The sequence below is a fragment of the Sturnus vulgaris genome, chromosome 3 (assembly GCF_052056855.1).
Source record: "Sturnus vulgaris isolate bStuVul1 chromosome 3, bStuVul1.hap1, whole genome shotgun sequence".
NCBI lineage: Eukaryota > Metazoa > Chordata > Aves > Passeriformes > Sturnidae > Sturnus > Sturnus vulgaris.
In genome coordinates, this window is record NC_142245.1 from 60,985,006 (window position 1) to 61,105,464 (window position 120,459).

A 120,459-nucleotide genomic window follows, 5' to 3' on the forward strand; every position below is an offset into this window, starting at 1 on the left:
GGGCCTATTGCTGCTTCTGAAACTCAGAAAAGACATTTTCAAGTATCCTTGTACATAAGAGAAGTATTTTTTCAACCTAAGACATTTGCACTTCTACTTTAGTATAGTACATCTCTTTGGTGATTTCTCATGTCAACAAGAGAATGCCTGGCCTGCCTTAAAACAACAAAAAACCCCCCACACTTCTTCTCCTATTAGGTTTCTGGTATTAAAGTATTCTGTTTGAAACAAGTTTAATATCCAGAAATCTCATCTCTTTCTTTATTGCTTTTTTTTCCCTTTTTTTTCCCTGCCGTGGAATACATCAAATGATTGGAGTTTCTTTAGAAGTAGAGAAGCTGAACATTTTTTATTTTATTTCTCTCTTCTGGCACCAAGAATGCCTCCCCCACCCATAAATTCTAACCTCAGAATTGTTATCATAGGCTTTAAAATGCAAAGCAAAATCAGTTAGAGCTATACTCAAAATCTTCCTCTGATCCTCAGCATCCCAGAGTTTCCAAGCAGAGGTGGCTGCAGTGTGAGAGGACACAGGTGAGCAGTGACAGTGGGGCCCTTGCATACAGGGGGAATGAGAAGCCAAAAGGCAGCAATGACAGCTCAGCTTCCAGGAACACTGATGGGAAGCTGTGACAGCCAGGAAGCTCCTGGCTCACGCATCCAAGCACTGTAGAAATGCTTTATAGTTACAGTATGGAACTATTCATACTGTTCCAGCTGTAGCTTTGAATGCTGTGCTTCCTCCTTCCTGCTTCCCTATGCCATGTAGAAGGCCCTCAGATTTATTTCACATCTTCTTCATTGAAAAATCTGTGGGGCAGCAGCAGCTTCTCAAACTCCCAAAAACCAAGGCAAAGAAAAGCAGAGGGCAAGGAGAGGAATAAGTGGAGCATTATCATCACAGTAAAAATATCTAAAAGAAAGCAACAGCAAAAATTTCTTTAAAAAATATTTGGTCAGATTTTTTTTTTTAATTAATGGGAATTGAGGACCTGCTCTTATTTCTGCCTCACTCTAGGCCCCTCCAAGCATTAGAAAAACCACCATGGTGCTTGTGCAAGTGCTTCACACATCTGTTTATAGAGCAAGACAGGACAGGGAAAGATAACACTGTGTTGATGCTCTGACACCTCCCTGCACTCTCACTTTATGTCACTTTATACAACTTTAGAAAATCCTTCACTGAAAATTAATTTCTGTAGAAGTGAAATCCATTCTGTCTGTTTCACAGCTAGGCACAACCTGCCACAAAAACACAGGCATTTAGAAATATCTGAGACCAGCTCTAAGTCACTTCCTTGTATGGAATGGGTTGAAATTAAAAGGAAATACTTCACTCATTCTTTTCCACTGGTCTTTTTACTGATATGAGAAGACTGAATTAAAATATCAAGCTTATTTTAGATTTGTGTTTATGCTAAAAAATCTTGCCAGTCAATTAACAATGAAGAGTTTGCTGTTTTCAGTCAAAATACTAATATAAAAAACCAAAATAAGAACACACAGAGGGAAAAACTCACTCCACGGAAAACTGGAGGCTTTCAATCAGGAACATTTCAGAGAGTCATATTACTCTTAGGCATATTGATAAGGTTTGTAGGCAGACTAGATCTTTTTACTGAATGAAGTAACTTAGCTGCAATTGAAATGAGGTTTTTAACATGTAGACCTCTTCTCTGAAAAACCTGGAGATGAAGATTTTTTAATTTATTGATATCTATTGTTTTAGGAGACTTCTGTTGGACAAGCCTTCAAACTGCCTCCTCTACTTAAGATGCCTCAGCCTGAACATTCAGAAACTCAGTTGAAAAGCTGAATTGTGGAAGATGTAAAATAGGCACAGTCAAATGGATTAGTCATCTAAATAGTTAAGCTAAATTGTATCTTCTTTGATTTCACGGTCCTTATTAACTTCTGATGGAGCTGGGCAAATATATCCGAGGGCAGGGTTTGGGTTTTGAAGTGCAAATTGGCCCCTCCTATCCTAGTTTAAACCTCTAGTGTATCAATTTGCAAAACCTAAGAGTAATTTTTTCACACTGGTATTGTAATGTATTCCACAAATTGAATGCACAGTGGCTGTGTTACTACCACTACTAGTAGCCAGTTAAACACTCAGCCTCTCCAACACTAGCCTGGAGAATTCATCCCCGATGTCGTCCCACTGGAGGTGGCTCTGATTCCTTTGAAGTTCAGCAAAAAAACTTCAGAAATTCAACCTGAATTTCAGTGGAATCCGTGAAAGGTGAGATCAAAAACATCTAGAAAGATCCCTTGTGCCAAAGGGACTAATACTGAGTGTTGCTTTTGTAATTGCCACTTAATTAGACATGTAATGATTTTATGCCTGGAGAATTTGAAGGAACAATGTAGCAAATACACATGCAAGCACACACCTTCTTTGCTCTCTTCTGCTAGAACTGCTTGTTCTGACAAGTATTTCTGAACAACTGAAGGATTGATAATCATTAATCTAGATTATTGAAAGGCACATATCTTTCAATATGATAATAATATAGGCACACAGCCAGCAAAGCACATATCCAGCAGCCAGCTCCACATCTCCTTGGAGCAGCAGGACTTGCAATGCCGGGGGACAAAGGGCATTTGGGGGACTGAAGGGAATACAGAGTATCGTATGGAGCACAGGAACACTTTGATGTCCTTCAATAAAAGCATAAAATACTTTCTGACGCATACAGGATGGGTCAAGGTGGGGTTAGTCCTGTTTCTCAAAAATATATCTTGTTACATTTTGTTCTTGTAAAAACAACTTTTAAAATTCACAGGTTTTTCAGAATGCAAACTGTCGCTCATGCTTTCCTTGCTTGTGTTTTCCAGACTGAAACATTGTCTTGTCTTACTTTTTCCTTCCTGAATGAAATCCAGAATAACCTACTATGAATACGTTCATAATAACGAAGAAAAAAAAATCACAAAAACATGCTCAGTGACCTCCTGATCAACTTTCTGTGAATGCTAGCAGGAAAAGGGTGACAGACACAGGGACATGGATGCCTTCTGTGCTCCAGGAGCTACAAAGCAAGGTTGGGTTATAAAATGCTGAAAGCCTCACAGGCAGCATCTCTGCTGAGGCTGGTGTCAGCACACAGCAAGTCCCTGAGGCTGGAGCAAAGTAAGGGAGAAGCCAGTCTGGCTGGCTGCTTTTGTCTCCTTGCAACCTAATTGCATGGAAATTGTTTTGGGAACACACAGCTGCCGTTACACATGGCACTGGCCCATATTTGAAAGCAGACACAAATGCCTGTTTAACCAACCCCAGGATTTCTGCGTGGCTGCAGGAAGATGTTCTTTTTCTAACACAAGCCCCTGGCAGTTTATTAATCCACAGCAGCCATCTGTTTCAATAAGGACCATTTGCACCCAAGGACAGGTGGGACCCTAAATCTGTGTGGCAAAGATAATATTTTCTCTCTGTCTCCTAAGACAAACAGCTGCCAAGTGACACCTCTGCTGTCAGCAGCTTTTTAATGAGGAGCTGTGATTGCTGGAGGCTTTTGGGATCCCAGCTAATATGTGGCCTCTTCTGTCTCCAAACCAGCAGTTTTGCTCGCCAGCAACACTTTGCTCTTTGGTACTACCTGCTGCCTTCTCCATTTGTCTGTGCTGACCCCACCCCAGAAACACTGTCACTCCATCAGTGTGCTACCTGAAGTGCCAGGCACCCACCCAAGGCATCCTCCAGCCCCTCCATGGGCATGCTGTGCCCATCCACCCCTGTGCCCTCATCTGGGTCCCTTGCTCTGGTTCATCCTTTCAGGGAGAGCTTACTGAGTTCACATCATTTTCTTTGGGTCTATTTGTACTTTGCTTGTTTTGAATTTTCCTCGTCATCTTCCCACCAAGGCACTTTGGCAACAGTGCCTTTTTCCCATCTGGGTAAAAGTGGGGAAGAAAACCAACTGGGATTGTGCTGGTGAAAATGTGGCCCTGATTTTCTCCAGCCTGCTAAGCCCACTGTGACTCAGGAGAGACAGAGCAGTAGCTGGCTGCATGCAAATTTAATTGTGAGGCTTTTAAATGGATTTAAATGGGTTTAGCTATTCCAAAGCAGCTTTCATATGTGTCTCTCAGCTGCAGAGTGTTTAGACCTCCATGGAGAATTTGACTTCTCACAAACTAGCTTTGTGGGTTTGTTTATGCAAGGATCTAGGCATTTTGGGTGTTAAAGAAGATTTAAAACATTATTGGCTGCAAAGCAAAAGGACTTGGTTGTCAGCCCAGGGCAGAGGCAATTGCTGATCAATCTGATAAGAATGGTTTATTCAAAATTAGATCTGTCACACTTAAGGCTTACCATAAAAAGTGCTTTCCCTGATCACATCATAAATTCAAAGTTATCCAATGCTCTGGGAAAAAGACTGTGCATAGAAATTTAGTACCTTTTACATGGAGGCAGAGAACAATTAGATCACATCCTGTCTCGAGATATTAAACCAATTCAGTGCCTGGAAATTTTCAGTAATGCCAAGTCCCGCAGGGAAAATGCCCTTCTTGAATTGCAGCCACTGCTTAAGATGTGCTGTTCAGCCCCTATAAATTGAAGTTTCACACTGGCTGCTCCATTTTCTCCCCAGGATAGCATCTCACTGGATTTACCTGAGAGGATCAAGTTATCTGTGTATAACTGCAATAGCTTGTTTCATACCAAGCTTGCTACTTACAGCCACATGGAGCCTGGTGGCTGGGCTGACCTTTGGTACATTCGTTATTGTTCACGACTGAGGCAGACCTATAATTGTGCCCGATGCCTTACAAACATAAACACATCGTTACTCTTACAAGGAAGGACCATATCAGTTTAAAAAGTGCTGTGCCAGGATAATAGTTGGAACAAGGCTAATGAGCTATTCAGCTGTGATCAGGGAGAAGTGTAAGGATGTGGGGGAGTTTATTGATCTCAGCCTGGCAGAGCTCAAACTAATGCCTCTCTCACCTGGTATCGTGAGCAATAAGAGCTCATTCAGCACTTGAAACAGCAATCATGAAGTTGAAATAACAGAGCATTAAACACCAGGCATTTTCCGCCTCTGTTGTTCTTCCTACAATAAAACCTGGTTTTGCATGAAGGAGGCTGCATGAGAAGTGAAAGCAGTGTGGACAGAAACAGTGATGCCAAGAGATGCACTTTGCACTGCTTTTACAGCTGAGCAAATTGGTCGGAGAAGGGCAAGTGGAAGAGGCTCAGTAGAAAACCTCTCCAATGGGAGGTGCTGAATCCAGGTGACTTAGCCTCCCACATCCCACAGTGGTTGAAGAGCTGAATCTATTTTGAACTTTTTTGTCTTTGGAAAATGTCTTTGTCTTTTTGTTCTTCGCAATAGCTTTTTCTGGAGCAGAACAATGCGTCCTGTTATGAGACCTTTTCATCTTCTATCCAGAGTTCTAAGTATTTATGGAGTTTACCTCAGGTTTCAGAAACATGCAGTTTTTCTCTGAATGTTGAACAAACTGTAGTGCACAATTGCCTACAAATTGCCATCAGATGGATGTTGATTACAGTAAATAAGAACTGAAAAGATTATACAGAAGGAACTTGAAAGCAACTAAAATGAAAGCTCATTTATGTTTTCTCAGCCTGCCTTCAGTTGCTTTGTTGAGTATACACTACATTTTATACCCTGATTGAAATTCAAATTGCTTTCTGTGTGGGAAGGTCTATTGAGAACTAAAGATACCCTTGATCGGCAGACTTGGGGACCTTGTATTTAAAATGTGGTATTTAGCCAAAAGTCAGGTTGTCCAGCCAAGCAGCCTGACCTGAGCCAACAAAGGGAAAGCCCTGAAGGGAAACCTTCAGCACAGGGCTTGGGCGGAGTGAGACCCTTGCCCCCACCCCATCTGTCCCTTCACAGAAATCTCTGTTAGTGCTGCTGGAACGGACTAGGCAGGCACTGCAGCAGGAGAGTCTGAGGGAAAAGCACAAGAAATTAGCCCCATGTTCAGCACTTGTAACTCAGCAGGCCTCCCACCTGCAATTAGTCCTTTTATAGCACTGCCACCCCAGAACAGCAGGGCCTGCCTATGAAACAAGAGCCATTCATACTTTTTTATTTTTTCAGTAGCTTACTGTGAAATTGCAGTGACATAGCATGAGGGAAAGAAAGGGCTGGTGTCAATGGTGAGAGCAATGAGAAGCATCTTCAAATGACAATGAAATTTTATGTTTCCAAAGGACAGCAAACAAGACATAAAAAAATCAATGGCTCCCACCACCTGATCCTTCAGTGGTGAGGGGTGTCTGGAGTAAATGGATGCTCTTTAATATTTTCAGTACCATACGTGAAAGAAGAGAAGGCCCAGGAGCACTTTGCTCCATGTCACACTCCCAGTTAGCAGCAGGGAAAAAGTTCTTCCTGGCTTCTGAAGAAGGGTCTGGAGCACATGTCTGTTGAAGAGCTTCTGAGGGAGTTTGGGTTGTTTGGACTAGAGAAAAGGAGGCTGAGGGGAGACAATATCACCCTCTACAACTACCTGAAAGGAGGGTGTATCCAGGTTGGGTCTGCCTCTTTTCCCAAACAACAGGCGATAGGATGAGAAGAAATGGCCTCAAACTGTGCCAGGGAGGGGGTGATATAGATTGAGTTTTCAAAACTAACACTTCTGAAAGGGTTGTGAAGCACTGGGACAGGCTACCCAGGGAAGGACTGAGTCACCAGTCTTGGAGGTATTTAAAAGAAGTGTAGTTGTGGCACCTGAGGATATGGTTTAGTGTTGGACTTGGCAGTCCTGGGTAAACAGCTGGACTTGGTAATCTTCAAGGTATTTTTCAACCTAAAGAATTCTACAATTCCATATTTTTGTTTCCATAGCATGTTGGCAGTGTTCTCTTTCTGATACAGACCAAATAAAAAAACCCAACCAACACCAACATTTTTCACAGGTACTTGTCTAATTGTCTTCCTGTCTCCAGAAAACACTTCCAGCTAAACCTACACAGCAGATGCAGAAGCAACACCATGATTAGAGAGTGATGGTGAGAGACTCAATCTGCTTAATTCAATACTTTTCACTTGCTGAAAAAATATATTTTTTTTCCCCTTTGACTCTTTGATTTTAAATGGTTGATGCAATAAATTAGCAGTAATTAGACTCTGTAGGTTTGCATTTTTCAGCAGTCCCTAATTAGCCATGTAGCACACTGCAGCACCCTGAGTGCTGTGGGAGATCTCTCTTCTGGGGCACGCTGCATCCTTACCCCGTGGGCTGCCGTGCCTTCCATTCGGGAGGAGAGCACACCACAGACACTGCCCCTCCAGAGCTCCAGCAGGGCTTTCTTCTTGTCAGCATTTACATTTGTGCCCCTTATCCCTGCTGAGGAGATGGAGCTTTCCAGCAATGGCAGCTCCCCCTGGGACCCTGCTCTCTTTCTACCTCATTCACAGCTGTCTCCAGCCACCTTGGTGGTGAGCAAAAATACCGAAAATGTGAGAAAATGTAAAACTGTAGCAGACATCCTTGAGCAAAAAGGCCTCTGAAAGCTTTGGATGTGACTTGACAATTGTTAATTCTCTGTACTGAAAACTCCAATTTAAAGTGAAGGGTTTTAAAACAGCTTTTGGCTACAATTTTCAGGTTGGTCTGAGCCATATCTTTTTCATTTTGGGTCATGATAAAGGCAAGAGTAATCTGGTGAATATGAATAATCCTGATTGAGACTCCAGTCTCAGAAATGAACCAATTAATGAAGTTGGAGATGTCCAAGGTGTCTGATTATAGATGTTCCTGCCCTTTTTCTGAAAGTGAATAGAAGATCTTCATATATATCAATTACAGAATTTTTTTGTTTGTTTGTTTTGGTGGGGTTTTTTTGTCTTTTTGGGGGGGTTTTGTGGTTTTTTTGTTTGTTTGGTTGGTTGGTTGTTTTTTGTTGTTGTTGTTTTGTTTGAGTTTTTTTAATTTTTATTTTTTGGTGGTGTTTTTGGGTTTGGTTTTTTGTATTTTTTTTTTCCTGCAGTGGCCTGGAAACCTGCAGCTTGTGAAAAAATGACCTTTGTCCCATAGGTAAGAACACACCTTTTCTGCTGCATTTGTGACTCCTTCTCTGCTACCCCTGCTGTCAGTGTCCTCTTCCAGCATACCTGGGTGTTCCAAACTCCTGCTCACTACATGCCCTTCTCTCTTGGGCACTTCTACTGTTAAAGGGCAGCAAAGGTTGTATTACCCAGCATTAATGGCACTGCAAGTGCTGGGAAGCTGCTGCTGGTCCCCACCACACCCAATGCTAGAGAAAAAGCAATGCTGTATCCCGGGCTTCCCCCGTGCCATGAGAGAGGATGAGGTGATGCAGTGACACAAGGGAATCGTGCAGCTGACAGCCCCAGGCCTGCAGTGTGCAGAGAAACAGGGAAATGTCCTGGGATATGCAGCCCCAGGTTCATGTTCAAGCAATGCCTTGGCATAGCACACTGAAGAAAGGCGGCAGAAATATCTGGTATAAAAGCAGGCTGGTTCTGAGCACAGAGAGAACGAGCAAACACAGAGGAAGCTTTGGAAAGAAGGGCAATATGATAGATAGGAGCACTCCTTGAGTCGTAAATGTGTCCACCCATGTAGCAAGATGCACAAGTAGAAACGATTTCAAGCCAGATGGACAGAGCTGTGCAGCAATGCTTTCTTGTGCTGCACCAGTGAACTGGCAAGGCATCATCTGGAGTCAGTCTCTGATAGCAAGGCCAGACCACCCCTGGCTGCAGCAGCCACCCTCTCATAAAAGGGCTCTTTCCACAATTTTTGCTTAGGGGATCAGCCTGTAATGCTAATAATTATGTCATCTGAGTACTGCTTTGTGAATTTAACAGTTTTCAGGCATCAGGAAGAAAGATCTACCTATTCTGCAGGGTCTGCGAGAAAACTAGTGTGCTTTGGAAGAGGTATGTATTTTATGCAAATAAATGGCATATTCAAAACTTGAGTCCCACAAAATATTCCTGATGTGGGGTGACTGATGGGAAAGCTTTAAGATCTCATGATCCCCAGGTCAGAGCACAGATCTGCATTTTAAATACAAGTCTTCAGAAAGTAGTTTTTGGAAATGTCCTCCAGTTTTAAAAAATCTTAACAAGTGACAGGACAAGAAGAAATGGCCTCCAGTTGTGCATGGAAGGTTTAGATTGGACATTAGGAAAAATTTCTTCACTGAAAGGGAGGTCAGGCATTGGAAAGACTGCCCAGGGAAGTGGTTGAGTCACCATCCCCAGAGATACTTAAAAGACATTTAGATGTGTCACTTGGGGACATGATTTAGTGGTGGACTTGGCAGTACTGCGTTAATGCTTGAATTCAATAATTTTAGAGGTCCTTTCCAAACTTAGCAATTCTATGATTCTGTGATCAGTGAGCTGTTAGCTCACCCACAATTATTCAGATACGGATTTCTTCATATATAACACTTTTATGCTAGTACTGCTATCCCACATCATTGTTCTTGTTACTGCTTTGAGGAAATACAGATGAGACTCTTTCAGTCTGAAGGTTTAATTTTTCTCCTGCAAAGTATTAGGTGTGAAGACCAAATGGTCTTCATGTTTGTGTCTCCAAAGCCCAGTGCACACTGTAGTTATGGTATGACTGCATGGTCTTTGCATTCCTGGAGTGTCCAGGGAAAAGAGCTATTTACCAGCTGGGTGGGTGACATGGCATTGAGACTGATCTAACTGGGGGGTAACAAGCCCATGGTGGTGGGCAATGACCCCAAAATTCTCAAAAGCAAGCACAGCTGAGTTTTCTTACTTGGATAGATAAAAGCTTTGCCACCCTTACCTGGGGTTTTGGCCCCATATCACTGCTTCCTCTACATCACAGCCAGTCATGTGTACTCTTCCCAGGAAAAAGAGAGATATTCCTTGGCTCCCAAGCAGAGGCATTCCAACACACTCAGTTGCCACAGCCTCCTCAGGGCTGCCACCAAGATGGTTTACTTCACAATAGAAGCCACTGAATTGGTAACAGCAGGAGTCCTGTCAGAGCAAACTCTTTTAATTGATATGTTTACTGCACGGTAATGATGGCAGTAAGGCAGAAATAATCTGACCTATCCTTGACTAATTCAATCATCTGTAGCCTTTAGAAAACTGACCCAACTGATCTAATCATGCTGTGGGAGTAGACTAATGACCCATCAGAGGTTTCTGCATCTCTTTTCCCCACACTCCCAGTTTCTAACACAGATGCTGGATGTGGCTCTTTGTTCCTGTTCATAGCATCTCTGCTCTATCTGTTGGGTACATGAGACTCTGGCATGTCTCTTCTCCAGCCTTTGAACTTTATACACCTTCCAGAGTAATAACAACTATTTACCAGGAAGAGTGGACAGCATGGTTGGAGATCTCCAATAGCAGGATTTCTCTGAGGAAGTTCCAAGCATTTTCTCTGCCTTTGGTGTTATCTGCTCACAAAAAGAGTTGGGAGCACTCCTGGTAAAATGCATTTTCCTTTCATATTCAGGATATTCAATGTTAGCGGATTCTTACAAAATATGACTGCTGTGTCTTTTGATTGCATTATACTCATAACAACTGAAAAAGCTTCCCTTCCTGAATACACACTCTTTATGATAGCTGCACATGCTACCCAGCTGTACAATTGTGTGATCATTGGGCAAGCCTCGCACAGATTTTCTAATACGTAAAATAGACCAGGGGAAAAAATCCAAAGGAATACATTTACACAGTGTCCTAGTAACTTAATCGTGCTTGCAATATTTTCCTTCCAATGCCTGAAGCAATGGTTTGGTGTAGCAGAGATGCGTGTGTTCAAAGATCTCCTTTGAAGTTGTTAAATATATCCTCAAAATGTATCAACTGAATTGTGAAAAGCCTGATTGACTTTTACTGCCAATAGGATCTCTTCATTTTATTAGTCCTCACATTGGGTCCAGTTTCTTATTATTATCAAATAAATAGGCTGAATTAATGAATGATGAAATAACACGTTCTGGTGTACATCTCTGCATTAAAGCAAAAAAACCCTCAACATCAGTCCAGAGCAGAGACTGAAACAAAAACTGAGACAGTATACTGAGGGTTTGTGTTAATGGACAAATATATATCTTATTTTATGTTCCTATTCTAGGCTGGTAGGACACAAACTATCTCTGTGACTGAACAAAGGAGCCATAAGATGAAATTTTTTTACATGCTGTGCTGGACTTGCCTCATGTTCAGTTAAGTTGAAGTGCTCAGAGCAGTCTGTGTCTGTAAGCCACACACCTCCCTGTGTGCTCTAGTGGGTGCAATCCATTAGTTATAAATAATCTTACTATTTTTAAAGTATCTTTTGCTTTAAAAGAAAATGGATGATAAATAGCACTAGCATCACTTCTGCTTGGTCTCCCATGCCCTGGCTGTGCTGCTCAAAGTGGCACAAACCCCACTGATGGCACACAGTAAGATGCGTGATCTTAAAAGTTCTGGCTGTTGTTGATGTTTCCACCTACTACCAAAAACTAAAAGGACTTACTAACAAAAGTGGCTGCACATACCTATGAATCCCACTGACAACTAACCAACCATTTCATTTCTGGTTGTTAAATTAAATCATGCATGTTTATTCCATGTTTCGTTCTGTGTTTGGAAATATTTCAAGCTGTCTGTATTCTATCATCCTGTTCTATTAGGATGTCACTAGTAACTCATAAGGAAGTTAAGAAAATTCAGGGAAAAAATTCAAGTCAGTAGATATAATCCACATCCCAAAAGAGTTTGTTGAGAAGGCTTTTCTGTATTAGGAGAACAGAAGTTTCAGATGCTGTGGGAGGGTGATAATATAGTGCTAATAGTTTTAAAAATACTATCATTGTGAATAATGCAATGCAATATATATATAGCAGCCTGCCACAAGTCCCCAGAAAAGTAATAATTAAAAATAAAAATGGAGAATCACTTCTGATAAGATTTGTTCAGTTCATTTCAGTTATCAGGTGATAACTGTGGTAGTAATAGTGGCATGATTGCAGCATGAATGTATCTTTCCAAATGGAAAATAAAAGATATAAAGAGCTTCCTTAATCTATCAGAAAAAAAAAATCTAAACAGTAAAAGCCCCTTCCTGGAATGCAAATCCAGAGAAATCCAATCAGCAATTAGGATCATATTCTTACCACCAAGAGCACTTAGGGGGACAAGCTGCTTACAGAAATGAAGAAATCTCTTGTTGTTTTCCAGAGAAAGCTGGATGCATTTGTAGGAAAACAGGGCAGGAACCCACAGTGTATGTTGGCCATGCAAAATGAGTGTGACTGCATGGGGCAGGGAGACAAGCCAGTGACAGCAGCCCTGTCACACCACACTGCTGGGCGTGGGCCAGACCCCTCCACTCTGGAGAGAGGAAGATCACTGTTCCCTAAAATCCAATCTGCTGCCTTTCAGCATAGATATTTTTTCCAGGTGGTGGCTGAAATAGAAATACTTTGAGATGTCTGACAGGTGCTATTTTGGTGGTCTGCAGCCAACTTCAGATAAACAATTTCCTTTTTTCGGGAGCTGTGCACCCAAAAGGCAGGACAGGGACATCCTGGTACTCCTGTCACCTATGACTGCCCACGTGCCAGATTTGTATACCCCAGCTGACCGTGCAAAACTGAACTGGTTTTGTCTGGGTGACCCTTCCAGCATGTCAGTGGGACGGGATTAAATGCACTGGATGTTCTGGGTTTGTTTTCACCTGGTTAAGGTCCATTTTCTGTGATTGTCCAGGGGTTTCATTAAATGCAGTGCATCTGAAACCTGGGCAATGCTGACGATTCTCTGCTCTTCTCTCCAGCACATAATACTTGCTGGCTTTGACCTCTTGCAGCAGGTTTTAAATCTGCTACAGTATGTTGGGAATGGCTCCTGTAAGTGTTCCTTTTTATCCATCCATTACCTGTGTGCAAGCTGGTCCATCTCAGTTCAGCACTCCTACAAAGCCAGTGCTTGCATGCAGTAACTACAGCATTGTATTGCCACTGTTGCTTTAGCCTGTGTGGAAACACTTCATTTCCAAGCTGCCTTTTAGCTCTGGCTCTTCAAAATGTGATGATTTGGGTTCTTCGCTTGTTTAGTTCTGGTTTTGTCATCCCTCTTCCAACAGGCAGCCATGTGCACCGGACAGAAGTGGGAAAGCACAATTTGCACCATCTGTAGCCCCTGAGTGCCCAATGGCACCTTACCCCAGAGTCCAGGGGTTCCTCCCATGCCAAATAAGCTGTGGTGATTTCTTCTGCTCAGTTTGCTCCTTCCCAAACCAACCATGAGACACTAAACCCTTGCCATACTCAGCTCCAAGTATATGGCAAGCCAGGAGCCGTGTTGCCTGAGCTAACCCTCATCCACAGGGGATTTGAGCACTCATTTTGTAGAGTGAAGTGAGGACAAAAGAAAGCAGAGGAGCCCTAAGCAGCCCAGCTCTTGGCAGGGGAGCTGAAGGAAAGAGTTTGTGCTGCAGAAACCTGAACTCTCAAAGCAGTAAGGATCCTGCTGTTTTTTCTCAGGATGTAATTTAAACTCCCTCATTTGTGCAAGCTAGAGTAGAGAGAATTATATTTGTTTTTATTAAAGATTGGAAATGCAGAGGACCGTGTGGCTGTACCCTGTCCATTTTGCTGCCATCATCTGGATGCCTTTAAGGACGCCTAGAAGCAATCCCCTGGGCCCCAGAGACCACCAAGTCTTGGGTTCTTGGGCACAACTGGAATGCCATTTTAAATGATAGATGGCACAAAGGGGCTCTGCAGGGAGGTTCAGCAAGGGAGGTGGTGAGTCTGCAACATGGGGCAGGGCTGGAGGGCTCTCAGCCAGCTCAGGAATTGGTGTGGCTCACAAGACATTCAACTTCTCTGAAGGAAGATGAAGAACTTGTCCCAAGACCAGCTCAGTGATTTTATTCCCTTAAATAAAAGCTTTGCACCATATTAAGCCATTTCTGGCTAAATTTGGATCAAAATAGCACGTCCCAGCCAGGGGAAAGGGTCTTCCACCCCCAGGAAGCCAACTGGGAAGCCTACTGCTCCCCAACATGGTGGTCAAAACCACAGTGTGCTGGCAGGGAATGTGAAGTTCTGGGAAGTGTTGGCAACAAAAAAAAGATTGACAATATCCATATTGATATTTATTCCATATTGATATTTACCCTCAGGGATATAATACATGACACTTGGGATTTCCATGCTGGATCATGGGACTTTGGCAAGAGGATTTCCCTTCTGGAGACCGAGTTAGAAATTCAGCTAACATTTTCCAGTAGAATCAAGAAAGGCCTTTGCCAGGGAGAACTTCACTATCAGAGCTTTTTCATGTCTGTCCTATCACTTTTCAGATTAAAAGAAAGTTTGTAACAATCTAACTTCCAATATCTGATCTTTCATACCATAAATCAATGTCCATGCTTATTCCTATTTTTACTTACACATCACATGGCTGGATTTGAGTCAATCTGGCAGAAGGATTCAGCACTGACCAGGTGGCATGTTGCCACTTCCAATGACTTTAGTCCTGTTCTGTGCAGGCTGGGGAACATGAAAACACACAGACCTGGAAATTTAGTGTAGTTTTTCCTAACTAGCAAACTCAGCACTCCTCTGTCCCTAAGGTTTAGTGCACCTCTCTAATTGTATGCTCATAGCTGATCACTTCCCCAGTAACTCACCTAAGGACTCTTGAATGCAAGCATGAACAATTTAAAAATAACAGTTTAAAAGACATGGTATGAATTTGTTGAGATTTACTGTAAAAAAAAGTGAAGGAAGTTTTTTTCCTCCGTGCTAGTGAGCATTAAAACAGCACTTTCTCCTAGACCTATAGATGTCCCAGCTCTTTCAAAAGTTCAAAATCCCATTAAAACAAAACAAAACAAACCAAAACCAATTTCATAAAAAAAAATTGAGATTTTTAATTTGAAAACTGTAAACAAAGAGTCCTACTCTCTGATGACCACAGAATGGGAGCAAAACACAAAACAGCAGGTAGAGGTGTCTCACCATGGCAATCCTGTAAGAACACTGCCTCCAAAGGGTGTTAATCCCTTTTCCCAAGGGTCAGCAAATGTCCTAGGACAGAAGGCACTGGCTGGAGAAATGGGATGGGGGTGCTGTGGCTTTACAGCAAGAAAGAAAGCTTGTTTTAAATTAATATATCCCAGTGATCTTGGGTAGCACCCCTGACTGGAACAAGGCAGGCCAGGGTTTTCCCAAGGCTGCTCTCTCACCTGACTCCAGAGAGGTCACCTGGCAACTGCAGACTCTTCTCTGAGACCTCAGAAGTCCCAGTGTCCCAGCAAATGACACCCACAGTGTGTGAGGGTCCCATGCTTCCCCGGTTATGCTGGACAGCAGCCTTAGAGGGCATGCCACAGTTTTGTCAGGAATGCCTTCAGCTAGATGAGGAAAACCTCCCACTTCTTAGCCCAGTATTCAATTTGATAGCTGCTGGGAGGGAGGGAGGGAAAGAGGAGAAGTAACTGACTAAGGGTTCAGAGTAGAACTTCCAGAGTCAGATAAAGTTGCTTCAAAGTTTAGTTTAAATAAAATATTAAAGTGCTGCTTTAAGAACAGCCAGGTCAGATTAGTATCAAATACCATCAAAATGTCAAAAAACTGTGAGAGGGTTCTGCTAAACAGCAAATAACAACAGGAAATGTACCTTTCTGTGCACAGCAGGGAGGAAGAGGAACTGATCAATAGGGGACTAATGAAAGTACCAAACAATTGAATTGCCTCTGGCATTGAAAACAACATGTAGATGAGTATATATATAAACTCAATTTACAAGGTCAGAAGAGGACTCATGCAGCCTGTAAAGAAGTGGCATCAGATCATGGTTAGGAGATTAACAATATTTTAGCTGAACAAAGCCTCCCAACTGGAGAAATTTACAGAGATTGTATGTTTGTTTCTTGGTATTTTCAGCCTTTTTCTGAAGGAAGAGAGACCTTTCCAAGAAAAGGTCTCAAAGGAAAGTTTCTGCTTCAGGTTTTAATTTCAAAGTAGTAACTAATGCCAAACAAATATTATGGGATTTTTAGGACTTGTTAATTTTTGCTTTTTTATGTCTTGGTCTCTGTTTCACAGATGCTGCTATGACTGAAACTGCTGCATAGTTGAGTTAAACTCTTCTCAAAGTAGTTTCAGCCCAAACAGAAGCAGAAAATCCAAGCAATTATAAGGAAAACTTTGTTCTAACCCAGGCACAAGGTTAAGGTGCTTTTTCAGTTGTGTATCTAAACACCTAGTGTTATCTCTAAGTGGATTTGCCAGGCTTACTTACCACTGGCAGTTGAGATAACTGGAGCCATGAGACTGGCTTTTGCTTTGATTTTACTTTAAATATTAAGATGACGGATTCTGTGAACTGAAGTTCAAGAATTTGTACTCTTGCAAATGAGTTTTGTGCTGTGGACTGTGTCTGAATATACAGGAAATTTTTTGTCTGGATACATCTGTTTGTCATTGTGGAAAACATAATCCTAAATGTAAATTTTCAGGTAGGTTTGTCTCAATGCAGAATAAACTCAAGTCAATAAAACTACATTGGTATACGCCAAAGATCTTCTTTAGTGCTGAATTTTACGTTTGAAAATGAAGACTTAAATCGGATTCTTGGATGTGTTACTCTTGCCACATCCATCAGAAGGCTGATGGGACCTTGAGTCTTTCAAGTCTGCTTTCCATAGTGCTAAAATCACAGGCAGCGTTGCCAGTACACTTAGCAGGTTTGGGCTCAAGCCATGGGTTGAACAGGGCTCTGTTTCCATCACCAGCAGAAAAGAAAGTCCTGGAACAGACTCCTTGCAGGGACAAAATAACTTGCACATTAAAGAAACGGTATCTCTGAAGAGAAAATCAATCTGGTATTTGACGCTTAATATTTAGTCTATTTTATAAAATCTCATTACTGCAACTGAGTTTTAGAGATCACTGCAACTGAGATACGAAGGTTACACAAGAATGAAAACATTTCTTGCTTGAAAACTGCAACATAAGTCCAGATGGTGCAAAATGGCTTTAGCATTACAGAAAATTGAAAGCATCCTTCTTTTTGAAAGCCAGAAACTAAGTTTCTTGTATAAAATATTATTACTTTCAGCATGCAGGGTTTTTCTTTTTGTTAAATGATTTCTCTCTCAGAACCTTATTTCCTACCCCTCAAATGGATCAAATCTAAATACAGTAAAGAGAAAAGAACTGTTGCAAATACTTGGAAGATCTCCCATCACCTCCTTCCTACAATGAACGGCTGTCTGGGTTTGTGCTGTAATTTCACCTGCACGAGCCTTGGCAGAGTATGAAAGGAGACAGCCATGCAATTTTACCTCCACTAGGATCTCTGTTTTCTCCCCTGAGGTGAGCCCATTCTTGGGAGCATTCATTAGCCAAATTGTCCATCTGAAAGAGAAGAAGGACCCTTTTTCTTTTCGGTTGCGAGTTTTTTGTATGGTCCAAGTTTCTCCTGGTATCTTGAATTGAGAAGAAGGCAGTTGCACACGAACTCAACTCTTTGAGCTCCTCATATAGGAAAATTAACTTATCCATGCTGGTTTTGTTACACTTGTGTTGATAAGGGATGGTTTTCACAGTATATTTTGGCACAGGGACCACTAAAATCTCTCAGCTGAAAGAGCACTCTACAGTCTACTAAGGTCACTGGCAGCACGTGCTTGGTCTTAATAATTCCTGTCACGACATTCTGAGTAGCAGGGCAAATCCAAAAGTCCTGGGGTTGAAAGGAACAGATACAAATGAAAGGTGCTGCTCATCTGCAGGTGGATGGGGTGCTAAGTCTGCACTGCTTTTCCTCCGGAATGAAGTGATGCAGCAAAACACATGGTGAAGTCTGGCTACCAGAACATGAGTAATCTCTGCATGACTCAGTTCTAGGATGGTTTTAAATGACCACACTGTACCCCATTGCTTAAAATTAGTTCAGATCACAAGGATTTGAAAGTGGTAAATGTGGCATCAATATTTAATGAAACCCCTGAGGAAATTTTGAGAATTACAAGGAGATAAATGTGCCTTATACACTGAGCAGATTAATGGGAAAACCTCAGAAAATAGATAAATATGTCATATATGGAATGAATCAACATGGCTTTTAGAGTAAAAGCTGTTTGAGCTATTTGAAGATACCAACAAACATACAATTAAGGATGAGCTAATAATTTTAAAAATGTCTCTTCTCAAAGTGCATTAAAGAAACTAAGCAATTATGATTATAAAATTAGTAGAGTAATAGGAAATGTAGAATTCCATAAATGTTTGTAAGTGATAATGAAAATAATGTGAAGACTTAGGAGACACTTTTTGCTAATAATATTGAATTAATCACAGTAGTCAAAGCTAAGTCTACCAAGACCTGTAAAAATATTTTGTGAGAATATCAATAAATAATGCAATGGCTGAGTAATTTCAATACTGATAAATACAAATCAATGCAAAACCTATCTTAATTACACATTCACCATAATGGTCTGTAAATGAGCTATTGCTACCCAGGAAAAAGATCTTGCAATCATTGTGAGTATTTCTCTGAAAATTTCACCTAAGTTCAGGGCAGTGATCAAAAAGCTAAACGGAATGTTATGAATTATTAGGAAAGAAATAGGAAATATAAAAGAAAACATCATCATGCCAGACTATATATGACTCTGGAAGGATAACAATTCTTCATTTCTAGTCACATCAGTCCAGAAGGTCTGTCTTAGGGCACAAGAGGTGCAACAATGGCTAGCAAGGATAGAAAATAGAAATATAAAACGGTTCCCATATGAGAAAAAACCACAATCTCAAATAGAAGAGAAATAGCAAGAGGGCTTTTCTTGTTAGTAAGGAGTTCTAAATTCAGCTAAGGTGTAAGTGATGAGGATAATTACCTGTGCCAGTGGTGGGAAGGATACTGCTGAAGCATGAATATCCCCTTGGGCTTAAAAAGAGCAATCTACACATATTATCACCTTCAGTAGGCTCTTGTGAATTTACCAAGTCTATAATTATATTTTTATTGGTAATTTGATCTCAGCTTGATAACAATGCTTTTCCTGTATATCAAATGAATAGTACAGGAATTTTCCAAAGCTCAAGGAGTAAGGGTAACAAAGGTCACATGTTTTGCAAACTGGCCAAATGAAACATTTATTAAATTTCATATTTTAAAAGACAGAAAGAGCATTACACTTGGGGCTTTCCTAAAATGGCTGTGGTTTTGGTATCAACCCACAGTGGATTTCCTGTCATTCATTCATCCCCCAAGCCATGTAAAGATTTTCCAATAACAAGATCCTTCTGCAGTAGGTTCCACAGGTCGATTATCAACTGTATGCTAAACCCTTCTTCTGTTTGTGTCCTGCCAGCTTCCTCTGATGTCTTTTATTGCAACACAATATTATGAAAGGATCCAGGCTGTCAAAGCACCGAGTAATAACACAGACCCAGCCTGCTGGCATGTCTTCAAGAAGGACCATAATTTAGTAGAAGATAAATAGGAAAGGAACATAACAGAAAAGCAATATGAATGATACATTCTCTCCAATTAGCAGCTTTGGTGCACTAAGAAGAACCAGACTTTCTCCTAGCTCTGGCAATGCTACTCACCACCAAACCCCAAAGTGGAAAAACAAAAGTGTAATTTCAATTGTAATTGAATAGTAATAACTAAAAAGGTTTTCTTTCAAAACAAGTACTTATTTTCTGCAATCACAATCTATCATGCATTATCTATTTGGTCCAATGTATTGCATTTGACTGTCTGGTCTAGTTGAAATACATTTGCCCTGGGAGGATGTAAGTTACCCAGATTGCCTGCCTGTGAGAAGGTGATCTTGCCAGGCACAACCACGTGGCTGTTCTTCAGTTGGAGGCCATGGTGCCTCAGTTGGAGGCAAACTGTCCCAGGGGGTGAGGATTTGCAGTGTCCTGTCTGAAAAACAGAGCTGCCCACCAACCTGTTTCTGGGAACATCTTCCTGACCTTGGCAGCCAAGCACTTCTGATTTGGCTCAGCAATAAAAGGACAGCTGTCAGTTTGAGTATCAAAGAGCTTTGAGGAAGGCTTACTACAGGATGCTAAGAACCATGGTGTAGTATGAGCCTGGCCATTTCCTATGCACACTGGGGGTACAGATTCGTGGCATAGCAGGGCATAAGAGCAACCCAAACCACTGCATTCTGCAGCCCAATTCTGCTTCTGTGAGAGCTGGGACTATACCAAATAGCACTCAAAGTATTATTGTGACATAGGACTGAGTTTGCCTTCTGCTCATTAATTCACGTGCAACTTCAACTGTCTTTTATTATCATCTTATGTTTCTTCTCTGCTCTTTGGAAATAATTTTTATTTTTGCTAATCAGGCTAACAATCACAGCCTCCAGTTCCAGATGCAAGTTCCCACTCACAAAGTCCCTTAAGGGCTGATTGCTGGAAACTGGGAGGATGTGCCAGGGAAAGAAACACTCAGCTGAAGCAGCCACTGCTCCTAAAAGCAGGAACATGGCTCTTTGTGCTAGCCCAGTTCTTACAGTCACATGAGTAAAGCAGAGGGGGGAAATTTTTCTTTTAAAGTAGTATGTTAATGCATGTAAACTACAGCTTGATATGTGTAATACCTGGTAAGATAGGAGACAGGTTTCCTATTCTCACTTGGCTCTGAAACCACAGAATACTCTGAGTTGGAGGGGGCCCATAAGGGAAACAGTCAAAAGCAGACAAGAAATGTTGAGTTTCTCTAATGTTTTGTTTGTCATAAAAACTTGGCTGAATATCCTCCCGTAATTTTTTGCATGATTTTTGATCCCATAAAAAGCAACATTGTGACTTGTGGAATGAATTTTTAAGTATGCTTGCAGGTTTATTTTGCCATTATTTAACTGTGTTTATCCCAGAGGCTCAGCACAAGTGTTCTAAAGCTATTCAGTATTGGCTTTAGTATACTTTCATTTCTGTTAATGTAAATGTGAAACCCTGGTTGTATTTTTCCCATAGAGTGCTGGGGAATTTACCTCACTTGGGTAGCGAGGGCATTTTCAGTTTTTAAACACACTCTAAAGTAGTCTGATTAAAAACTGGACTATTTTAGATATCATGCCAGCAACCCACTCTATAAAAAACTGGCTAATAAACATTTATTGGTTCAGTTTTGGGTTTCTACTTCTCTCTCTGTCCTTTCAATTGAGAAATCTGGGTGATGAAAGACCCTCATGATGATAACTTTGGTTTGAAAACCGATTCTCTAGATCTGGTGTCTCCTAGCCCCAGTTTGCTCAGCTCCTGGATGTGCTGCCACTCTGAGCCTCTTTTTCTCTCCAGTAAAGCACCTTATGGTGTTCACATGAATGAGCAAAACTCTTCTTGCCATGTAACTTACATGACATGGACTTCTGCAGCAGCAGAACAAAGTGCATGCAAGGGCTTTGTGCATAACCTGATGTGTCTGCTTGTACAATTAATAAAACTTTGAGAGAGCAGCTAAATCCACTCTGATTTCTTTTGAAAGTTTCTTAATATATTTGTGTGATTTCCAGGCTACGGATTGGTAGGATTATGAAGTTTCTTTAATATGAGGAGAATTTAACACAGATGCTGCAACATGTTCATGCCAGACTGTGTTAGGTCTATGTTGGGCTTGTGTTTATTTTTAAACTGGTCTTACACAAACCTCCAAATATAAATAACATGGTTAGTGAAGGATGAATTTCACAAAACAGCCAAACTGAGCATCCCCATGTGCCACAGCCCCAACCAAAGGAGCACTGTAGGATGACCTCCAAGTAAACCAGAGGAAGGAGAAGGCTACGTGCAATATGAAGATTTTATCTGTGTATTCAGTGGCCATTGCCATAGAGTTCCATTTGATTTTGTCCATAGGCTTTCTGTGCCTCTGTGACTAATCCTCTGGGGCCAGCTGTGGCTGAAGCAAACTTCTCTTTGGATTTCTCTGGAGTGAGGAAAGGAGACAGGGTGAGGAAAATGTCCAATATTTTGGCAGAGCCAAGTGCTCTGAGATTACTTTCAAGAATAATGATTAACAAATGTTAGCTAACACTTCTCTGAAACTTCCTTAATCTAATTCGAGCAAGGACCAGTTTGAGTCTGGAATACAAATAGTAACATTAATCCATCCATGCATAAGGTAATGTAGTGTTTGGATGGAAATATCTGCTGGTGTGGAGAACAGTCCACATGACAGATACGGATGTGGTGAGGCTGCTGGCCATGTTGTGGCTCCCCCAGCCTGGGAACAAGGTCTCATGTTGACAGGTGCCCCGTGCAGCTGTGATGGAGGCTGGATGAAGGATGTGAGATGGGGTGGCAGGAGGTCAGCAATGCAGGAGTCCCTGGCTCACACAGCTGGTGCACCAGCACTGCTGGAGGGGGTGGCAGGTGGCAGCTCAGCACCACAGAGACTTTGGTCCAGGGGACTGTGGAGACTCATCCCTCTCCTCCTAATTCATGGCTGCCGGACCAGCAGAGAGACTTTGGGATGGGGAGCATGTTAAAGCTTAGCTCAGTAGTTTGTAAAACCCCATTTTTGAATGTGCTATGTAATAAACAGCCACTTTATGCTTTTGAGTTGTGCATGTCCGGTTTGTGGAGTCTCCTTATGCCTGGTTAAAGATGCTCAAACAAACTGAGCTGAAAGAGAGGCCATAACACATTTTGAGCTAGGACCTGTTCATGCTCACTTTCCCAGCCCAGGTTTTCATGTGCTGGTGGTATAGATTGCTCCCTTGGTTTGGTAGAGCACATTGCTCTACCCAGAGATCAGTCTCCCCACACACAGTGTTTTGGCCTCTCTTCATGACCCTGGTGACTTCACTGACTACAGAGAAGATCCTTTGTCCCTTTGATCCCATGGCCTCCAGCCTCTTACTCCATCATGGTCCCTAGTGTAAATTATGAATGTATATAAATTATTAATTCATGCAGATGATCCAGAAATGCTACAGCAGTAAAAACCCAGAGACTTAATATGTAATTATGAAGGAGCATCTCTGCAGTCATGACAGATGAAAAATGGTCTTCTAAGAGTATGAAGTTACAGGATGGCAACAAGACAAAACAAGACAAATTGATCTGTGGCTTGTCTGTACTCATCTTTTCTGTAACTAAATCCATCACTAAATCCAGTGATGTTCCATAATGTGTTTTGTCCATGTTATTTTCAAAGTAGTATGCCCTTATATACTGAAAGTCCAAAAACTGTCTAATATATAACTAATAAGATTAATTTCCAGTCTCTCAAAAAATGCATTACTTCATTTTCTTTTTTATAATCTTAAGGTACAAATTAAGTGGGTGTTCTCTGTATTTCAATGCCTTTCCTGTATCTCTAGAAAAAGCAATATTATGTCTACATGGAAAATTATGGAGTAAATATGTAACAGGCAGGTCACTGGCAATGTTAGCTCGATGAGCAATGAATCTATTTTTCTATGTTTTCTACATCTACCACTAAAAGCAGTTTCAGTTATGCTTCCTTGATTAACATAATTTTTTGTTTGAGTGCAATGGAACTATACACGTTACACTTGTTCCTGAACATTCCTGCACTTGAAGTTTTACTGGGATGGATGGATGGATTGATGGATGGATGGATGGGTGGATGAAGGGACTTACTGGACTTACTAAAAAATTAATCTGTTTTTTCCTTTTTGCACCTTCACTTTTGAAACACCTTCCCTACCTTTGCAGAATTATTAATTTAGGATGTTGTTTTAGCAATTCTCTGCATATTCCCTTTGTTAGCAATCATTCTACAAACAATAAGATCCATCCCAGTCCAGTGACACATCTAATTTTAGAGCACACTGGTAAAGAAGGTTTTAATTTAACAAGTTATCGTATTTACTTGACGATTCTGCCTGGTTTTGCTGTGACCCTTTTTGGTAATTAACCTAAATAAGTCTGCTGAAGTTTGTATTCCAATTTCCTGTACTTAGCAAGGTTTGATGCTGCAGCTATCACCTCAAACCACTTGTGAACATTTAGTCATCCATTTATTTCTGGAGGGGGGAGGTTTGTTGCCCACTCTGCTCTGCTGGCTGGCAGCAGGAATACCTCAGAATTTAAGATCATTTGCAATGAATTTCCTGTAGCTCTCTGCACATTCAAGGATTTGACTATTTCTTCCACTTTGACAGAAGTTGGATATAGTAAGTGGTGTTTTAGCTTCAGGAAAATTGTTCCAACTCATGGTCATGTAATAATTTAATTTGTGAAAAGCTTTTGAAATTTTAATTCTTCTGTAAGTTTTCACCTAGTGACAAGAGGCAACCTCTGAAAGTGATAAAGATTCAGAGGACCTACACAGTCATAAATGGAATTTCAAATGCACACTTTGTTCCTTTGTTTCTTCCTGCTCCTCTAGAGATCATGTCCCTGAGCTCTGCCTTGACTTTACCTTTACTTAGCCTCTATCCTGCAATATTTCTTGTAACCCTTCACTTCGGTGCTCTGCTAGAGTGGCTTTTCACAGCCACATGCTCATTCAGCCTTCTTCCTTGGATGTATCTGGTTGGAGAATGTGACTGGGAAATGGGACATTTGTCTGTACAGTACCGCAGAGTGACAAACACAAGTATTCATTATTTGACTGACCAGATGCAGAGAACACTATTCTTTTGCTTCACTGCACCCTCTATTCTTCTAAACATTAGGACTTACTAAATTTTTTTCACACTGGCATCTACCTTTGAATTTTATCATTAGTTGCTGGTATTTCTTCTTTGCTTTGTTTTTCTCTTATGTTTTGTTTTTCTGAGTTATGACTGAAGTTAAATCGTATCAGCATGTTTTTTTCTTATCTTCTGAGTGTTTCAGTGCCTGAAGTTCTCTGTATGGCTAAGAGAAGAAAAGAAAAAAGGAATTAAAGTAAAAAGTATTCTGGAAATGTAATGCTTTCTCTTTGAGTTTTGATTCAAATTGTAGTTTTGCTAAAAAAAATCCCACCAGAATCTCTAGAGTCAATCTTGACCTCAAATCATCTCTGCCTTTCTTATCTGAAAGAAAAGCAAGTTTTATTTCAAATAAGCTTCTACTGAAATCCCCATGTGTAATTTTTTAATTATCTCCTCTTAACTACCCTAATTCTGCATTTTGGATTGGTTTAATCTTTAATCACCATGAGCAGAAAGGGGCTTTATTTTCCAGCAGTGAGGAAAGTTCCTTCAAGAAACAGTTCCACGTCCCAGTCTCTGCTAATGCATTTTTCATCCAAGAGTCACTAAACAAAGAACATAAACAGCAGTGGGAGCAGAGACCACAAACCAGCAGTCAAACTCCAGTCTCTTGTTGCAGAATTATTTGCTTATCAATGCCAGAGTGCCCTTTTTGCTATGCCAGGAATGGCAGGCATATCACTTTTTGTTTTCCCTTGTACTGTTCTAATTATTGCTCCACTATGAGTGTGTTTTATTTCTCAGCCCAACCGTCCCTTGGGACTGATTTTCATTCAGTACAAATGTTCTCATTATAAAGGCTTAACATGAGGAGAATATAAATGAGAAGATGAGTGCATGCTAAGAAGTTGCTTATACAGAAACTATTGATCAAAGGGACAGCAGAGTACAACACATGTCAGCATTAACGTGCTCCTACTTCCATGATTCAAACAGTTTCCTTTCCCATAAGAATAGTGTGAATCTTTGCCTCTGAAACCAGGCCAGGAAATACTTGGTTTAATTGAAATAAAAAGTGCAAAGCATTTCTAAAGAAGATTATGGTATGACACTAAAGAGCTCTTTGAAAGCAAATGCACCTTCATCAGTTTCAGAGATTATCCCCTGTCACTATGTGAAAAGTTCCAGAAGAATTGAAATTACAAAAGGTTTTCAAAATTAAATTATTACATGACCATAACTTGACACAATTTCCATGAAGCTAAAACACCACTTATTTTATCCAACTGCTGAGTAATCACGCAGTTGAGCCACTCGCCATGTCATTTCTGGGAGGGTGCATCCCTTGGGAACTGCTTTTGTCCGGTGATTTTGGGCTGGATCAGGCAGTGATCACTGCCAGATGAAGACTCCCAAAAACAGTCATCTAGGCCCTCCTTCAACCTCTAGCCCAGGTGTCTCTAGCCGAGAGACTTGACCTCCAGCCCAGAGACCCCCAGGTGTCTCTGCAAAGACATCCATCTCTTTGGGATTTCAGCAACAACTTCTCCCCTTCTCCAAAGGGATGGAAACAGCTGAAAGCCACAGCAGTAACAGTTCAGCCTCTCATTTTTTCAGGCCAGGACAATACACCTCTAACAGCTGAACAGAGGCAGGGGACATTCACTGATAAAACATCATTTTGAAAAAGATTGTGCAAAACCAAGTCTGATGGTAAAAGTAGAGCAAAGCAACCCTCAGGTGTCTGGATACCAGGTTCCACCTGAGGCAACCACATTTCCTCCTGCCTTCCATTGGGCTGCAGCCAGCTCTGCAGTTAGTATTTCATCTGTGGTGCAAAAGTTGCAATCTACACTTAATTTCACAAGCATATTCTTGGATATAACTGGAAAAAAATTAAATGTGTGTTTTTGTTAAATTTTGACTTTCAAGTTCCACTGAGGGCAGAGGCCCTGCTCTTCTATTTTTCCTGGTTGCTGACTACACAAATGTGTAGGATATCTCTCAAGACTTTTATAAAAAGTCAGAATTCTAACAAGAATATGTGAGTCATGTCTAGACTGACATAAAAATGAAACAGTATCATTCTTGTCACCAGAATGAAGCACGGCTCACACTCTGATCCATGACATGCTCACATGGTCTTTAGGCTAAAATAGCACACACAGAAGTGTGCACAGTTATAATCAGAAACTTCTATAAATATATAACATGAAGCCTTTTGAATCCTAACTTACAGACTGTATAACCTTGCCAAGAAGTAGTATTTTACCAAACAATTCAGTAGGACCATCAATAGACACAGAACATTATCCAGCATAGGTCCCAATACCTGTATATCTGGATACAACATTCGAATCTGACCTTAAGCTCCAATCCATTTTAGCTTTAGGTCACCTTCAGTCAACACAGAAACACCATTTAGCTTCGTTCTCACAAAGGCCTTGATGCACATTCAGCTGGTGCATTACCCCTTAGCTACCAGACTAAGCATCCTTATGCCACGTGCACCTGCGCTTGGAGACACGGGTTTCCACAAGAGTCTCCCTTCCTTCATCACAGAACTGGTGCCTGTTAGTCAGGACTCACATGGATTCACTGTCTCTGGTGACTCTGTCAGCCCTTTAACAACTCTGATGCACAACCCAACCTTGTAGGGAATTTATGGCATGGGTTGCTCAGATATCCAATGCATGCCTTCCACAATCTTTTTGGGCTATGCCTGGACCAAGCCTAGATGTCAGGAAGTTTCTCAGTAGGTCATGGGCAGTTCCAGCTAGATTAGTCCTGGAAGCTGAGCTACTGCTTTTAAATCTGTCACAGACAGCTCTACAATCAGCAGTGTAGAAATACTCTTTGAGTATTAGCAAATTGGAAGGTAGAACTGAAAACAAAACACGGACAAACTTGCACCATCTGTTTTGAAATGCCAACACTTTCCTAGAATAACCTGTGCATCACTACCTTAAGACATTCCCCAGAAGAAGAGCTTATTTAAGAAAGAAAATTGCTGTCTGAAAATGATTTGTAAGTGTGAGGAAGGCAACATATTTATTCTGGTGGGTGCATCTCTGAGCTTCACACTTGCCTATATTAGGTTCAGTCTTTATGTATCTGCATTCTTCAGTGCTCACGTCACAGCTCCATACATGAGATTTATCCTTCAATTTGGCAGCCAGGCTTCATTGCCAGTGGGAAAAAAACTTTGAGAAAGAAGGGTTGTCATAAGAAAATCAATCTAGATGCAAGGGTTTTTCCTATGTATTGTTTTGAATTTTGAGTAAATTAACAGTTGCTCTAGTCAAAACCAGAAGTAAAGGCTATTTTAAGAGAATGTGAATGGCTCAGAAACAAAAGCTCTGTTGATTTTCTTGTCTCAAAACATCTGAAAATTAAAGATGGGTTTGGGTTGCTTAAACACAGGCAACCAGAGCCTTTTTAGAGGGTCTGGGGTGTCCCCTACGCCACAGTTCCTGATCCAGTAGAAAGTCTTCTTTACGGTTTGTGCCATATCTGGCAGCCCACTCCAGTACATCTCAGATAATGCCTATGCTCAGGCCCTTAACTCTCCTAAACATTTTTCAGAGCTGCTATTCTTGATGCCATCCATAGGAACTGAATGAGCAGGCTCTCTAATAATGAGGTCACCTATCAAAGTGATAGGTGACATAAATTCAGTGATTAATTCCCACAGTTTTACTTGAAGCATGAGAACAATGACTGTTACAAGCTGGATAATATAAAAAGGCCCTTAATCTTGGAACTGACTTGTATAGAGGAATGGGAGATGACAATCCATGATTCAAATATAATACAATAAATTGTTTCCTGTTTTCACAGCTGAGTGTCTGGTTTTGTGTTTTTATGTGCAAGTTGGATTTAAACTGCTTGATAGGCTATAAAAAGCTACCTCCCAATGATCTCCAGGGATGATTTCAGACTCAGATTTTTTTTTAAATTTACCATTCTAGAGTATTTTGAGACTATTCCTTTAACTCACACTTCAAGAGTGGACCTCTTGGAAGTTGTACCCAGTATTTATTTCTAAACCTGCCCTGCCCAGAACATAAATTAATCCCAAGAGTTTCAAAGTCTTTTCCTAGAAAACAATAATGACTTGGGCCTAGTTTATCTGCATGATTTCAGCAGCCAAGCTCCAGAGCAATATGTTGCCACAACACCCTGTCATCAGCTTAATGGTGTGATTCACTGGAGCACTATTTCTCTCCTGTAACCCTGTTACTGGCAAGTACTTAATTTTATTCAAGTCCATTTGGAAACAGGTGAAAACATACACAGAGTGCAAAGGAAAAACATTTTATTGTGAACATGGCACGTATAAGATGCGTTCCAGAATATACTGTTATATATCAAATGAGGAAAAAAAAAAAGCTCTGCTGTGAGATAAATGAACAGTGCTTAAAACTAATGAAGAATATGCACACAGCTGTTCTAACAGCACAATTCTGATACCAATCACAACATATTATATAGCTTTTATGACAATGTTTATAAAAATTGCAAATATTGGACCTACACCTGCATCAACCACCTGATTGTTGTCCATCATCCAAATCTTCAGTGCATCTTGCAGGTGTGTGGAGGGAACAATGAGAGCAAACTGACACCCCACCTCAGGCAGCAGAAGGTAGAGATGGAGGAACATCAAAAACAAAAGACAAAAACACTGTTCTACAAAAGTAAAAAGGCAAATATTATCCCAAGGAGTATTATTATTTGCACAAGAGATCTTAATTGCAGCATCCTGACTCCATTAAAACCAACAAAAATATGCCATTGAGATCAGTGGAGCCTGAATTTCATACTGAAATTTAAAACATTCTTGCTTTAGTGTAAACATCAGCGGAAACTAAATGTCAGCATCTATACAAGTATTCAAGTGCTGTTTAAAAAAACAATAAAAAACATACAATGCTAACCCAAAATGCCAGTACATATACAAAAGGCAGATAATTAAAAGAGGATTTTTTTTCCCAAATATACATTTTGAAGTATTTAAAACCACCAATTTTTCAGTACTTGTACATCATTGTTAGGGAAGGAATATATGAGAAAAAAAGTGAGTTATTTACAATGATAAAGGAAGGGCACAGTGTTTGCTCAGATCTATTTGAAACCAGTATTTTTCCACTTCGGAGTCATGACATATACCTGCACACTCAAACATGTTTCAGTGCATGTTGAGAAGTGGCTATACTTCATTATTATGAAATATAATCCTTCTGTGCAAGTATCTCATGAGCCATTTATACCCATTCACATTTTCAGTTAAAAAACCCAGACCAACCAACCTGAAAAATTTCTTGCTGCAGTATTTTGTCTTTAAACAACCTGATGAGATTTTCCATCATGGCAATTTACAGTCATGTATTTGGAGGCTCAGAGTCAATGCAACTTTTCCATTTACTGTTAGAGTTGTGTCTGTCTTCAAACAGTTCTTTGCTAATTTTTGTGCGGATCTCAGGACTCGTTAACAGCTCCTTTATCTGATTCAGTCTGGGTAACAGGGCCTGTGCTTCTCTGCGTAAAGCTTCCTTTACTAAGTCTGCTTCATGGCTCTTTCCTAGAGGAAAACAACAATATAATACATTTTATAGCAACTAATGGGATTTAGAATCATTGCTGTACAGAGATCAAGAGATCATAACTGGTTTGGACAGTAGTAAGTGCTCAGTGTTTCGCCCATACTGATTTTTTATAAAAAGGTATTTCATCAAAAAATATAATTTACATCAACAAATGCTACCAAAATGTAAAGAACAGTACAGCATCACATTTAAAGGAAACTCCTGCCTTATTACATACTGTGTAATAGTATCTGCGATGAGCATCTGTAGTGGTAATTTTTAGCCTGGTATTGACTGCTGTTGACTAGGAAACAGCACGTGCTCTCACACGGAGCAAGCGGCCCGGCCGCGCTGCCAAACCCGCGGGCGCAGGGCATCGCTTCCACTTTTGGCAAGGCCTCACCCACAGCCATCCACAACAGTCCAAACGACAAATGCAAAATGTTCAGTTTCTCTTCAAAAGCAAGGAAGGGAGCCTTGATATCAAGAGCAAGTGAAGACTGGAGCCGCCTGCTTCACCACTCTTGTCTTTTTTCCACCGTCCATCCCTCCCAGCATTCGACAGATTTTCAGCAGTGCACGCACTTATTAAACCAGTAGATAGTGTCCTTCAATTCAGAACAAACTCTTGATAAGAGACTCACAAAGCAGAGTGCCTGACACCAGCACCACTTTGCAAATTTCAGCAGGGAGCGGAACATGGTTTGTAGTTATTCTTGGTGGGATATTTGCTCCCAGGCTTTTTGCACAGTGCTCACTTGCTGTTATCATTGTCGCTCTCATTCTTGCTGGCGCTCGCGGCCTCCTCAGTTTTTGCAGGGCTCCCATCAGTCTGCCTGCTTTTGTTTTGTGTTTCTTCTAAATATTGCTGCACGGCCTTCAGCACTGCGTTCTCCACCAGCCTTTTGCTGAGGCTCACCAGCTCTGCATCGTCTGGCTCTGCTGCTTGTTTTTCACCTATGCGTCACAACAGACAAGAGAAGGAATTCATTGCCGTGCAAAGACAGTAGCTGTGATTGTATCAACAGCCTCTGACTTGAGCTGGATTCTAACTTACTAGCTGCCTCTTCCTGATTGTAAAAAGTCATTTTTCCCCTCCTCAAACTCCAAACCAAAAGTGTTCCATAAAGATGTGTACAGCGTATTAGATCAAAAATATTTCAATGCTCATGTTTTGTATAATACTCCAGCAAAAGCCACTGGCTAACATTATAAACCCTCACTCAGTTTAGAAGTGTGCAAATTTAATTTTTTCTGCAAACACTCACCTGTGACATCTGAGCAAAGATCACAGAATCACAGAATATTCTGAGTTGGAAGGGGCCCATAAGGACCATCAAATCCAACTCTTAAGTAAATGGCCCTTGAAGGAATCAATCTCGCAACCTTGGCATTATCAGTCCCATGCTCCGAGCCAATCTCAGGGTCAAATACAGCATAAGGCATATTTACACTTCAGCAGCATTCCTGAATTTAAGTGCCTCTATTTTGTGATTTTGCTTAATAAACCTAAAATCTATCTATTTATTCACTGCCTCTAATTCAGGAGTTTCTCACAGGAAAAATTACTAAAACCCTCAAAGTACAGGTTACAAATATTTTTCTAAACAAAGCATAAAGTTAGAAAAACCATATGATCCCTCTCTGCCTCTCTTCTGTCTTCTATCTTAAAGCTCTAACATCAAAGGATTGCAAGTTCCAGCAGTCCATTCTTAAATATCTGCTGATAAAAACAAGAACCTGACATCTCCCCGTTTTGCTACAACTTTGTATGAATAACATACACAGCAAACCAACTGTATACACAGGGAGGATTCTCATACATCATTACATGTAATTTGAAATGGTACTTTTCCATGAAACATTTTCCTAATAAACTATAAATCCTACTGCAGAATCCTCCTTTTATGAAGCATTTGTTCCAGGAAAAGCAAATTTTATTATCCAATTCTCATTGGTCATGCCATTTGCTATTTCAGAGTCCCCAGCACTAGGTAAATAACTGTTTCCCTCCATCTATATTTAAAGGTCATACATTTCATGTCCTCTTCTGGCATTTGCATTCTGCAGCCAGTAATAAGAGGCTGCTTAGTCACATGCATCTGGCGAAAGAGATATTATTGTACGCTCTCAGCACAGAGCTTTGTACTTGTTCAATTACCTAAATTTTTCATTTTTCATAGATGGAAATTTATTAAAGTTTGCCAGCACATTTAGATAAAAGTTATGAAATACTTTTATTAATCTTCCTAGTGTACTGCATAACCTGGGAGTGAATTCACTGATAAAGCATAATTCATATGGCGATTCAAGGAGGAGAGAGAAACAAACAAAACTCTTCATATTGCAAGGCAGTGCCTCTATTAGCTGTTAATCTGATCATTCTGCTCTGGAACAGAAGCTCTTCACAGCACTGTTAGTACGGGCATGGAAGAACTGTGCTCTCCCCCTGAAGAATCATCAGACTACATTTTGGTAAAGCATCATTTTGGAGAAAGTGCAGATAAATATTCTAAAGATATTAAAAAGAATGTCTAGGGGGATAGTTTTGGTTAAAATCAAATATAAGAATACATTATAAGAATGTATTATAAGAATGTAAATATAAGAATAGATTAAAAACAGAATTATCATTTCCAAGGAGAAATATTTCAGGCTACCATGCAACCGAGGCAGAGGCACTATTCCCAAAACCAAACAGCTACATACTCCACATTCTCTGACTCACTGCTTACCATAACTCTTTGCTATCTCTAAATCCTGGGTCTAAGTCTATCCTTTAATTTACAGTAAAGACAGACTTAATTCAGACTCGTCTCTCAGGGTATCCAAGGTATTTATGAGCAACATCTCCTCACAGCTTTTCTGAATTGATCCCACACACTCCTTTGAATGAAGCCCTTTGATTATTGATTTCCTTCGCTTTTAGTAAAGATGCTCAAAAACATGTTGGCTGCCCCAGTGTATTTAGCCACTAGAAAAAATAATTAAAATACTTAATGATTATTTAAAATAAAACTGGTTTCCAGTTGCAGAGTTTCTTGTTTTTCAGAATTGCTCATGGGTCATGGAAATCAGTACTCAGTGCTAATGATCTATCCACGCAACTCAGCACAAAATCAATGGGAAATCTGGCGCTCAGCCACTCTCACACTTGACCCTGTAGTGCTTAATATGCAGAATATGAATAATCAGTCACAGAGGCCTCCAGATTCCACCCAACAGTAGTGATTATATTTACTCACAGTGTAATTTTTGTTGTAGTACATCATGTAATATGGTCTAAAAAAGGCCAGAGCTCTTCTCCCATGAATATTTTCTGCAGAACAGTTCTCATTTACAGATATATGTATAAAATCCATATAGCTACAATTGTGTTTATTACTTCAAAAGAAGCAGATAGCTCACTTATAAGTACTTTCTCAGGCATGAAAAATGTCACATTGCTTAAATGAGCCTTTTAAAATACAGTTTATATAGCTACAGAAGAATGGGTTTGTTGGGTTTTTTGTTTATTTTCAGTATTTTGAGACATTCATGGCTCATCAGAAGTCTGGGGTGAAGACTGTAGCACCTCCTAAGAGAGCTCAGCACTCCCACTGGAAACACATCCGACTGACATGTGAATGCAAATGCATGCACATCCTTACATGAAGATTGTGCTTGGATTTATCTGTGCAGCCACCTTGGTAGGCAGGCACATGGGCCTCTATGAGTCCCTGATGCTCTGTTTCTATTCTCATACTCCCAAAATAGCAGTTGTGGGAGTGTCTGCAATGCCACGTTGGCTGGCAAGGTAGCTGGGTACCATTGTATCATTCCTATTCAAGAATAAATGAAAATTTGTTGATAAAATTAAACAGGTCATGTAATAAAAATGACTATTGATCACCTACATCTGCTTGACAATTTAACACATATCTGTCCTATTTACATCTCTCCTTCCATGCTGCAGCTGCTGCTTGCCTGTTTCTTTGATGAATACAATTCCTTTGCAGCAGGCAAATGCTTCTTTGAGCGGACTGTCTAACATTATTAGAATTATTGGAATATCTGTAGAAGTCATTGCAGATATGAATGTTTTAGATTCAAAAAGGAGGTTTAAAAATTCACACTTGCTCTGTTTGTAATCTCTGTTCTGAAAAAGGAACAGATATACCACAGCACTGTATTTGCATCAATATTGTGACACTGCTTTATTTCTGTGCCTGTGAATAAAAAAATTCCACTGTCTTCTCCTCAATATTGCTCAGAATAAAAATGAAAAAAACTTTCATTTTGTTTATCCCAGAATTCTCTTCTATAGTTTTCAAAATATGAAAACCAATTCTCACTCTGTGAATGTACCTCAATGCATTCATGCTGAGCAGTGTTTTTTTATTACTAGAACTGAAGCATAGCAGTTATCCTGAAATGACCATCTTTTTTTACAAAAGGAACTACCAGCTCCACAGAATTATTCAAAAGAGGCTTTATGATCCTACATCCTACTGCTAGCAGTTATGGACACGAACCAGATGCCTGCAACCACAGCCAAGTTTGAATTCAAATTCACTGCTGTATCTTTCTGCTGGACTAGGCTTACTCTCCAAGTCTACACCTCCCTACACATTAGAAGATTGTGAGCTGAATTTTGAAATACTGTATTGGAACAAATCAGATATTATGGTCCTCGTACAGCATTTTCATGGCCCTGACACAGCCTGTTTAGAGTCTATGCAGATATCTCAGATTTGAAGAGAGGCAGGACAGTTTGAATCCTTCCATTGTTCATATGATTAGCCCATGGACTGTGATTTTTCGGTAACAGATTTAATTGAAGGAAGCAACAGGGGATCCCTTTTATAGGAAAAGCCAGTTTTGCAACCTTTTACCAATAGACAATATTCTGCAATCCTTCCCTCGTGGCCTCAACACACTGGGCTTTGTTTTCCTTCCAACAACCTTTCTTGGCAACAAAACACTGAGAACGTGGGCAACATTACAGAAGAGACCCTTAGTATTTTGAATAGGTGACCAAGACCAGCTGAGAAATTTGGTGGCAGAGGTTCTGCTCTGCAACCTGGGGAGGGCTGTGGTAACAGACATGCCTCTGTCTACCTTTTAGGTTATTCTAGTAATTATTTCTAATACAGTTTTTACAAACTATAAACGCAAATATGAGCACATGCCCATATCTAATCAACACAGTAAGTTCAGACAGGAAAGTCACAACTCTGAACATTTCCTTGTTAATTTAGAAGGACTTGCATGAAAATTCTCTTAAGTGGTCACTTAAGAAATTGACACAACTAAGGCATCGAGAGGAAGAGTGAAATTATAATCTCATTATGACATGAGGGTGATGACATTTCTGTTGCTGGATGTTCTCACTGGATGTGGGACATCTAACAAACTTCTTTAGGTTAACATATATTGCTCTGTAAATACAGGACTGTCTTACAAGGCAATACCAATCTGTCCTTTATGCTGAATATATAGTTTCTAGTTTGCTGGAAAGGTTTCTTTATTTAATTTGTCACACCATGGAATAAACCTGATAAGGTTAGGAATTTCTAGTACAGAGGAAATTAAGGGTGTTGCAGCTATTCAGGGAAAAGTGGTGCTCTTGCCAGATTCAGTAATGACAGCAGGAGTAACCACAGGACACTTTGAGCTGCAGATTTGGCAAACATGGAAAAGTTTGTTTTGCTTCACACAAACCCCTGTGAAACGCTGATAAAAATTTTCTGACCACCTCTAAATGAAGATAGAGGACGTGATCTGCTAAACCTTCTCATCCCTATGCAAGCACTGAGGGATGTGATGCCACAGACAAGAGCCTCCATAAATAACAAAATTTTAAAAGCTATGTAAGCCTAGTTCTGATATACAGGGAGTTCTGCTAAATATCTTAGATTTATTTTTCTACTAAAAGAGACTTGGTGACAGAGAAATTCCCCGACTCCTTTCATGTAGTTTAATGTTTACATTGAACTAATTTATAGGAAGTCTAGTGCAACAGGCAGGAACGATAGCAAAGTGGCCAAAGGAAACAAGATGGCTTAAAGAGCTGTGAGTTTTACTCAATTTTTCGCACCAAGACTCTGGTAGAGAAAACAGGCCAAGTCACAGAAGTAGTTTTACGTAGGCACAGTAACACCCACTGTGCAAGATGGCAATGGGAGAACCAAAGGATTGAGGCAGGCTGTGACAGGAAACATCCAGACAACATTATTGACTCCCCTTCCCCTGGTGCCAGCAGCTCCCGGGAACAGGGAATAGGGTGGCTTGGGTCAGCAGGCTGACCAAGGAGAGCAGAAGAGTCGCTCTGCCCTCTAGGATGGTGCCAAGGGGGCAACCTCCTGCTCTTTTCAGAGCCTAAGAGAGAGAGACACAGCTACCCAGTTTTCCCAGGGAAAACCTGAATTCTGGAACAGGACAGACACGTCAGTCCCTTGCCTTCAGTGGTCCTCCAGAAAAAAAACTGAGAATGTAACACACTATGGGTGGCAGCATAGGCTGCTTGCCCATCAGCTTCAGTCACCAGTGACCACAGAGCTGGATGGTCCTGAAGGCAGCAAATCACCCTGCTAGGTCACCAAGCTAAGGGAGGTGTAGCTGCCAAAAGGCAGCTAACCAAAAGGGTATATACAAAGATTTTAATTGCCATAGTCCAAATATTTCACCAAAACCTTAAAGTTCCTGCTTACGGACCCGTCCACCATGAAAATCAAACGTATACTCCTAAGCATGACAAGGCAAGCCATTTAATAAACATTCACCTCTTGTTACTATTTCCTTATCCTTCCCATAGTCGATGGGAACTTCAGTTTCATGTCTTTAGGATACATGTGTTACTATACAGCTTCCAGAGGGATGCTATTTTGGCTGTGACTTTTCCACGCTACTGTCAAGCATACTAAAAAAAGCAATCTTTTTTGGACTAAGACAGATTGTTAAATGAGTGTTAATAAGTGAATCCTAACAAGCTGAACTTGCCTTGTTGTTCTGCCTGAGCTCAGAAAAAGGCTTCATACCAACTCATGTTGCCACAGTCTCTCACACAGTACATCTCTTTTCCTGGGGAAAGCAATTAGGAATATATTTGTAAGTTATGGACAGAAAAGTCAAATTTTAATTAATATGCATTTTTATTTAATTATTTCAGTTCTAGTAACATGAGTTGTGAAATACAGCTGCATACTATTTGAACTGCAAAAGGAAGATATCTTGCAAAGAAAAATATATATAATTGCACTACAACACTGTCCACAAAACACTATAATAATTTAAATTTGAATTAATGATTTTAAATACTGTACAATTTTAATGAAAAAACCACATCATTTGCAAGGTGCTTTTAACATCTCTGTAACCACACTTAATTAGATTCTGAATCTAATGGAAGAAAGTTAGAGTCCCCTCTCTGGGTATGAGCATCTTACATAGGTTTGAACTGGTAGCATAAATGCATCCAAAGGCAGTCCAAATAGATAGGTCTAATCTTTTTCACCCAGAATCTTCCTCTTGAAGGAACTGAACTCACAGCAGAAGCTTCTTAGGCAAATCATTAAGTTATGTATTTTTGAACATATGACTAGTATTGTTGCTGTCTTTCCTTTCACAGATCAAGTCTACAGAATCTGACCAAATTTGCTAACAGCTTTGGGAAAACTGTAACAAGACACCCTTAAATCAATTTGAATTGCATTTAAAACATCCCCTAACATTAAGTACTTATCATGGCCTTTCCTATCTGAATCCCCTTTATCAATCATAGATTTTTCCTTAAATAATGTATTTAATTTTGTTCCTTCTTCCCTCCCTTTTGTTTGCCACCTAACTTCCACTTTAAATGCTGGTTTCTTAAGAGCCGGAGTTTGTTATCAGTGTTTAATCTGATATTGTGAGATGGAGCTGTATAAATGCTCACTGCTCTACCACACAAAGAACACTGTAAACATGAAGCTTATTTTTGATACTGGACAGTACATAGAAGTTTAGACCTCTCTTTAAATGTTCTGGCCTTGAACATGTAAAACCACTGTTTGGGATCTTCTTCAGGATAAGCTTTTCTTTAACTTTTATAGCTCTCTAAAAGTGCAAATAATACCCACTTGCAAGAACACTGAATTACAGAATGATTTGGTTTGGAAAGGACCTTACAACTCATCTAGTCCTTCCCCTGATGCGATGGGCAGGGACACCTTTCACTAGACCAGGTTGCTCAGAGCCCCATCCAACGTGGCACTGAACACTTCCAGGGATTGGGCATCCACAACTTCTCTGGACTCACCACCCTCTTTCAGTTTAAAGCCATTGTCCTATCACCACATAACCTTGCAAAAAGCCCCTCTTGATTTCCAAAGAAAAATATTCTGAAGACAAGCAACAAATTCAGGCATATGCTTGGTCATAATAAAGTGCTCTGTGCCGTGGGAGTTTTGGTGACCTCAGACATGAAATCAGAATAGCTACAGATAAAGAGTTAAGAATGCTGAAGGTATGACTACAGCTCACTTAATCTAATTCACAGAAATTTAAAAATCATTGCTAGAGCATGGCAGAACAAAATCTGTGGGTGAAAAAAATACTGAAACATTACCATGCCATAAAACTAAATTTAATGCAATCAATCTTTCACATGAAAAAACCAGATTTTATAATCTAGGATAAGAAAAAATTGAAATAATATGAGAGGAGAGTACTAATTTTTTCCCATCCTATGTTCTTTATGAATAGAGCAAATAAACTCATTTGCTGAACAAGCACCTAATAATCAAAATTAACATTATTCTTGAGTCTGCTTCACCATTAAAAATTAAGAACAATTGAGTCCTAATTACTGGTTTTAAACCACTGGGCCTTACTTCCATATCCTTCCTATGCTAAATATCGAACAGTTATAAAAGCATTTTCTTTGTGAAACAACATAAAACTCCTTTAAAAACCCACTTCCCTACCTAATATCAACACTTCTTTAATGAGAGTAAATCCCTACAGCTCTAACACCGCATTCTAGCAAAATAACTCCCCCTCCCTTTCTTCCCCCATATTTCTATTTCCTCAAACTCAGTGAGTCAGAGACTGTTCTAGCAATATTTCAGTGAAATCAGTCAATCAGAAAAATATGTCTGCTATGCCAAAAACTGAACTAATCATCACAATTTTTACCAATTTACTCTGTACCATAATGGATTGCTCATTACCATGCCTTAAAATTGATGGTTCTCATCTCTTTACACTCCTTTTTCCATTCGCAAATTTTCTCTCTATCTACACAGTATATAGAGTTCCACACCTTCCTTTTTAACATACCAATAATTCTAAATCTGTCCCATAACATCAGTAGAAAAGTGCTTATTTTTGCCAGCTGGTCTTTTGGGCCTTTATTTCTATCAGGCTAAGCAGTTGTAATTTGGAGTTTCATCTATTTTCTTCATCTTCTTATTTTAAAGCAGTAATTGAGTATTCCTCAATTCCAGAGTAAAAGAATAAAGGGTGGATATTCACGCCATAACCAGTTTTTGCATTTCTTTTCACGTTATTCAGAACCAACTGTGTGGTCAAAAGCCAGTACTTCAGTTTGCTTTGCCTTTATGCTTTCCATACAGAAAAGTTCTCCCATTTCTATATCGGGCTAGAAGGGCCAAGTAAAGTTTGTTAAGGATGAGGAAAGAAATGGGCAATGGCTCTTCTCAAGAGCAGATTATGTCACAGCTGTTCAGCACAATGCAGTGAGGTTTGAACTCCAAGAATGCAGGTGTAGCTATACACTGAGGGTTACTGTGTGGGCATCAGAAGCAGCAACCTAGAGCTTTTGAGAACTGGCCTGTCCTCACAGCCTGGGTGCAGCACCACAGGTATCCACACATTCTGCTGCTGATGGAGAAAGTTGAATTTGGACAGACCTTACCACATATCATGTTTGTATTTAAAGTCTAATCCTGTACTATTTTCTTATTTTATTACTTCTTTAAAGATTATGGTTAAAAAAAAGCAAAGGGAATGAAACAGATCTTTTAAAGTAAAATGATGCACTTCTTTTGAAACAGAATTATTATTATTCACTTGTGCTGAAGCAAGCATTATAGGCAGTGACTCCATGATCTGGGCTGTATTACACATGTCCCCTCTTCCAAATGTTTCAGATTAATTGTAGCAGAGAACACACAGGCAATGTATGAATAGGGCACACAGGTGAGGGTCAACATAAATTAACATTTATGTCATTAACTCAGAGGATCAACTGTGCTTCAAAACACAAAAACACTACAGCAAATTTCATTTTAACAGAGAAAGGTAAACCCCGACTTTAGAAGGGGGTTCAATCCCTAGAACTCACTTCATCACAGGTTACAGTTCATAGAACTGCAAGAGTAACCTCAACATTTTGTGCTGGAAAAACCTCTCACATTGTATTAATGAGGTGTATGTGAAATGCAAAAGAGTATATGAGAGAAAGAAAGTAAAACCTTTTTGACTGCATTAGGCTATACTATATAGTGATGGATTTTTAAGATAGAAAAAAAGTACATTTGCTGATTGCACTCAGCCACAGTAATACAGAAAATATGGCTGAGTCTTAATGTGGTTGTGTTCAATTCTTGTGCTTTGTAGTAAAATGAAAGACTGAATAAAATTTCATTTAAAAATTATTGCTAGGATTTGAAACTGAAGAACACAATAGTAGACCATGGGGTAAGACAATTCGCCTCTTAGCAAAAGAAAACAATCTCTCAAGTGAGTGAAATGAATTATCCGTGCCTGAAGATTTTAACTCACAGGAAACTTAGCAAGTGCCCAGATCAAATTCACCTGAGATTGGCAGACATTCAAAGGGATTAAGCCATCAGCAGAAAAGATAAAGTTAATGGTGGATTTTGAGATTTGGGGATTGGGATCCAAAGGAAATACCTAATAAGAAGTGAATTTTCCCTACACCAATTTAAGGACAACAATTCAGTCAGGGTCATGAGCCTGACAAAAGTCTGGCTGTATGCCAAATCAGAATTACAAGTCTAAAAGTACTGACTATTGTACAAGTTTGGCAGTGCCAAATTGGTCATTGGTACAGTGGATTTCTAGCTACTTAAGGCTCAAGGACAGCCTGCACCCAGTCCATTTGCCTATTAAGACAATTTCCAACCTCATGCTCCACAGAATTATAAAATGGTTAGGGTTGGAAGAGATCTTAAAGATCATCTAGTTCCAACCCTTCAGCCATGGGCAGGGACACCATGCTAACTTATACAGCATATACAACCATACACCCCAAATTCCTCTAAATTCCCACTCTAAGCTTATGGAAACAGGACCACTCAAATTTTAGGAATGGAAAATGATTTGGCATAAAACATTATTAAATCATCAATAATTAGCTACTGAACAAGGCATCAGTATGCCTTACTATGATACTTTTCAAATAATCTTTTCCACTTTGCCTATAATTTCACAAATAATAACTGACCAATGTCATCTAAAGGACAACCCCTCACTCGACCAAGGACCTGTTGTTTGTCTTGCCTTCTTTGTTTATCTGCCTTAATCTCAAAATCTTGGTCACAACATTGCAAAATGTAGACTCTCTGCAGCCCAGCATCTGTCACTGACAGGAAGCTTTCCCTGAAATATATACAAAATGTTCTCTCTTGTTCTTATTTCACATGATGCAATAGAAGTAATCCCAAGCTATCCTAACAGTTGCTTAATCATGTTAACCAGTTCCTCCTCCTGCCTTCTGGATTTGTAGCTTCCCCCCCCGCCAAAACTAGCTAGCTCCTGCTCTCAGAGCTCCCCAGGATGTAGCTCCACAGCTCCCCAGGCATACTCTGAAGCACAGCCTGAGCTCCTACTTCACATTTCAAGCTTTTTATTCTTTTGGAAATACACTACTTCCTCCAAACATCTATTTCCTCTGCTCCATGAGCTTCTTAATCTTCTAGGACAAAAGTTACACTCATCTTCCCAGGGCAGATTTAGCTAGCATGAATGCATGCCATTTCTGCTATAAGGTTATAGGTCTGGTGGCACATGACCCTGCTGGAGGGAAAAAAAAGAGATAAGATTTGGAGCATTGTTCTTCCTTCTCAGAAGTGAACCTTTTTCACAGGTGAAATCTGTTTTCACCCCTTTTTGAAAGAGGACTGAATATAGCTTCCTGATCATTCCAGGTCAGTATAGAAATGTCAAAATTTAGAGTCTGATTACTAGTCCATATTCTAGTTTCTAGAGACCTTTAATGAAAAAAAAAATCTTTTTCTTTCTTAATTAGATGGCATCTTTAATGGAAGTTGTGCAGACCAATTTTGTAATTTAAAAAAAAAAAATCATTTTTAATGGTTTCTGGAATCAAGGTTAGAACATGCCTGTATGCTTCCAGGAATATCACTCTCCTTAGCAAACAAAGCACTCCATTACCTAGCATTAAGCATCACAAATCAGACAGTACAAAGTGAAAAAAATACATTTACAATATCAGCTTCGGAAGAAGTAGACAACTACCACATTTTGGTTGTGTAACAAACACTTTCCCACTCTCCAGTGTGGCTATTCTATTTCTGTAATAGATGTTTTACCCATATGCTACAATTTATACATTGTGAGTTGCTCCACTCTAAGCTCACACGGATTATAGGACTTGTCATATACTAAGACAACAAGTCGAAGCCAATGAGTTTCTAAATTGAAGGGGTAGCTGTTCACATATACTAACAGAGTATGGTATTTCATATTTAGGATGTTGCACTTTCTATTTAGATGTAATACAGATTTGCTCATGGATCACTTTCAAGCAGAGAAGAAAAATTCAGCTTGGTTTCTTGTGTTGACATTAGACAAACACCTGTTCTCAGTACCACGGAAAGCATCTCTAAAACCTGGTGTTTCGTGCAGAGGCACCTGCCTATTTACACAGGTGAGCTCTACAATGCCAGTACTTGCTGGCTCTAAGGCCAGCTAGCACAGAGCAACTCAGGTCCATTCCATCCAGCTTTGTGGGCCTCTGAAATACTGTGGCTGGATCCAAACTGCCTGTTGAGAAAGGACTTGGGTTAGTACTAACTGCTAACCAGTGCCCAGGAGTTTCTGCAGCATGTTTGCCAGGCCCAGAACTATGCCAGGGTGATGGCCCAGAACTATACCAGGGTGATGGCCCAGGCAAGGCAGTCCCAGTGTCCAGGTGCAGTCCCAGACACGCCAGCATGCAGTGCACTGGAGTCCAAGGCACCCAGAGCAGTCACAGAGCTGGGCTGTGTCTGTAGGTAGCAAAGCTGAGAAATACATTGAGCCAAATTCTGCATTCGTGGAACAGTTACTTCTGTGGATTTCTCCTGGCAGAGGTTTTAATCGTAACTCCAAGGCAGCCCAGCACAAATGAAAACAGAAGTATGAACTAAGAACTGTTTCAGAGAGTAATGCAGTAGTAGCTAGAGTAACATGTGTGCCAGAGGACAGGATTTGGCTCCTGACTCCAGTAAAGCTGTGGGAACAACAGAATTTCCATTTCTTCTTTTACTACAATGAAATCTGACTGCTGTAGTTCTGATTTAACCTGCAGAAGTACGGAAATGGAAAGGCAAAATTTACGGCTCTAAACATTTAGACCCTCTAATGCTTTTTACTTTTCAGGTCAGGCCTTACAGCACTTCAGAAAACCATGCTGCTCCTTCTACTGTTTGGTGTGTAAAGAGTAGCACAATTTGTATAGTGAATAGAGAGAGGCACTGTGCCAGAGTACACACAAATCTCAGTAAACTCAGACAGGAGCATGCAATAATGAATGAGAGAAATAGTCCTGAGAGGACTTCCGTAATACAAAATGAGGTATTTGGATATTGTTCACAGGGAATACAGGCAGCTTCTAATATTATCTGATAGCAATGACCTGTAATTTACCCTCTGAAAATCAATAAAAACATAATGCTGTAGCCTTTGCCTTATTCAAATATATCTAGAGTAAAGCAAACAGAGCTCCTCTGAGAACACAGTCTGCCTTTCGCTGTGGCAATGGTGTTATTAAAATAATCTTTAAATCATTTTAACAGCTTAAAAAACAGAACATCTCATATCTAGGTGTATATGGGGTGGATAACAAACATATTTTCCACTAATGAGTAATAATATTTAACCTGCATACTTACAGAAGTATGAGAAATCTGTTACATTTTCTCTTCTTAAGTGGAACATCTGCATACAAGGACCATCAGGGAAATTACGCTCTTCAATTCACTCATGACATATTTATGTGCATTTACTTTTTCTTTTGGCCTTTATTTTCCCTTTTAAACCCCCAAAATATAGAATGGCAGGAGACACACTGCTTGGAAAAACTAGTGTAAATGCAGACTTAAAAGTGATCTTATTTTCTTTCCAGGCTCACTCTCTCTTGAAGAAATTGTGTTGGAAGTCTCCTGCAAGAGCCAAGGGAGCAGACTATCAGTCTGATTTTTGATGCCCAGAACTGCACAAACAGCATTTTACCCAGGCTTCTTCCCTTGCTCTGTATGTACTTAGAAAGAGGATTCGGATGGAGCTGGCAATTTGTTGGCCTGCCATCTGAACCAATCTTTCTGATATTATTTATAGAAGGTCTGCTTTTAAATGGGCTGGCTGATATTCTCATCCATCTCACTGCAGCTCTGGACTCCAGGGGCTGCCAGTGGACTGTCACAGTCATGACACTTGGCAGGCCAGGTCCTTGGTTGGTATAAATCAGCACTATTCCTGCTTACTGCTGCTAAGGGTTTCACTTGACATTTTCAGTACTGCTTGATTCATGCCCCAGTTAATCTGTTTCACTTTCATGGTTTTACTTGCATGTTTAGCAAAAATCCTTAAACACTGTTAGTTTCTAATTGAATATTCCAGCTGAAGCATCCTTTTAGACAGCTTTCAAGCACTGCAGTATTAAATGGTATATCATTATTGAAATTAATATTTTTAATTAATATAAAAATTATTTAAATTAACAATTCAGTTACTGGACATTGGAAATTTTTCTGGGATTTTACCACTACCGGAAAAATTACCTGCATAATTATTTTTATTACACAGAAATAAATTTTCTGGGCAAAAGCAACATGTATTATTATTTATGTGATACTGCAAATTGATAGACAATAGTTAACTGTCAGTTATTACCCATTTATACAAGATGAAAAGCAATTAATCATTACAGTATATTTTAAAAGAGTTACTAATTTCTATTCAAGTTTTTTGTCTAACTTTATGCTGGAGATTTACAAAAAAACCTAATTACATATGAAAGATTAAGCCCCGTGAGAAATTGCATTCACTGTTCTTTGGTCTGTTTGGTTTTTTGAACCAAGAAGCAGCACAGTTTGGAATTTTAAATGCAACTTTCAGCTGTAATCTGCCACTGCAGCTGGTGGCCCACAGTAATGCTCAGGGCTATTTCACTGTGATTGCAGCAGAATTTGCACATATTCCAGATCATCATAAAGCTTCTTTTTCCAGCTGCCAATGGAGCATTTGGATATATTTTTGGGCCTTTTTTTTCCTCCTTACAGGGCCAGGAAATTACCTGTGGTGGATGGAATTTTAACTGATATCTGTATAACCTAAGAAATACGGGACTCAATTCTGCATCTACTGAAGCCTCCTGTATCCTCAAACTTTTGTCAATCAATTTAACTGATGCAGCATAAATGTGCTCAGTAAGGAGTTTAAGAAAACACCTTTGGAATCTGCTGGTTTTATTCATGTGCTTTTTTGAATGAAATGCTATCCAGAAGCAATGAACGAAATGTCTGGCTAATGTCGTGGTTAGAAACTTCTCCACATATGCAACTTTCCAGTGCATTACTTCTCTACATAGACTGCCTGATCTTGTAGCCAAGTGTACTAAAATGCTAATTGACCGTAAATTTTAAAATAGAGAGCAAAATCAAGAAAACAAATCACAGAAATAATTAATTGCATTAATGTGCAGTAAAATAAACATTTTACCATGCACACAACGGCAGCAACACTGCATGGTACTCATCATCACCTCTTACTGTGTTTTATTTCCACTCTGAATACTGCATAACCACAGTATAACTAGTAATGCATTCTTCACAACCACAACCCTCTCAATCAGCAGCCTCTGTCAGCCTGACAAGCATGCTGACTAGTTCCAGCAGTGGTGACCTTTGCATGGACTCACTGGGATCACAGGCTTGCTTCCCATATCTGCAAAGAAGCCTTCAGCTGTAAACAAAAGAGTTTTAATGTTGCCTCTCATCTTCACTCAATGAGAAGTCCCATAAAAGAGTTATCCACTGCAATACTAACAGGACTAAACAGTGATTGCCTAAAAAATCCACATATGGCTCATACAGTGCCGTTCAAAACAGAAAAACTTGCATAAGTTGTAAAATTTTCTTTCACGTCTCTTAACATTTCCAGACTGGCATTAACTAACAATCATTTCTTTCTCAATAAACTCATTTTTGAATTAAAGCTTTTCAGATCAGAAGAGGATGGGAAAGCACACAAATATGAAGATAACCTTCCTGTGGAAATATAAGCATGATAAATGCTACAGGACCTTGGAAGTTGGCCAACCAATAAGAAGTACAGGACTTTATCCCGTGGAGCAGCAGCCATATGAGGCAATACAACTGGGAGGGGTGGCAGAAGGGCAATACAGAGTCCATATACCTCTCAGAGCTTTGCCCTTCCAGCTGTTTTTGCTGCAGTTTCTGAAAAGCACTTAGCTACAATCAGGCAAGTCTTCCTTGTTTTCTCCATCTGAGACCAGGATAGGGACAGAGACACCATTTCACTGCCCTGAGACTGCTACACTTAGCAGAAAGGCTCACCCATCTAACATCTACATGGTTTAATGTTTGATCCACATGTACCAATGGATCAACCTGCACAGAGGCAGAGCTTATTACTTTAAACATAATAAAAACCCTTTCATTACACCAAGGCAGCAGTATACTCTGTTGAGAAAGACATCATAATCAGCTTTTCTGGTCAATGTCTTCTCTTCCCACTCTGCTAGTCCTTTCCACATCAATCAGAAGCTTAAGCTCCTTGCCACTCCAGCATGGTCTACTGGCAGTAGGAAGCATCTCCATATGTGCACAAGGTATCAAAGCTGCTCAGCACTTTGCAAAACTGAGCTGTGTATTTCTCTTGTGCATTACTCTTCACTGGATCCAGTCACACAATGGAAATAGCTACTGTGGCTATGTGACCCTTACCATCAGCTGCTCCAGGGTTTTTGAGAATTCCTTAATTGACTTACAACAAAATTACCCAGGTTAGTCAGCTAATCATGGAGAAGCATTTAACCTCATTTTTGTCTTTATTAAAGGAGGGCTCACATAAAACCTGCTCTGCTATGGATCAGTCTACACAGCACAGAAGACCAGTGCACAGTGCACACAAGCAGGGATGGTGGCAGCAGTGATTCTGTGGGACCTGCAACTTCTTCTATGAGCACTTTTTAATCTAGAAGAGGATAGGGTTTTATGGTCATAAAACCATTATTGTTTTCACCTTGGTAGTCTTATCCAGAGATCACACAACTCCTCCATCCAGGACTGAGATTACAGTGAGGGTGAAAGCAAAAACTAGTTACATTATGTATATCCTCATCTGTCAGTCATGAAACTGATATAAAAGATACTCTCTCTCCCAACATGTTTGGGACCTAATACAGTTCCAGAGGTACTGACTGTAAAGTAATAGTAGCATATGAATGGAAGACAGAGCCTACATTGGCCTCGATGTAGAAAATAAATACTATTTCAATAACATAGGAGGAATCTATGTAAATACTTCTGCACAATATGATGTGCCACCTGATAGCCAAAAAGGTACTTATTTTTCCACCTATGCAGAGTGATGGTTTGGCAATTAAGCTGAAGGTAAAATAGCCCTTGAACGCTTAAGCTAATGGACAGTCTAGATACAACACACAGGTCCAAAGTGCCCACAAAAATATCCTAAATGGAAGCTGAAAGATCTTAGCCAGACATTTTCTTCCACTGAAATCAGTGGAAGACCGGAAACAGTGTATTATAAAAAGAATGGCTGCACAGTTACCTGGGAAGTTCTCATCTTGCTACACAGCCATAATTCACTGGAGACTGGCTCTCTGCTGACACACTTTTTATGAAAAGTCATCATTATGTTCATTAAGTTCCAACTACATCAACATGGAGCCAATTTTAGCAACCTCAGCTCCATTTTGAAGTCTCTCATCAGGGTCTTCTGAATTCTAGTACTTTTTTTCCTTTCTCATTCTCTCTTACTGGGATCAAGAGAAGTGTTAGTACCTGTCCCATCTAGCTAATCCTGGTCTGCTGCTTGCTACAGCTGAAATGAAATGAAATCTCTTCCTATCTTCTCCTGAGTTATTCTTCAAGTCCTTTAATATAAACAGGATTAGTTAAGACTTTTCCTGAAGTGTCTCAGCATAGCGTAGTTAAGGATCACTGTGGCCAATGATACTCCAAATAAGGCCTTCAGCCCCAGATACATCCTTATTTCATATATAAGTGTATATTACATGAAGATTAGACTTTTAGCAGAATTTACAATGTTCAGTATTTTAGAACAGCTAAAAATTAACCTTGGCATTTTTTGATTATGAACCACTGAACTCCCTGACTTTGCTCATGTTTCCTTTCAGGAAAAGAAGCAGTTCTGTCATATCCCTAAATAAATTATATAATAAACACTCCTGCTTTTTCCCGCCATCAATAACATAACCTAATCACAAAGCAATCACATTTGACTTGATCCATCTCCAGAATTTCTAGTCGCAATTTATTTTACATAAAACTTCCTGTCAGGAAGGTGGAAGGGAGCCCAACTTTTGCAGCGTGGTAGATTATAGAGCAAGACAATCTGCTGCATACTTTTGAAATAGTAAAACATAGCCTATTTAAAAAAAAATACAATTCTATGTTTCAAAATTCCTTATACCCAAATAAAAACTGGTATAAAAATTAAATTCAATAATTTAATTTTTATACACAGACCTTATATGCTGGTAGGATTTAAATTTGGATTTGCATATGCTTGTATCAAACACAAAGGGAGAAAAAATTAAATTCCACTTTTCAATTAAAGTCAAATGCCACCTAAAATTACTATAGATCAGACACAGAAGAAACTTCAGCAATATGTGTTCATATCATGTGGGACTATTTTCTAAATACAGTTATTAATTAAAAACCCAACCAACAACAGCAAATATGTTGAGACATTTTAATTTCAAGGAGGATTGCCAAAGACATATGGAAATATCCAACACAATTTTTTAAACTTCCCATTTTCATAGTCACCAGTATTTTTATCTTCTTTACTTCAAGGTGACTACATTCTTGAGGCCACAAAAAGGCATCCACTTCTGATGGCTTTCTTAAATGTCATTCCTCTGATTTAAAAGCCTGTCTATCATTCACCTTCTTGATACCTTGCAGTGAAAGTGAACTTAACACCTTATTTTCCCTCCTAGATTTTCTTTCACTAGTGTGACGATACTAAGTGTTCTCTTAGCAATCTAGCTGCATTACTGAGGGATTATTTTTGACAGCAGCTGTCAGACCCAAGAATGGACATACATGTAAGATACTCATGATTCTACTGACATTAATGACAGTCTTGGCTGTCTTCAGGCCCTGGTTGGGCATATTGCCTTGGTCATCAAACCTAATGTTGGCTGCAGGAGGATGAAGACTTGTGTAACTTTCAACTTTGACATTGTAAGTATTGAATACTCAGTTTTTGGTTTAAACTGCTAAATTTCCTCTTTTCTCCCCATAGAGAATGGAAACAATCTTAGCAATGTAATCACAGGCACTGTGAAGTTCTATGAGGGAAAAAGACAAACAACACCTAGTTGTTATTCAAAATGTCATTTCAAGGAATGCACCTTTCCTTCAAATTTTTTATTTTTTTCATCCAATTCATGCACCTCTTTGTGTGTATCTTGTGTGAATGTATGTGTAGGAGTGAAGAAATAACATCACGCAGGGAGATTGGCAGGACAGAATATAAGCATTGGAGAATGAGTATAAATAGGACTCACCAACCTCAGCTGATGAGTGTGTTTTCACATTTCAGGAAGAAGGGAAAAGAATAGTGTCTTTATAGTACCACAGCAGGTATCACTTTGAGCAAGTAAGAGTTAAAACCTCACAAAACAGAAGTGAGAAGGACACAACCTGCAGGACAGAGAGCAATCAGTATTGGACAACCTGGCAAACGTTCAAGGCCTGTTTAACAACAGGGATTGACTTACTATTTGTGGTAGGCAAACCTGTCCTGTCTCTCATGACAGAAAGCCAGACAATGCAACTTTTGTACTACAGCTACGTAAACGGAAAATAAATCATGATAACTTACACCAAACTGCAAATCTGACCAAGTCATTGATTTGCAAATGTAACTTTCAGTATTTTCAAAATCAATTTAAGACTTAGATAAAGTAGTTGCATTCTGCTCACTGAACTTTGCTTTACCCTCAAAAACCAATCCCTTATTTGATACAGCTGGGTAATTTTTGGTCAGGCCTAAAAGATCTGGACTGCATGTTGCTGGCCCAGCTGTACGTTGGAATTTGCCAGCTTGCTCGGTTCCTCTGCACAGGCTACACAGCCCCAGATCCTGTGTTTATTTACTCATTTCCACAACTATTTCCTCATTCTATATTCAATATGCACTGTATTAACATCTAATAATAAAATCGTAGAACGGTTTGGGGTGGAGAGGGCCTTAAAGTTCATCTAGTTCCTGCCATGGGCAGGGACACCTTTCATTAGACCAGGTTGTTCAAAGCCCCACCCAAACTGGCCTTGAACATTTTCCAGGGAAGGAGCATCCACAGTTACTCTGGGCAACATGTGCCGATGCCTCATCCCTGTCACAATAAGGAATTTCTTATTAATTTCTTATTAATATCTGATCTAAACCTACACTCTTTCAGTTGAAGCAATTCCCTCTAGTTCTACATGCCCTTATAAAAGGTTTCTCTCCACCTTTCTTGCAGACCCCTTCAGGTTCTGGAAGGTTGCAATAAGCACACACTAGACACCTCTTCTTGGGCTGAACAAACCCAGTTGTCTCAGCCTTTCCTCGTAGGACAGGTGTTCCATCCCTCCAGCCATCTTGGTGTCCCTCCTCTGGACTCACTCCAGCAGGTCCATGTCCTTCCTGTGCTGGGCCCCCAGAGCTGGATGCAGCACTGCAGGTGGGGTCCCACCAGGGAGGAGCAGAGGGACAGAATCCCCTCCCTCACCCTGCTGGCCACACTGCTTTGGATGCAGCCCAGGATACAACTGGATTTCTGGGCTGCCAGTGCATACTACTGGGTCATGTCTAGCCTCTCCTCCACCAGCATCCCAAGTCCTTCTCAGCACGGCTGCTCTCGTTCTGTTTATAGTAACTATCAAACGACAAATTATTTCATCTCATTAAATTAAAACATGCAGAAGTGCTCACCCTGCTATCTTCTGCCCTTTTAAGTTGGGAATCACATTTTTTAGAATGCAAATAAGTTTCCAATTCTATTTTGATCATATGACCAGCCTTATTTCACATCACTAATTGTATAATATGGGAATTTTGTATTCATTCAATATTTAACAACCTTTCTAAACAATTTCTGGCCAGTACACCAAAGTCTCTGCTCCTTGGTTTCCTATCAAGTAGCAAATGAACTACCACATATACAGCTACAATGAGGTGTAACCATGCTTCTTTTGTAAAGCGCTTTCTTTTATGTCAGATTAAAAAGTGTCATGCTGTGAAGTTAAAACAAACAACTTTACACCCAAAATGAACTTACAATTAGATGATTTCAAAAAGCAGTTAAAAATCATTTGAGATCACTTCCAAAATGAAAAAGCACTTATTGAGCATCAACATAAGCAAATCAATGCAAGTACAGGGTTATCATGCAGGCAATTCCTTCATGATCTCAGGAATATAAAGAATTAATTGTTAGACTAAACACTAGTCTTTATTTGAAATATATACTCATTGAAAGGCTCCTCCTTGAACACAGTGAGCCAAATTTTTAAACTCCAGCCAACTTCACTGGAACTGAACATGATGAATTGCCTTCTATACCCTTGTAGAAAGCTTTCTCACCCTTAGACTGGATGTACATGACCATTCACTAAGACAACAGAAAGAACAGGTTGTGAAGGTCCCGCATGTCTAAGTTTTAACAGTTTCTACTCAAGCTTTACTTGTGCCTATCCCATAATCAGTGGTGAGAAGGGATACTTTTTTCCCCTCCTTCATTGCAGAATACCCGAGATCCCTGCTACCCAGAGATCTCTGCTACCCTAGATCTCTGCTACGTTCTGGGAATTGATTTCTACCAAGTGCAGCAGAAAACTGTTTACTAAGATAGTACTCAGTAAAAAAAACTGTATTGGTAGGCATGGCTAATGAGATTCTTTATAAAAACCATATTTAAGCCATAAAGCCTCTTGCCAGAAGATCGTACAGATATTAAAAATTTCTGTGGATTCAAGAGGAGACTGGAATTAAACACTCGTGATTATCAAGGATGCCACCCTGCTTCACAAAGTCTACAAATCTTGAACTGCTGCAGCATTAGAATTTTATTTTGAGGAAACACCTTCTTACACACCTGCCCTTTTCTAATGGCTCTGTTAGGCATGTGCTGGGGAGACAGATCCTGTATCTGGTCCAGACAACCATTCTTATGATCCTACCATAACCATAAAACTTGGCTAAATGTTTTCCATGGCTATACCTAAATTTGAAGAGAATAGAAAGGGATGTGAAATACCTGTGTGTGGATACAAGATGTAAGCAAGTGGCTGTTAAAACTTAATACAACTCAGCTTCCACTTGTCAGCACTTTGGTGTGTTTCAGTCATAAGCATCTATTATCTATCATCTATTTCTAAGGTAAAATAGTTGAATTTTTTTACAATGCAGATTGGGTTGAAACTAAATTCAATTCTCACTTGATGTGAAATAGATCTAAACTCAAATTTTAAAAAGCACACCATGAAAGCACTGAGCTTTCACCTCACTCAACAAAAAGATGTACAATACAACAGTACCAGATAATATAATTACAACACTTTTAGAAACTATGCTTTACGTGAAATGAAAGTATTTCCTTACTGTGTAAGGAACAAACCTTCAGCAAGCAATTCAATCTCTGGCTGAATTCACTTGAGGCACCTCAGCTGAAACAAAACTTATAGGAAAACCATAATGAAGTTCATACATTTTCATATTCACTGCAACTGAAAGTCAAGTAGCACAGTGAGCTGCTGTTTACTGCACATTCTTGCACCTTTATAATGTACTTTTTATTTCTCGTGTACAACAGCCACATGATTGTGATTTTCACCGGCGTGTTTCCTAACCAGGATAATTTAATGGTAATAAAAAACCTGTGTTAATTTCTAAACACGATTAGTTTAGAGGTCACCATGATAAGAAGAGGAAAAATGGATGAGAGACACACTCCCTTCTGCCTGTTCGTCGTGGCCAGCTTCAAACCGCCTCTCTGGCTGGGGCCACGCTAGATGCCCAGCAGTGCTTCCTCCCAGCACACAGAGGGAGAAACAGATGTGGCAGAAGAGAGGGAGGGAGGCCAGATGAAAGGAAAGCAATTTCCCTTCTCTCCCTTTTCTTCAGTCAGTGCTGAACGAAGGGAAAAACCAGTCACGTTCACCATGCTCATCCTATACTTCCTCTCTCTTTCCCTTTGTAAGATGGCTCAGTCATGTTACTCCCCCATGAACACTGGTAAAACAGTGCCACATCTACTTTTTTTCTCCTCATTTCAGACACCACCTTCTTACCTCACCCACAGCCAGATCTCCTTGCTTCAGATTCCCCTCATCCTATAACTACCCATTTTTATCTTGCCACATTCTCAAGAGGTGAAGGGGTGCCACACCTTTCAGTTCCTACATGCCAAAAGCAGACATCTTTCAAAAGCCTTTGTGACTTTGCACACACATAATAATGACATCTCCTGAATGATTTTTTTGATTACACGTAGTTTGAGGTCATGCTGTGCTAAATGTTATATTTAGTGTATGCTCCAGTCACTCACAAGAGCACATACAAAGAAAGCTGGTGCATGGCAGGTGATGTCAGAAGAAAAGTTAAAAAGCAGTGAAGTGAGGTGACTGAGAGAAGCAGGGTGAAGAATATAATGCTTTTTTCTTTCTCTTGTTTTCTGTCAACAGAACAATTTTAAAAACTCAATTTGTATTTGTTGTCTGTCTTCACCAATTAATATATCAGAAGTGAGATGTACCACTTACTTGCTCTTCATATAAAGACATTCTGTACTGGCTAAATGAAAAAATAGTTTTGAAATATAAAATGTTCCTAGTCATTTCCCCAGTGCAAAATTTGTAACATTTACCCTCATACCATGACCTGGGAAGAAAAAACATTTTAAAATAACTGCCAACTCATCTTCTTGAGGCTGCTTTCTAGATTCTTGCACTATTGGTAGACATTTATTGTTTAATTGATGGTATAAACTCTCACTTTATTTATGCCTAGACAGCTTCCTGAGAAACAAGAATAGAATATAAACCAGCTTAGAAAACTGGATTTTCTAGCCTACAGCTAATTAATTATGTGAATTAAGTTAAAACTGATTTCAGATATAATGTGACAGAAATTTGGCTGCATCTTCTAGAAGAAAGGTTGAAAGTATTTCACTGAGCAAGAAGTCAAGAGTAAATATTTTATTGTGTAACCAAATTTAGGACAAACATCATTTTCAGCACAGAATTTAAAAGAAACAACATTCCAGTCAAATTAGCTAGCTTGACTCAGTACACCAAAGGATCAAGAGATCAGAAATGCTCCTTCTGATTCAACTTATATTTACTCAACTGAAAGCAAAACTAGACACTACCAGGTCCATACATAAAGTGTGACTTTTCCCTCACTTGGTCACCTTAAAACTACACATCCAACCAACACCCAGATGGAAATCCTTTGTCATCTGTCAACATTGACATCAACAAAATCTCCATTCTTTCTATCTGCTGCTAACGAGCTTTACCATTAACATACACATGCTTACAACATCAAAACCTTCTCATCTCTCACTCTAAACTGCACTTGTCAAAAAGGAAAATCAAAATACTCACTTCGGCTATATTTGCTTGCAGAAATGGACTGACAGAACGCTCATAAACAAAATTAGACCTGATTACCTATCTCTATTTGAAAGAAATCTTCATCTATGTAGTGGAAATATTGCTGAATTTGTCTCAACCCCTTCTGTAAAAAGCGATCAGTTAATTTCCAGAAGGAAAACCCCGGCAGGAATGCTCCCGCAGCTCCCTCCCCGCGGGAGCGGCAGCGGCAGCCAGCGCCGCGCACAGCCGCGCACTTACTGATCTTCTCCTCCCCTCTGGAGAAGGGAAAGCAGCAGAGCTGGCCCATGGCACCGCCGCCTCAGCCTCTCCCTCGTCCTCCGCTTGCACCGTACGCAAAACCTGCAAGTCGGGCGGCGTTCCGTGCAAAAACTGCTTATTCCTCCCGGGAAGCGAGCGGGAGACCGGGACCGAGCGGCCCCGCCCCCGGCACGGCACCGCCAGCCCCCGCCCAGCACCAGCCCCAGCCCAAATCCCAGCCCCAATCCCGACCCAAACGCCGGCCCCCGCCCAGCACCAGCCCCAGCCCAAATCCCAGCCCCAGCCCAAACCCCAGCCCTAATCCCGACCCAAACGCCAGCCCCCGCCCAGCACCAGCCCTGCACCAGCCCCAGCCCAAATCCCAGCCCCAGCCCAAATCTCAGCCCCAATCCCGACGCAAACCCCAGCGCCAGCGCAGCACCAGCCCCAGCCCCAATCCCGACCCAAAGCCCAGCGACAGCCCTGCGACAGCCCCAGCCCCAATGCCAGCCCAACCCCGACTCAGACCCCAGCATCAGCCCAGCCCCAGCCCCAATCCCAGCCCCAGTCCCAGCCCCAACCCCGACTCAGACCCCACCATCAACCCAGCACCAGCCCCAGCACAAATCGCAGCCGCAGCCCCAACCCCGACTCAGACCCCACCATCAACCCAGCACCAGCCCCAGCACAAATCGCAGCCGCAGCCCCAATCCCGACCCAAACCCCAGCCCAGCGCCAGCCCCAGCCCGCGGGGCCGGGGATCACTGGCATCCCACGCCAGTCTCCCTGACATCCAATTTAGTTAAAGACAGATCTTCCCTTTCCCATCCCGACATTGCGGGAGGGGTGGGCGCTAGAAAATACGGGCACCCGTCTGGCCACTTTAAATACTGCACCGACCAGAGGGGCAGAGTGCCCCTGCCACCACTGCTCCCCTCCGCTCCACAGCCCTGTGCTGAGAAAAGGGAGAAAATATAGTTAAGGCCATATTACATATATATATTTATTTTACTATTTATAGTTGATATATCGGCTCTCTTCTCCCCATAAGGAAAAATTAAGTTATAAGACTAAGGAAGGAAGAAAGCTGCTCAAGCAGCTGGAGGAGCGGCACAGCAGCCCTAGCCGGAGATGCTGAGAAACAAAGTGGGATTATCGCTCTGGCTGTGGAAGGGATTTGCCACCGACTTCAGAAGGAATAGAGCCGGCCACCTTCACTCCAGGTTACTAGTCCTCCTTTCTCAACACGGTGTGTATTACAAGTGTGGGTGATAAAGGTCACATGGTGAATGTAATAAACTTAGGATTTTCTAAGGTAATAAAATTCTAACGAGATGCAACATTAGTTAGTGATTAAAGATAAAAAGGAATCAAAGGCAGTCCTACAAGGATTAGTATTAGTCCTAACATTACTCAACACAGTCATTATTGACTTGAAAGTAAATAAATGATAAAACACCTTAAGAGTGAAAGTTAGGCATACACAGTGAGAAAGGACAGTAAATGAGCACAGCCTGTACAGCTTTGGCAAACTGAGTCTATTCCTGCAAAGTATGTCAATAAAAACAATGAAAAGACATAAATTTTGTTTAAGTATTCTTCCACTCACCAGAACCAAAACTGCCCAGCTTTCTACTTATTTTGTCTTGTGGGTCCTTTAATTTAAAGGAATCAAACACTATTGGGGTGCTCACATGCTCTTGGCTATCAAAGCATCTTTGCAGGGTAAGTCTATGTGAATATCCCAGCTTTTGCTGCAATTAGCTGTCAGCACAAGCTGTTCTGTTAAACAAGGAATGTACATGACACATGGCTCAGAAGAAGCTCTCTTGTGTCCAATGAACTCATATAGAAGACTGACCCATGGTCAGCCATTCATAATGGCAAGACTCCCTGATGCCATGTGGCTCTTAAAGCTCATACTGCAATTTTTGCTTCATTGTGGGAATTAATAAAATCTCTCTCTCTTTTATTGGGATGTGTAATTCTGCCAACATGTAGATACTGAATATTTCAAGATTCCTACATGTGATTAGTTTACTAGAAATTTGCCAGCAACTTTTAAAGTTAATGTTGTAATGGGCATACACATCAGCAAAACATGATCCCACAGATCTCCTATCATTTGGCTAATAATGAAGGAATGCAGGTGTACATAGAAATTGTGGGATTACAGACTAGAAAGTCTGCACACTGTCCTGGAATAGAGTTCCATTTTTTCTCGGTAGCTGGTGCAGTGCTGTGTTTTGGATTTAGGATGAGAACAATGTTAGTAACACACTGATGTTTTAGTTGTTGCTGAGTAGTGTTCACTCTAAGTGAAGGACTTTTCAGTTTCCTCTGCTCTGCCAGCGAGCAGGTGCACAAGAAGCTGGGAGAGGGTGCAGCCAGGACAGCTGACCTGAACTGGCCAAACTGCAGACTGTTCAAATTGCAGACGGTAGAATGTTGTGCTCTGTATATGAAGCAGGGAGAGTTAGCTGGGAGGCACCAATAGCTGCTTGGGGACAGGCTGACAACCCATTTGCCAGTGGGTTTTATTATTCTCCTTTTGTATCATTATTGTTTTTATTATTATTATTATCATCATCATCACTACCAACAACTTTATTTCCATTATTCAACTGTTCCTGTCTTAACCCACAGCTTTTACTTTTTTTCTGCCTCTTCTCCCCATTCCACCATGGTTGGGGGTGGACAGGGAGTGAGTGAGCAGCTGTGTGGTACTTAGCTGCTGGCTGGGGTTAAACTGCAACACAATTTCCTGTCCATGAGATCCAGGAAAACCACCATGTTTCATTGAGATATCATCCACGTGCACTTGAAAACCAGCTTTTCATGATTGCAGTCAATTTGCTTTTGAAAGTAATTTTTTCTATATTCAGAAGGTAAAAATAAATCAGAAGAAACCAAATCCACAATTACTTTCCATTAAAAGACCTAATCTTGCACACCTCCTCTGGTGATACCTGCAGTCACTGACAATTAAGCAGCATTACAGGCAGCCTGTGACAGCAATGGTTCGTAACATCTGATATGAATATCAAGGATGTTAAAGCATGCAAGTTTCTCCTCATCACATTGATGAAATAAAACATAATGCTCAAATGACTTTTTATTATTCTTGTTTATATTACAAAGACTAATACTTATATGTGTGCAAAGAATCCAGTTACCACACGGGTGAAGGTATGAATCCTGCTACTATTAATCTGCACTTTTTAAATGTTCTAGTTTGTATGACATGCTTTCCATAAAGCCAATCATTTAACCAGTAGCAGAAGTTCTTCACAAAAATGTCTTCTACTTTACATTCAAACTACTATTTGATTCAAGAAATTACGTTTGTTTTCCCAAAAGTAAGAATCTCAGACTGGAAAATCCTATGAATATTTCAATTTTTTTACAGACGTAAGTCAGCTTATCTCAGAAGAACAAGTGTAATATATTTAACATATTTGTAAAGCATGGTTTCTCATAAAATTAGAATTGCCTTTAAGCTACGTAATATTCAAAACCAAAATGCATAAGGTTGGTAGGTAGCAATTTTTATTCTTTTCCACCTCTGTTATTAAGAATAATTAGATCATCTACTGTTTAATGAATTAGTATCTTCCAGTAGCAGAAATAAAAAACTCAGGACAGTATACAAGTTTTTTAAATAACTATAACAATTTTTAAGATCTATATTCAATGAAATTTCCTTCAGCTGTGTAGTTCCCTCAGTTGAGGAGATGCTGTCAGCCTAACCCAGAGCAAAAAGAAAAGAACATGACCCATATTCTACAACATAAATAAATTAAACATGAATACTACAGGGTATAAGTGAAGACAGTCATCTAAGCAGCAAGAAAGTATTTCTAAGAGTGAGCAGTATCTTCCATTCTGTTCAGGATCAAAACAAGAAGACAGACATAATTTTAGGCAAACCTCCCAAATATTCTCAACCAAAAAAACTTTAAAAAGAGAATGTAAGCATAATCTCCTTCTGTATACACAGCTCACATCTATGTTGTACCTTAATTAATACAGAGCTCCTGGTGCTCTCATCTTTCCACAAGTATGTTTAAATAAACAGTATTAAGAAGCATAAAGTCCTCTTGTACTTAAACTCAAGAATCCTTCTGTTAAAACATGCAATAACCACAGTTCTTACTGATTGCTTTTTTAGCAGTCCTGGCAATCCATGGATGTCAGCATGACAATAACCTATTAAGCAATTCTGGAATAGTTACAACCAGTGATAGACCTCTTTCATCCATCTATATGCCATCTTTTAGGCAAAACTAACAAAATACATAAGCACAAATGTGTATACAAGGAAGAAACAGAGGATTCAAGAAGGGCCCTAGCCTTTTAACACTGGCCCCATCATTCTACGTGCATTCTAACTTCCAAGATGTGGGTAGGGACCATCAAGTCCATTCACACCTCCAGAACTGGACAGGGTCCATCTTAAATATTTTAAATATGATATTCAATAACAAAAGTGAGTCTGATCACATTTTCAGTGCTTTGCTAGCTCAAGGCCTGCCATTTGTTCTGTTTGGATAGCTCTTGAAATTTTGGTGAGATACACAAAGTACATTTTTGAAAGAAGTTACAGGGCAACAGCAAAACTTTCAGCTGTTTCAGGCACTTGTGGCTGGATAAAGAATTATAATAACTCTAGCCACATGAGGCCTAAACAGCCAAAGCATTATTAAAAATGAATAGGCCCCAAAAGATACTGTTATATATTTTGTTGGGAGCAGAGAAACTGAAGGACACCTTGGGATTGAAATAGAGGTGTAAAATTTTTCCAGGTAAGGAATGGCAAGGTACCATCCTTTATCAAGTATGGCTGTTCAGATTAGCCAAAACAAAGTGGTTGAAACAAGTCCAGCAAACAGAACCATTGGCCTCCCCAAGTAGAAATTATGGTTTTGAATCTTGGAAAGTCTCTCTCCTCACAGCAGATAAAGACTAAGAGAAACTAAAATGTATTCATTTTAAGCAGAGGCAATTTCAGCCTTCTTAATGCTCCTGAATACTGTTCAGCTGATGAGAAGAAACCTAGCTTTTTTTAGATGATACTTGTGGTGCAAATTATGTAAAAAGTGGGTGAGGAGGAAAAGCTGATCTGCATTTCAATTTAAAAGTACTTCTGCACTGAGAACCTAAACTGTTCCCAAGCCTATGTATAAAAACACACATACACACGCACAGAGTGCAGAAGACAGTGTATCACTGTAAGTTTTGTTTTGGGAGCACCTACCAAATCAGAATTACAATCCCCATTTAGAAGATAAAACAGGGATAAACAAGTGATCTGTTGGACTTGCCAATATGCAAACATTTTCCTACTGTGCTTGACAGTGCAGACTATGCTCCCACTTCTTTTTGATACTTGGTTGGTAATGCATTGGATAATTCTAACAATTTTTTCAATTGTGTCTTTCTGAAAACACTTCCAATTCAATTTTTCTGGAGAAAAAGCTTAAATGAAGAGCCTAAATTAAATTTAATGTATTTTATTTTCTTTCAATAGCTTAAGAATAATCTTAGAAACATGCATTATATTAAAAAAAAAAAAAGAAGAGAATGAGTTGGTAGTTGCATTATAAAACAAGAGTGCATATTTTAGCTATGCTTTTTAAAACTACATTAAAATCCTCCAGGGAACTCTCACCACTAATATGTGTTTTACAACACTGCCTTCTAGAGAGAAAATCTTGCTCCTACTCACTGCAAATCACTATTCCTGAGTTCTATTTCCTGAACACGCTGTACCTTTCAGGAAAGGCTGGGATAGCAGCCACCAATGAGCCTGCCTTCTATTTTAAGCGCAACCTAAGGGCAAGGCTCAAGACCAAATCTGCAAACTATACAAGTTGTTACCCTTAGGAATGCATTCAGAGCCACGTTTAGAATAAGCCATACAGCACGGTTTGTGTAAACCACAAACATATCATGGCACCCTTCTTTGCAGAGTGGATGTGACTGCCTGTAGTACATACATCCCATGGTATCCCATCTATTCCTGAAGTGATTTGGTCTCACTGAGAGGATATGTATGAAAGGGACTTTCATTCTGGCTTGCCAGTACAAGAATGTGTCCCCTCTGACATACAAGACTTGTAGATAAGTCCCATGACAATGTGAAAAACCAGGGCAAGGTACACCTCACACTTCAGGGTCTTCTCAAGGCTCACTTTACAAGCCTAAGCCCTTGAGACCTCCTAAGCATTCATTTCATTCAATATTCAGGTAGATCCTGCTGTTTCTGTGGAAAAGAAAGTTTAAAGAATATATAAAAACATGAAGACCAGGAACTGAAGGATACATTTGTTATTGTGAGGGAAACGCCCTTTAAAATCGTGATTCTCTTCATATAAATTTTTAAATGCCATGTGTCCAAAAAACTGTAATAAAAGTCAAGGGAAATATTTTGATCCTTACATACTTTTTCCTTCTGAAATAAGGCAAACTGAACAGCTGGGATAATAAGGCTTGAAAAAGAGTTCTGTTCCTAGTATTCAGTCTCTCAATTCTACAAAGAGGTCAGTAGCTACAGATAGCTATTATCATCCAATGATGGTTTACTGAGAGTTAAGCTAACTGTGAGGGCACCAAAGGAGAATATAAAAGATTCCTCTCACTTTCAATTTATTTACTATAGCAAAATAATGATGGCTGTTTTCCCATGTGTATAAAAATAAAACAAGTGTAAGATGTGGCAGTGGCAAGGGTCTTATGACTATGTTCTAACATCTACATTGCTAAATCTTCATTTCCAACAAATTATCACTATGCTGTTTGCCTTTTTTTAAGAGGACTCTCATTTCTTCCCCAAATGTTCTTTTGAATATTTTATTTTCCTGATTACATGTACTGTTTCTAAATTATTATTTTGAAGAACTGGAAAACCCTGCTACGAAGAAAAAGAAGTTAGAGATCTGTTCTTGTACATCCTTCCCTTGTTCTCCATTCAAACATGACAAATTTTTGCATTTAAAATAAAATGCATTATGCACACAGCACAGTGAGATATTTTTTGCAATGAACATATACTTTTGATCACATTGTGTTAAAATTTTCTTTCTGGAATGCTGAGTGTTGTGTATAGACTAGAAGAACATTTCTTGTTAAAAAAAAAAACTGAAATGAGTTTTCCACTAAGAACAAGCAAACTGAATAAATTTTTTTTAAAAAACGAAATTACAATTAATTGTGACTACTAATGTTCTATCCCATCAAAGACTGTCAAGAAAATCACTGAAATGCACTGACACTGTACCACAGTTGTGTGTACTGCCATTGACCCTAGTCAGTATTTTACTGCTGATGCATTGCTCTTTTACCATTCTTTACTAAAATTATTCTCGGGTTTGGAATACTTAAATACATAAATAACTCACTAAGTGTGCCCAGAAATTTAGCTGGCATAAGGTTTCACAGGGAGGTCCTTATTGCAGTCCCCTCTCACTCCAGTTGCAACACTCCTCAGTATTGCAGCTTTTCCCCGATCTCCTGTATCTGGCGCTCCAGTGCCCATTTGTTAATTTTCTGAGAAATTACAAAGTTCCTTTTCCCTGCTTGTTAAAACTGCTGGCAAGAATGCAGATCAAGACAGAATTGATATTTAAGGTGGTCCTTCCTGTAAAATTTTTCATTTATTTTAGAAGTACTTGATGGTGCAACTGCAGAAGGCTCCTCAAATTTGTATTTCTACAGTCTGAAGAACAATTAAATGTTGAATAGACAGATGCCCTACTCTCTTTGAAATTCTGGAAATCAGTAGTAACAGATTATTTTTTCTGACTTTCTAGTGAGAACAAATACCCTGTATTTTACATAATTCTTCAACCTTTTGCCATATTATTCCTGAATGCCAGTGAAAATGAGGTATTTGGTACTGTGAAAATTAGTACTTAGCATTAAACAGAAATGCAGGAACCAATATTGGTTACTGTGCACTACAGCTATGTTTTTAAGGCTGTATCAAAGGCTTTTTATGATTGATGGGGGGAAAAGGAAATCCATGTACAACTTGCATTTAAAAACCACAATTAATAAAGTTGTCATCAGCTAGATTGCACCTTAATATGGCTCACTGAAATCTGTTTGTGTGCTGCCGTTTGCTTTGGTAAACTCTACATGGAACACAATCAATTTCTTTGGTCAGATTATAAAGAAAATAAATATTCTGAAAGAAAATGATTAATCATTTCCTTTGAAATCACACATTTCACCTCAAAACCGTTCAGAAAATGAATTTCTAGATTTGAATAAATCCTTAAATACAGCCTTTTCTTCCACAGCCAACATTCCTTAAAAAAAGATCAGCCACTGTGGAAAGCAGGTCTGTGAATGGAGAAGGAAGGAAGAAGGAAACTCTAACCAGTGATGGTGTTCAGTACTGATCAGTCCTCAGTTTTAAGAGCTTGAGTGGCATATACACAAAATGGGCAAGAAGTCAGGCCAAAGTCAATGCCCAGAGAATTCTAGTTCCCTCCATGCTGATGAGATGAGAAAGCAGCTTAGTCTGCCAGTTACTTCTCCCCCAGTGCCCGGGTTTTGGCCACTGGCAGCAGGCAAAATATTCCCATCCCACACTTGCAGCACACATCTGTGAGATTCCTCGGGAATATCAACTTTTTGGGCTATCTAAACCCATTCACCTCAGCAAAGAGCTCGCTACCTTGAGTTTCATATGGAAACCAAGTATAGATCCTTCAGGCCACCCTCTTGTTTGAATTGTTTTGTCTGATTACTGTGCAGCACCATGGCTTTCAGCTGACATGCACAATGTCACTTAAAGTAGTACATGCCAGGTGAAGCTTAAATCTATGTTCAGCTAACACTGGTAAACAAAGAACAATCTTTTGCAGACAACAAATGCACTAAACAGTTACACTCTCTTCTGAGTATACCAGTTAAAATAAAGCTTATTTCAGGAAACCTTTGCTCTCACTCCTTCCTAAAAAGACAGTAATTGGACATTACAAAATATTTCAGGATCTAGCTCACATATTCTTGAATATTACGAACATTTATTCCAGCAATCATTTACTGACTGCAATTTTAAAAAGCTATTTCTCTCCTTTTGCATTTTTCTTATCACTGTTTTAATTTACACTATGAAAAGAAAGGGGAAAAGAGCATGGAATTTGAAATGTTCATCTCAAAAACAGGCGCAAAAAATGTGTTCGTTTATTAATATATCTTTGCAGTAAGTGTAGTGAATAATCTGCATTTATCACTTCCAGTTGACCCCTTAGCATATGGTCTACTAACACATCACAAACACACCAAAGGATTGAAAGCTGGGTAACTGCTAATGTAATTTCAACTAAAAGGCATTACACTGCCATGACTGCCTGTGTGTGAATCTAGCAGATTTATCATCACAAAGAGAAGTGCCAGATAGACTCTGCTAAAGGATCAGGACAGGCAGTAACACTGACTCATTTTCTTATGCTTATTCTGCTCCAAGATTTTCTTAAGACCAAAGCAGAAAACTCATTCTAAATGGAAAGAAAAGGAGAACTAGGAATGCCAGCCAGCTTTTGCTTTCTCAGATGACTGTGAACTAAACTCATTTTGGTTAGTCATACACAGATTCTTGTTATTCCTTTCATACATTCTTCTCTAAACTCCCTAAGTAACAAAAAAATCAAGTCCTGCCCTGAAGTTAATAGACACTTCATCCAGAACCCAGCCATTCTTTTGCTACAGATCAACAGCCTCCTAATTTTGATTTAAACAAATAGTTCTGCCTGATTTTCAGTGGCCTCCATTTACAGATGAGATAAAATGTTGGAGTTCACTAAAATAATGTAGATGTAATTATAGGATTTACCCAAGAGACTCAGACATTAACAGAATATGCTTACAGATTTAAAATTAAAATATATGCATTTTTAAATAAATTGATAAGTTGCTTTGTAGGTCACGTAAGATTACTGACAATAATTAATCTGAATGTTATGCACACTTGGAAGAAGTAAAACGTAAAGTAAGAACAAGTGAAGCAAAGATTATGCATTGTGATTTTCTATCACATCTCTATAAAAAGATATAGAAGTGATATCTACGTAATATAAAATTTGGAACACTGAAAGTGCATAATCTCAAAGTCCTAGAAAACTATGGAGTCAAAAGTGATCTAACAGCAAGGAGTGATTTACTGACATGTTCTCAAAAAAAAGTGATTTAGGACTATACCTCGAAGATTTTTTTGTATCTTCACCTAGAAATAGGTTTATTGCCTTCCAATCTCAGTATTTAAGTTTTATAAATATGAAGGAAGGGTGTTCTGGAATTTTAGTTTCCTATATGAACACCTATTACCTATTTGTACAAAAATTGTGCCATTTTGAGAAAAATATTTTCATTCTCAAAAAGGAATTTAAGAATTGGGAGACTGAGATGCTTATATTAACTGAGTAAAATGTAATTAACTGAGTGGGCATTCCCGCATATTTCTATACTCCAAGGACACAGTGGTATTTATAAAGGTCATAAAAAAGGGAATGTGATTCTGCATTTTGTCTGTGAACAAGAGGATACAATATCAACTAAGTGAAATAACAAATTCTTCCTCTTTACCTCAATGTATTGAAAAGTATTTCTTTACAAAATTTCCTCATGTAAGCAGGCATTAGATGAAGTAAAACCGTTTCTTTTGTTTGTTTGCATTCTGTTAATTTCCATAAAATTTCTTTGTACTGTACAACTCCTTGAGAAGGGAAAGAGATATTTGTTTTATTCCTTAGTAATGATTAATATTTTTGGAGAGAGGAGAAATCACTGGTAATACCTCCAATATCTGTTCTGATTTTAAACCTGCTATTTTATACTAACTGATGAAATAGGATTTATTTATTATTTATCTATGCATTTTACTTATGATGTTAAACATGAATTTTTTAAGTGCTAATGAACCTTTTACATAAGAATGCAAGAGCTAGCATACCTTGAAAAATAAGCTCACATACAAAAGGTAACAACATGCAACAGTCCAAAAAGATGCTCCTTTAAATGGACATTCATGTATGAGAGTCTCTGAACTGTTTCCAAAGAAAAGGAACATTTCAATGAAACATGTACTAACAATACTAATGATATATAACATAATAACAATATATGAGAAAATGAACATCTGGGCTGCAGTCAATCCAAAGCCTATCACAGGGGCATCTACTGTGCAACTGGTAGGAAGCAGCTGGGACATATGTCAAGGTACCATACAAGTCCCATAGACAAAGGCAGTCCAAACCCACATGTATTCAATGCTTTTCTGCTGTGCTTTTTACAACCTCCTCCATGCAAACAAACATCACCCAATGCTGGGGCTGAATTGATAGCAAGGATCTCAGAGCTGCTTAAAAGCAGTGTTTTGCATCACCTTACAGTAAACATGCATGCATGTGCACTATATGCAAACATGCAAACACACAAGGACATAAATATAAAATGTATGCATGTATGTATGAATCCTATATATTGATAATTTGTTTCTAATGAATACCTAAAAAACACAAGCACCAAACAGAGTATTCAGCCAGGAGTGATACGTCTGCATCCAGAAATTGAATAAACCCCATATATTCTCCTTTTGTCCACTAGCAGAAATAGTAATGTTCAGAACTGGCACAGTTTGAACAGCCTAGGCTTAGGATCTAGAAAGTGGACGCTCCCTTTTCTAAATCAGCAACAAGATTAAGAGTGAGCATTTTAGCATTGTGCTTGTGACCTCTGTAAGACTAGACACTCCAGGAAATAATCACAGGATTATAGAGTCTGATTTGGGGCAGGGGTGGGGCTCATTCTTTGGCTCTGTGATATCTGAATCTCTGCTGCTCTGGTGAAGCTCCTTGAAAAACACTGATGCATCATTCAGCTTCCATGCTAAACTGCTACTTCTGGCTTTGCTAGTCTCTAGAGGCTTGAATTTCCCCAAAGTGAGAGAAGAAAAAAGTCCCGGTGTCAAGTTTCATTTGCAAGCAAACTATGTAGGTAAAAAGTATTTCCTCCTTAAAATAAAAAGTGAAACCTGATTAAAGTACACATGTATCATAAGCAGAGGTTTTGGATCCCAGTTGGATGAGATGTCTAACTCAAAAAACAACGTAAGACAAAGAGATGTTGATGCCTGGCTTGTTCAACGCAGCATTCAGTTCAGCCTTTCTTGACTCTACTCTGAGATACTGGACTCCACACAACTGGAAATGGAGACATCTCATTCTGGGGCCAAATTCCTACAAAAAATATTCATTTATATTCATCCCTTTTTTTGACTTGTAAATTTTATATATACACAAGCATATGTAACACCTTTAATACAAAACAGAAGGACTTTTCAACATAATACACCTATGAAATGCACTTTTTAGCCAGGTAGATAACAGACATTCAGTATGTGTTATCTTTCACAGTGCAAGAGACTGTGGGCAGCATTGTGGACCAAAATTTGTTTGGAAGACAGCCCTTAAAAGAGAGTCTGAAGAGCTGTAGATTTCTTATTGCAATTGCCCTACTAGTACAAAGTTAGTAATATAACTGCACTGACAGATCATTACACTTGAATTTACAAAAATGTAAATTTACATTGAAAAAATATATATATGTGACAAAGCACGAACCCTTACAGATTCTTCCACTATATTAAATAAAACATAAAGAGAAAGTATTAAAATAAAAATTCAATAGTCAGATTAGCTACTGCTACAGAAGAGAAACTTATCAGGTGTATGCAGCTGACTAATTCCATGTATTTGAGCAGTGCAACGCATTTAGACAAGATCTCTCGTCTAAACAAAAGGGATGTTAACACTTCAAATATATCCATATCATAGAAAAAAAAATTGTGCTCATCTATTGCATTCTACTTTATAATTCTCACCTTTTAAAATCTTCTAGCACAAACCAATATTCTCCCAAAATAATTTTCTTTTCCTTAGAATCTCCTTAGGTGAGCCTCACACCACTGGCCTGTACTACTTCAGTCCCAAACAGAGAAAGAAGAGAAGGAAAAGACTGAAAGTGAGTGGAGAATTTAAAACTGAACGTGCAGATAAACAGTAAGAAAGAATTAAATCTTGAAAACCTTAGTCCTTGTTCCTCATCGCACCTGAATAAACACATCATTGTGCAACATGGTGGTATAAGCCAATAAAAGGCACCAGGATACAGAGAAGAAGTAAAAATACAGATGACTCTTTATCTGGGAAATATTTGCAATAGTTCTCAAATAACTAGGGCATTAGGGTTCACACATCTGTATTTCAAATTATAGATTTTGGTTTGCTCTGAAATACATCGGGTTTTATGCCTATATAGAAAGAGGTGCACTATAATATTTTAAACTCCATTTGGAGACACAGCATAGGTTCATGTGTTTTGTGTTCTTAGAAATTAAGAAAATCTATCCCAAGACTAGAGATAACCACTAAGTACATTCAGACCAGTCCAGGTAATGAATTATTAATAAAGTTAAACCAGATATTCTGCATATTTCTGGGAATTAAAAAATAAAAATGAGAAGCTCTGACTAGTTAACTGCAATACAACTAGAGGACGGAAATAGTGTAACCATAATCTGGATTGTGGATGATATGTTATTTGAGATATTGTATACATCAGGAAAGGAAACTATAATGTATAGAAAGCTGAATTTACCAATAATAAAGATCACAAAGAATTCATCATAATCATCTGGAAGAGTACATCCTATGCAATATAATGATTGCTTTTACTTGCTTTCATGTGAAAATAACATTTCTAATATTAAAGATACACTAACAAAACTCTTCTTCCAGAGGTGATGTAACCACCTAATCAAGTGATGAAAAATTTCAATATCCAATGTGTTTTGGGTCTGCAATACGATAGGAATGGGGAAGGAAAACTATAGCGCTTGCCTGCATTTGAAAGATAAGACAGATTAACACTGCCTGGGAATTTTAAAGTACTAAGAGCTGTTTCTGAATAATTCCATATGTGAACACTCTTATTTTGGAATAAGAGAGCGCTTTGTTCCTGTTCAGCTTGACCCACTTTCCAAAAGCATTTAATTAGGAGCATTTATATGTGTAAAAAAGGCTTTTGTTTGTTCTCGTGATTAAAACAATAAAGTTCGGTATCTAAGGTTTCTGATTCAAAACATCTTAAACATTCAAAAAAAAAAAAAGCTCTGGTAGCCTAGGTATTAAAATTCAATAGTGGCATTTTCACTGCTTCTCTAAATAAATGATTTAAAAGGCAAAAGGTTTTTCAAACAGTCTTCAGTCAGCAATTACTTTCTGGTGTAATCCCTAGGCTGTGGATGGCTACTCAGAATTCTGTAAGACAAACCTGCTGTTTGCAAAACATGAAGTAACAGCAGAGGTTTTTAAAACTAGGTGTCAAAGGGTCAGCTGTAATGTCTTGGGACTTTAGAAAGTAAACTATTTACCTAAAGTAAAACCATAAAGTCTGGAGAGGACACTCTTGCTGCACCAAATCCAGGTGAATAGAAATCGCTGCTGCCAACTGAAATTGTTAAGCTCAGCACTTTGGCAACCACATCAGCCTGGATATTTGCTTAGAATGCAAGCAGTGTGAACCCACACTGTTTCAGAAAATAAAGGGTAGGCATGTTTAGGAAGTTAAAAAATTGAAAGCCTACCTTCAGATGTCTGTAAGTATGTCTGGTAAGTATGAGTATATATGCATGTTCAACCTATGCCTGGGCACCATGGCTTTGGCCTTGTAAACCCTCTGAGCTACTGATGCTGGTACAGAAATCAGTACATAGCTAAACATTACAGCATCAGCCCACACCACAGTGGCACCCACACTTGAGAAGCAGGAAGAACAGCTGCATTTAGCATTGTCATCTCTACATGATCCCAAGTGCTCCCTGTCACTTCCATAGCACAAGCAAGCAAGTACATCAAACACTAGAGTAATACCACATAACTTATGCCATGGGTGGCTAGAACATTTAATCCTGCAATGGAACAGGTAAGGAAATGTCACTAGCATGAAAGGCAGTGTAAAAACCCCACATCCTCTGGTATGTGTGGGGCAGGAGGATTATGTGCAATGCTGGATTGTCCCTGGCTGGATGGCTGACAAGTAAGAGTCCACATGCAGACTCAGACATACTCCAATAAGAAGAAATGAAAACTCTTCAAATATGTAATAGAGCAACAAGCTTGTGAATTGCATGTTGCATCCTCCCAGAAAGGTCCTTATACTGCTTGAGTGACATCTCCAACCTTTTGTACCTTACGTATCTGCCTAACTGTCCTATAAACAGAGAAGAGGTTCAGGTCTCTTAGCTGTCCTCAAATATTAATGTAGATCTTAAATATCTTATCTTCATTTAAAATGTAGATCACATACTATGTATGCAGCAGATACTGTGACAGCCCTCTCTGTTGCGTTTAAGAACAGATTAAAACCAAGTAATTTGGCAGGCTACTGTTGAAACAATGATGTCACATTTCAGCTTGTAGTTGATGTAATCTTGCTCTTACATTCCACTGCTTCCATGAGAAATAGCACATTGTGGCTTTCTTGGAAACAAGAAATAACACTACAAGACACATTAACAATGCATCTTTAAAATCTGTCACATTTTATCTTGAAATTATTTTCAATAAAAGAACGTACTTTTACAAATACTAGGGCCCTCAAAAATATTTTATGCACAGTCTAGAATAAGAAAACTATTATTTCTATCCTAGAAACAATCTGTCTCAATTAATTGCTGAGTAATGTCATGAAAGAGAAATTCAAGTTGTGGTATTACTCAAAACAAGCCCTTTTCCCCAACAGCTACATTTTTATGTCAGCATTCGTCATAATCCCTGAGGTATGGACCTCTACTGATCTGATATGGTTATATCTTATTTTAGAATACCTCATAAGGATTAGGTAGGAAGCCTACAGACTCTCTGTGGAACCATGCAGCACACTGGGTAAGAGTTCTACACTAACCAGAAACAACTGAAAAATGGTGACATCTGAACAGTGGAAAACTAGTTATCCTTTCATTCCAGGTCCTTCAAACTACTGAAAAAGACTCCTCAGAAACTGCAGAAAGAGTTTAATTTGATTATGGTAAATCAAACATACCTTTTATTTGATGTCAACACTATACAAGTAATATGTATCAACAAAAGCACCTTGTTAGCTACGAAAATTGATCCATTCAGTGAAAGAATATTATTTATTTAGTGATGCATGCAATAAAGAATATTATATATTTAGTTTACTCCACACCACCTAAGTGGTCTGTTTACTCTTTTGCAATTAAGGTATATTGAAATCAATGCTTTATGCATTTTCAATGTATTTTTAATATATTAAATTTAGAAACAAATTAGTTGTTTGAACATCAAATTCTGCTGAGGAAAATATTTTTAAAGCATAAATACTTAAGACACTACAGTCCTGCTGGACGATATTAAACTGCATTTTTACAGCACACTATGCTACGCTGTGAAAAATCAATTCTGCCTTTTTCATATACTCAACTAAACTTTCAGTTATGAATCACAATCTAACTGACGTCAAATACGACTTTGTGTTCTCCTGTTAGACTTACTTCATCATTTTATCCCACTGTTTGCACATATTTTTGAAAACCATTTTGGAAAATCTTACTTTGACTTACTTTCAACCACTGATGACACCTCTGGCACAAAAACACATCATTACTTCAAATATTTTTTTTGTTGAAAAACAAAGGAAAATAGTCTTTTGAACAGAATTGCATTCTGATATTTTAAAAAGAGCGTAGCAAAAGTTATCCCATACAATAAAGTAAATCTCATAATCAAATATAAAAAATAAATCTTATTATCACAGAAAATGATGAGAATGTTTTTTGCTTGTTTTCAGTACTAGGAGATAAATGATTGAATTCTAAACATCATGTTCCTGTCTTTGAAGCTCCCTGTCACTGCCTCATGAAGGGTTTGTCACACATTGGCCAACATTAAAGCTCAAACATTAGAATTTGCCTCAGAACAATGAAATATTATTCTGAAATAAAAACTTCAGTTTTCAAACCATATTGGTTACCTCCCTCTTAATTAGCCTCTTTTCCTTATCCAGACACAGTATCTGTACAGCTTTAAGGTCGTAACTGGTATTACAAAACTAATATAAAAATGCTATCTCATTATGAAAAATGTGATATTAATGGCCAGTGTTTCAATAGCAGAAAATTACCAAATACAGAAGCAACTGTCCAGTGTAGCAATACAAGATCAGATACATTGCTAGAGCCCATCCATGAAGCTCTAATGCAGGAGCAGTGAAAAGGAGTCAATAGGGCACCACTCTGTTGTCATTAGGAAATAAAAAAATATTTGGTGTGTGTAAGAAACCCCTGGATCGCTACTTTCTAGCTGGTGTCCATAAAAGGCCTGGCTTATAGGTTAATAACCAATATGTGAATTTTTCCCAGCCATGTTTAAAAGAACCATTTTTATAAGTCAATATTCTACCACATGACTCAGCTGAGAGTGCTTCAGGGAAAGACTTTACTGATTAGCACGTAATACCTGTTGTTTTTTATTTAGGCAAATACTTGCTCAGCACACTGCATGCACAAGACTGCAGCAGTCCTGGATAAACTCAACACAAACAGTGATTTAATTACGAATTTCTAATCTTAAGAAAAAACCCCTGGGAAACCACCCAAGATATCTTTATCCAGAAGCACTAGGACTACCACAAAATTAATTAAAATTTGGGAGAAGTGCCACAGATATGCAAGAATCTCAAAAACAGTTACTCACAACATAATAGGGTGGAGAAAGTAGAAGCTAGGCTACAAATAGACTAGCAAGGAAAGAAAATGAAGAAGTGAAAGAAACAAACCTAAGGGTATTTTGAAATTGCAAAGAAGAAAGAAGGGCATAAAAACTAAAGAATGTATCATTATTTTTAAAAAGTTATTCACTGTCATGCAATTAAGAAGGAAGGTGAAAAGAAATCAACCCATAATATGTGTAATCTTGCTGTGTTTAGAACCTGGACAATTAAAGCAGCATTCACCTGCTTACCACTGCTGTTCCCAATTTGAGAAAATGCTCAATTGCCATATAAATAAAATCAACCATATTGAGGTCAAACCACCAGTAAACAGAGAAGCAGGAGAGCATCTACAGGAGACAAATGGCAATCTTTAATTTAAGATAGTGCCGTTATAAAAAGCTTTCAGACAAACTGGCAATACTTCATACTGCATACTGTATTTGAAAATGTCTTTGTCCTTGATGATGAAGGTGAAATGCTACTGTATTTTTTGCTTGACACTCCAAGTGCATTTTTATCAAGAGCAAACTGAGGGATGTTGACAATCTATCCAATTATCAATTGGTTTCCAATTCCTTTATTTTCAGCCTTTTGTTTCTTCTCAGTATTATTCAGAGTTCATAGAATAACATTATCCTATCTCTATTTGTTTCAGGTACAGATGAGTCTTTCTCCTGTTCTTTCTTCTGTAATTCTTTCTTCCTTGTGTGTATTCCCAAATCTATTGCTGACAAACTTATCTTCCGTCTGGAGTGCTCATACACAAGCTATCATCAGAAGTATCTTGTTCTTTGCTTGAGACATGAGTGCTGAGCAGTAGCCTGGCTAGCATTGTGCAATGTAATGTGGAAGTATGTACTACACCCTGAAAGCCTAATCAAGTTTATTAAAGCAACAAAAATGTTAGTTGAATGGTTTAAATAGCCTAACACCAGCAATTGGCAAGAATTATTTTTTCTTACAACATGTTCTGTGCACACTGTTATTGATCTCCCTCAGAAACTTAAAAATTGCAAATATAATGCATCTTCTTGCCTTTTAGTTGAAAACTTGGCTCTTTATATATACACATATATGGAATTAGCAAGCAAGCTAAGTAACAAATATTAACAACTGCTCAAGCAGTCTATCTTATACTCACAACTTGGTTATCATAAACACTTTTTAGATCCTGCCTTAGATCCTACACTCCTTTTAGGATCAGAAGAACAACTTTCTGCGGGTGTCTCTCATCTCAGAGAGACGGCAGAATGACCTTGGTGACAAGGTCATACTGGACACTGAACCTGTACATAGATCCACTGAAAACCAAATTGATCCACTAATGTTCTGCTACTTTAAAAGGCATCTCTGAGGTATTACTTGAGCACAAAGAAGCATTACCTTTTACCATATTATTATGCTTTTATGCAGATAGAACAGATGTTTGTAGTCTGATATTTTGTTTTCCATATTGCTGCTGCTAGATTGCAGGATTAAGGGAGACTGTAAGAATACTTTAACCTCCACATTCCAGAAATATGAATTTTGGCTGTGCAGAAAGTAACAGTAACCGGCTAGGTGGTTTCCACTAAGAAATAGACTTCTTGAAGTTTTCCTCTACCTCAGACATAGCACAGGAGAAGTCTGATATATAAACTTCTTACAAGCCACTCAGAAGAAACATCACAGAAAACAGCTTGGCATGCAGTAACTTTCTTTAATGTGTATATAATCTCATTTTACATTATAATACTACAAACCAATTTTCCTTGAAACACGTCTACAAAAATCTTCATTAATGGATCCTGAAAATATTTGAGATACTTAAATGCAAAAGGTATATTTGACATAAGATTTACATAATGCTTCTTCTGACAGTCAGAGGATCTATTGAACATCTTTACCACGATATCAAAAACTGACCAATCATTCAGGTGAAGGAGTATATATCGAAAAGCTCAACTCATTCCAGCATTCACCCACCTTCTTTGGGATTTGAGGTGACATACAACAGCTGCCATGAGGTGGGTGGTCCAAAGAAGGACACTGTTGCCTTGTTGTTTTATTTGCTTTAAACACCAAACTGAACTCTACTTTGAAGATTAAGCTTTAACATTACCTTCACTATCACATCAATTTTTAACTCCTTAACACATACCCTGTGGGGCTAGCACACAGAGAAAGCTTCTGGTGCACGTGTAGGCTCTGCTAAAGTTAGTGGATGCTGCTCTGTAACATTCTGTCAAAGCCTGATTACCCATGGTGCATACTGATGCAGTTCAGCAAGAACTGTATTTCTGCCTTTTATTCATATCGATCTCTTTTGGTTCCCCTATTTTTAAACACACTTTTAAATAAATGTGCAGCTGATAAGTGTTGTGACACTTATTAGCCATAGAATCATAGAATACACTGGATTTGAAGGGATCCATCAGGATCATAGAGTCCAGCTCCCAGCCCTGCACAGAACAGCCCAAGAGTGACACCGTGAGCCTGAGAGTGTTGTCCAAATGATTCTTGAACTCTGTCAGGCTTGGTGCTGTCACCACTTCCCTGAGGAGCCTGTTCCAGTGCCCAACCACCCTCTGGGTGAAGAACCTTTCCCTGGTATCCAACGTAAACCTCCCCCACCTCAGCTTAAGGCCACTCCCTGAGGTCCTGTCACTGGTCACCAGAGTGAAGAGATCAGTGCCTGTCCCTCCTCTTCCCCTCACAAAGAAGTTGTAATAGCAATGGGGTCTCCCCTCAGTCTCCTTTTCTCCAGGCTGAACAGACCAAGTGACCTCAGCTGCTCCTCATATGGCTGCCCCTCAAGGCCCTTCACCATCTTTGTTGCCCTCCTTTGGACACTCTCTAGTATTTTAATGTCTTTTTAACATTGTGGTGCCCAAAGCTGCCCCCAGCACTGGAGGTGAGGCTGCCCCAGCTCAGAGCACAGCAGGACAATCCCCTCCCTTGCCTGGCTGGCCATGCTGTGCCTGATGCCCCCTGGACACACTTGGCCATCCTGGCTGCCAGGACATGGTAATAAGCAATTCTCCGTTGTGAATGGATTTCTAACATTAATTCTGATCCCCTTTCAGATCTTTTCATCTTATTAAATGCAAAACACTCAACTCTGACTAAACTCTAGGTAACAAGTAAATTCTGTTTCTGTAATTTCCATGTACTTCAAGGAAAAGATAAGTGCTTGTGTATATGTACATGTAGGAAGAACTAGACCCACATAGAGTGTTTTGTCTGTATTAAGTAGTTTTCAAATTTCACTATTTTTGATTAATAGAACTACATTGACTCCCTTATTTTAATGTCCTAGCTACCTACAAGTACTAAAAATCCTATTCAAATCACATTTTAAAACTTCAAAAGGAACTTTTCAAAATTCATTAAAATACAATTTCTTCTTCGCTGAATTAAAAAATAAGTCATTTAAACTCCATTCCAATATAATGTTTTCTTTCACTTGTTGGCTTTAAATAAATATATATTAACATGTACAAAATCAAGAAATAAAATGCATATTTCACCAAAATGCATCTAAATCCATACAGAGCTGAGAAAAAATGGGGACAATAACAGTGCCATTTCTTAATCTAATATCAGTGAAAAACATCCATTCTCTCTATGGCTAGACACAGTCAGATGTAGTGCTCATGTAAAAATAATTCAAAGCAGAGTTCTGTTTGGACTGTGAAAATGACACATAAATTCCTTACGCATGGCCATACTGGGATTGAGATAAGCCAAACAAGCATCTGATTCTTGCTTTGAATACTGGTTGATTGACTGCTGTTGTAAACCATTTAATGGGACTCACATTCAAAAGACTGCTGAAAGACTGTCTCATTTTAGCAATCTGAGATGTCAGTAAGAAGACAAGTTCAAGAAGACAGACTTAAACAAATGTTTGGGAAAAACATAACTACCAAATATACTACTAAGCAGATTCTTTTTATTGTAATGAGTTATATACCAAATTCCTTAATCATATTCCAGAATAGTGTGAAGAATATTTGTAAATAGCAGAGCTTCAATTTCACCCAAACCAAAAATTTCGTATCATGTTAAATGATCTTGTAATTTCTCTTTCTCTGAAGCATTTGGATGCATAAAAATAATATTTAAATGCACAAACATGTACAGAAGACATTTTATATATATAGTTATATACACAAAGATAAACATAACTATGAGACATAACACAAGGTAATAAATACAGTAAGACAGCTATGTAGATAAATAAATATGTATAAATATATTTCATTTTGATTCTGATTGACTTGGATTTTGCAATAGTTTTGTCACTTCCTATCCTTTTTTCCTCTGTACTGCTTTTGATTTTTTTGGTAACAATTTAGCTAAGCTAAATAAAGGTGACTCTAAGCATAAACAAAACATGAACAGCAACTAGAATTTGTGACATGCCTGGCATGTTTAAAATATTGTTTAAGTACTTAATTAAAAGTCCTCAGAACAATCCTCAAGACCAGTAAGCACTTGAGCAGCAATGCTGTGGCACAAAGAAGTCACCACGAGGGAGAAACCAAATCCTCACCAAAGCCCTACACGTAGTCCTGAAACCAGCACTAACTTCTAGTAGTGGTATTTTTGTTCAGATGAAGCAGGAGGACACAACTGTGATTTCTAGCATTGTAATAATCTATCAAGGTGTCTGAACAATGTTTTAAGTCTTACAGTATTCTGAAGAGTTATTATCAAATCTCTGGTACCATTGAAATTCTCTCTGTACATGAATATAGTCCAAGTAAGGTCACATCTCTGCCAAACTAGACATTTCACTTAGCTTAAATCAGCTATAAGTACCGTGTCTAATCTGACTTAGTCACACAGCCTGTCTTTAAAGTCAACAGAGAGATGAGCAGCTCTGGGGAGTGACACATCTCACTTATCTCAAACACTCATTTTAGGATGAGAAATGGAACGGGATTCCGGAGATGGATAATTGAACATAAACTTTAACTGTCAGTGAGAACCACTGCACAGAGTTCCTGCAGAACCAAGGCTGAGGGAGAGACTTCTGTCAGACTCCATGGGTCTTGCAAGAATTGCCCAACACACACTCCAGAAAAAATGGCTTTTTGCACATATAACTCAGAGATGCAACTGATCAGAAGAAAATTAAGATGTACTTACCAAAAACAATAGAGGACTCGCAGTAGTAGTAACCATTTGGTTGCTTTTTTTTCAACATGGAGCAAAGATCAAAGCGGTGCAAGATCTCATCTCCAAAATAAAGGTTTTTGAAATCTTCATACAGACCAGAGTCAATTTTTTTCACCTTTAAAAAGCAAAATAAATAAATAAATAAATAAAATTAAAATAAATACATAAAATTCAATTAGACATTCTACTTGGAGACCAAATTTTCATTTTAATTTCTATAGTTTTCATTTTAACAGTAAGTACAGTTAATATGGAAAACTGCTTCAAGATGCAAGAAGAATACAGAAATAATCATGTGACAAATCTGTTTTAGGGAAGCACTGTCTACTGCAGAAGTTAACAATAAAATAAAACTGTCATTAGTCCTCCTTTCTACCATTTCCTTTTCAGTCCTGCAGGAAACAAATAGACACAAAAAATGCTACAACTTCCAATGGTTTGCAACAGTGTTCATGGAATGTGTAACTGGAAATAATTCTTGCTGTCATCGATGGGCATGCTGCTACAAAGAAGAATCTCAAATGATCATCAAGGGCAGTTTTCTGAGTCATTAAAATCAGCACACAGGAAAAATGGTTGTATTTTATAAGCACTAGATTTTTTATCTCAGTAAATCTAAAAACTTCCTGGGATTTATAATATTGGAATCATTATGCAGTTTTGCATATATGAAGCGGAACATAATAAATATTCTATTAAGCTATTTTTAGAAAACATCATTTCAGTAGTTATTTTAAGAGTTTAGGGGTCCTCATTCCATTGCATCATCAATAAAAACATATTATCTCTGTAGAAATTCAGAATTTTCTCCTTCAATCTAACTCCCAATAATGCTGTTTGCTATTTAAATATCATTACTCTATGCTAAGGATTATTAGGAGCCTCTTGCAGCTCCAGCCCAGTGCTTCCTACTGCCTGGCTACTGGAGCTCAGTCTGTCTGTGGGAATCTCAGTTTTTGATGGATGTACTGGCTGCTTTCACCTCCCAGAGACACATACCCATGCTCAAAGGACATGGACATGGCTGGCTACATGGATGCCACTGCCTTCACCAGCACCCGCACATGGGGCTCACAGGAAACACAAGTGCAGGTCGCTCCTGGCAGGGACAGAAGGTCAGCAGTGTAGGATGCACATGACTTTGTCTCCATGCTCACATTTGTGCATTCTTGAAGCACCATCATGACCCCTCTGTCCCCCCAGCACCCCTGCCCAGACTGCCAGCCTCTTACTGAGCCCACAGGTCTCACACTTGCTGGCTGGCCCAGCTTGACGTTTGGCTTCACTCACCACACACACACAGTTTGGGGAGGATACAAACATTTACGCCTGGCAATCAGCCGGACAAGTGTGCCCACCAGCCTCATTTTAAACAGGACTGGCCCCTTTTGCAACCCACATCGGCCACTCCTGTTTCGTGTTCTTCCCCAACCTCTCCCACTGCACACCCTCCATGCATTTGCACAGTCAGCCTGCCAACATCCTGGACTTTCGGCTGTACATCCCCAAGAGGTGCAAAGCCCCGGTTTGCCCGTGGTTTCTCGGCAGCTCATCAGTGTGAAAAGTAAAGTCTACTTTAGCGAAGGTCAATTGTCTTTTTATTTCCTTAATCTCTGAAATTATGACATCTAGTGGTGGATGCTTTTCATTTCAGGAAAGTGAAATTTGGGAGTCCACATTTATTTCATCCTCACAGTAATTACTTAAAATTTTATATTCTGTGGCTAGGCTAGTCCTTATGTACTAAGGTTATTCTGACATTAAATCATCATTCCTTGCTTTTGGCTGACAGATCTTGGAAATACAGTTAGATATCAATTAGTAATAAAAGAAGATCTTTTCAGCCAGGAGAACACTTGTCAAAATGTGATGTCTTGAGTACTTCTGGAATGAAATGAAGAAAAGATAAACATCATAACTTCATGCTCCAATAAAAAAATAACATTCACAAGAAGTTGGGATGTTGCTTGTCAAAGACAGGTTGGTAAGGCATGAGTCAAATGCTGAATGCTCAGAAATTGAGTTGTGCTTGTGATGCACTACTGAAAGGTATTTGGAAAAGCAGCCATGGGAAAACTGGTATTTTTAGTAACTGGAACAATTTCTGCAGTGCTGCTTGCAGTGAGATGTGAAAGGATGAAGCGATGCAAGTGCACGGGAAGGTCATGGCTCATTTCTTAAATGTAAGGGTCTGGAGCAGTAGAGATGCAAGAGAAAAGTTGTTACCACATGGGTATAGTACAGATGCTGACAGTAAAGATAAGCTATAATGGGGGTGAGAAACAAGAGTACTTGAGAGGCCACTTTGAAGGGTTAGGTGCTAGAAGGGGAGGAGGAAGACATCTGCCTCTCGAGGAAGCATTGTAATGGATGATGCCTGTAAAGAACATTCTGTGTAACGTTGGCCTGAAGAGGTACGGCACCAGGAGCTCTTTCAGGACTGCCACAGCACCAGGGAGAATGTCCTGGGCAGCCCTGCAATGTCTGTTTTTTCTCCTCGTGTCTCCGGTAAGGTGCAGCCGCTATCCCAGCAGTTAAACCCCACGGAGCTCCCGTGGCTACTGCCACAGTCAGCCTTGGGACCAGGGGCAGGAAGGCTCCAGTGGTGACAGCGAAGGGAGCACAGACACAAGCAGCTCCGGGCTCTGTGGCAGACCCCACACGCCAGCACAGCTCTGGGGCGCTCCATGCAGGCGGGGCCCGCAGGCCGCCCGAGGGTCGCCCTCAGCCGCCACAGAGCCGCTGTGGGCGCGGCCCGGTCGCAGGGGCGGGTCGGGGCCTCCTGACGGGCCCTCCCTAGGGAGCGCCGAGCTCCCGCCCGGAGAGGAAGGGAAAAGGGACAGCACAAGGCTCTCGGGGCCACGGAGCCGCAGCAGCTGAGACGAGCTGCCCGTCTGTGGTGAGGAGGTGAGTAGAGAGCAAAGACGTGAGAGAGGATTGGAAGTGAGGTGCTGACAGGGATTGGTATGTCCGATCTCCTGTGTGCTTGTACAGAAACTGGTGCTGTGTGAAGGTGCAGCATAAATAGGGGGCTGCGACCCTGTAATGATGGCCAGGCTATGAGGCTGCACTGCTGAGAGGAGCCATGGTAAGCGCAGGTGCGTGTCACGAACCTCTGAGGGAGGATGATTTTGTACATGGATATAGGTGTCCCTGCACGTTACTGTATTTATGGGTACTTGGGTGTACAGAGATACTTTAAAGAAATAAAGGACACAAAGAAAAACTGTAAAACTAATGCTGGTAGTTAGCTCTGTTACACTTTCCTTGAAAGCCGATGGTGGCTGCGTCTTTTCACTTGAACATTCATAGTTAATTCCTGGTAGCATCTTAGATTCTCCAGGGTTGACAGAGTGAGTGTTAACCTCCTGTTGTCAACTGAAGTTACTTCTCAGGACGTTTTGGATGAGTTGTGAATAAAAATACCTCTTGCCAACAGAATGAGTGCTACATCAGCCACGAGCTGTGCCTTGCCACCGCAGCTTGGGCCCGAGCAAAAGGAGCAAGAGGAGCAGGAGGGCTCGGAGACACATATGTCTGTTTTGTGGTATGCAGGGCAGCTGGCAATTACTTACTATGATACAGAAGATTGCTCAGTCTACTTCATGCCTGAGATACCTGATAATGAAGATCTCAAGCTACTGCAAAAAGTGATCGAGGAACTTAACCCTCAATGCATAGTGACCAGTGCAAAACAGGACCAGAATATTGCCAAATTCCTGACCAACCTAACAGCTACTGCTGGTGAAAAAGACATAGGAAAACCGGAAATTGTCCTGTTTCCTAACATAGATTTTGGTCTAGAAGTCAGCAAGCAACGGATTTTGTCTAGGCAATTTCCTTTTATACCATCTCATATGACTGCCACAGAGAAAATTCTCTATTTGTCCTCAATCATCCCTTTCGAGAGTCCACTCATGATACGAGCCTTAGGGGGTCTCCTTAAGTTTCTAGACAGAAGAAGGGTTGGAGTTGAACTTGAAGACAGCAGTATAGCAGTTCCTATTTTGGCCTTTAAAAAATTTGTGCTGTCAGATACTGTGAATATGGACCAAGACACTTACTGTGTCCTGCAGATATTTAAAAGTGATATCCATCCTTCTGTGTACAAGCTATCCAGTGGACTAAAAGAAGGATTTAGCTTATATGGAATTTTAAACCGTTGCAGATGCAAATGGGGAGAAAAACTGCTGAGGTTGTGGCTCACACGACCTACCCGGAACCTGACAGAGCTGAACAAACGGCTGGATGTTATCGACTTCTTCCTGCTTGCTCAGAACCATGAAACAGTCCTCACTCTTCAAAACTGCCTCAAGAATATTAAAAATGTGCCTCTTATTTTAAAGAGAATGACTCTTTCCAACACAAAAGTTAGTGACTGGCAAGCACTGTATAAGACAGCATACAATGCAGTCTGCCTTAGAGACACATGTCGTTCTCTGCCCAACAATATTGAACTTTTTCAGACAATTTCACATGTCTTCACTGATGATTTGCACTACATTGCTAACCTAATCAGCAAAGTGGTAGATTTTGAAGGGAGCCTCTCAGAGAACCGCTTCACTGTTAGACCCAATGTAGATGCCACGATTGATGAGAAGAAACGAAAGATGATGGGACTACCAGACTTCCTTACAGAAGTGGCACGAAAAGAACTGGAGACTTTGGACAATCATATTCCCTCCTGTTCTGTGATCTACATTCCTTTGATTGGGTTCCTTCTCTCCATTCCACGCCTACCAAATATGGTGGATAAGACTGACTTCGAAATTGAAGGCTTGGACTTCATGTTCTTATCAGAGGATAAACTGCACTACAGAACTGCCAGGACCAAGGAGCTAGACAGCCTGCTGGGTGACTTGCACTGTGAGATCAGAGACCAGGAAGCACTCATCATGCACCAGCTGCAGACAAAGATCCTGGAGAAGTCTGAAGTGCTTAACAGTGTCATTGAGTACACTGCACACCTGGATGTGCTGCTAGCCTTGGCAGCGATCGCCCGGGAGAACGCCTATTGCCGACCTCGCTTTACTCACTGCCACGGCTTCCACATCAAGGATGGAAGACATCCACTCATGGAACTATGTGCTAAGACTTTTGTGGCCAATCCTGTGGACAGCGGCGAGGCTACCAGACGAATAAAGATCATCACAGGGCCCAACTCTTCTGGAAAGAGTGTTTACCTAAAGCAAGTAGGTCTTATAGTGTTCATGGCTCTAATCGGCAGCTACGTCCCTGCAGCAGAGGCAGAGATCGGAGTAATTGATGGGATTTACACAAGAATTCATAGTAGAGAATCAGTTTCTGTAGGGCTCTCCACGTTCATGATTGATCTTAACCAGGTTGCCAAGGCTGTAAACAATGCCACAGAGAGGTCCCTGGTACTTATTGATGAGTTTGGTAAAGGGACCAACACACTGGATGGCCTGTCCCTTCTGGCTGCTGTCCTGAGGTACTGGATCAGACAAGGAACACAGTGTCCACAGGTCTTTGTCTCCACTAATTTTCACAGTTTAATGCAGCTAGAACTCCTACCTGACACACCTCTTCTGGAGTACCTGACCATGGACACCCATCAGGATGGAGAGGAGTTGATATTTTTCTATCAGATCAAACAGGGCATGTCCACCATTAGTCATGCTGCCAATATTGCTGCATTAGCAGGAATGCCAGCCAAAATTATTGAAAGAGGAGTGGAAGTATCAGAACTGATTCGCAATGGAAAACCTATCAAACGTCTTGATCATCCTTCAAAAGGTGATAGGATGGAAAAATGCAAGTCTATTGTGGAAAAGTTTCTTTGCCTAGACCTTGACGATCCCCAAGTGGACTTGGAAGAGTTCATGTCTAAAGAAGTGTTGTCTTCTGCAGCCTCAATCCTGTAGCAAGGGTCTATGTAAATGCATAGACTGCATGACTACCATGGAGAGTCTGGGACTTTAAAGAATGATCACTGTGATGTAACACTTCACAGGACATTTAGCTTATAACAAACTGTCTGTACTTATGTCCTTCATTCTTCTTCTTTAAACCAAGTACTTGAGTATCCCAGCAATATGGTGTGTCATATGAGTCTATGAAGAGGAAGAATTTTAAGAACCTCTTCCAGCTGTTGGGTCGCCCAGTTTGTGCATTTTTTGTCCCTGCTGTTGGAACCTCAGATTAAAAAATATACTGTAGAAAAATCACAACACATTTCTACTGATCTTAGAAGACTATTAAAGGAAAGGTGTTTATTGTTTCATATTGTGCCAAAGTGATGGTTTCAGCCATTTTAAGATCAGCATCAAAGATTCCAAATAAATGTGTCTCAACAACAACAGTTGTCACAATACAAACCACTGTCATAGGGGCAGATAAGTGGCAATGCAGAGGCATTTAATGGCTCTGTGGCTTTTCTTATACCAGCTTTTCTGTCCAAATGCCAGAGATCCCAGGAGATATTACAAAAAGAATGCTGATTCAGCAGGTCAGATTCAGAGGGGCTGGTAAACAGAAGTACCTCAGTTTTACTGAGAACTGTTCTCTTCTTTAAGGTCCTGTATGATACAACTGTATCATACATACTATGTGTCTATGCCACATGGGTATAGATAAAGGCAAAATTACAAATCTAGAAATGTAAGAGAGAAATTCACATTTTCTATTCTATTTTCAATTAACATTTGAGGATTAATACCACACATAGGGAGGATTCCCTTTCACTTCTCTTGCCATGCAGAGGATCTTTACTGAACACAGTATTTTATGTATGCATATGCAAGAAAAATTCATTAACGAACTAATGACACAAGAGCTGTATCTAAATACTACCAAAGCAATAACCTTTTCTGCAGCCAGGCAAGTGCCTGAGATTCCTCATGGAAATAGACAGAGAAGACATTAAATAGCTTACTGTCTGCCAAAACTTGCTCTAACCACTTACATTATGGGAAATAAAATACATACTACATCTGTCATCTATATGTCATTTCAAGAAGCCAAAAATATTAATGTCACATAAACTGAGGTTCTTTGAGTAGAAGATAATGATACTAACCCAGGAGTCTTATCATTCAAATAATTCTGGAAATAGTTGAACATGTGCAAATAAATTATGCCCCTTTGTCTCCCTTCCACAAGGACATCTGGGAGCACATTATACCTCCTGGTTTTGGGGAGGTTTTCAGTGGCACATCTAATCTGAGAAATGTCCAACTAAGCACAAAGAACAAGTTGGTCCCACTTCTGAGTAGGTAAATAAAGGCTTCAGTCTGAGAAGCTGGAGGGGGTACAGTACACCAGACAGCTCTTTTCTAATCCACTTTATTTCACACTTTTATCCTTATATTAATATCTGTTTCCAAGTTTTTTAGATTTACCATTGTTAGCTTAATGATATGCCTTCAAAGTGAAAACCTGATTTCTTGAGATCTTTACTAGTTCTGAATTCTCAAACTCTTTGTTTTCTAAATATAATTTTTAACTTTGAGAAAGTTAAAATCTCTTCAGAATATATGCATTTCAAAATGCTTGAAGTTATATTAAGATTTAAAAAACATACTTTTTTTCCCCCAAAATATAACTTTGGTGGAATTTAGATGTCATTGAGAGGAGGGTGACTTAACAGAATATTGTTTCAAATAAGGATGCTTACATTAAAAAAAATAAATTAATATACTTATAAAGCTATGGCTGAGAACTATATTTCAGTACTATTTGCTCTTTTATAAGCCTGCTCATCCACCTTCATCCACTTCCCTTTTCTTGCTTTTCATACTGTTGTATGATCTGAAAATGCAATTAGACATCATACTAAAATTACTGCAAAATAATTATTCCTTTTATGAGACGTATTTTTATTTACTGTTTTCTGTAAATGCATGAAACTATCTAACTAAATGCAGGAACACAATGAAAAAAATCACAGATTTTTTATAGACTGATGCTTATGCCTGACACTAAATTGACAGGGAAAAATGTACAGATTTTAAATACATAGTATCTTTCTATACAGTAGATCATATGCATTATCCAGCATTATGGAGAGCTCAGGAAGATGATTTGGAATGACATTGACCTGGTTCTGTCAGCAACAGTGAATATCAGAACACAGAAAGGATGTATCCTTGCTAATATTTCATGGAAGTAGATAAATGTAAATTAAACAACCAACCAGCCAAAAAACAGTAAAAATACAGAATAGCAAAAAACCCCACCTTGATTGTCTCAGATGTTTTAACCAGTTAAATCTGATATTCTAGAAGATCTATGAATTTTTAAAAATAGCATTTTAAAACCCAACTATAATTTGAAACAAAAGCTTCTATGAGTTTACAAATTTAATATCTATCATATACCATCTGCATCCTGTAGATAAGTCCTTATTTCTATTTTACAGCAAGTATGCATACCCTCAAATTTTCTTGATGTATCTCAAATCTCACTACCTTCTTTCTACTGATTTCAACATACTAATTAATTGAAACATGCACCTTAAGAATTTTTAGAAATATTTCTAATTAAACTTTAAAGCATTTTTAAATGCCCACTAAGGAAAAATCAACTAAAAAGATTAGTTTTACATACTTTAATTCTTATTTAAAATATTTTTTCTGAAAATTATCCTCCTAGCCAATGTTAAAGAATCACATAAAACATTCTATACAATATCAGTAAAAAAAGTATGAACTTATACCTTGTGTTAAATAATACAGTACTACAGTTAAATTAGTATGAAATAAAACATAGGTACACTAGTATTACTGCTATATATTTTAATCACAGTTATATCCCATTTTCATGTTTTTGTCTATTTTGTCAAAAAACTGATAAATAGGCAAGAAATAACTGCCTACAAGAGAGAATATAAAAGATATATGTATAAATATAGTTTTTCCTCATTACTCTGAAATTCACCAAAGCATATTCAGAAAGGGAACTAACAACCTGCCTACTATGCATAATCCAAACAGAAATTCTACTGCTTATTTGCTCATTTTCTTGCATATAGTAAGAAAACTCGGCACACTGCATGCATACAATCTACCCCTTCTATCCTTTGGTCTTGCCTAATTTCCCAACAGACAACAGACCATAATGTTAATGCACCAAGAATATCAAGAATGGTAAATCACAGTACAGGACTCTTTTTACGGTAGATACATTAAGTATTTCTTTAAAAGGCATGTATTAAAGTCTTACCTCTTCTGCTGGTTACAAAGTAGAAAATATGATGCTACAGCATAAACAACATCGTCCATCTCCAAATTAAACGTTCTAGATTGCTGCTGAGCAATGTGAAATGTGAGCTCACCTGCTTACGTAGCTCTGTTGATTTTGACAACTTCATGAAGGTCAGATGTGGTTTAAAAGCTCTTTCTTCTCCTGTCATGATCCCTTTTTCTTGAAATATCTTTTTCATAGTCTCTGACAGGAGGAGAAAAGTGTATAAATACAAAGATATTACAAAATATAATGCTTAAAATGTGCTTTGAAATGTAATTTTAGTCACAGCTCCTTCACATGAAAGAAACAAGATGATGAGTACTAAAAGGCAAGGAGATTTCTACTTAATTTCAAAGGTACATATTAATTCTTCAGAGGTATATATTATTTCATGTGAAAATGGGTATAATATTTAATTTGAAATATTTGTAGTTATCAGTTAAATAATGGCAATTAGAAAGCTGTTCATGCCATCCGACTTTGTTATCAAAATAGAAACTCAACATTAGCACTGTTCAGGAGTCACTCTCACTGGAAGTGTAGGAAACTTCAGGAAAACTCTGAGTATGTAACAGAATTCTCAATTAAAGAACAATATTCTGTGGTGAATTCTAGTAGCTCTATTTGGGTAATCTCCCACTCAGACCAGAGGAGATTTGGAAGTGAAAGCTCTAAGTTTTGGCACTGGATTTACATGCCAGCATTAGAGAGCATATCAGGCATGCTGATGATTTTTGCTTGGGTTTTAAAGCGTCACTGTTGCCGTCTGGGCTAATTTCCTACTTTTAATGTACTTTTTCCTAGTTTTATCTGTTTACAGTCCAGGCCAAAACAACTCTACAACACTGACCTGGTTTACTATTTCGCAACTCATCTGCCCAATGTAATGTTTAATTTCTTGGAAATAAATTTCAGTGTAACTTTTAAATTATGTTCCATTTCTTTTTTCAGATTAAACACTTTCAACGTAAGAAATTTCTGTTTGAAAAAAGGTTTAGATAAAATTGAAAAAACGTGGTAAAAATAATACTGGCAAATAGAGTATTTCTATTGCTGAAAAGCAGAAAAACTGCAAAACCTTAAGCTTTTTTTTTCTTTGCAAGTACAACTTCCAATTTTTCAGTAGGCGCAGGTCTAGTTCACTCATACAATCAAACTAAAATCAAAATAGGGGAAAAATTATCAATCCTATCACATAAATTTAATCATCGCTTAACAAAACAATGGATGTTCATTTAATTTTTTTTTCTTGATATTTAACAGTCGTTTTTCTGACACCTGGAAGAAACAGCATCACGTTGGGAAGCAAACAACACAAGTACACCTGACCTACTTGTGTTATTTACACTGAATCCCCACTAAGCTTTCTGGCTCCTGTATCTATTCTCTGAACAGCACAACTGGGGGACTCATTGATGCTGATGTTTCAGCAAATCTTATCAGACCCAGGTTTACACTACCATGTGATGTTCTGACTCAGTCTTGTGCATAGCAGTCTTTTTTTACCCCCCTCTGAAAACTCCAGGTGTTTTTCTGCCATTACATCTTAGGCCATGCAGTCTTATCTCACACTCTGCAATTAGGATCCGTGCTGATGAAGATTTGCACCTCTCCAAGTGTCCCCTCCTAACTACGGTAAGAGCTTAGTATCAGAGCAGAGGTTTGCCAATGTACTGATCACAGGACTGTGAATCCAGGGATCTCAGCAAGGCAGACCAATCACACAGTGCTGTGACTGTGTGGGAATTGGGTGGGACAGCTGGGCACCTACACTTTGCCCTGCTAAACAGAATCACCAGCTTGCCTGTCTTTGTTTTGTGCTAAATAGCTTTGTTCAATATCTGTTCGGTTCATCTTTCCAAAATGCTCTTCCATACCTGGCAATTCCAATCAAGAAAAAACAATGAAAACCCGGGTCAGAAGAGAAAAGCACACAGAGAGAGACTGCAGTTGTAAACTTAACAGATTTACATGTGTGTAGGTGTGTGTCTACACATGTTCTCATGGGCATCAGACTTCTCACACAGCTTTGTCATGGCAGAGACATATTAAACATCACGGGCTCAAGACACTGGGCTTGCTGGGACTACAGGTAGCCCCAGTTTTGTAGAATTTGACATGTACAGAAAGTGTGACATTTTACTGGTTAAGGTAACTCATGAACATAATTAAGACAATGTTTTCTTCTTCAAAAACAATGAAAATAGAATGAAATCTGAGTAGGTGGAGAGGAAAAATTGAAATAAAGAGAAATGTTTTCCTGAGAGCACAGGAATGTTACAAGATAATGTAATGCTATTAATATCCATGAAACTCTTTGAAGAAGTGGCTATAAGAAGAGATTTAACAGAAACTAGAAAGGACACATGGATGCTGTAGGCAAGAGAAAATTCTAGGCTTGTGAAACAGCATAAAAGTGGATTTGTTGACTGGCAAATACACAAAAGTTAAAGTTTATGATGGGGATCACCTAAACTGAAAGAAATTAGAGGCCAGTGATGAGAAAAATAGACAGACAATGCCCAGGGGTCTTGACAAATGAGTATCCTCCATCTTTTCTCCAGATACTAGCATTACTACTTAGAATGAAAAAATCAAACAAAATCTATGTTTTCCTTTATTAGCCTCAGGCTTACTGATGTTTCCAGCTTCAAAGTACACCCTAGAAATGTTAAAGCTATTTTTACAAGCTCAATGACTTCCTGGAACAACGTTTTAGACAGCTTTCAGACTGCCTTTCATGCAGTTTGAAGTACTCTGTAATATCATTTTGTACCTCATTTTTATAATGTCAAAATTACTGAATGTCATCTGCCTCTTACACTGGATGCAGCTGAATCCATTAGACAACTCTTTCCCTATAATTAGAATGGAAATGTGATATATGAAACTTACTCAGAACCACTTTACATGGGAAAAGCTCAGAATTTCAACAGCTAGATCAATACAGAACAACTCATAGTAAAATTGCATATTGAGCCATATTCCATAATACAAATGGCCATCTTCTTTCCCAAGATTTCATTAGATACAGAAACTGGCTACATATGTATGTTTATTTCCAGACTATTAACTTCTGCTTGTCTCAAAACCATGTTCCTTCAATTAAAAGGTTTATAATTTAGAAACAGTATGCTCTCTTTCTACTGATTTTTTTTTTTACTTTACACTTGGAAATGAAGAAAAGTTGAGCATAGATAACTTACCATTGGAACTATCATGTTAAGCCATGCTAAAATTACTAAGTTCTTAGGGTTTTTTGAGAGATGGGCCAAAAGGTAAGCCAGAGTCAAGCCAATTTCCCAATAGTTCCTCCACTGCTCTTTGGCTGTGTATTAGTTAGGCTTTTCTACAGTGAGCTGTCACTGTCCCAGACCACTGCCATGTATCAGTGAGCTGTATTGTTATTTCAAGCACTCATCAGGAGTATGTGTGGGTTGTTCTGTTCCTCTCCATCACCACACACATATACATAAGAAAGATGAGCTTGTTCATAAAGTAGGATCCATGGAGCAGCTGGGCCAGGCAATCCTTGCTTTGTGCACATGTCAGTACATAAGGTAAGCCTTACAAGACAGTGACAATGTGAAGGCAAAGCCCTAAACTGAGAAAGAGGTATAAACAGGACTTCCGAATAAAACTGGCTTCATTCCATTCTAATACTTCCTATAAGTTTGTTATGATCACAAAAAAGAAGAGGTAAGAGTACCTTCTTTTGAACCACAATAAGCATATTGCTTCATTTTAGTGAGCTATTTATCAGAGCTATTGCAATTCAGTGTTTGGCAGCACAGTATGTAAAAGAATGTAGATTAAAATCTAAAAACACTTGCTGACCTTGTTTTCAGTATGATTTCAGAGAATCATACTTCCAGTCCCACCTAACTAAACAGCAGCAATTTGGACTGCCACCTGTTTGTTCACTTTGTACAAATCAGTTGTTTGAATGGAAAATTACAATATCTTTGAATTTCCAATTTTTTTATCATGTGAAACGACCTAAGAACAACTGACAAGAGGCAAAATTCATTTATCAGAGCTTCAGCCATCTGTAACTAAAGTGAACTAAATTAACTGCATTAAACTATTTCTCTAGGCTGCCTGAAGGAAGGGTAATGCAATTCACCCTCAGATGGAGGCTAAATGTGTGGTTTCACAATTTTTAAAGAAGCTCATAAACTATCATGCTTGTCAGAATAGACTGCTCCTCTCCAGCCTCATGCCTGCCACTGGTCCTATCTTTTCTGCCAACAGTTATATTATACATATGTATATAAACTTTGTGGGCAAGCGGAATAGGCTAAAAATTAGCTGGCAAAGGTAAAAATGTTAATTTTGCCACAGCTGAAGTCTCCATGTGGCTGCACAAAGAGGTCAGATTGCTTTGGAATGGTGGCAGTGTAAGTTTATGCTTGAGTAAAGCTGTAAAGCATCTAGAGAAGAAGATGGGCAGTATGACACAGTTTCCATTTCTCTTGCTCTCTAGTGTGGACTGTTAGGAAATCAGTTCAAAGAGATTAGACTAAATGTCATTTATACACAACTAAAGTTAAAGAAAATTACTAAGTTACTTGTACTCCATGTCAGCCTAACTAACTTGTACTACAGTGCAGTCCAAACTGTATTAAAATATTTAAGCCAAGAAATCAACATTTCTTAAAAACAAAGAACCAATAGCAAATAAAATATTTCTAAACAGAAGAGTAACTTTTCTGTTCATGAAATACAAGCTCCCTCTCATGGTCAGACCATAACAGGCATCAATCCATAAAATCAACATCTGCAAATCCTGTAGGTAAAAATCAGGATTCACTTATTCACTTTTATCAGCTTCAAGCAGCATTTACAATATATTATCAAAGTAAAAATAAAAACCAAGCAATTCATTACCTTTTCCAAATTCACTTAGTACTTGCACTGGTTTTGGCTGGGTAATCTTGTTCATAGCACGTAGTATAGGGTTATTCTTTGGATTTTGCTGAACAGAGGTTTGATCATTCAGGGATGTCTTGGTTAATACTAAGCAGCACTTGCACAGAGCCAAGACCTCTCCAGCAAGCAGGCTGGAGGTGCACAAAGAGCTGGGAGGGGACACAGCTGGGACAGCTGACCCCAACTGACCAGAGATATTCCATATGTATCACCCTCAGCATATACAGTGCTGAGGAAAGAAGCAGAAAGGAGGATGGCATTTGTCTTCTCAAGTCACCCTTAGTGATAGAGCACTGCTCTCCTGGAGATGGCTGAATATGTGCCTGCCTACGGGAAGTGGTGAATGAATTCCTTGTTTTGCTCTGCTTTAGTACATGGCTTTTGCTTTCCCTATTAAACTGTCTTTATGTCAACCCACAAGTTTTCTCACTTTTACTCTTCCGATTCTCTCCTCCGAACAGCCTGGGAAGAGTGAGGGAGGACAGAGTCCTGGCTGTACAGGACTGAGCTGCCAGCTGGGACTAAACCACAACAGTCCTTGAAATATTCTATGGTGCAGCAAAGCATAAGAAAAACTTTTTTAAAACATCCTGTAATTGTATATGTCACTGTAAGCGCACAATTTCTAAAAAGACTTTGACAAAGAGTTATTAAAATACTCCTCAAACCTCTGTCAGAACAGTTAAGCACTATTCCTGGTAGATAATCAAATGATGCTAATGTCTTTTAATGGATTTTTGGGAAGTAACTAGCAAATCAGAACAAACAGAAGATTCATATTAGCTCTGCTTTTCCTAGACTTCTGTCTCTTCTCTCTCAAACCTACATTTACACTGGTATTAGCAGACATGCAACAATCACGTTCAGATATTATTATTATGAATTTTCTATATAATTTATGGAACTAAACTGTCTTCTACCACTTAGAAGCTAATCTCAGCTATTTTCTGTTGCCTCTGTTATCAATATTTCTCCTTCATTGACGTACAACACAAAATAACAATGTGAAATCAAAATTCACCTTAGAACAGAATGTATGGCAGAAGCCATACATAATCTTGAATTAGTGAAACAGTGATTCCTTAATAAATTCAACGGAGGTCTTTGTAAAAGGTCAAAACAGCTGCACTTCAGAAATGAAACTAATGAATTGCTAGAGAAAACATTGTATTAATAAAGACTTTTTCAATTTTTTCCTTTGGACTGGACTGCAACTAGGACGTGTGAGAGCAGCAGTCTTTGCTACTCTGCAAAATGTCCTATATGGGTTATTGCTCTATTAAAAAATGGAGTGACCTCACATTCCTCAGAGCACAAAAGATAATTCATCAATACTGAAAAACTCTTTTAAAGAGTCTTTCCAAGGAATAGTTGGAATTGCCGGGATAGTTTTAAAGGACACCAATGAATTACAGACAGTACTGTTCTTTGAGAATTTTTATTAAATATCTGTAAACAACATAGTTTAAGTATAGACTCATAGGCAGATAAAAATGGGACCAAAATAAGGTAGCATGGAGTCTTTACATCCCATTTACAAGTTTGCACTATGTTTTTTACATATACTAAATAAAAAATTATCAGAGAACAGTACTGTCTCTAATTCATTAACATCCTTTTGAAATATGCAAAGTAGGCTAGGAAATTAATTATGAAGCATTTACAGTTTTTAAAGGTAAATTAATATTGACTAAATTAGCATCAACTTATCTTTCTGCTCCATTCTCATTTAGGTTATTGAGAAGTCTTTAAAACACTTAAACTAGATTGACAAGTTGTACCTGCTATTTCCTTAAGTAGTGTTGTATGACCATTTTCTGCCAAATTCACAAATCCAACTTGATTTCTGAAGTGATCAATTCCTTGAAAAGACAAATTCACTCTTTTTCCTTCCAGGAGATCCTCTACAAAAATCTTGCTGTCTGAAAGAGCATCAACTGCTCTATCAAGAGGAAAGAAAATGCCAATGTCAATATATTTCTGCTCTTAAAAATTGCTACTAATCATTATATCAATAAACGTAACAAATATCTTTTAGCATCAATTTATTATCTACTATGGTACTTTTACACTACTTCCTATCAATACAGTTGTAGTTATTACTATTATTACCACCACCTTTTTATAAGGGTAAAGTGGTTCATACACTGTGCTGTAAAACCATACAAATAATAAGGCAGACTTAGCAGCAGGTGTAATTCCTCAAAAGAATTTATCTCAATCCTCAAAGAATCCAGATGCTAACATGACAGCATCCCTATTACTTTGTGCATCCCGTTTAAATAAGATGATTACTCAAGTATTTAGTTTTCCATTCTTAAATTAATTAAGTTTCTTCTCTCTCTTCTCCTATATGTCAGTTGAACTAAGATTCTTCTTCAGTCAAAGTTACTACAGTGTTAGTTAAATTATAAACAGATGTGACATTACGTATATAATGATAAAATTATACAGAAATTACAATTAAGCTTATGGAGAACTGTTATTAAAAGAGGTACTATCTCAATTGACATTTACTTTCTGTAAAAGCTAAGAGGCATGCACACAAAAACTGCAATAACAGGGTACAAACCTTCTAATAATCATCTTAATTAGCAACATCAAGTGTATGTACAGTTAAATGAAATAATTTTGACCTGCACTTAGAGTGATTCAAATTCTAAACAGAAACCACATAAACATTCTTAGTGTTTTCTAAAAGATCACATCTCACGGTTTTAATTCTATACAATGAACCTAAATTTAATATTTTCCCCAAATCGTTGCAGACTTTATAAACGCTAGATGGCAGTAATAGGTTAAAAATGCTCAAAAGAGGTATTTTTACTTTTTCTGTCCTAGCTGGATGAAAGCAATCACCGTGATTTCTACATAAGGTTAAATGATTTCATTGAAGCCTGTACAATTCCAAGAATCTCTACACATTCTCATTTTGTTTAACAATGGTGTGAATTGTGCATTAAGTGGAACCTAGGTCAAGTTAAGAAACACATGAAGGTTGATTACATGACAAAATATCCTTCATTGATAGACACCTCCTGTGGTCTTTTTAGAGGGCTTTAATCTATAAGCTAGAAGTACTTTAGCTCCTTTATAACCATTTTAAACATCAATGCAATTACTTGTTCCTTTGCAAAGATATTTTACTTTAAGCATAGCCTCTATCACTTACCGACCCTCTTATCACTGTTAGACAAGCCTGTTCCTGTGTCTTGCCTATGTGCTGTACTTCTAGACCTTTCAAAAACACCATCTAATACTGGTTCTCCCTGTCAGATTACTTCACACATAAGCAGGCATAGATTTATTTACCAACATGAACCTAAAAATTAGTCCAAAACAAGTACAGATATTTCCAATATACTGAGTCAAACCAAGTTAAAGCTTGCAGAGGGCTTTTAAGTATCGATTCATGAATGTATCCAAAATCCATCTCTGGATTTTTTACATGTGAGAACTAGTCCACAGAAAGTCCATGGCAAGCTCTGTTCCTCAGCTGAACAAAGATTTATATTTCCTGTAGGATCTGCTGCAGAACTCACTGACCAGCCTAAGTCTACCTGATGAGTTCAATGAAAGGTCAATCCACATAGTGTAGTGTGCTTTCAGTTTAGCACTGTGGCATTGAAGATCTAGTTCTAGTTTTTCTCTTATTGATAATCTTGCAAACACTAAAATATGTAGAAAAATAGTTGTCATCTCACTTTTGTATTCTATCAACCACTTTATAACGTCTAACAATTGCTTTGTAAGAATAATGCACAAGGACAAATATTTCCACTGGAGTCAATAGCTAAATACACAACAGTGGTATTTTCTTGTTATTCCATACCAAATAGTATTTACAATGCCAACTAGTGCAACTAATCCACAGAGATACCCAAAAAGTTTACGAGAACTTTGATCTAAAGTTAAAAAGGATATAAAAAAAATAATTAAACAGCATATTCTCAGTGAACACAAGCTAGAATTATAGAAGCAGTGCCTGCTTTCTTTCTGAATTGTGTAATATAAATATTATAGCACTTAAGATTCACAAAGAATCTTTTTAGAAATTTCTGAGTTTTACTTTTGATCACTTGTTAGAAAAAGCAATCTCGCAAAAAAAGCCGAACTCAATTCTGTCAGTTCTGTTATTTGTAATGCAAAGGTGAGATTTCACAGAGTCTTTGACAGAAAACTGGCAAAAAAAATTTCACACTATAATCTCATAATTGGGCATTTACTGTAAAGGCAGGCATCCTGATTTCTAGCACCTGATCCCATGACTATGCATACAGTTAGCATAGAGTAGAACTTCTTGGCTTGAAGGGAGTGCTGTCATGACTCCTGATTGCTTTCTTTCTTTCTAGTTTCAAAATCTCACATTCTTGATTTCATACAGTCCTACAAAAAGAGATGTATAGCATATTCATGAAGGCTAGACCACGTCAATCACTTAGGAAACTCACATGGGAATTGCAGGTCTGGATTCCTTTAGAAAGAGCAGCCTAGAATACAGATCTTCCATTTTCAGGGTGAAAGCTGTATGTACTAAAATACCATACAAAGGGCTTTGTGCTGAATTGAATGTTATGTTTAGTACATTCTTATCACGCATTTGACTTCAAATAGCATTCAACACATTTCATTTCTGTATAGACAGAGGCACTATTGTGCAAACACAGTTGAAAAACTGTAGATATCTAAGTAACTTAATGGATCCAAACCTAAGGATCTGTGAACTCTCAGATGCCCAGCTGACTAGCTGCATTTTGTTTGAGAGATTACTCTCCCCCTACATTACACACAGGTTCTTTTGCCAGCCTGGATCTTGGTTTCTTTCCATTAATCTGGTATCAAAAATTGGTGAAGCAAGAAAAAGGAAAATTCAGCATTTTATACCTTGCGATCTCCCAGAAGATTAAACAAAAAACATCAGTTAGGAATTTTTTTTAAAAAATCTCATTTAAAAGAACATGCAATCTAGAATACCTGAGGACAGCTGAGCTAGAAACCTATAGGAGGCATCTGGCCAGGGAAGGGGTGAATCTCTGAGGAAGCTGCTGCTGACTAGAGGACAGTTCTGAGTGCCTGGACTGTAGAGTTCTGCTGGGAGAGGCAGAGAAGAACTCTGTAAGTCAGTGCTTTGGTGGCATTCAGACAGTGAAAGCTGAGAAGGGGCTCACAGAGTAGCAGAATATCCTGAATTTGAGAATATTGTTTTGGTATACAGTTTTGAACTCTTAAAAAATACTCATTAAGAGGTACATGTGATTTAAGGTATTATCTCATGCTCCTTTTTAAAAAAAGTTTTTACTTCAAACTCTTAAAAAAATCTCACATAAACAGCTGGTGGTTGTTCTCACCAATTTCCAGGTGCTATCACAGTTTACTCATTAACCAGGCACATAGAGAGGGGAGAGAATCTACCAGATCTAGTATCCTTTTTAGTCTTTATTCCTGGCTGTTTCTGTCCCCTCAGATCAGACTGTTGAGGATGCTGACAAATTTGCATCTTCACAGGACAGGTAGGAGTACAGAGATCTCAAGGATATAGCATTTAAAGAAAACAAGTGTGTAAAAACAAGGCAACTGATTTAGATATATTGCTCATTCATTATTTTTAGGTGTGTCAAATGCTTTCAGCAAAATACTTCTACTTATTAGAAGCATGCCCTTGACAACCAGGTTCCTACATTCTACCTTGGATTCTCACTTTCTTATGTGCAATCTGCACTTCAAGAAACTTGTGATTCCCCATCCCCTATATCAAAACACTGCCTTAAAAGAATGACTTTAGCAAACACAAGATCTGAGTGTGCAAGTTCAGCACACAGTAAGAAAAACACGAGGGAAAAATGCATACTTTGTTCAGAACTTATGACATCCCAGAAGTCATGAAAATGCCAATATTAAGATTAGCATTTTAAAAACAACATGAATTAAATTTGCAATAACCCTAGTAAATTAGAGCTGTGTATGGCACAAAAAAGTGCCAGCTAACCCTGCTAGTCTCTTCATGAACACATCAAGCAAAAATATAGTATATACCTAATTTACACTGAATACCTACATGCGAATTTCTTCTTCACTGGATAAATGCATCACTAACATGGTGACATGGAATGAGCCAGAGCGAACCATTGCTTTGGAAAGCCTTTGATCCTTTTCTATTATTGCATCTTGGACAGCCTGAATACTGCCAGTAATCTGGGAAGAAAGACAGAAACAACAATTAGCCACTACAACAATTGCTGTATCCCATCATGCAAGTGAACAAAAAAGCACACAAACTAAAAACAAATGTTTATGTAAAAACTATTCCAGCAGAAATAAGTTTTATCCTCTGACAAAGCCATGCTAATTCACCTGAGTGAACCTAAACTGGGTACAAATAGAGTGATTAATAAATCACTGGACATTCCCCATCATACCTTAATAGGAGATTCCTTCTGTAAGTATCATAAACTCCTGAAGCAAATTAAGATCATCCAGTTTTACACTGCCAGTAATACCAACAAAAAGCTTCTCTGGAATTTCTCTGCCCAGTCTGCTAAATGTCTATCTTGCTATGTGCAGGTAAGTGACTGGGAAAAAACTGATCTTTGCAGGATTGGGCACACACAGAACCAGAATATTCAGTAAGTAATTAATAGAGGTATCTGATTTGCAATTCTGATTATATTGTCCAATAGACAGATATAATGTATATAGGTCCTTCAAATTTATTTAGACAAATTTCCTTCCAACGGGTATAGAGTTCTAACTTCATCAGTCTTTCTATTTAAAAACACTGGAATTACAGTTCTTAAATTATTTATATGGTTATACATGCTCTATAAATTGTATCCAAAGTGTTTACTGTGCTTGACATTATGCTAGTTGGATTGAAGCAATTTAAAAAACAAAACACCAAAAACCTGCAACAATTTTTGAGTATGTTAGTGAAAATTAAATCAAGTCCAATAAACCTGACCATTGACAAAATTAATTACTTCTTAAAGCACAGTGAACAAAGACATTACAGACAAATCATCTTTGGTGTATAAAGTCTAAAAGAAGCATGCTGAAAACTCCAATCTCACTGTTTTGCTGTTTGTTTATTTGAAATTCAGTGGTGAATACTTCACAAATGTACAGACTTGACTTTTATAAGATAAGCACAAATTGCTCTTAGGTATAAAAAAAAGCATTGATATATCTTGGTAGCTGCGTTAAGGAACACATATATTTCCTGGGGAATGATGAGTTTTGCCATGCATAAGTTTTACCTAATAAGCCACGTGAGATATCTAACCTAATGAGATATCTAGTAGTGTCATATAGCTAAATTATAACTCAAAGGAACCAATGCTAGCAAGGGTAGAGAGAAGGACAGAAGGATAGAAGGTGAGAGCTACTTGCCAGAAAAAGGGATATGGCATTTACAAAACCACGAGTGTCTTAAGTAGTGTAGGACAGATGAAGAAAATTCCAACATCTTATCATAAATCATGTTGTAATAAAACCATCTTCCTTCATATGTCAGAACTGACCTTATCCTGGGTAAATAACAGTTTCATTGCCTCAGATACAGGAGGAATTTAACCCATATTTTGGCAAAGAATTGGTAAATGTGATCCCCGCTAATTACAATGCATTGACTGAATAATTATTTAAGTTTATAACCTAAAGCAAAAGAAGAAACAAAAAGCAAGTGTCACACTAATTACAATTTCATTCAATTTTCAACTATTGCTTCTAAATTTAATTTGCACCTGTGAGCTGGCAAAGGAAAAAATATAAATGTAAATGTACAAGCCCTTCAGAGTCCAGAAGACAGATGTGGAACTGTGTTGAATTATTTTTGCACAAGTAATAATGCCAAGTTCAATATAAATTTGAAATTAATGGAACCACACTTTTCATTTCTGAAGATTCAAAACAATTAAAATGAAAACAAGGAAACTGTTCATTTTCCAAGACAAATAGTGAATTGAATGTTCCAGAAATATCCTTTATTCCAAAATGTCCTCTGTGTAAAGCTTAAATGACCACATAAAATATAAAGAAATAATAATGATGCTTAAAATACTTCACTGGAATAAAATCAGCTCTTCAAAAAAATAAAGGTCTCTCATTACCAACTGAAATATTACCAGCAATTACCAGATTCACTCCAGCTATTAGGAAACCAGGTGTCTAAATTTTGGCTAATATTGCCTATAAAAATTCCAACGTGTATTTTCTACTTTCAGCACAACTCTACCTCTAAGGCAAGTATAAACAAAACTTTCTAGCAAAGGCCTGGGATTCCCAAATGCTCTGAGATTTAATTTAAAGAGTTTTTTCTTTACCTCTGTAAATGACATGACTAAATAATGACTTATTAAAAAACAAGCATACTTAAGACCGTCCCAATCAATCCTTGGGCATAGTAACAATCATCAGAAGGAATTCTCAATTATATAACCCCTACATTATTCTTGCACTTGTTAAATCATGGAATCTGTTAAACAGATCTGGAAGAAAAGGTATTTCAAAATAACATGTGAGAAAAGATACCCTACAATATTTGTATCAGGCTATCCTGGATGTTATAAAACCAGCCTTTACAGTCTCTTCATATATTATAATTTGAAGAATCAAAGACTGCAGCGTCATTTTGAAACCTATTTTACTCTCACTTCATATTTTCTTAATCTTCTTTTACTTTTTCAGAGAACTGATAATACAGATGTTAAGATAAGTTAAAATTCATCTGAGATACTTCCTGATATTAAAAAACCCCACGAACTAGATGCAAATGGTGCTAAACTGCCGGGTTCAACTTTTTAAACATAAGGCACCTACTTTCCCTGTTTCAGACACGGAAGATATCAAAGATGTACCAGAGACAACCTGCAGCATGTAAGAAATCATTTTCATTTACTGCCTAAATGAGACAACTCATGTAACTATAAGAAAATACATTTTCTTAAAGAGCTCTTTGCGTTTCCTGAATCTGTGTGAACAACATCTCACTAAAACAACAGGTGTTTGAATTTTAAATGAGATGAACCATTTTACTAGAAAATGCTAAACTACAAACTGACAAGTTAAAACAGTAACAGATCCAAATACAAATCTGTATCTATAAAAAAATCTAAAAATATTGCTAGAGCTTTTCTTATTAAATTAAATAGGAATGTCTCCCTTATTCTACATGAACAACAAAATAGGCAATACAGTAACACTAGAAAGGGGAAATTTCAGCTTCAGTGAAATCCATAAGACTGACAAACTGAATAAAAATATAAGTATTTTTCCTCCAGTCTTTTTTAGAAAAGCAGTTTTTCTCACAAAAATGTTATGTAACATAGCATTATTCATTGAATAGACTGCTAATGTTTCTTTAAAAATACCTCAAAAAAAAAAGTTTTGCATAATATCAAACACTGTTCTTCTCATAAACACATGCAGCTGTTGAAGTAATTCTGGTGATACCAAATTAGCATAAGAAAGAATATCACCTTTGGATTAGTAATTGGAAGAGAAATGAAATAATTTGGCTGATATTGCTTATTCTTCTTTTTCTTTCTCTCAATGCCTTCTTCAATTTCCCTTCCAGTAGTCCACTTTCTTTTCTTCTTAATACTTTGTTCAGAAGTTGCATGCACTGAAGAGGAAAAAAAAGAAAAAGGTTACTTCCAGCACACAGATATTTAAACAAAGATACTCTTAATATCACACCAACAGAATCTGGACTTCAGTCAACTGACTGGAACATGTCTTCCCTGCTGTGCACTATCTGACTGGGATCCAGCTGTGACCTGAATTAATGTAGCCATACAAATGAAGTACCACACCTGAACTAACAGCCTACACCACTAAGCAAGGTTTATAAGCTGCTAGCACACATGGCTTCCAAACCACTGAGACTCCCTTAGCCAACGTATGCAAATTGTCCACACTTGAACATGGACATGACTGTAGAGAAGGGCCAATACTGAACTTCAAAAATTCCATGCACTCTGCATTTTGAAATATAAAACGCAGTAATACGTAGGGTTATTAAAGCAAAAAGTTGTAGTAGACTAAGACTGACTAACCTATAGCACAGGAACCAAACCCAGCCCAGAAGAAAATATCATCCCAGCCAGATCTGCTGTCTATCTCCTCCTTTCCCAGAGACACCTTCTGATATAGTGAAAGAAATGAGTGTTTTCTCAGTTCTTCCTTTGCACATAACTGTTTTTCTCTCGGCTCATTTCCTTGAGCCTTTACAGTCCCTCTCCCACCACATGGCCTGATACATATCCATTAGCTGACCAGGCTGCAGACATCCAGTGCCCAATTAGAAGTGTACTCCAGCCCCATGCTGGGAAAACACACATTGAAAGACAGCTCACAAAACCCATCACCTCAGAAGCTCACATACAGTAATGTGAATTGACATATGAAATGTCTTTATTCTGTGACTCATTGCTCTACAGGATAACAAAAGGGTGAATTCTTAATATGCTCAAGTACTGGCAGGACTGAATACTAATAATGGAGGCTCTGGACTGCAACCTGCTTGCAGGGAGACTGTTCCATGTGCATGGTCCATGTGTCCATGCCAATAGATAGGACCAAGAACTGAGTGCATGATGTGTTCACGTTACTTCTGTTTAATGTACTTACTAGCACATTCATCTTCAATATCTGTGTCCACAAATGGCATTTCTGCCATTACAGAGTCTACTGAATCAGCAGCACATGGCTCTTCTCTCTCTGGTGTTTTCTCCTTATTCTCTTCAAAGATTTTCTTTTGCTGTACATTTTCCAGCCCATCTGTAATATTTTAAAAATAACTGGGTCTTAGTTTTTGATATAAACAGCTAAAAGACATTATACATAAGCAACATACCAAGTAAACATTTCATTAATTATCAGCAAATATTGACATATAACCCCACAAGGATCCTGTTCTTCTTTGTCAACAGATCAGTAAAAATACTTCAACATTTTATGTGAAATAGCAAATAAACAGAGTTCTGCTTTCTATATTTTAATAACCTATGGTCTTGTTTGGTTCCAAGTAAATGAAATTACTGCAAAAAAAACTCCAAACTTACAACTGACCAAAAAAAATAATACCCGTCAGACATCACATAAAGTTCATTTTAGATAACAGTAATGGCATATGAAATTCAGTGCAGACAAACATTGGCAAATTAATTCCACTGCAAACACACTGAAAATGAGGCATGAAGAAGCAGGAAGGGAATCCTATCATTGCACATAAAACAAAGGGTTCTCAGCTGACTCTATCATTCAGGAATGAGGTGATTACTATTCCTGCATCTCCCACTCAGTATGGCATGTTTTAGGCAGCAATGATCTGAATTTCTCATTCCAAAAACTGACTTTTAGTATTTCAGCTAAAGAAGGAAATCAGTGTAAATGAAAACACATCTTGCATGTACAAAGATATACAAGAAGCTCAGCATCAGAGTAATACCACAATCACAGAATATTTTGAGTTAGGACAGAATAATGTCCACTAACAAGTTCTTTAAAAGGTCACTTTCCCCAAGAGTACTAACTGAGCATGAGTCATTTCCTTATGTCTACTTCACGCTTCTGTATCAGTAACTCTAATATTGGCATATTAAGTTATACCTTAAAAAAAGAACAAGCAAAATCTTCTCTAGCAGCAAACAATGGGCATAAAATCAGGCATCCAGCAATACTCTTTTGGGACAACCCCACAATGGGATTACTGTAGTGGAAGGAGCCATATGTTAGAATTGCAGTTTATCCCAGGACAGCTCATTACTACAGACAACGCACTTCCAGAGCTCCTCTCATGACCAGTGCAGATGGCCCAAATCTGGCCTAACAGGAAAATTCATCAGCAAAAGTGTACACTATGTTCTTGGGGCATGCAAGGCTACACATGTATAAAATCGATATTACAGGCCCAGTGTGGGTGGTTATCACTCTGTGGAATGTTTCTTACACATATCACTTTCTGCTAGGGAAGATAAATAAAAGAACACCCTGATTAAATGCTAATTCACTCCAGGCTAAAGTAGGTAGGCATAAATCACTCAGTGGTTGTAGTCCGACACCTAACTTCATCGCCCCAGGCTATTCAAAGGCAACAAAGTATTTAGCTTTGTTACTTGTTCCCCGTGCAGACACTAAAGCACTATGCACAACAAACAGATGCTAAAGCAATAATAAAATTATTACTTGACACTTAGATTAAAACTCACATAAAACAGATTGTTTCTGGTATCCACGAGCATACAACGCGAAAACAACCCTGAATCCAAAGAGATCTCAAAGTGAAGGACAAGACAGAGGTCCATGAAACTGACAGGTAAGTAGGTCAGGCTGGGGCAAAAAACCTCAAAATTCAGCGGTGCAGAATCATCATCAGCTGGGAGCAAAAGGGGGTTGTTAAGTTAGCATCAGCTACAGAACAAGGGTTCAAACAAATCTGAGGGGTGTATACTGCAGATCACAGGTTTCATTTGCTCTATCTGCTCAAAAAGCAATATACTTGTGCCACTTTGCAAAATGCTGCCTATTCACAATAGTAAAGGCACAGCTAAATTAACAATGCACCTTCAGTAAACTGAACTGAGCAGGCACTGTGTGTAAATTCTACAGGTTGTGCCTCTACCAAAAAAACCCAAAAAACCAGAAATCCCTTGCTTTTTTGGAAATACTAATTAAAGAAATCGGCAACAAAATTCAAGAGTTACATTCTAGTCATTAAAACAACATGAAAACAAGATTTTTCAAAATTCTTGACATAATGTTAATAATCTGAAACCTAGCGTACAAAACCAGCTTCTGTAGGAACTTTTTGACCATCAAGCTGTTACAGGATAAACTCCTTTTTCTTAATTGTGTGCTTAATTATGTTTGCCCAAATTTCATATATAAGTAGATGTATCCATTATTCCTTTACTTGTATTTAGGTGGCTGCTGATCTTCACCAGCATTTGTCATCTGTTCCAGCAGAAAAAAAAAATCACAATACTCCCACCTCATAAAGGAGAGACCACAAAAATAAGGAGCAATAAAATAGATTTGATTGCACTCTGATCCCAGCTGCCTTCTCTACATACTGAGATTATTGTTTCAGATAGAATAATCTTCTATTATTTCACATATAATTATCACAGATCACAGTGAGACTTGATTTTCAGGCACTGTTCCCTGTTTATGTTAATGTGTTTAATAGGTTTATCACAGAATCAATTAGGTTGGAAAAGACCTCTGAGATCATAGAGTCCAACTTATGACTGAACACCATATTGTCAGCAAGGCCATGGCACTAAGTGCCATGTCCAGTTATTCCTTAAACAGAACCAGAGACATTACTTCAACACCTCTCTGGACAGCCCGTTCCAGTATCTAACCACTCTTTCCATGAAGAATTGCTTCCAAATGTCCAACATAAATCTCCCCTGATGCAGCTTAAGTCTGTGTCCTCTTGTCCTGTTGCTGGTTGCCTGGAAGAAGAGGCCAATCCCCACCTGGGGAGGCTACAGCCTCCTTCCAGGTAGTTGTAGAGCCTTTTACTCCAGGGTAAACAGCTCCAACTCCCTCAGCTGCTCTTTGTCAGACTTGTGCTCCAGACCCTTCACCAGCACCACTGCCCTTTTCTGGACACGCTCCAGCAGCTCAATGTCCTTCCTGAATTGAGGGGCCCTGAACTGGACACAGGAGTTGAGGCGTGGCCTGATCAGTGCCAAATACATTGGGATAATCTCTGCCCTGCTCCTGCTGGCCACACTATAGCCGATCCAGGCCAGGATGCCATTGGCCTTCTTGGTCACCTGGGCAAAATACTGGCTCATGTTTCGTCAGCTGTCAAAACCAGTATCCCCAGGTCCTTTTCCACTGGGCCACTTCCCAGCCACTCTGTCTCCAGCCTGTAGTGTTGTGGGGGATTGTGGCCAAAGTGCAGGACCCAGCACTTGGTCTTGCTGAACCTCATATCATTGAAATCAGCTTATCGATCCAGCCTATCCAGGTCCTTCTGCAGAACCTTCCTACCCTCCAGCAGAATAACACTCCAACCCAACTTGATCTTGTCTGTGAATCTGCCAATGGTAGACTTGACCCCCTTATCTCGATTATCAATAAAGATATTGTACAGGACTGGACCAAACACTGATCCCTAGGGACACCACTACTGACCAGCTGCCAACTGAATGCAGCACCATGCATCACCTCTCTCTGGGCCTGGCTGCCCAGCCACTTCTTAACCCAGAGAAGAGTGCACCTGTCCAAGCCGTGGCCTGCCAGCTTTGCCAAGAGTGTGCTATGGGAGATGGTGTTGAAGGCTTTGCTGAAGTCCAGCTAGACAACATCCACAGCCTTATTCTCAGAAGCCTTACTGTCTTATTCACCCACTACAGCTACCTTCTTTTTTAATTAATACTTGTATTTGTGATCCGCCTGGTTGCATTGGTCTGCGCTGGTCTGGAAGATCCTCCAGATAAAACTTCTTCTACACTGTTGTCTGTCTGTCTGACCCTCAAGATCCAGAGCCTCCTACCTATTCCATAAGGAGGGGAGAGGCAAGGGATGCCAGGAGGGGATTCCTTTACCTCTCTGAGCAGCGACCCTTTTCCTTTCCCCTCCATCTGATGAGAAGAGGGTTGGGGTTCCTTGGCTCGTGCTGAGCTTCCACCTGCTGCTTTCTCTTAATATTTTTAATAACAAATGCATCCTTTGTAGACAGTTTAACTGAGAGCTGCTGTAGAAGTAGATGGTCTTGGTGTCGACGCATTTTGAACCTCCAGTGCTGGATTTACAGTTTACATAGGTAAGCAACTAATAATAATAATAATAATAATAATAATAATAATAATAATAATAATAATAATACAGTTTCTTGTAGAAAAACGGTGGGAGTAGTATTCAGCCAGGTGAGATACACGGTTAGGGAACTAAAAAGAAAAGGAGGAGTAGTAAACTTAGGGGGAAAAAAAGTAGATTTCGTGTTCAGTCAGGTCAGATGCAGGCACTATCTAGGGACTGAGTGGGGCAGGCAGGCAGGGAAGCGTCGGAGCCCTATCAACAAGAGCCCACAATTAAGTTGAAAAGTTTTCCCCTCCGCCCCAGCGCCCGCCCGCAGCCCAGGGGGAGGCGGACGCGGGGCCTCGCCCGCGCCTGCCCTCTGTCCCCGTCCCGCACCGCTGCCCCGCCGCCTCTCACCGTGCTCCGGGGCCGCGCCGGCCGCGCTTCTGGCATCGCCCCCGGCCCGTTCGGCTGCCTCCGCCGGCCGCAGCGCCATGCGCACGGCCCGCCGACCGAGCACGGCTCGGGCCCCCGCCGAGCACAGCGCAGGGAGGAGCCGCTGCAGAAGCGGCCGCATGCCCGGCCGGGGCGAGCAGCGCTGCCCGCCGAGAAGCCGCGGGGCCGGAACGGGTCTGGCGGAGCCGGCGCGCCCCTCGGGGAAGCAGCTGGGGAACGGGGCCGTGCGGCCGCGGAACTACAACTCCCGGCATGCTCCGCGGCGGGCACGGCGGGAGGCGGGGCCGCCCCTCACCGCGAGCAGCGCGGCCTGCAGCCGGAGATCCGCGATTCCAGCGCGGCTTTCGCTCGGTGTTTTAACCAGAAGTGGCTTCCTCAGCCATCGCCCCAAATCGGGGCTGCAGCCAGCGAGAGTGGTGTCCCTGAAAGTAACTGGCTGTAGCTTAGGGCGGCAAAGCGATAATTAACAGTAATTTAGCAGCGGTCTAGGGGAGAATAGGCAGCCTTGCTCGGAATGTGCTCTGCTTTGCACAGCCCCGGGTGCTCTGACCGCTGGCACTAAGGCTCTGCTCTGGCTGTGCAGTCTCATGTTGGGAATGGCCTCAAGGGTGACAAATTACATAGAGAATAGAAATGTTGAGTTTTTCCTAAAGTTACCGAATAGAGCTTAAAAACTGACTGGCAAATAAAGATAAAAGGCTGTAAATGTATGCACACAGAGTGGCTGGAACCAGTGGAGAAACATAAAAAGGGCTGTGTATGGGAGAGGCTGCTTGTCTGAGGGAAGGAAGGGGAGACGGTCTTTTCCTGCTTAAATAAAGACTTGGTGCCTCTTGGAAGCCAAATCCTGTCAGGGCGTTGGATGGGAGAAGCCAAGCCAAATTCCACCTGGTGCTTTTGCTGATTGGCTTATCCATGTAAACCACATCTGAGTGAGCAGGTGGTATATATGCACATAAAGGTTCCTACTTTCATTTTTAAATACAGTAGGGATGATGTCACGACTCATCAGCGGAGGAGTGATGTTAGTTGTAAATTCTCACTAGGCTGGATTCTTGTGTTTTTAACTTTGGCAACCAGCCCCCTGTTGAGCCCTGGATGTTGGCTAACAAGCCCTTAAATTCTTACATTTCCACAAATGCAGTGGCTAAGTAGTCCTTAATTTTATATCATACACTTAATTACTTTCTCAGCTTGCAAAACAAACTTCTTGAAGGTGCTGGGCTGGAAGCCACATCATACTGTCCACAAGCTCCCTATACCCACAACAAAGTTCAATATGGGAGGTAGAATATGACAGCCTTGTTTTGTCCAGGGAAAGCAAGGGGGGAGAGAAATTATGAAAGAAAAGGGAGAGAGAGTACCTCAGGTTCTGCATTGGTCCTGCTGTATTGGAGGGTCTGGAGCTGGGGTCATGAGAAAGAGAAGGAAAAGAGTGTGAGAGGGCCTGACCCGCTTTCTTTTATAGATAACCTGGTGCAAGCCTCTTATGTAAAGGTCTTTTGCCCTGTTTTGTTCACATGTGCACAGCCAGCCCTTGAAGCCCTCCCACAGGAGGTGAGTGGGGACAGGGGCACTGAGCACACGTGTCAGGGTGGAGCAGGAAGTTGGGTCAGAAGAGTGCCCCACCTCTACATCTTTAGATCACACCTTTCCCAATGTAACAGGCACAATGTTTGAGACGAAAAATGCTTATGTCTGGTTCTCCATGGATGGCAAAAGGAAATAAATAAAATAGGATGGTTGGAGGAAACAGCATGGCTACTGGAGGTTAGAAGCTGGTTGAAAGAAGAGTGAAAAATGAGGCCAGTTCCTGTATTTGGGTCTTCGTTTTACTGTTACTTTGATCCATTTTGAGTTGTGTTTGACATTCACATAGAATATTTATTTGATTTGCATAGTTCTGTAGAGGCCAAAGGTTGGATGTGATGCAGAAGTCCAAGTTTTATGGGATCCAAGAGAAGCTTTAGGATAAGGCTTCTGGCAGTTTTTATTCACACTTCATTTGAATACCAGCTATCATTAGGAGACCAAATGCATAAGTAGTCATGTCTTCTTAGCCTGTTTCCATTGTCAAGTACAGTACTTCCATAAAACTTTGATTCTAGAGAGCTATAGATCAAATACTGGAAGAAAATATTTTTAGAATTAAGTGTCTTTTAATAAATATGAATTTAAAAAGCAATTTGGATCTGAAACTGTTCCAAATCAATTCATTAAGTTTTCTGCAGAAATCTTCGGTGAGAAAACTTTAGGAAAAAACACTTCTATTTGTAAAATTGACAGGAGAGTCTCCAATGTAATGTTTAATAGTGCTCTTAACAAATGAAAATGCAGTGCATTTTTATGGAGCTAAAATTGTCTGTAACCAGCGCCCACTAGCCTGGCATTAAAATTATGCCTGTAGATGTATTCTTTGGTCACGTGACCTGCCTGAATATACTACCTCCGGGATGAAAGGAAGTGAGAAATTAAAAGTACCTTGGCTAGAGATGGTAGCAGTTCCCATTAATTGTCCCTACAAGTCACAGAAGTGGTGTTGGAGGGAAATTCTGGATTGAGGACTAGAAAGATGAAGTAACAAGCTGTGATTTTTCTGCCTGCCCAAATACCACACAAGTTTCACAGAGGTCACTGACCTGGTGCCTGGCAGAAACTGCTTTTCATTGCTGCTTAGGTTTGGGCTAAAGCCAGCACTTTTATCAATTTTCTGTGGCCTTGCCTTTATTAAAGAAAGTTTCTGATTAACCTCTCAGCAGTACAGTTGTCCCTTCAAAGGAAAAAAAATCACATTATGACAGCTGAGTGACGCTAGTAGAAAGAGGAAGCAGGGTCAGCTCTGTGGTTGTATTTGCTTACACAACTGTACTGCCAATGCCTGTTAGCCTCTCACCTACCTTTCCTTTTCTTAATCCACCCACTAATTTCAGGCAAATTCTGTAGAGTTAGAGGATTCAGAGGTGTGATATTCCCACACCTTTCCTGGAAGTGGGTGATTTGGGAGAAAAGAAAGACCCATTTAGCTCCCAAATGAGGGAAAGAAGAAACAATGCTGTATGCCTGTTTTTCAAGAGTGGTTGTCCATGAGTATTGGCCAACTCATTACACTACAGGTCATGGCATGTATTATCAATATCTTATGTCAAGCAAGGGATATAGGGGAGCTATGAGCCATGAGTATTTGGGACGTTACTCACTGAGGGAAGTTAGGTAGTAAAAAGGCAGGAACGGGAGGTGTTACAGGGAGCCTAGAGGAGACATTGGGATCTTCTGTAGGACATGGGAGGGAGTTGAAGGTATTGTAATGAGAGGGCATGGAAGCTGTAGGGGAAGCTTGGGTTGTTGTGATAAGAAGGGAGAACATAACTGATACAAAACAAGTCTTCGTTACTGTCGCTGCTGATGCAGCATCTTGCTTTCTGACAAGCAAAGAAGAATAACAGACCGTGACCTGATAGTAATAAGAGATTTGCCAGAGAAACAAAGAAAGGTTTGAGCTGCAGTACAGATAATGGAAAATGAGAGGTAGAGGAGTGCCTAGGATAAGGTAATTTAATGCAGAGGTCGAAAAGCAAGTAGTCTGGAGTCTCTACAATAACTGGTATAAAAGGAAGAAGTGCATGAAGATGCTATCAGATGTAGTTAATAAATAGAAACTGCATTTGATTGACATCTGACATGAAAAAATAATATAAATGGATATTTTCATGATCTGTTGATCACAGGCAATTCATTTACATTTCAGGAGGAGGGAACAGAACAGTGGAAAGCAGCTGAAAAATTAACTGGTTACCAAGAGCAGCAGTTCTTCACTTGCTACCCTCTGGATAGAGACCTGTTGTGAGGGACATGGGCTAAAGATCAACATAGACAAACAAATGCTGTAAATGTCAATGTGGTATTTCAGACACTTCCAAGTTCCTCCAGGATTTTTGAGGAATGACATCTGTTGGGTAGAGAGAGGATTCTCCTAAGAAGGTGGGGCAAGAATGTCTTTGCCAACTAGTTTGCCACCCTCATAAGGATGGCTTTAAACCAGGTTGTTGAAGGGTGAAGAAGCAGTCTCATCAGACGTAAGCTGGAAGAGAACTGGAAGAGCTAAAAGCTGTGTGCTGACAGTGGTAGATAATGGGAAAGCAGGTGCAGGATGGCATGATGGCAGAGATTGCCTGGCATTTAGGGAGAACTCAATAGGCTGGGAAAGTGGAACAGCAGATGCTTGCTACATGAAATTCGACAACGACAATTGCAAAACCTTGCATCTAGGACCTGATGGGTTTTGGCAAAAATGGCTGGATGCACGTCTGCACTAACTTAATGGTCCATGACATATTTTACCAACTTGGACTCTTGACTGGGTGTTACTGTTAGGTGTAATCTCCAGCCTGAGCTCCTACAGTCTTTGCTCCCTGAACGTAGCATTTATTAAAGCTAATTTATTGCTTTACCCATTCACCCTGCAAACTCTGTCTCACTGGCTAGTTTTAATATTTCCTTTTAAATAATTCCAGCAGCAGATATAGAATATGCTTTCTTAACCTATGCTTTGCCTGATCCAATCTTCCTTTCACTTTTCAGCACAGAAAATCCACCAGAAATCATCTAGGTAAATCCTCATTCTGCAGCAGAGTACGTCATCCTTTTCTAGTCAACAAAACCAGTCTTCCCTATGTTGCTCCATCATCAGGTTGAAAGAAGCTATTAATTTCTTTAGTTTTGTCTCAGAAGCACAAATTCTATCACTGTGATATATGTCACTACATTTTCCAAAATGTAAGGTAATTAGAATACAAATAATATAATAGAATATTTCTAGTAGTTCATATTTTGTAATGTGAGTAGATAGCTTTCTTTTTACTAAGTATTTATAAGCATGCAAACAAATCTATAAAATAGAAAATGACTCTAAGTGATTTTGATTACCACAATCTTGTTTTTCTGATTCTTGACAAGTATAATTTGGATTTAAGCAAAAAGTTGCCTGTCCTGGAGACCATTAAGTATGCCAGTCTGCGAGATGAAGACAACATTCAGTTTTATAGGAAATCTTCACACACTTGCAATACGAAAGACTGTACATTGAAATAAAAGTAAATGTCACTTTTTGGAACTTTACTAAACCCACTTTACTTTTTAGTTCTAGAGGTCAAGTTAGGTTTGATCTGGAATGTCCAGTTTCCTGGAGCTTCTTTTTTTTTTTTTCCTTACTGAAAAATAGGTTTTAAAAAGGCATGTGCAGGGGAAAAGTGAATGGAAAGTGTTTAAGTAAGAGAAGACAATGCCTGCAATTAAAAAGTTTGAGTGAATATGGCCAGCAGAAATCATGCAGCTGAGACACTAACTAGAGCCTGCATTCCTTGAGCAAAACACACTTTACTGGGAGTCTTAAGAAAGTAAAGAATGCAGTTTTGAATCCAGAATTCATATTATTCCAGATGTGGGTGGGGGGAATACACATTCACTTACTAAACTGAAAAGTCATGATTCTACACTGCCAGTCTTTTCTGTTTCTTGCTCTCTTCTCTCCTCTTGTTCTTCTGTCTGTCTCTCCCTTCGGCCACAAGCTTATTTTTTAACTCTGGCATCCTACCTTCTCAAGCTTCAGGAATGGCACAAACATACTGTGTTTATCACCACTCTGCAGGCTTTGTGTGTGGCCTTGTATCTATTCATCTGTGGATTTTCTGTCAAGTTAGTATGTCTGTGGGATAGAGGCAGTATCTTTCCTGCATGTTTGCAGAGCCCCTTGTCCAAATAAGAAAAAACAGATCTATGCTCCTTATTGCCAGAATGTATTAGAATTCTTCCTGGAGCTGAGCTCTTCATTCTTCTCTCTTCATGCATTTCTGGTGTGTACCTCCTGTTTTTCCTAAGAGGAGACCAGACTTTAGCACTACCAGAGCTTCTGACAGTTCCTCATTTAGTGTAAGGTGTGAATGTACGTGCTTTGGGACTCTTCACCAGTCAATAAAGACAGAGGCTTATGCGAACTGTAGTTCATATAAGTAAACAGTTGTTCTAGAGATGCTCTACTCCCTCCATGAACAGTCAGGATTGTGTCTTGCTTAGACACAGCCTCTAATCTGCATGGTGGTTAGAAGGCTGAAGTTGGGTGAAATGGATCAAGGCCCAAATTTTGTTGTCACCTGGTTTAGAATGAGGAAAAAAACTTTGTTTAGCCCAATACTTGCCCTGGTAAAGCCTTTTGAAGCTCAGATAATTAAATTCAACATCTTCTCTCTGACTGGAAACACTTGAGTCAAAATAGCCTTTCTTGATTGTTATGCTAACCCTCATCACGATGGAAGAACCTGCTGATGGCTATGGCTAATGCTGCAAAGCTCAAGTGCTCAGAAAATTTCATGCAGTGTAGGTTTTGTGATCCTGCCAAGTTAGAGCCTACCTAGGAAGAAATAATTAAGCGGTGTTGTTTTATGTTTCACATGAATTTTGAAATTGATTTACCCCTGGTGTTGCTGGGTATAACTGAAAAAACCCCACGAGCTCTCACATGAGCAGTCTCTCAAGATGTCTGTTTATGTTTAACCTAAAGTCTAAAGCAAAAAACCAGTGATGCTCAAAATACCTTTCCTACGAGATATTCAGGGAAAGAGTAACTTATTGTTTGAGGAAGAAAAGCGCCCCTGACCTCAAGAGAAATGAGAGATGTCAATTCTAGCATTGATTTAGCTACCACTCACACTTGGAGCAATGTGATGTGACATCCAGTCTCTGTCACTGGAATCTCTTAAGAGTTACTGTGTGGAGGCTGAAAGCCTCACAACAGAATTGCTTGTTTCTCTCCCCTGGAGGTTATGCCCTTCGGCACTCCCTCTCCTAATGGTTACAAAAAGTTACTCCCAGCATGCCTCCCTGTTGCATGTAAATTACCTGTACCCCATTGGCCCTTCCCCCTTTGTACTGCCCCTGAGCCATCAGATGATTGGCTTAATGCTCTACCGCCCCCTGCCTTTCCTATATCAACCCTGCTCCCTCAGACCCCCGCCCTTGAGCCCGTTGGTCCCTGGATCGTTCAAGGAATAGGAATAAATTGTGCCGTGGAACCCCACATGCAGCTCTTGTCTCCTCTCCTGCATTGGCTGAAGCAGAGTGCTTACAGAAGAGCGAAATCACTCACCGCCCAGGAGCGACTCGGAGGACCTGCCAGTGCCCCAGAGTCATCCTCCAAGGACGATTCTCTGGAAGGTCGTGGCATTCCACCACCCCAGGGCCCACTGCGACATTACTGGATCCATCTGTATGTATGGCTGTGAGACTATTCTCCACCTCTTTGCTGATGGTGGAGTTTCCTGATCCTCTTCTTGAAGCTCAAGGTATTAATTTATAAAATCCAAAGGATGAACCAGTTCAAAGCTCTGTTTTTTACAATCATGATTTTAACCTAGATCAAAGACATTAACTTGTGTACATATTCTAGTATGACCATGCATGAAAAGAAACCAAATACTATTAAAGAAAAACACATTCTGACTAATGGAGGAAGAGACACGTTTGAATTCTCCAGCTTAGAACACTGCTATGTATTTAATAGATTATATCATAGAGTTCTTACTCAATAGTGCAGACTTTTGTTGAGCCACTTTTAATTCACATTCATACTCTACCACTAGATGAGTTGCAATAACTGAAAGGGAGGAAAACATTTGCATTTTCAGTAGTACATCTAACTTTCAGTCCAGGTTAGAACAATGTTTTAAGCAGTCCTATTGAAAAGACATATTTGGGTCATTTTGTCAGGCATCCAGTCTGTCTCCATAAGCCAACACGTGACCATAATCATGTATCTGTGATAGTGGACTAACAGCTGTTTAACATAGCTAGTATAAAGGGAGTGGATGGAAGGCAAAAACATTTCTCCAGGGCTCCAGAAGAGCTGTAGTTTGTTTGGTCTGATCAAAACAGCAGCTATTTGGCCTTAACACATGAACTTGTACCCATGTAGGGAAGAAAAGAAAAAGGTATTATTTGGTGTTATTTTTATTCATTTTCTGGATAGTTTTCATTTTAAGAGAGCCAGACTTGCTTATGTGTAAGAGAATCAGTCTACAGCTTAAAAGTCATGAAAGCTTACACATGCTTTGAAACACTGAAAGGAAGGCGCTCAGGCACACATTAAAATGCACTGTATCAAAAACTCTGGTTTTGGTGGGCATCCAGGGAGTCAGTGACTTTTTTTTGACACATAACTCATACTCAGTTCAAAATATTCATTATGAGATATACGTGCATTGAGTTTTAACCAAATGCTATAATTCCCCATGTAACATAGCATGACAGGTGACTTAACTGCTCTCTAATTTGCACAGATCCCTAAAAACATCATGATGATTCTGAGCAAACATATAAGCATCAAAATTGAAAATAACAGACAAATCGAAAATAGTAGGCAAATAATACTATGAGACACATAAATGTATTTCTGCTGTGTCTTGGCAAACTGGTATGTACAATCCTAAGAATGATCTTCCTCACAACATAGCTCTCTAAGACAGGTAAGGTGCATGGAGACTTTCCAAAAGGGTGTAATCATACCCAGAAAAAGGTTGCTTTATGCTTTTGCGACAGTTGGGAAGGCAATAATAGGATCCCTCACTTGAGGTACATTCAGTTAAAGAACTAATGCTTTCCTGAAGGGATGTAGTATGGCAAGGACCTGTTCCCTTAATTGACAAGGAGAAGGACCAATGGAAAAACAAGGGGGAAAAAAGCAAACTGAATTGCTGAAGGATATGTTGAGTTGCACTTGTGTCAAATCTATGTGTGGGTATACAGCAGGCTTTACCAATAGCACACTGTATTTTCAGGACTCCAGAGAACTCATGAGAAGTACCACTAATGATAGTTGACTTATTAGAATTAGAATGACAACTAGGGAGATTTCAGAGCAAAGGAGTGTGATTAGGTAGAGTTCACTGACTTCTCATGGGATCTGGCAATCTAAGGGGCCTTTGTGCCTTTGAAAATAACTCTGTATGTACGTGCTTTTGTAGATGTTATGTCTTACCCATTCAGCTTCTGCCTCAGTCAATATTCTGTTTACATTTGCTGTCTAAGTTCTTCTAAAATTGCATGTTCTACAGTCCATTGTCTGCCTTACAGTTGAATCTCTTCAGTCTCAAATGACACAAGGCTCATAATTGTTCTTTGTGGTTAGTTGACATCTTTCAAATCAGGGTCAAATTTGTGCCAGTGAAATCTTGTCTCACTTGATTTTTATGATAACATTGACTCATGATTATCTCACGTTTCCGCATTGCCTTTGGAGGATTTGTTTTATTCCTTGACCCCATTGTGTATACCCTTAATTTCTTACCGTCTTTCATCTAATGAACAAGTTACTATCTTTATCAAATTCACTGTCAGATTTTTCTCTCCTTCATATTTTTCAAATTAAGATCTCAGCCTGACTTTGACCATCTGCTTGTGGATGTCTGGCTTTCAGCCTATGTGCAACATCATTAAACATGGTTGGTCCTTGTCCTCACTCTCCATATTCCTTCAGTCACCAGGAGGCACAGCTCCTTTCAGTTAGTGTTTATCATGTTAAGTGTTATATTTTTCTCAAACCTCTCAAAGCTCTTCTCTTAATCTGTCATGTGTTAGGCAGAAGTTAACTTTTTACCTTAGAGAGTCTTATCAATGTAAACTGTAATGCTTTCTATTGAAATTCTTGTCCAGATCTTCACCTTATTGTCTCAAGTACTGGGACACTCTTTTTTTTTTTTTTTTTTTGTGGCCTTGAAAAATGCAATTTAATTCCCCTGTACAGTAATTTAGAAAGTCTTTGGAAAGGCAACTTTTTCTATAGTTTCAAGTTTTGCAATGTAGCCTATCTTAAAATCCTCCTCAGCTTCTGTATTTTAGCACACAACTTAGATATCTTGACTTTTATTCTTTATGGTTAATGCCTGCCATAAATTAGCTTGTGCTCAACAGTGAGAAGGTTGATTTCTTTCTCTGAAAGGTTTGTTACTTAAACAGGAGCTATTACTTGTGCCTACATAGCTCAAGAGAAGCAGAGTCCAGATCTTAACAACTGGCCTTGGGTACTGGGACCTGGATGGCTGTGTTTACTGTTGCTGTACATCTGGATGAATATATTGGGCTTCTTAGCCAAGCAAACAGCCCAAAGAGAATACTGCAATAATTAATTTGTTCTGCTTCCAGTGTGAATTTAAGTCATTCAGAAACAGCTCAGATATCTGTGGACAATGTTACATTAGTACTGTGTAGACATGGAATCTTTATTTTTTTTCCTGCCCTCCTTCTTCTGTTTGAAAAAATACTGCCGTTAGCACCAGCAAAACTACTTTGTTGTTCTCGTTTAAACTGTTGTTTACTATGATATTGCCAGAAAAAAAATCCCAAACAACAACAGCAATAATCCTTACAACTGCTGAACTAATAATGCACTAAGACAATCTTCTAAGCCGTTTAACGCTCGTCATATGGCTCCCTGGTGTATACGCCTGTCTATCTATCTCACATGGAGCTTCTCTGCTTTACAGCTAAAGAAATCACCACCACAAAAATCTGTCTAATGAAAACTGGACAAGGTAACTTCTTGTTTGTGTGATAAGTATCAAGCCTTTGCAAAAGAGCTGGTATCCTTTATAAAGCTTCATTTTAAAATCTCATTTTAAATTACTAGTAGATAATTTCAGAAAAAACCCATAAGAATTCCAGTAAATCATATGTCATAAAAGACGTCTTCTTGTAAATACCTATTCCTGAATCTTTTAAAGTATTATCACTTGAAAAGTTTACTGTCCCCAGGTATATTTCATGAAGTTAATTTCTGAGTGCTTAATTACATCCAACACTGTTGAAAATGGTCCAGTTTAATTGCATGAGATGACATTTATGTTGGTAGAAATACAGGATGTAAAGCTGTAATAAAAGCTTTACTAGAAGAAATAGCCTAGAGAAATTTTATAAAGTGGTTTATATTTTATTTAAATCTGCTTTTTTAAAGTGGCATTTTTACGTTCTTTCTCTAATTTACACCATAAAAATGGGAATGTGCATATTGCCTCTCTACAATGAGGACAATAGATTATTTAATAAGTCCTTTGCAGACAAGAAGAGTATATGCTTACTGTGATTAACTGTATTATGCATACAGATTTTAGTTACTACAAAACCACTAGGACATTGGAAGGAGACAGTAGCTTTTGGAATACCAAGGCAATTTCTGCCAAAAATACTGTCCTCTTAGGATCAGAAAAAAACACTGTTGCTGTTGTGTTCCTGCTTTCACGCATAGGCTGTACATGCCTAACAATGAGTTAAAGTTGAGAACAAATACATTTAATGGGTTAACGTATTACAGTGTCTTAAGTAAGTTGATACTTCTGGTGGTAAACTGAAAATAAAGTATCTAAGTTGTTTGGAAAATGTATATTTCCTTACCAAAAACTGTCTTGTAGCTACTTTTCATAGGCCTTGTATGTGGGTTGCTCTATGCTCCTTACTCAGGGGGGAAAGGAATCTTTGCCACGATTAGGACTTCATGAGCAGGTCCTGTATGTACATTGCAAACCAGAGATGGAAGATTATTAGGAACTGTCTGAACCCTGCACAGAGTCTGACAATTCTTCTCTCTCCTTGTGTATTCTGCCAACAGTTTTTTTAGGTATGTGAAACTTGTGTCTTTAGTACTGCCAAACTGTGTGCCCCTGTCTGCCTTGTTAGTGCCAATTTTATGTAAAATGGGTCACAATCTGTACTAATTGACAATAACTTAAAAAAAAAATATCACCAGGAAATTTTAAATACTCTCATAAAATATTTGCCTAAACTATGCATGCAAATGTAGGCATAGTAGAATTATTAAGTTATTATTAACTAGAAAGTTATTTGTATCCTAAATAATTTCTGAAAATATTGGGACAGTTAACTATGGAGCAATTTTAATTTTATCTTTTGGTACTTTAATAATTCTTTTTCCATAGTTATGATTGGAATTTGTAATGGCAGGGGAGATTCAAGTGACAGATAATGTTTCACAGGTTTTACAGCTCTCCTAGAACAGAGTTGCAACTATTGGAGTTTATTCAGTGGCACAACGTTGAATTCATGGGATATTTTACTCCTGATGTCAGTAGGGCCTGGATTCTTGCCCTTGTGCTGTGGCTGCCCAAGATGGAATTCTATCCACTCTGCAGTAAAAGACAAACTTGCTGTATCTTCAGTCAGAACAGAATTTCACACTTTAGGAATAACTCAAAATTATTCCACTTTGGTAGCAGATCTGCTTTAAGACTCATCTCCCAGCTCCTTTCCCCACTGCAGCAGTGCACATTTGCCCCTGCACTACTGAAGCAGAAGAAATGAGAATGAGAACGTTGAAAAAATTTGGATTAACAATACCTTAAACAATTAATTCTGTGGGGTTTTTACGTGTGTCATTTTAACAAGCCACCTTGTCCTAGAGTCCAAAGACAGTTCTGCCCACACATCTTCTTTGTGAATGCAAAGTACAATGTAGATTGATTTGATTGATCAGATTGGGAACAGTAAATAGAGCTCATCAACTTGACTTGAGCTGGCTT

The 120,459-nt window shown here is 39.1% G+C and overlaps 2 protein-coding genes across 5 annotated transcripts; one reads left to right on the forward strand and one right to left on the reverse strand.

Moving 5' to 3' along the window:
- Positions 1–28,907: 28,907 nt before the first annotated feature.
- AKAP7 (A-kinase anchoring protein 7) lies at positions 28,908–108,120 on the reverse strand. Of its 4 annotated transcripts, none has more exons than XM_088161787.1 (8): positions 107,846–108,120; positions 103,301–103,450; positions 102,148–102,293; positions 98,730–98,866; positions 94,456–94,616; positions 87,831–87,943; positions 78,506–78,650; positions 28,908–30,190 (listed from the first exon to the last, which is right to left on the reverse strand). In XM_088161787.1, exons 1-8 carry the CDS (start codon positions 108,003–108,005, stop codon positions 29,991–29,993), a joined length of 1,212 nt encoding a protein of 403 aa, XP_088017913.1. In that variant the 5' UTR covers positions 108,006–108,120; the 3' UTR covers positions 28,908–29,990. The 4 variants fall into 4 exon arrangements, with proteins under 4 accessions (XP_088017913.1, XP_088017912.1, XP_088017915.1 ...); XM_088161786.1 differs by having other exon boundaries at positions 30,046–31,151; positions 107,846–108,072; XM_088161789.1 differs by lacking the exon at positions 28,908–30,190 and adding an exon at positions 31,158–37,256 and having other exon boundaries at positions 107,846–108,099.
- On the forward strand, positions 81,976–84,420 carry MSH5 (mutS homolog 5). The gene has a single exon (XM_014874222.2). It carries the CDS (start codon positions 81,976–81,978, stop codon positions 84,418–84,420), a length of 2,445 nt encoding a protein of 814 aa, XP_014729708.2.
- Positions 108,121–120,459: the final 12,339 nt, after the last annotated feature.

Bases quoted from the DNA above. Each gene is read 5' to 3' on its own strand.
- MSH5 (XM_014874222.2), top strand. From the start codon at position 81,976: ATGAGTGCTACATCAGCCACGAGCTGTGCCTTGCCACCGCAGCTTGGG.
- AKAP7 (XM_088161786.1), bottom strand. From the start codon at position 108,005: ATGCGGCCGCTTCTGCAGCGGCTCCTCCCTGCGCTGTGCTCGGCGGGG. The intron at 102,294-103,300 runs GTAAGTACATTA...TTTCCTCTTCAG, and splicing joins TATTGAAGATGAATGTGCTA to TGCATGCAACTTCTGAACAA. The intron at 31,152-78,505 runs GTAAGTACATCT...TGTGACGCATAG, and splicing joins CGAGTCCTCTATTGTTTTTG to GTGAAAAACAAGCAGCAGAG.